Genomic DNA, 144,179 nt, shown 5'->3' on the forward strand with positions numbered 1-144,179 from the left:
AACAGAATAAAAGTCTCTTTCTTGCAATCACAGAGTTAGTGAATGGAAAAGACTCATAGACTTTGAGGCCAAAAGGGACCATCATGATCATTTAGTTTGATCTCCTGCACATTGCAGGCCACAGATCTTCATCCACACACTCCTGTAATAGGCCCATAACCTCTGGCTGAGTTACTGACATCTTTAAATCTTGATTTAAAGACTTCAAGTTACAGAAAATACACCATTTACTCTAGTTCAAACCAGCAAGTGACCCATGTTCTGTGCTGCAGAGGAAGGCGAAACCCTCATAGAGTCTCTGTCTATCTAACCTGGGGGAAAGTTTCTTTCCAGCCCCAAATATGGTGATCAGTAAGACCCTAAGCCTGTGGGTGAGACCCGCCAGCCAGATGCCTGGGAAAGAATTCTCTGTAATAACTCAGAGCCCTCCCCATCTGGTGTCCCATCTCTGGCCATTGGAGGTATTTGCTGATAGCAGTTGCAGATGGACCCTATGCTGTTGTAGGCAGTCTCATCATACAATCCCGTCCATAAACTTATTAAGATCAGTCTTTGAAACAAGTTAGGTTCCCCCCCACACCCTTGGGAGTCAGTTCCAGAACACCTCTCCTCTGATGGTTAGAAACCTTTGTCTGAGTTCAAGCCTAATCCTGTTGCTGGCCAGTTTATATCCATTTGTTTTTGTACCAGCATTGGCCCTTAGCTTAAATAACTCCTCTCTCTCCTTAGTGTCTATCACTCTGATGTATTTATAGAGAGAAATCATATCTCCTCTTCCCCTTCGTTTTGTTAGTTTAAACAAGCTAAGCTCCTTAAGTCTCCTCTTGCAAGGTTCTCCATTCCTCTGATCATCCTAATAGACCTTCTCTGCTTCTGTTCCAGTTTGAATTAATTTTTCTTAAACATGGAGACCAGAACTGCACACAATATTCCAGATGAGGTCTTACCAGTGCCTTGTATAATGGTAGTAACACTTCCCTATTTCTTCTCTCCTGGAAATACCTCACCTGATGCATTTTAGGATTTCATTAGCCTTTTTTATTGCCACACCACATTGGCAGCTCATAGTCATCATGTGATCAACCAATACACGCAGGTCTTTCTCCTCCTCTGTTGCTTGCAACTGATAAGGGTCCAGAATAACTAGAATAGAACCCAAGAGACCTGACTTGCATACCTTGGTGTTACTGTTAGACAATAGTCCCTATCTGAACAGTAGAATGTAGATGGTTGATGGCAGCAACAACGACAACAGGGATATTTTAAATAACACATATCGTTGGCAGGTGGGCATTTTCACACTGATGGTAGAAAAATTGGGGCACAGAATGTACAAAGGCATATGGGACTAGAAGAAACAGTGCCTGCAAATTTTGACCAACCTATGCCAGTACAAACTAGAATATATATTAATAATTTTATTTTTTTACTCCTTTTAAGTAATTTTCTTGATGTTTGACCCTGACAAACCTAGAGAACATATTAGGACGGCAGACTTCATGACCCAAATGCTGCTTCCTTGGCCAATCAGGTGCAGAATGCATGACCCACCTGATTTGGCTGCAGAATAACCAAGGCTGAAAGCTGCAGCCTTTCCAGTAACAGTGCCAACCCGTTGGCCAGAGGCTGCTAGCAGCCCTTCCTAGACTGTACAACCACAACCACAACAGCTGTTACTGTTAGTAAAGCAGGTCAAATTTATATATAATTTTAAAAAGTGGCTCATAAAAAAGAATATGGAACACTGACAACTGGGGAAAAACGGTAATAATTTAAGTCATGAAAAATTAATCAGTGAGCAATACATTATTTTTTTAAAGCAAAGTGTGTTGTACTAGAAAAAAAAGCCTATGGCTTTAATTAATTCTGCTTAACATTAATAGAATAAGGTCAGGCATACCAAAAACTGTTGAATAAAGCAAAAATGTGTGAAAGATATACTCTCTGATGTTACTCATAATGAAGAAGGGTTATCTTGTGGTCAATACAGCACCATTATTTCTAAGTTAGAGGTACTGCTGCTGAAAATATACAGTGGCTATAACAACCTACCTAACCTGATTGCAAAAAAGAGTTCACATAAAAGATGTTTTATGAGATGGTAATCTCTCGTAGCCAATTGCAACTTACGGCTATTTCTAGCTGTTAGTCCTTGAAAGAAAACTGCTCCGATTTTGTTCAGTCCAGCAGTTCCAAAGGTAACGAAGCGCTTGTTCATTTGAATGCATTGCAAAATGTATTTGAAAATAGTCTTAAAATGACAAAACTGATGTCTTGGAGCTATCTCCTGAGCATAGCTGTCTTGCTAAAAGTTATAGAATCATAGAATATCAGGGTTGAAAGGGACCTCAGGAGGTCATCTAGTCCAACCCCCTGCTTAAACTTTAGCAGGACCAATCCCCAGCTAAATCATCCTTTACATATATATATAACACTTTATATTATTGGGGATAAGAGGAAGCATTGCTTCCATTCTGGCCATTCAATGGGGCTGTGAAAGCTGAAACATTCTGAAGTAGCAAACTTGGGCATTTTGGCCCTGATCCTCAAATATATCTAGGCTCCTAACGTCCATTGAAATGAATGGAAGTTGGGAGCCAAAATACCTTTGAGGATGCAGGCCTTTGTAGTCAAAAACATTCAATCTCTCATAGTTTTGCTTCTGACACCGTATTGTGATCTATGGAATCACTAACCTTTGAAAACAAGAGGTTTTTAAAAAAGAGAATGGCCGCAACTACAGAAACAAACAAACAAGCTTCCACACAGCTTGAATGCCAGCTTTGTCTTCCTTGTTTTCTATGGACCCCTTCCTGCCTGAAACACTATGCAGCAATCAGAGACATATAGTGGCTGAGTAGTATACTGCAAGTAAACATAATATTACATAGTCCTGTTTAATTCAGTGGTAGTTAAGCGTATTTGGCCCTTCATAAGAGGCATTCAGCACGTTATTGAGTTTTTGGAGCCTTAAAATTCCACTTGATCCTGTGTTTTTAAACAACTATTTATTTAATGGAGGTATTTAATGAGTTATTTAATGGCATTCAACTGGCAGGGTTGGAAATTATGTGCAGAACAAGTGAAATTTAAGAGACAAGGATTGCAGGACTGGGCCAAATATACTGGAAGGCTTTGGTTTCAACAGTTTTGTTGTAAAATGTGTCTATTTGTAACTTTAGTGTGTACATGCATGTGCACACATGCACACACACACATGTTTAGTTTTAAAGTTTAAATAGTGAATGTACTACTTCTGAAATGTTTTGGATCATCAGCCTGGAAATTACAGTTTTCTAGTCATCCACAAACCAGATACAGGATAGGTAATGGTAAGGCATTGTTCTTTCTCTAAGTCCATTCCTCCCTGGGCTCCCCTCTGACCATCCACTGTGAAATAGACCACATAGAACACTGAGCAGATGTCTATTACTAATCTGGAATTAAGCCAATGACCTAGAGGTAAAAGCCTCCCTACCACATTACACGTTTTTCAATCCATCCAGTCCTTCACTAAATAGAATTAATTAATTTGCCTTTTATGAGTTAAAAGTATAAAATGTGTAAAATTGTTGTTAGTATGAGTCAGATCTTAAATGGTTCCAGCATTTTCTCTTTATGTATTGTTTTTTCTCTCAATAAACTTGGATTTTGTTGTGTTTATATCACTTATGTTATGGTGATAATCATGTGATAAATTGTATTTACCATGCAACCTTGACCTGGGACTATTTCTAACATTCTAAAATTCTGAGCAGCTTCCAACAGTTGCCGTTTTAAACCAAAATCAGCCTTCCAGAGAAATGTCTCTCTTTTTCTCCATAATGTGAAATGCCCACCCCTCCCACGAACCACACTGGTCTGAGGCACCATGTGGGCAGTATTCAGGCATGCATCAGTGGGCAGATTTGAGATCTGATGCCTTGAGACCCATTAGGATCTTCATACCCAGTTTTGCAACTTTTCAGTGGGACATACAGTATTTGCTTGAAGCTTTGGAGGATCCTGAGAAATTAAACTTGTCATATTGTTCCTTTTAGAAAAACTCTTCAAGGTAATTTGTAGAGATTTCTGTAATGTATCAACTATAATCTTCTTCTTGGTTCTGTAAAGTTGAACTCCTGATACTAAGACGGCTGGTTCAACAGTAGAAAGGATAGGAATATTTGCAATGCCAATTCAAAAACCTCTCCAAAACATTTAAAAGATTTTCTGTAAAATATATGGCAGGTAGACACTCCATAATGCTGTGGGTTGTGGCACAGAGGTTTATTGGCTCATTTCAAACTTATGACAATAAAACTCACACCACACATTCTCTCTATATATGACATGTGCATGCTGTAAATCCTCATTCACTTGCACATTTTGTAATCTGTACAAAAAGTTGGTGATCTCTCCCCATCTCTTAGCAAAGATTTAATAGAAGATAAATTAAATAATAGAAGTAAATTCAGACTGGAAATAAGGCACACATTTTTATCAGAGGAATTAACCATTGGAACAATTTACCAGGAGTCGTGGTAGATTCTCCACCGCTGACAAGTTTTAAATCAAGATTGGGTGTTTTTCGAAAAGATATATATATATATATATATATATATATATATATATATATATATATATATATATATATATATATACAGGTCAGTCTAGATTTTCACAGTGGTCCTTTCTGGCCTTGGAATTTATGAAATCTATGAAAAGATGCTGTAGTTAGGTTGTGTGTTAGTGAGACTTGGTTTTTCAAAACATGCACTGTAATTACTAGGTTTCTACAAAGTGTTTCCAGTCACTCTTTATGTTAAGGGTATATTAATAAATAATTTATGACATGTTAATGAAAAGCTAATAAATGCTTAATTGTTATAGATTACTAGAGAGTCCAACAGGCTGCTTATAACCATGGCCTAAAGCCCCTTCTGCTGATATGCTTATAAACATCTATAACATACATTAGTTGTGTCTTGTGACATGCTTTTAACATCCATTAAACATTTATCAACCATGTATAAGTGATTTATAAATGTATCCTTAATATAAAGTGTAGCTGTGTAATCTTAGCTGAAACAAAACTAAAATTGTCAAATTAAAAAAGAAAAATCCCTTTTGTGGCTCATTAGCTTTGTTTTCTATGGCATTTGTTCAAAATTCACTCATACACAGGGGTCTCTAGTTTAAATAGGTGAAGTTCAGTGCATACTGCATAAAACAATCATAAAAATTATTGATGGAATAGACCTATTAAGATATCTTGTCCAACTCACTGCCACTCTAGGATTGGTCCTTACAGTGTAAACACAAGTACTTTGTCCCGTTTTTCAGTGTGATGAGTGATGAGCTTCCAGCCCATCCCATTGGAGTTGATTGCACATTCCAACTAACCTTGCTGTTTTGGAAGGAAAAGGAGAGAGAGACTCTTTACATAAATCGGAAGAGGAGGATGAACACAGCTCTTGATTCAGATCTTAAGAGATTTGCCTAGAACCTTATTCTTAGATGCATAAAAATTGCAAATTCTTTCAACTCCAAGGTAAGGCAACAGAAAACGCTTGTCAGGAGAACAAGACAATTTTGACAGCTCATCATCAGAGTAATTAAAAAACAGATTGAAAGGGAACTCTAAAACTGTGTTACTGTGACAGCCTGAGAGTTCCCGCTGGGCCTTTACGGTGTGAAAAATATTCACCATTTGAGAACCAGAGCCCTTTTAATATTCCACGCTCCAGTCCTTAGCCTCCCATTCACCATTCTATTTCTACTGCTTAGCTGTGGCACAGCCAGCCAGGCTACCACTGAGAGCCCTTACCTATGTGATGTGTCTCATGAAAGTGTGTGCTAATAACCAATGCATTTGTTGAATTGTATCGGGTGAATCGGGTTATTGTTATTTATGTTGCTGTGAATAATAAAACCTAATACATTACAAATAAGTAGCTGTATTATTCCTATTTAATGGTTGCTGTATATGATCCCCTTCATGCGCTATGGATGCATTAGGAGCTATTCTTGTCAAAAGTCAGGGATGTCATGGGAGTAACCAGAGGCTCTCCTATTAGGTTGCTAATTTTCAGACACAGGTGGCCCCTGATGTGCCTCTAATAGAGATATTATAAGACTGGGGAAAATCCACAGCTTTATGGCTGGATCAAGCAAAAGAAATGATCCGAGGCACGGTCCCCCCCACATTTTGACCAGACCCTCCCCCCCCATATTATAGTGACATTCAGTCATTCTATAAGCAGTTGTATCACATTCTTTTTAACAAGGTTTACACTTGGTGTGTAATCTTTAATGCAAAAGCTACAATAGTCCATAGTTTTGGGAACAAATTAAAGATATGTGTTATATAACATTTGTTATAAGGGAGGAAGACTGTTCTTGTAGTTAAGGCACTGGCCTGGTATTTGGGTTTATTTCCTGGCTGTGCCAAACTTCCTGAGTAACCTTGGGCAAGTTACTCAATCATTCTGTGGCTCAGTTCCCCTTCTGTAAAATGGGAATAATGTAATTTCCTTTCTCCCATCCTTTGTCTGTTTTGTCTATTTTAATTGTAAGTTGTCCTGAACAGGGACTTATTCTGTGGTTGTACAGCGCCTAGCATATTGTGGCCAGATCATGACGGGGTCTGCTAGGCTGTACTGCAATACACATTAATAATAGTATGTTTATAGGTTATAAACATTTTTTTTAAAATGCTTTCAGAACACAGTTCACTGCAGTTATGTCCAATGCCATTGCGCTCTCCATGTAAATGGAGGAAAATTTATACATCTCATTTGATTGGAGGAAAGTTTATGTACCCATTTGACTGAGGAGGCCAGTCTGGATTTAGCAGCTGCTTTACCAGTATTTAATGCCATCTTCTCTGTTAAAGCTCCTCAGTAAAATACTTGTTATGGTTTTGAGAAAAACAAACTATTTTTGAACTATTGTAGCTTGGTGGGGTTTATTAAGATCACATATAATCTAAGAGTGCCATTAAAACTGTTCATTGGTATGCACCTGATGCAACAGCCAGAATCTTTGTTAAGGAGTGCTTAGCCCTGGTCTACACTACGAGTTTATGTCGGATTTAGCAGCGTTAAATCCGAATTAACCCTGCACCCGTCAACACAACGAAGACATTTTTTCAACATAAAGGGCTCTTAAAGCTGATTTCTGTACTCCTCCCCAATGGGGGAATTAGCGCTGAAATTGACATCACCATTTCGAATTAGGGTTAGTGTGGATGCGATTGGCCTCTGGGAGCTATCCCACAGTGCACCATTGTGACTGCTCTGGACAGCACTCTGAACTCGGATGCACTCGCCAGGTGTACAGGAAAAGGCCCGGGAACTTTTGAATCTCATTTCCTGTTTGGCCAGGTGAGCTCATCAGCACAGGTCACCATGCAGAGCTCATCAGCACAGGTCACCATGCAGTGCCAAAATCGAAAAAGAACTCCAGCATGGACTGAATGGGAGGTACTGGATCTGATTACTGTATGGGGAGAGGAATCCGTGCTATCAGAACTACGTTCCAAAAGATGAAATGCCAAAACATTTCAAAAAATCTCAGAGGACATGAGGGACAGAGGCTACATCAGGGACGCATCACAGTGCCGAGTGAAACTTAAGGAGCTCAGACAAGCGTACCAGAAAACCAAAGAATCAAACAGACACTCCAGGACAGAGCCCTAGACATGCCGCTTCTATGCTGAGCTGCTTGCAATTCTAGGGGGGGCCGCCACCACTACCCCACCCCTGTCCGTGGACTCCGAGGATGGGATACTCTCCGCCATGCCTGAGGATTTTGCAGATGGGGAAGATGAGGAGGAGGAGGACGAGCTTGGGGAGAGCACACAGCACACCGTTCTCCCCAACAGCCAGGATCTTTTTATCACCCTGACTGAAATACCCTCCCAACCCAACGAAGCCGGAAGAGGGACCTCTGGTGAGTGTACCTTTTAAAATATAATACATGTTATAAAAGCAAGCATTTTTTAATGATTAAGTAGCCCTGGGGACTTGGGATGCATTTGTGGCCAGTACTGCTACTGGAAAAGTCTGTTAATGTGTCTGGGGATGGAGCGGAAATCGTCCAGTGACATCTCCATGAAGCTCTCCAGGAGGTACTCTAAAAGCCTTTGCAGAAGGTTTCTGGGGAGAGCAGCCTTATTCCGTCCCCCATGGTAGGACACTTTACCACGCCATGCTAGTAGCAAGTAATCTGGTATCATTGCATGACGAAGCCTGGCAGCGTATGGTCCCAGTGTTTGCTGGCATTCAAGCAACATCCGTTCTTTATCTCTCTGTGTTATCCGCAGGAGAGTCATATCGTTCATGGTCACGTGGTTGAAATAGGAGAATTTAATTAAGGGGACATTCAGAGGTGCCCGTTCCTACTGGGCTGTTTGCCTGTGGCTGAAAAGAAATCCTCCCCGCAGTTAGCCATGCGGGGGGTGGGGGAGCACTGGTGCTGAGCTGTTTGCGTTTGGCTAGCAGGGATCTTCCCTGTTACCAGCCAGATGGTGGGGGGAGGGGAAAAGCGATCATCCCAGAGAACTGGATGGGGGGAGGGGGTTAGTTTGGTTTCTTCTGCTGCACATTAACAGGAAAACTGCAGCACTAAATGGCCAACTCAACAGGCTTTGCTTGGTATGGGAAAGGACGGTGCTGCTGTTATGAAGGTTGCAGAAGCTGAAAGACTATGGCTTACCATGGCTGCCTGCAAGCCGAATTCTGTTGCCCAGCCCTGCGTGTGTGATCTCTAACACCAAAGCCGCAGGCACTCCATATAAGATGCAAAATGCAACCTTGTACCAAAATCACATGTGCTCTGTAATGTGAATAGTGCTGTTCACCGTGAAAGAGTATAGCCATTGTTCTGTAAAATGTATCTTTTTAAATACTTCACTCCCTTTTTTTCCTCCAGCAGCTGCAAATGTTTCAAGCCTCCCTCCTCTGTCCCAAAGGCTATCTCAGATAAGGCGGCGAGAAAAACGCATGTGCAATGAAATGTTCTCTGAGCTCATGCAGTCGTCCTGCTCTGACAGAGCTGTGTGGAGGAACACAATAGCAGAGTACAGGACAGTGGCCGATGAACATGAGGAAAGGTGGTGGCAGGAAGATCAGAGAAGGTATGAGGCAACGCTGGGGCTACTGCAGGATCAAACGGACATGCTCCGGCGTCTGGTGGAGGTTCATGAACGGCAGCAGGATCACAGACTACTGCTGCAGCCCCTGCTTAACCACCCTCCCTTCTCCCCGAGTTCCATAGCCTCCTCACCCAGACGCCCAAGAACGCGGGTGGGGAGGCTCCGGGCACCCAACCACTCCACCCCAGTGGACAGCCCAAGCAACAAAAGGCTGTCATTCAACAAGTTTTAAAGTGACCTTTTCCTTCCCTTCTACCCTCCTCTCACACCCCACCCGGGCTACCTTGTGAGTTATCTCCCTATTTTTATAATCAATTAATAAAGAATACATGTTTTTTAAACAATAGTGACTTTATTTCCTTTGCAAGCAAGCTGTGATCAAAGGCGGGAGGGTGGGTGGCTTACAGGGAATTTAGAGGCAACCAAGGGGGCAGGTTTTCACCAGGAGAAAAAAACAGAAGTGTCACACAGTACCCTGGCCAGTCGTGAAACTGGTTTTCAAAGCTTCTCTGATGTGCAGTGCTTCCTGCTGTGCTCTTCTAACCGCCCTGGTGTCTGGCTGCGTGTATTCAGCGGTGATGCGATTTGCCTCAACCTCCCACCCTGCCATAAACGTCTCCCCCTTACTCTCACAGAGATTGTGGAGCACACAGCAAGCAGCAATAACAATGGGAATATTGGTTTCATTGAGGTCTGAGCGAGTCAGTAAACTGCGACAGCGACCCTTTAAATGTCCAAATGCACACTCTACCACCATTCTGCACTTGCTCAGCCTTTAGTTGAACAGCTCCTTACTACTGTCCAGGGTGCCTGTGTACGGCTTCATGAACCAGGGCATTAAGGGGTGGGATGGGTCCCCAAGGATAACTATAGGCATTTCAACATCCCCAACAGTTATTTTCTGGTCTGGGAAGTAAATTCCTTCCTGCAGCCATTTAAACAGACCAGAGTTCCTGAAGACACGAGCGTCATGAACCTTTCCCGGCCATCCCACTTGGATGTTGGTGAAACGTCCCTTGTGATCCATCAGTGCTTGCAGCACCATTGAAAAATACCCCTTGCGGTTTATGTACTGGCTGCCCTGGTGGTCCGGTCCCAAGATAGGGATATGTGTTCCGTCTATCGCCCCATCACAGTTAGGGAATCCCATTGCAGCAAAGCCATCTAGTATGACCTGCACATTTCCCAGAGTCACTACCTTTGATAGCAGCAGCTCAATGATTGTGTTGGCTAGTTGCATCACAGCAACCCCCACAGTAGATTTGCCCACTCCAAATTGATTACCGACTGACCGACTGCAAGCTTCCACAGGGCAATTGCCACTCACTTGTGAACTGTGAGGGCTGCTCTCATCTTGGTATTCTTGCACTTCAGGGCAGGGGAAAGCCAGTCACAAAGTTCCATGAAAGTGCCCTTACGCATGCGAAAGTTTTGGAGCCACTGGGAATCATCCCAGACCTGCAACATTATGCGGTCCCACCACTCTGTGCTTGTTTCCCGGGCCCAGAATTGGCGTTCCACGGCATGAGCCTGCCCCATTAACACCATGATCTCCAAATTGCGAGCGAACGTGGTTTTAGAGAAAAGTGTGTTCATGTCCTCATCACCGTGCTTCCGTCGCCTCCTCACCTGGTTTTTCAGGTGCTGGTTCTGCATAAACTGCACGATAATGCGCGAGGTGTTTACAATGGTCATAACTGCTGCGGTGAGCTGAATGGGCTCCATGCTTGCTGTGCTATGGCGTCTGCTCCTGCTTGGGCAATCCAGGGAAAAGGGTGCGAAACGATTGATTGCTGTTGCTCTGACAGAGGAAGGGGTGACCGACAACATGGCTTACAGGGTTGGCTTACAGGGAATTAAAATCAACAAAGGGGGTGGCTTTGCGAGAAACAGAATGGCCCCATCAAGGATAGAACTCAAAACCTCAAGGATAGAACTCAAAACTGAGTTTAGCAGGCTGTTGATTTCATGGAGGGAGGGAGGAAGGGAGAAGAAAATGAATACAAAACAAATCTGGTCTATTTCTTGTTTTGATCCACTTCATCTATCTTTATACAACTTGCTGGCAGCAGACTGTGCAGTACGACCACTAGCCATCATCATCTCCTGGGTGCTCGGCAGAAGACGGTGCAGTATGACTGCTAGCCATCGTCTTCTCCTGGCTGCTGATTAAAAGACAGTGCACTCGGACTGCCGGTAGGACTGAAACTCCATCAGACGAAACTTAAAAGGGAAAAGACCTGGCTGAGTCACTCCCATGTTTGCCCAGGTGCCCCTGACCTCATCGAGGTCGGTTAAAAGAGCACCCTGGACTACGTCGATGATGGCTACCAGTCATACTGCACTGTCTGCTGCCAAAAGGCAATAAGCTGCTGCTGTGTAGCAATGCAGTACCACGTCTGCCAGCACCCAGGAGACATACGGTGAAGGTTAGCTGAGCAGGCTCCATGCTTGCTTTGGTATGGCGTCTGCATGGGTAACCCAGGAAAAAAGGCGCGAAACGATTGTCTGACGTTGCTTTCATGGAGGGAGGGAGGGAAGGGGGACCTGACGACATGTACCCAGAACCACCCGCGACAATGTTTTATCCCCATCAGGCATTGGGATTTCTACCCAGAATTCAAATGGGCGGCGGAGACTGTGGGAACTGTGGGATAGCTACCCACAGTGCAACGCTCCAGAAGTCGACGGTTGCCTCGGTACTGTGGACCCACTCTGCCGACTACATGCACTTAGAGCATTTGTGTGGGGACACACACAATCGACTGTATAAAAATGCTTTCTACAAAACCGACTTCTATAAATTCGACTTAATTTCATAGTGTAGACAAGACCTTAGTGTAGCACAAACTATTGGCATGATGGAGAGCAGCCTAGGGTTCAACTCAAGCTGCTAATTCAAGTTACAAGCCAAGTTATCATGTCGTCATTGCTATTTTAACTCGAGTTAGCTACCACAGGTTACCTAATCTGAGTTAAATCCACTACCTATTTTTTTGCAGTGAAGATTTAGAGATTGGCAGCTACTCATGCTGCTGGTTCAGAGAACAGAAAGACAACTGTTGGAATATGGAAAATTGCTACATTTAATGATAAACAAAATTTCTTCATCCTCCAAGGAACTCCCTTCAGAAGTTTGACTGTATAAAATACCAGGCATGTACAAATGTTGTAATTTATCCCCCATAACTAGTAATATTGCTATGCTTTATCATACCTATATTAGCATTATTCTTCAAATTTCTAACTATTGCATTAACACTGCTCTTAGCGTTGGTGGGAATGTAGACACTCAGATACCACAGTGATGGGCAGCCATATAAAAACATAGATAGGCAAACTGGCAGGGCATAGACATTTTATCCACCATGTTTTCTGACCCTGTGTCAAGGTTCCTCCCCGACTCTGAACTCTAGGGTACAGATGTGGGGACCTGCATGAAAACCTCCTAAGCTTACTTTTACCAGTTTAGGTTAAAACTTCCACAAGGTACAATTTAATTTTATCTTTTATCTTTTAATTTTATCTTTTGAATAACCACTGCCACCACCAAACTGTAACTGGGTTTACTGGGAAACGTAGTTTGGACACGTCTTTCCCCCCAAAATCCTCCCAACCCTTGCACCCCACTTCCTGGGAAAGGTTTGGTAAAAATCCTCACCAATTTGCATAGGTGACCACAGACCCAAACCCTTGGATCTGAGAACAATGAAAAAGCATTCAGTTTTCTTACAAGAAGACTTTTAATAGAAATAAAAGTAAATAGGAGTAAAGGAATCACCCCTGTAAAATCAGGATGGTAGGTACCTTACAGGGTAATTAGATTCAAAACATAGAGAATCCCTCTAGGCAAAACCTTAAGTTACAAAAAAGACACACAGACAGAAATAGTCATTCTATTCAGCACAATTCTTTTCTCAGCCATTTAAAGAAATCGTAATCTAACGCATACCTAGCTAGATTACTTACTAAAAGTTCTAAGACTCCATTCGTGTTCTATCCCCAGCAAAGCAGCATACCGGCAGAGACACAGACCCTTTGTTTCTCTCCCTCCTCCCAGCTTTTGAAAGTATCTTGTCTCCTCATTGGTCATTTTGGTCAGGTGCCAGCGAGGTTACCTTTAGCTTCTTAACCCTTTACAGGTGAGAGGATTTTTCCTCTGGCCAGGAGGGATTTTAAAGGGGTTTACCCTTCCCTTTATATTTATGACACCTTGCAATGGCACTGGTAGTATTAACAGACAATTTGAATAAAAATGCTGGGGTAAACAAGACCCATCTGAGCTATGTGCAGATCCATGAGGAAGCAGAGGGGAGGAGGAGTCCATGTAGTCTAGTGGTTATGACTAGAAATCAATAGATACTCTTTTCCAAGCTCTATCGAAGAAGTGAGCTGTAGCTCACGAAAGCTCATGCTCAAATAAATTGGTTAGTCTCTAAGGTGCCACAAGTACTCCTTTTCTTTTTGCGAATACAGACTAACACGGCTGTTACTCTGAAACCTGTTTGATTTTGGGCAATTCTGTTAAACATTTTGTGCCCCAGTTTCCACATGTGTAAAATAGGTATGACAATACTTTACTCTTTTTAAAATGCTCTCTTTTGTGGGATGAAAAGTGATAGTTATTTTTTTATTTCTATTTTATTTCAGTACTTCACAACTAATAATTTCAAAGTGTAATCTTAACTGTGTTTGTCATTTTACCACCTCATGTTCCAATAGCTACAGAATCTAACTTTTCATTTGAAACTTCATACAGGAATATTATTTTACATAGCGTCTTGAATACCAAAGGATCCAACAGTGATAAATAAATATAGACTACTTGATTTTCCCCTCCTTTGAGCAGTGGGGAAAGGGTGGGTCTGTCTGGGAGCTGAATACAACTCTCTGATTCCATTCCAGCCTGATCTCGGAGGCTGCTCTAACTTAACATTATTGGCATAAGGTCATTAAGAGAATTCCACGGTATAGTCAGAAAGCAACTCCTTTGTGCAGATATATACACACAACACCCCCACTGTAGTAATTTCTGATGCATGGGTAGCGACCATCTGATGCATAGCATGCAAGACATGTTTTGCCTGAGGATACCCATTATGAAAAGCTGCTATTGGGTCTTGACTGTCCACCCACACCAAACGGGATCGCTGCTTCTAAAGTCTCACTGGGAAGGCATATTTGTACAGAACATATTTTGGAACCTTGAAAATTACGTAATTGGCACGGTATGCGGTGATCAATACAGAGCAGCTGGGGGCCTTTTTCTGAGTGACCCCCTCAAGGATCCGGGGCCAGCCATAGTTGGGAGACAATCCCTAGTAGCGCATCCCTGTGAGCGTCCTCCCTTGGGTTTTTCCAAGGAGGCACGATTTGTGCCTAAACTACTAAGGAAAATTATATGTTCATTGGTATGCTCCAGCTGCCCTGTTCCTGTCTGGCAATGCAAAGCATCCATAAACTCTTCTGAATAGTCTGGCTCAGCTGTAAGAACAGCTCCTTTGCATTGCTGGCACTGCATAAGGCAGCTGGAGTGTACTGGTGAATCTGGCCCATTGTGCTTTGTAACATACTTGTATACGGCACTTTGGGGTGCAAATGAACCTCCCAGTGCCTCCTCTGGGCCCTTTAAAGCTGGGAACTATAGTTGCAGGGCATGTGACTAGGAGCAAGCATGTGACCCTCAGGAAACCAGAGGTAAGGCTTCCTGCCTCTAATGCTATGCCTACACTGGGAACTAGCTTGCATAGACATACTCGCACTAGCTTAATAGTAAATACTATTTTTAACATGCTAGCTTGATGAGAGCGAGCACGAGTATGTCTGTGTGGACTGGGAATCACACCCCTGTCTTGAAGTGTAGATGTAGCCTTAGGATGGGGCAGTTGGAAGGTTGTGTTCAAGGTTGGGGATTTATTAATGTGGGGTCTCTCCACAGTAGCTAAAAGGAAGCGTGAGTCCTCTCCCCTCCGAACTGGTGGAAGCTGTGGAAACACTGGGAGGTTAGTATCAAGTAATTGTGAGTTTATTCGCTCTTGTTTGGGAATTCTTATTTGAAAATAAAGCCGGTCAAGAGGAGAAGGCTTGGACTGAATAGTTGGGAACTTTATTTCAACTTCCCTGGCCAGTGAGTTCACCCACCAGCTTAAGTGCTATTTTCAATTGATTATAAGTTTAACTTATTCATTTTTACTCAACCAGTCTTTATCCAAACTCAGCAAAGTAGTGAAGCCTCACTTACAACTGTACTGTACATTCCAGATTTGAAATTTTAAAAGGAAGCTATTCTTCGTTTATCTGGGCTCAGAGAAAAAAAAAGTTTGGAAAGTGCAAACGAGCTCGAATAAATCAAATGGCAAAACCACATTTCATTAAACATTCCAGAAAGATAATCCCCTTTGAGTTTCAAATAAGCATTCAAAAGCTTGGCTAAAAGCTTTTTTTTTATTTTATTTTTCTGTTTGCTTACAAGTGTGTGAGTAGATGCTTAAAATGCTGCTGTGGCTTTGTTATAATATGGAAGCTTAAATAAAATTGACAAAGCAGTGTGTTTCAAATTCTCATTCTATAAGTTCTCAGTCTTTACTGTTGTCTTCATCAATTATTATGCCTGTGTTACTACTGCAATAACACAGGTGTGCATGGCATTTTACCAAACAAGTTAAAACACAAATCCAACTCAGAGGAGTTTACAATCCAGTTCAGATGTAATACAACAAGGGGAATGACAATAAGTTCAGGAGGAGATTATGGGGAGAATTCACACAAGCTCATATACGTTGCAAGCATTTTGATCAGGCTAGTCATTTCTTATAGACCCACCATAGTCCTCCTGCTCATTTTGGGTAACAAAACACTTCCAGGCATACATATAAGATAGCCCGACCATCTACAAACTTTAGGACAAACTGTTTAGGACAAACAAATAGAAGAGGAGCAAGGTGCAAGTTGGAACTATAAGTATTTGATAGCCAGGGTTGGATGGTGGCTTGAAAAATGGACTAGGGGTCGGGGGGAAAGAAATAGAAATAGGAAAGAATAATAATGAAGAATTAGTCCCTCCAAATGCCCTGTGGTGTAGGAAAGAGTTCACATCTTCCTAGGTTTCAAGTGTGATTATGGTCATATAATGGGGAGCACAGGGCCATTGAGGATGGATTTAGACCCCAAAGCTTAAGTTCCATGAGTACGGTGACTAGAACTCCCTTTGTTGGTCCCTAGGGTAGCCATAACAGTAATCCTTCCTTGGGACAAGGCATCCTGAGAAATAAGACTGTATAAAACCCTACCCTTTCCAAAACTGGAGAGAGGTCTGGAAGGAAACCCGGTATGCTGATGGGCTCACTTGGACATTTTGGGCAAGTAAGCCCCTTCTATTTATTTTGTGTGTGTGTTTGTTTTTAACTTTGTGTATATATTGAGACAGATAAGGGCCTATGAAGCTGGGGAGACAGTAATGCTGTTTTTGAACAAACAGAAATAAACCCTGCTGCTTGCAGAGAAACTTCTATTTTTATCTGTTCACAAATTCTGCAGAAATGTCTTTCTTTTGGTCTGGTCTGCCACAGATCAAAATTATGGTTATCTAAAAGTGGGACCTTACCCAGTGAGCAGGTGTGCTGACTAAAGTAATTTCAACTATCTTTTGTTACTGTGCCTGCGAGGATGGTCTCATGGATAAGGCAGTGGACTGGAGAACAGTACTATTCCGACTCTGCCATAGATTTTCTGTGTGGTGCTGGCCCAGTCACTTATGCTGGGATTTCAGTGTTGCCAATTCTTGGCATTTTATAACAAGTTTTGCAGCATTTGGTGCTTTTCTTAAAGTCCCAGTTCCTGGAGCCAAGTGACAATCAGAGAATCTGAGTTTCATTTTAAAAAGTAGTATGTTTTTAGCCCTTGTAGTTGTGGAGAAAAGCTTGAAAATGTGACCTGAGTGTTAACCTTAAAGTTCAAAACTCTGAAGGCACAAAGAAAGAGAACTAACAAACAACAACAATAATAACTAATAAATTATTATTATTATTTATTTTAGAATCTCATGGGTTTTTTAGGCTTGACTCATGATTTTTGAACACTTGGCATTGGCAATAGTGAGATCTTCAGAATGGCATGTGAATGGAATATAAATGCCTGTCTTACATTCATATTATAGTGAGTTACGTGGCTAAACTCCCATAAGATGTCTTACACATTTAGGGATTTCACTGCACTGTATGATACCTGTCTGTTTGTCTTCAGTATTTGCAGTCTCTTTGGTCAAAATCGTTCATTTTTTTTAATTTATGTGCATAAATCGTATTGAAGTCAATGGGTCTACTTGAGTGAGCTAGGCAGGGAGAATTGGGCCCTTTTTCTACAGTTGGGCCCTGTCTCTTTTTAAAATCTCTTTTTTGTTTTAATTCTTATTTTTTCCCTCTCTAGAAATCTTTATGGCCCTAGTAGAGTGCTTGTCTCTGTACTCCTGAACTCCTGCTCTAGGTGCCAGGAATACCTAATGATGATTCAGTGTTCTATGTCTCTCTTCGTTCTTAAATTCATAAAAGCTGAGTTGTTTTATATTGTTTAGTTCTTAAACCCAGTCTCCTTTGACATGCTGAAGCAAAATGTTTCCTGATATTCTCCCTGTGTCCTAAAAACAAGCTGTATGTTCATTTTTCTTCCACATATGGGACTGGGATAATACTATATCTCTTGAAATTATTTTTAAATTAATACACAGTAATTTTTGAAAGCCATTTAAATTCCTAATGAAAAGTCACCTGAGACCATAGTACAAAATAAATACATTGTTATTGATCATGCAATAAGGTATTAAAGTAACAATAAGCCTCTCCCTGAGATGTAATTAATTCGCCAATATTGCCATTTCTCTGCAGTGAGAGATGCTGCTGTTTTAATGCATGAGGTCCAGAAGTGCAGTGGAGTGATTTGCGGTATCAGTGTTGCCACTGGGACTCTCTAGTGTTCTTCCCTATTCCTGGCTATTTCCCCCCTCCCCTATACACTACAGACCTGGAATCTAGCTTAACATTGATGAAATACAGATTCATTACTCCTGAAATGACCCCTGTCTGCAATATCCCCTTAATCAGCAAAGTAGTGCTTTAAGACTGGGCTCAGTGACTGCAACCGTATTTATTACAAAGACACACACTGAATAACTGTATATTTACCAACTTCTGTTTAACCTCAAGGTTTGAGTCTTTCATCCTTGTGATTGGATGGACCCTCTCTACAAAGTGAAAAATAATCACAAGACTTCACTCTCTCAGTATCTCATTAGCATCACTCTTCTCTCTCATTCTTCACCCAGATTTTATGTGTGAATGGACACCAATTAGGCAAGAAGTTCATTTTGGGGGATTTTGTTTCCAGTTTAGAAAGAGAGAGTCTCCTTATTCCACTCTTGCACTAAAGGTTTACACTCAACAGAGAATATATAGAATAGAAGTAAGTTTTCTTACGTGCCTCACAGGGGCACCCTTTCATAGAGTATATTATTGGCTTATACTGTAGGCTTCATTGAAAAGGGTCCTTTCAGAAAATATTTTTCTCAGTTATGGTTGATTAGACCAGTTGACCTTTTTTAAATCATTATTCACAAATTGGGAGTGGATCTTAAATAAATAAATTGTTTTGTTAATGATGTAAGGAATTTAAAAAACAATTATGTTTTGTTCCAGGTAAGTGGGGGCTGTCAGACACTTTTTTTTTTTTATTGTTCAGATACTCTGAGCTTTCTGATCACGTTCAGCTAAAGCAAATCTCCAAACTTTTTTAGGTTCAAAAACTGAAGATGTCAGCCAAAGAACCCCCACCCCCACCCCCCGTGTAACCCGTCCTCCATGTTCCTCTCATGCTCTGGCATGCCATGAAATCTGGGGGACACAAAATGCCAGATAATTTAGTGTGGAGCTGCCAGGAGCTAACCCAGATTCATCCAGGCCCCTCAACTCTATTATACAGCAGGGAGGGGAGAACTGGAGGCCAGATAAGTTATAAGGGAGGCAGATGGGTTGCTGCAAGGCACCAACAGGGGAAGAGGAAGCAACATAATTTTACTGATAAGCCCTTTCAAAAGGTATTGTGTGTGGTTCAGGAAATGCATGAAGTTTTGGGCTGTTTCCTACTTTGCCCAGACTGTTTCCCCCATCCTTGGGGTTCCATCCTACTGAGAAGGACCTTACATTCCTTCTGGATCTCTGAGGATCTCCCATTTCTGGCTCCCCGGACTTCACCATGCTTTTCCTCAGTTTAAGTCCTTTCTGAATGAATGTCCTTTCTGTGCCTAACAATGCTGCTTGTTAATCTATCAGATGTTACTTTTGAGCAGCAGCTACCATTATGCTTTGAGCTTTTTAATCCCACACTGTTTCTTGGTTAATTTCTTAATATTACTTCAGACCCTGTAAAATACATAAGAATAAACTATAGAGGTCCACTCGGCACTTAATAAAAACAGGCTTATCTTTTCCAGGCAGACAAGTTAATGGTTCTACTGACACCAAAACTTTAAGTGCATGCCTGGCATAGTTCAGCACAAATAGGAAGTTGGCATCTATGTGGTTGCAACTTTAGGACCTGCTTTTAAAAAAAAATATAATTTGTTGAAATGTCTACTAAAAATGAACAGAAAAATAAGCCTGTCCCTTGTTAAATTTTCCTATACAGAACAAGCAAACAGGTACTTTTAAACTGAATTCCCTTCCATTTTCGATTAAGGGAAGACAAAAAACATAAGAAGGAACAAAAGTAAAGTCTCCATGAGAGAGAGAGAGAGAGAGAGAGCACAGTGTATGTCTCTACTTTAACAGGCTGCATGTGCACTGAACACACAATGCCCGCTTCTTCCAGAAGACAGCAGATTCCCCTACAATTTTAAAGTTACAGTAATCAGAAAAGTCAGTACAGTTCGAGATATACATGTATCACATGTTTACGCCTATTTAAAGCAATAGGAATAGGATCTGGCTCAGTGTTTCTGTTCATCATTAACAAAAATAATTCTGTTGAAATCCCTTTAAACTTATTTTCTTTCTTCATATCAGCAGTGCCTACCAAGATATATCTGTAAATAAAAGCTTTCTCCTTCATATTCAGTATGATCTCCCTGTTTGATTCATTCACTGAGGCCACAATTCAGCATTTCTGATGTCATAATAAAGTTCCATGGTAGCAATTGTGGCATCAGAAGCATTGAACTGTAGCTTCCCTGAATGAATCAGGCAGGAAAAATAGGGATAATCATCAAGGAGGAAAGTGTATATTTATACACATGTACTATTGTAATCAACAGTGACAGGAAAGGAAATGCACAAAAAAATCATGATGGTTTTAATGAGGTTTTCGAGTAGTAGTTCTTTAACCACATTACAGGACTCTTTAAAATTATAACAACTCAGGATGATCCTCACCCAGTTTGGTAAAAGTGAACAAGAAGAACTCTTTAAAGAGACTTTTAATCAATATTTCCCTTTGACAGCAGGAGCTTCAGTTCTGCCAAGACATTTTTACTATGAAGTCAGTTCAGCATCAAAGTCCTAAATGATGCATAGGATTTCATGGCTAGCTCCTTAGTTTAAATGTTATGACTGATCAGTGGCAGAAGAAATGCCTTTTCATTTCGCTGTGATAGCACAGGAAAGCCTCACATAGGGTGGCAAGAAACCGCCACTTTTTTCTTTCTTTCTTTCTTTCTTTTTTTAACACACATCCATCTAAGAAGTTTTTCCCCTACTGCGAAAATAGTTCAGTCTGAGCAATAAAGCACCCAGTGCAGACTATACAATATCAGTTCAGTCTCCACACTTATTAGCCTGTGAGAGCAGCTAACTTAGAATTGTTTTTTAATAATCACCAAAAGACAGCCTTCTGCTATAGGAATAGTAGGGAAATCTAAATGAGTGTTGCCTTGGGTGGAAGAAACAGCCAATATGAGAGGCCCCTCACATTGTGCAAACTCCTTAATGTGGAATTTTCTATTAACAAATGCCCACCTGGTTATACCCAAATGTTTGGTTTTAATCTTGGTCCTTCCCTCTGTGTGTAACTAAAACAAATCAAAAAAAGAAAACACAAGTGCTTCTATCAATGTTCTGTAGGTTGCAAACCAAGCTGAAGCAGATCACAGGCAAATGTGTCTTATGACTAATGAGAGGAGATGTGACAAATGTTTATAAGCCTGTGAAGGGTATATATGTGTAATGCAAGAAAGCATAGCAAAGAATAATGGGAATAAATGGGAGAAAGGGGAGTCTAGACCGAATCGCAGGAACAGAATTCCTGCTTGATCTTCTACGAAAAGATTGGATAGTGTAAGTGAAGTTGGATTCCCTACCACATAGGGCATGCTTAAATTGGACAGCTTAATATAGTATATTCTCCACGGTGGAAAGCAATCCTGCCCTTGCAGGGGGATGATCTAGATAGTTCTTTCCATCATTGATTTCTGTGGTTTTTCGGATTCTAATGAGATTGTGTGTGGCAGAGCTTTGTTTATGTGTGGGGCCTACAGTAAGAACAGTGTTTGAATTACTCAAAGCAGGAAAGATCGATGTTTAAAATCTAACATCTGGGTATGCCCAGGATGACATTTCCTAACAAAAGATTCAGTGTTAAAGGTATATATTTATAAATACTGGGGAAAATGGGACGTGGTGTAGATCTAATGCTATTTGATATTTATGAAGTGTCAAGGTTTTATTTGGACAGAAATTTGGTAATTATCAACACTAGGGCCATTTATTAAGTTTGAGAGTAAATCAATAGAAAATTGGAATTCCATTTATTTCGTGACCACTTTGCATTTGCCTACTGTGCCAACTAAGTGTAGCAAAATGCAACTTCAGGACTGCCAGGCATACCAGATAGGTCGTACACATTCCATTCCAGTTGCAGTGGCTTTCATCACGACAAACAAACTATACTGTGATGCAGAATTCTGCAGGAGAATGAGGAGAGGAGATGGCTGCAGTTGGGTTTATTCGAGAATTAATAGCCTTTAACTTTACTAGCGGGTTCAGTCCTGCCCGTCTTATTCAGCCAAAACTCCCAATGGATTTAATGGGAATCTTGGCTCAGTCTGAGGTACAAGATCAGGCTCTATGCCATTTAAAGCACTGATGAGATGATCTGCAGTAAGGTGGGGCTAACAGATCAGCATTCAGTTTGTTTGGAGGGGTAGTGGGTGAATGATTCTGATCTTTGCCAAAGTCACCGCATGTCACCGTCACACCTCAGAGCCAACAAAGCATTCAGTTAAAAAAAAATGAAAAAATAAATATTTTCCTGTTCTCCTTCAGGCAGGATATGTTCGGGACCTGTCTTTTCAGTGACCTACAAAATTTTAAGAAAAGACCTTCCAGAATTTTATTGGCATTGCCACTATTAGACGAACTTCCCTTTCTCTTCTCCTCAGCCTGGGGGTCAGCTTTAAAGAGAGCATTAAGTGAATGGCTAATGGAATTAAGGGTATAATAATAGAAGGATATAGTGAGACAATTGTATTAACAAGAAATAAATCATGTTGAGTGTAAGGTAAGTGTTTTTTAATTGATTGATGGGAAGGATGCCCCATAGGTTTTTCGAGGACTAACAGCCATTTACCTCCTCATCTACAGTAAAAAGCCAAAAGAGAGAAAGAGATAAGAAAATTATGCAGTGGAGAGATAAATTATTCAGAGAAGATGGCCTTTTAGTGCTGACATCACTAATGTGAAAAAGCATTAAATCTTTGACACTAGCTGCATTCCTTGGAGGTTGCAATGGCTGGAACGAGGTATTAGAGATTAAAGCTGGAATGCTTCTTCAGCTTCCTTGTATGCCATAAGTGGCCTTCCAAGGTGATCTGGTAAACAGAGACTCAGCAAGTATTATGGATCCCAAGTGAAATGGTGATGCTGGATTTTTGAACCTGGAGACTCTATCTCTATTAAGAACAATTCTGATGTACTCTGTATTAGGGCATGGTGATATACATTACAATCATGAAGGCTATCTACATGCATACATGTGAAAAATAACAATGCAACGTTAAGGTTCTAACGTGAAGGCCACAAGGCCAGAGCCTCAGTTTTTGTAACTTGACCTGACTTCACTAGAGCTATGCCAATTTACACCAGCTGAGGACCACAGCCAGGAAATACAGAAACTCAGATTGCACCTGCACTTATAACTCTGTCCCATTGCGTGTGTATATTGCAGTTGAAATAAGCAAACATTTCATTAAAAGGCAAGATTGGCTGCTGACCTCCCACCCACTCAAACCTTAAAAGCAAGGAAATGTGGCGTGAAGGGGTAGAATCTCGCTTGTCTCCCATGCATCAAATGAGATGCTATGGCCCCCCACAGAGAATTGCCTTCCATTTGCAAGATACAGAGACACATTACACTCCCTACATTCATTTCACTGTTTAGGATTCAAAAACTTAACTTTAACTTCATACTTAGCCCCCAAATTTTCCATTAACCTGGACCCCATATGTCCTTTCTGCACCCATGCCTCTCTTCCTGAGCTAGCATTGGCAAGATGCACTAGTGAATCAGGTGAAAAATGTCAGCAGGAGATGGTACCGCTCATGTTTCTCTGGCTTCAGGGAGTCTGGAAAGTCTATTTCTAGTGAATTTGTTAGCTCTGTTTTTGTGCTGACCTCTGCTACAACTCCATCATTTCCACCTGGCAAGTTCCATTTGCAGGGTACTCCACTCCATGTTCCACAGTACCTTACATTGGGTCCAAGCCTAGACAGCTTGGCAGTGTTCATCTCCTTTGTAAAGGAAAGTAAGCCAAACACACTTTGAAGGTAATGGGGCACTGGCATGAGTTTGTGGGTGCAGTTTAAAGGCACTGGGTCCACAATGTCTTCACAAAAGGTTTCAGAGGGGTGAGATAGCACACTGAACATTTCAAAAACAAGTAGGTTTTAAGATGTTTTTATTTAGCAAATGTTAACCCCCTGTCTCTCACACCATTCAAACAGGCCACAAAGATCACATTCTATTGTTAGTTCAGTGGAAAATTATATAGATGTATTAGATAGAGAAGTTAATGTGCCCCACTGAACTGAGAATCCTGACTCAGCTTTAACTATGGTGTTCCTCTGTAATACAGTCTTTAATTATGCAATTACCTACTATTTCTCAATTGAAGGAATGGACTGATTTTTTTTCTATAACCTTTGATGCATATTTGTACCTTTACTACTGTGTGATATTCTGTGACTGTAAAAAAAAACAACCCCAACTCTTTCAACAATGAAATGCAACAGAAGCAAATATAGGAAGTGAAATATAATTAAGGAATTAAAAGGCAGTATGTCTGAGTGCATAGCTAAATCCACAATTAAAGAAGAAGGTAACAATGTTTCCGTAAACTAATTTAGGCCTGTTTTTGCTCTATATTGATATAGGTTGCTGTAAATAGAATCTTACAGTAAAAGACAAATACTTTGGGCTTAAAAACTTGCAAATTTTTGTGAGCCTTTAAAATGTGTGTACTCTGTTTAGTTTCATTTATACAGTTAGAATATCTTTGCACCTTCCACAACAGTTACGCAGGAGTATAAATTCCATCTATGACAAATCCCCCATGTGATTATAAAGAAACTGTTTTACAATGTTTTAATGTTTTAAATGTTTTAAAGCAAAATTCTGGAAGTTTGCATAGGCTTTGGACAGAATAAAAACAGATCTTGCAGAATATTAGTTCATTATCTACATAACATACTTACTTCAAAACTATTGGAAAACGTACAAAGTACAGTATGGAATACTGTTGCTTGATGTACTTTTATCCAAAGAGCAAAATTCCACTTGGTATGTGTAATACAAACCTAGCAGAAAAACCAGACACAAAACAATAATACTCAATACAGAAGATAAGTTGATATATCAAATGCTTAACTTTGGAATGATAGACAGCCTGATTTTCAGAGGTGTTAAGTGCCTGGTCCTGGTCTTTGCATTTCCTAACGCCCTAATCTAATAAAGACTTAATTATGTTCTTAACACCATGATGAGGAGTCATTTGAAAAGTTAAGCATGAGTCTTTGTAGGACTGGGGTTTTAAACTGGAACTGATGGTCCTCAACACCAATGAAAATCAGGCCCAGAACAACAAAATATATTCCAAGATAGTGTATGTTCTGGATGAACTGGTTGTGACCAATCCTCACCTAACTTCTCCTGGGAAGGAGCTACTTTTAGGGACATTTTTGTGATTAAAAGAAAGGGTGATAGCTTTTTAATTTTTTTTTTTAAAGTTTAGGATAAATATTTTTCAAATAATATTGACTCACAGATGATCCCTTTGGAAAGCTCTTTAAAAGTGCTCTAGACTTTTTTGGTTACTGGTAAGAAAACAAAACAAAAACCCACCTGCTCATTCATTCTCATTACTTGCCCATGCCTCAGAATGAGTTAGACCAGCTGCTGGGCTGCTCCAAATGGCACCAGTGGTGGAGGGCACTTAATGGACCCTACACCTATGGAATATTGACGTAGCAATGCTCCACTCTGACATATTCCAAATGTGTCCCAACTTCAGTATGCCCCCTACACGGGGTGGGTGATGGTTTTAGGTGTAACAGCTTTCCAGAGCGGCACAGCCCCCTGCTTACTTGGAGCTGGTTTACTTGGTCACAGCCTTGGTGCCCTCAGACACGGCGTGTTTGACCAGCTCCCTGGGCAGCAGCAGGCACACAGCAGTCTGGATCTCCTGGGAGGTGATGGTGGAGCGCTTGTTATAATGCACCAGGCGGGACGCCTCCCCAGCAATGCGCTCGAAGATGTCATTGATGAAGGAATTCATGATGCCCATGGCCTTAGAGGAGATGCCGGTGTCGGGGTGAACCTGCTTCAGCACCTTGTAGACGTAGATGGAGTAACTCTCCTTCCTGGTCTTGCGGCACTTCTTGTCTCCTTTCTTATGGGTCTTGGTCACCGCTTTCTTGGAGCCCTTTTTGGGCGCGGGAGCGGACTTTGCTGGTTCAGGCATCCTGAAGACTGCAAGCAACGCACAAAATGGTGAAAGGCAAAAGTTCAGCCACTCAGGGAGCTGCCCTCTGACAGGGGAAGTCTCTACTGGGCACTTAGGATACCTAGTCATGGAGCAGAACCCCATTGTGCTAAGCACTGTAAGAACACGGAACAAAGAGTGCAGCCAGATAACGGCCCCTTTGTACCAAGCAGCAGTCACATATTATAGAATCTAACCCTTTGTATTCAAAGTGCTTTACAAACATTGTGCCAGTTTAAATCTCTGCTAGTTTAAATCAGCAAAACAACACTGATGTCGATGGAGCCATGGTCATTGTACTAGCTGAGGATCTGGCCCATTATCTACTTCTTTGTATGTGTGTTCGCAGAGATAATCAACAAATAAAAGGCTGAAAAAGTGTTGTGGACAGAATAGAATGGGGGCAGAATGTGCCATATTTCTATAGAGCTAGTCTATCCCATATCTTTTCCAGAGAAGGATTAGAGGCAGAGAACAGTCCTACCATGCTGCTGCTGAAATAGATGCCTTAATATATTTCGTTCTAGAATAGTGCAATTCCTCCTTAAGGTTTTTCACATGTGCTGCCCCAGTTGTGCAACATCAGTAATAAAGATACTGCAGGGCAAATTGTGCCCTGTTACTGTTCTACAACTCCTCTACAGGCTAGTGGGGTAGCACAGAGGGAGTAATTTGGCCTGCAGAATCTTGGTAGATAGTAGTGATAAATGAAAAGAAAGAGCCCAGTATATGGTAATTGAGATCGTAAGCGGTTTGCTGGGCTGGCGGTTGGAAACATGTTTTTCCTTATAAACTGAGCCAATCTAATGCTGGTCTGTCCCTCCAAGTACTTGTATGGCCCCTCACCATAGTCCCTGAGCACAGAGGAACACATAAGATTCACCACAATGCAATTTTTTTTACAAGTCACTTTTCTATTGTGCTTTGTGCAGTCTCTCACTTATTCCCTGCTTTTTCTTCTAGCATTTGACACTCTCTAAACTTTATTTCCTAATCTTCTCAGACCTCTTAGCTATATAGCTCTTAAACATGTGTGTTGTCCTCCCCTCAACCCTCCCACTCCGAGTGTATTTATTGCTTGCTAACACCCCTCACTTTTGGGGCATGCATGAATATCTCTGAAAACTTTCCACTTCCCCAATGTATTTTCCCCTATGTTGTCTCACCATATTGATGTTCAGCCAGTGCTTACTCTATATCCCCATACTTAAAATGGATAAGATTTAGAGTGTTGGTTTACGCCCTGATCTTGTAATTAGTTGCTCCCACGTGGAGCCTGATTGACTTCTGGGTTTATAAACTAATTTTAGGCCCCAATCCTGCAAAGACTTATATATGTGGTTAATATATACACTGTGAGTAGTTTCATGGATTTAAATGGGGCTACTTGCATTGTGTGTAAGCCTTTGCAGGACTTGGACCCTGGGACACCGTAAAGGGAAACAATATAATAGGAGGTAGCATATGGCGAAGGAAGGCAAAGGTTCTAGCAGTAGGATCATATCACTACTCAGTTAAGATATGTGGACATACAATAAAGCCCTGGCTGGGATGATTTAGTTGGGGATTGGTCTTGCTTTGAGCAGGGGGTTGGACTAGATGACCTCCTAAGGTCCCTTCCAACTCTGATATTCTATGATTCTATCATTCTATAATATCTGAAAATGCTAGTTATTTGAATCCAGAGTGTGTCCCCCAAGTAACCCTATGTTAATCACCTGCTAATAACTTCTCAGTTCGCTACTTAGCACCTGTTAGAGCTAATCATCGGCTCTGTATTTGTATAACAGATAAATAATTAAGAAATAAATTATGTCCGCAGTGGTTTTAATACAATGTTGGTGTTTTAATACACTCAAAGTTGTTGTTTTTCTCTTTAATGTACAAAGTATTAAGAAAACATAAGCATTCCTCCCCTTGTTCCCCATATTACTATATCAGTGAAACGGCAGCTCAAAATAGCACTTCTGTTTATCTGAATGCCTGGTTATCTGAAAGTTTCAGACGTCCCTGGCCATTCAGATAAATGGGAGTGTGTGAGTGTGTCTACATGCACACAACTGACTGACTACTTATGAGGCAGTTATGCAATTCTCTGCGTTAGACAGAAATCTTTGTGGCATCTGTATGTGATCATCATCTCCCATAATCTGCAGGTTTGTATCTTCATCGCATCATCCCCCACTGAGACTGTTTTATAGGTCTTGGTGTTGCCCTCAATATACTACACTCTCAGAAGCTAAAACATTCTATTTATGTAGCATTGGTAAGTGCTTTTTTTTTTTTTTTTGGCTTTCAGTAAAATGTGTAGAGACATTGGTGCGCTTGGACATTTTTCTATTCCATTCTCCCCGCAGAAGGACTTACTTGTTTCTATCCTGTGATCTGTTGCACAGATTTTCTGAACCCCTCCAAATGCTGGTTATATGCTTGCTTTCATGGAATTTTGTGGCCAGCCTCTCATTGAGTTGTCAGTAGCAGATCTTACCACTTCTGATCATATCATAGTACCATTTGCTGTACGTTAATTTACCTTTGCCATTAACTACAGGTCAATTTTGTCCATTAAAGACAATAATCCTAGTCAAGCTCCAGGATGCTATTCGTGGGGACTACTATCCTTAGATCTCTTGAGGAACTGGTAAATCCATATTATAATCTTGTCTAATATGCTTGATTTGTTGGCTCTTGTTAGTGCTCACACAGTTAATTCTAAATGCAGAGATCCTTGATTAGTGTGCTGGTCTCAGAAGGCTTTCAAGAGAACACCGGAACATACTGAAGATAGGGAACTCCTAAATTACAGATATGTTTTCCAGCATGGAAGGAGGAGCACACACAAGCTTATAAGGAAGATAGTATGTTTATACTAAATGTGTACCTCAGATCGTCAAAGGTGGGCCCAAGGCAATTGTCTACCAACATCCAATAGTGTAGAAGCTTGACATTTGCTTTGGAGTAGGTCTCCTAATCTAAACATTCTATCAAGAAATACAGCGAAACTAAGTGGCTGGTATTTCCAAACTAGAGTGTACACAAATGGAGCTTGCTATGTCTTTTTTTAAAATTTCAAAGTGCAAATTCTTTGAAGGTTGCTGAATTAAATTAGAACCTACTGAAACCTAACAAATGGCAGCTGATTCATGTGCTCAGAAGCTGCTGAACTTTCTACAAGATGCTTTCTCCCTCCAACTCTACTCTGTTCCAACTGAGTCTGCAACTGCATTAAATTCCACTAGATGGCACTTTTCTGAATATATGGTAGAACAAGTTTTTCTGTTCTTTTCCTTATTGCAAACCATTTCTGACACAGAGCCTCGTGCTATTGCCAATGAATGCACTGTCCACTCTCCAGTTTCAGTTGGATTGTTTCCATAGAAGTAGTGAAAGATGGTTTCAACATCACTCTGAATTTTTTTTATGAAGGTAAACCTTAACATCTGAGGATTGGTCCTTTCACTTGCCTGTTGGCTGAAGAGCCTGTAATGTTCCCACAGGATTTAAACAAGACATGACAGGAGTGTACTGAATAAAATGCTAATTGTGGAGTTCACTGGACATGGACTGAGAGCTCAGTAAGTATCCCAAGCTCCTAACTCCCAGACTGGCTAACACAGCCCGTGATGCTTACTGTCATCACATGGGATTCCCAGATGTCCTCCCCTGGACTGCACAGTCTTGGCATGGACAGCAAACTATCCAGCATTTGCATACTACAGTGATGAGGGGCACATAAGTACTGAAATAGATGTTGCATTCAGAAAGAGCTCATGGTTTTGTGGTTAGGGCCCTGGACTGGAACTCAGAGTTGGATTCAGTTCCTGGTAGGGTTGCCAGTTGTATTCCTAGAGATTTCATCACATGACATAATCTTTAATTAAAAATTAATCTTTAATTTCTGGAGGCTCCAGGCCAATCCTGGAGGGTTGGCAACCGTAGTTCCTGGGTCTGCCACAGACTTCCTATGTGGTCTTGGTCAAATCATGAATCTCTCTTATGTTTCAGTTCCCTGTCTGTACTAGATGGGTGATACTACTTTCTTCTGCCCCCTTACACCCAACTTGTTTGTTTAAATTCTTGTGGGCAGAGTTTGCTCCTTACTAAATTCAAAAACTGCCTGAATGTGACAGTGATTTACTCACCCCTGTATGGGGCATGTCGACTGCCTCAGTTTCCCCTCCTACCAGCTGGTGGGTCAATTCCCAATCCCAATTTGACTGTGGTTCTTTGAGTGGTTTATCCCTCTCAGTGTTTAAAACAAAAGTCTGTATAAATAAAACAGTCTCTTACATGACCTCATGATCAATTTTTATTGGTGAGAGAACATGAGAAGATCGAAGCACTGGGATAGTGATGGAAGCATGAGCTCAGTTAACAAAATAACTAGCCATTTATTACTGGGAGAGGGTACAGAGACATGAGCTCCCCTTCTGATGCTGGTGCAGCTGTACCAAAATATAGTTTGCCTGTCTGGATGTGCCAAGAATTACCCACTCACCCAGCCAGCACAGCTGCTCTGTTCCCAGTCTTCCAGCATCCTTCTGGGCTCAGTCCTTTACCAGCCTTCCTCGGCTATCTGATTCAGTTCCTCAGACTTTCCTGGGGCCCAAGTGTCTTTCCAGCTTTCCTGGGTGCTAATTAGTTCCCCTTGCTGCTCCCCATTTCTAGGTTGGCATAGTGTGGGGGTGAGTAGGGAGACCCGTGGCATTCCTCAGCTACAGGTACTTAGCCTTAGGTCCCTATACCATGTACTGTTCCAGTGTTCTCCAGGACCACTTTCTATGGTGCCACCTTCTCTAATTCCTTTCCTGGTTTCTTCCATATGTACAGACTTTCCCAGGCTCCTTCACCAGGATCTCTCAACCAGAAAGCTACTGCCAGTCCTTCCTCAGACCCTGGTTCCAGGAGAGCTTCCTAACATAGTATTGGGCCTTCCAGCTCTCTCATACTAATCACAGGCTGCCCCTTAAAAGTCCCAGAAGGCATCTGGGAGATAACTGGACACAAGTGAGGCTGAAACAAAACTCCCTTGAAGAACAAGGTCACTCCATGACATTAGCACAGTGGGTCCTGATCTCTGTTTGGGCCTCTAGGCACTACTGCATTACAAACAATGAACTGTGGCAACATTACTTTAACACTATCATGAGAGAGTGCTACTTTGAACCAGATGGCCTGTGGTAATCACTGTGACCTGAATTTCTACCACTGGATGTGGGTGTGTGTACACATGTGCGTGCGAAGAGAGTGAGGCACACTGAGTTTAGTTGCTAACAGAATGCTGATGACACTTAACTATACAGCCCATTCTCAACTGGTGAAACCATCACCATTTCTAACATGTCAGAATGCTGACAAGAAATGAGCGCTTGGATGAAGAGCAGCTGGCTCAAGCTAAACCCAGGCAAGACTGAAGTGATGTTAGGTGGAAAGGGAAACACTTCAAAGAATAGGCTAAGATGTTGCCTGTGTCCACTTTCCATTGGGGGAACAAGCCCCCCATTCATCAGACTGATGTAAAGCCTTGGGGTCCTGTTTGACTCTTAGCTAAGGCTGGATGACCAGGTAGCATCAGTTTCCAAAGATGCCACCTTGCACCTCCACCTTGCTAGGAAACTTCATCCAAGAACCTGGCCACAGGGATCCATGCATTTGTTCCCTCCAGGCTGGTTTACTGTAATTCGTATCCAAAGCTGAGTGTGAAGACTGCACAGGCTCCAGCTGGTACAGAATGTGCTCCCAACTTCTCCATGGCTTAGGCCTCCACGAGCACTTTAGGCCTGTGTTCAAGTCCCTCCACTGGCTCCCGGGCAGCTTTGGATGCCAGTTTAAGGCCTTGGTCCTAATTATCAGAGCAATTAATAGATCAAGCCCCAGCTACATCAAAAAACCAAATTTTTATCACTGTCTGTGCTCCTCTGGGACAAGGCAGGTTACAAAGCCCAGGATGAAGGTAATGAGAACTGGGGACAAAGAATCTCTATTAAAGGGATCCAGCTGTGAAATATCCTCCAGTGGAGATCAGGCAATTCCTGAGTCTGACCATCTTAAGAAACTCTGCAAAACCTATTCCTCTTTGAGAAAAGCTTTCCACTGTAAGTGATGGTCACAATATGAACACTCCTATTCCCAAACTCTACCATAACCCCCACAACAAACAAAACCCTACCCCCACCAGAGTTTTGACCCCAAAAATGGAGAAGTACCAGAAACTCTATGAAGTCTGCTATGGACTTCGCTATTGCTATTCATTTTTAAGTGGCAGTTGCTCAGCTAGAAACAGTGTAAAATCTGAGAACACACTCTCCCTCCCCCCCACGTATTTAGTTTTTTGGCTCTGCAGCAAGTGGTGGTATCTCTGTTACATCCTATGTAACAAGAAATTTCAGTTTGGTTTCCTGTTATTCAATGAAGCCCGTTGTCGTCTGAGTTTTCACTGATTAGTGTCTAGTATATTCATTATATTACTGTATCATGGGATCTCACAAACTATGCAGGATTAGCAGGCTTTCACTAGAAGACCTCAGAGGAACATGTACATGCCACTGAAAGTGGCAGTGCTAATTTAGGAGATGATGCTCTTCCCCATGCAATGTATATTGACCAATATAAAACAGCATAATATTGGAGGGATGGGTGGGACTGGGGTGGGGAGCATCAGTGCTGGTAAAGGTCCTTTCTTGAAAGTTAAATGTAAAGCTGAGACCCTGATGACTTTGGGTCTTTAATTCCCCCTGCAGTTTCTGTTATCTTTCACATCTATCCTAAACTGTTGTGTAGGAATATAGGTATTGCCACAGAGGATCAGACCAGACGTCCATGTACTCCAGTATCCTGTCTCCAATACTGACTAATACCAGCTGTTTCAGAGGCAGGTAGGAGAAAGCCTGCAACAGGTACTTATAGAAAAACCAGTGCACAGGGAAAATTTCCTCTTTACTCCCAATAGTTTGAAGTTGGTGTATGCCCTGACCCTGGGGATTGATATCCCTTCCCAAACTCTTTGTTAATAGTTACTAATATAACACTGTATATCCTTGTTCACCATAGTAATATCCACTCCTTTTATGAAGCCTTCTAAGCTCTTGGCCTCAATACTGTCCTGTGGCTCTGAGTTCCATGGACTAATCATGCAGTGTATGAAATTATCTGTTTTGGAATTCGCCACTTTCCAATTTTTTTCATGTGTTATGAAAAGTGATGAATGGAATCTGTCACCTTCCTCTGTACTGTTCAATATTTTGTATACCTTTATCATGTCTCCTCTTACTCGTCTCCTCTAAAGTAAACAGTCCAAGTCATTTCAATCTCTTCAGATGAGTTTTTCCATGACCCTAATCATTCTCATCATCCATGTCGGAACCCCCTCCTTCTGCTACTTCTGTTTTGTGCTATGAAACAATTGCCCTGTTTCACCTTAGAAGCAACTGAACTTCAGTGGTGTATGAAGTTAATCCTTTTGCATAGTCTGTACCTCTATCATTATGTCTATAACGTGCTTTGGGATTGTCTAGATTTTCTACATTATCATTTAGTACAGAAGTTTCAGTCTGGCTGTTTGAAAAGGGTGATACAAGTGACATTTTAACACTGTTGAATAGAACACTTTAGTTACTTTGGGGTCTTTTGGGCAGGGGGGTATACTATATATATGCTTGGATCTGGCTTCAGCTTTATAAAAAATGTGACTTTTGGCCATGAATATATTCCACAACAGGCATTATTTGTGAGGTGACTGAAATTATGTGTAAGGTGTGTGAACACTTTCTCTGACTAAATCTTTATAATGCTATTTTGCATTCACTCTGCTGAAATAGAAGAGACTAGTTTAACTTAGCTGAGTGGCTGCAGAAATATCAAGCAATAGATTAGATGGAAACAGAATTACCTGTCAACCTTGCAGAAGCAGCGAGATATAAGCCATATCTATGTATAGACTGAGCTTGATAAGTTTTTACAAGGGGACAGGGGTGAAAGTAATATTAAACACTTACTGGTATGGGGGCCCTCAGAAAGGGTGGGGTCCCGGGTGGAAGGGGCGGGGCTGGGGTCAGCCTTCCCCAGCCAGCCCATCCATGCTGCCTGGTCTGCACCGCCTTGGGCTCCTGCGGCAATTTAAAAGGGCCCGAGGCTGCAGCTGCTGCTGCGGTAGCAATGGTGGTGGCCAAGAACCCCAGGCTCTTTTAAATCGCTGACCCTGTGGCAGCTGCCCCTCCCCCTCCCCGCCATCTGCAGCCTGGGGGTGGGGGTGGGGGGGCAAAAGGGGCAACGACGTTAAAGCGGTGCCAAGGCAGCGCTTTAAGGAGGGTCATTTGCTGGCTGCATATGGGCCGATACCGGCTTCTTACCAGTATGCTGTGCCGGCCCATACCAGCCTACTTTCACCCCTGCAAGGGGATGGTGAGATGAGACTGCCTGTCATGGCATGTGGTTAATCCGCAACTGCTATAAGCAAATCTCCAGTGGCTGGAGATGAGACAGCAGAAGGGAAGGGCTCTGAGTTACTACAGAGAACTCTTTCCCAGGCATCTGGCTGGCGGGTCTCGCGCATGTGCTCAGGGTCTAACTGATCACCATATTTGGGGTTGGGAAGGAATTTCCCCGAGGTCAGATTGGCAGAGACTCTGGGGTTGTTTTTTTTTGCCTACCTCTCTGCAGCATGGGGCATGGGTCACTTGCTGGTTTGAACTAGTGTAAATGTGGAGTTTTTGTAACTTGAAGTCTTTAAATCAAGATTTGGGGACTTCATTAACTCCACCAGTAGTTATGGGCCTCCTAAAGGAATGTGCGTGAGGTTCTGTGGCCTGTGATGTGCAGGTCAGACTCGATGATCATGATGGTCCCATCTGGCTGTAAAGTCTGAGTCTGTCTATACTTGCCTCATTTTCAGAAGTGCTCAATCTGATCAAAGGGAGCTAAATGGATTGAAGTCAATGGGAGCTTTTGGGCAGTTCTAAAAGTCTGCCACATGACTGAATCATGGCCTTGCAGCAGTGATATAGTTAATGTTGGGTCAGACATTTGTTTCAGAGGGTTTTTCTTTCCTTCCTTCTTTTTTGGAAACAGGCCATGATGAATTTGAACTAAATTTCAGCCACTAATTAATGCATGAGGAATGATCTCCAATGCCCATTTTGTGTTAGTTTTTAAGGAAATTTGAAAAACAGGAACACTAGAACAGCTTGTGTTTCCCTCTCCCCTCCAGACTCAGTGAACATTTGCTGCCCCCTGAAACTGCCTGAGCAGTAACTTTGTGAAAGCAGTGATAACCAGCCACTCATCACGCCCTCTCTCCAGTCATTTGCATATTTGGGGAGAGTCACTATTGCCTTGGTTGTCCTGGCAGTGGCTGCCTTTGACAATGGATTTCCCTCATGCTACTGTAAAATTAGTACAGAGGAGGGTCACAGAATGAGCTGCAGTGAGAACAGACTAGGTTTGGATAAACTCCAGATGTGTGCTCCTTTGGGTTTGTACTGTGGCTAGGTTACACAGTCTCTTTTCAAAGGGTCATTGTTTGTTACTTTGCTCAAAGAGTGACATGAAAATAAGGTACACAATTCCAGCGCCCTTTCATGGATATTGTAGGAAGCCAATAAATTGTGTCTTTCTGAATTTTTTTTTTTAAGGAAGTGGGAAATTATAGCTATGAGTCCCTTCACAGTTAAATCTTTCAGAAGTTGCAGTAAAACTGAAGCTGCATTAAAAACTAAACCCTGTTCAATATATCGGTCAACAAGGCACTGAGTGTTGAAATATGGAGGTTCACAAAGATAGCAGTGGTCAGAAAATACACACGGAAGAGAGCAAATGTGTAAGTGCTTTATTTAAATAGCACATAGAAAAAAAGATTTTATTTGTAATTAAAAACAACACCACCACTACTGTTTAACTTTAGTTAAGGTTGCTCTCATTGATAAACTAACCCATAAAATCTGAGGCAATACAAAATTAAGGATTAAAAAGTTGCCAAGTTAAGCACTCTTAAATGAGAAAATGCCAGAATGAATGTTGCCCATGCATTATAATACTGTCTCTGATTACATGATCCCATAGTATTGTTTTCCATAGGACCCCTGCCTCATTCAGTGCACAGGATGGATCTGTACTGAGGATGAGTTGGGGTTGTGCAGAGAAGAAGGCTGTTGTCTGTAGGACCCCTTTCTCATTTGTTACAGAAATTAGAAGGTGTGTCATGAATGAGGCAGGGGATTGCAGGAGAGAAGGGATGGATTCATAGTTAGGGCAGAACTATGGAAGGAGAACTGGATTCTATCTGTGCCTCTGCTACAGAGTTCCTATGTGATGCTTAGCAAGTCACTTAAACTTTTCACAGGCAATCACTTCTGCATATCCTTAAAGTCTTTAACATAATGCATACACTCCAGGGGACTGAATTAAGGTTGCATGGACATGGTCATTCTGGTACTTCTTAACATGAGAGTGCTTGACTTTGCAACCTTTTAATCCTTAACTTTGTATTTTGTAATCCTTCATGGTTTAGTTTTATTGACAAGAGTTACACCTTAACATTAAACAAAGGTTTGTGTTTGTGAATATAGATTTAGGAGTCTAACTTTGGACTCCTATTTTTGAAAATGTTGGCTTCTATTTAAAATATTAATAAAAGTGGGTCAAATTCTGCTTGCAATACACCATTGTATGTCTAAAGTAATGCCAAATTGCACCATTGTAAATTAGTAGAATTTGGCTCTATGAATCAAATGTATCTGTATATAAAAAAATAAGCACATCACACAGAAGATTTCTTTTGTATATTTGCTGGTTATCCAAATGATGAATTACCCGAGACATTGACATGAGTTTGCATTTAGCTTTGCTTGATCGCATTCCAAAATAATACAACCACTTCCCTTGTTCAAAGGACAAAAAATATATATTCAGATCAAATTCTTCATATGCACTGTGGTGGAAGATATAAACTCCTACCCTAAACCTAGCAATTCTATTTTAGGACTGCAGAAAAAGAAGTGTTCTTCTGACACAGAAGAACACTTCCCTTCTACCATTGGCCTCCAAATGGATGATGAATACAGCCATTAAAACACAACAATGTAGCTATCACAGAAACCATTCAATTGATAGTTGGGTCCAGCTTTTCCGAGGATCATGCAGAACCAGTTTGGAGCTTGGAAGAGTTAGCTTTTGGGGGATGCTAATGAGTCCTGAGACAAAGTATTTGATGAAGCCTAGAAACATTGATGGGAGGAATTCAGTCACAATGACCAGGACAGATTCTTTTTTTGGAAGTTAACATGCTGGGTGACTAACAAGAAGGTCAGATCTTTAGAGCTTGCTCTTTCGAAAAGACGTAGAGAATGTTAGGGTATGTGTTGCATTAGGTATGAGGGAGATAGTGGTTTCAAACCACTAAAAACCACTGGTTTGCTAGGAGCCCCCCTGGAACATTCATCTGAAGGTCAGAAGCAGGAGGAGGAAGTGTGGAGACTTGCCCGCTGGAGGTGGTTTTGTCCAGGGTTGCTGAAGTTTTAAGAAAGGTCACTCCAGCGACTGGTCCATGATCGAGGTCCAGGTTGCTGAGGGTGGTGGTGAGACCAGATAGTGGGAATGTTGGACTCTGGGGTTGATGAAAAGGAAGCTCCAAGCGGCAGTGTGAAATAAGACTTTCTGGGACTTGAAAAGGACAATGGGCACTTTTAGGCAATCAGTGTTGGAGCTAATTCACAGGTTTTAATTGACAAAAAATAAATTACAAGTTCATTAATGCATTCTGGAGTGAAGCTGTGGTGAATGGGAATTTCTGCAGCAGCTGTTGAAGAATACTTACCCTATCAGGAACAGGGTCCTTGTAACATGGGAGCAGAGGAAGAGGTGCCCTAAGGTAAAATTTCTAAGTGAAAGGTTGGTGGTGGTAGTAGATAACAGAGACCAGGTCTTAGGAAATCTGGGGTCGTAAAAGATGTAAATTGACTAGAGCTGGTTGAAAAGTTTTCAATTAAACTTTTTCCCATTGAAAAATACCATTTTAGCAAAACTGAAAAGTTTAATGGAAACATATCCATTTCAACAATAATTTCATTGCAGGTTTCTCAAGTCCAGGATGGAATTTCTGAGTAGGCGGGGAGAGAGACCCAGAACATTAAGTAGTTGGGGCACTTCCATGGGATGTGGGAGACCCACATGCAAGTACTTGCTCTGGCTCTTTTGTGCACAAGTGTCTTTGAAAAAATGTTTTAAAGATCATGGTTTCATTCTGCATTGGAACAAAAACAAATTTAGAAACTTCAATTTTTTACAAAACAGAATTTATTATTTTCTGACCAGCTCTAAAATTGATACTAACTATTCAGTAACTGATATTATTTTAGCTGGTTAACTCTGGGGCAAAGTTTAAACCTAGTTGTATTAAGACAATTGTTCTTTTTCTCTACTTCGACAAACCTTGTTCTGTAAAGAATTGGGATGTTCACAAAGGCCCGTCTCTGAAGGGAAAACCATGCAGGTGACCTCAAAGGGGCTTGTAAGGATGAGTTCTGAAATCTGGGGGTACCCCTGCACATATTTCTGCCCAGGGGCACAGATGGAAAAGTGTGGATGGTAAAGTGTGTTACAAAGGCGGTTCACACAGAAGAGGAGCACCCAAGAGTCTCCTTGGAGAGAGGAAGTGAACCCCATTAGTAACACGCACAGCTACTATTTAACTTAATGTCTTCACCAGTTTGCTGCAACAGTTTTTGACTTTGTCTGGGATTTTCCAAGGGGCAAACTCACCCTTCGTTAGATTGACAGGAAAATCTTTTAGATGTAAAAACTGAACTCCTGATGCCTGTTTGTCCAAATCGTCATTTGGCACACACTGTAGTGGAATTTAGAACTAGGGGGCCTGATCCTGCAAAACATTACATGTAGGCTGGTGGTTCCGTTTACTTATTCACTATTTGTGGCATGTGAGACTGGGTATGGCTTTTGCTCCCTGATTGGCCATGTGAAACACTTTGAACATCAGAACAGTAATGAATAGCCTGTAATGAACATTTCTTCTTGCACAAATATCCTTGTTTGCACATGAATTCACACTTATACAAAATGTCCCAAACATTTGTGTGACCACACTCCTGGTTGGGTTTCTTTGCAGGGATTGAGCTGAGGACTTTGGGATGTAAAAAGCATACATTTCTATTGTCTGATTTAAAGGACCAGACCTGTTAGCCTGAAGGTAGTAGCTGATTCATAAACTTCTTTATGTGTTCCAGCAACTAGAGGGGGAAAGACCCACACTGGGTTAATGTGAGTCACATTTGTGCAGACAAAAACTGGTTCTCAGAGAAGGGGCACAAATATGGTCAAAACTGAACAGCTATTTGGAATGCAAATGAACATTCACAAACATTATTTAACTGATATCCTTTGGGTACTGGGGTGGAACTGAAGTGGAAGGAGGTGGTGTTGTATGTGGGCTGTGTACTGTGTAACATACTGTGCATCACTAGAATGGTCTGGTACCCAACTTTCTATAAGAGAAAAAAACTGTTCCCTGTCTTGGCACTGTGGCTTTTTGACAGATACATAAGGCGAAAAGCTGACTCTACCAAGCTAAGCCGACAGGGAAGCTTTATTATACTATGGAACATGGGAAAAGGCTGAACTATCAATCTTGTTGGTTTAAAAAAAAAGTTTATATGATGCCTAGTCAACATGCAGGACAAATGCTGAATGTTAAGCAGAAAGTCTCAAACAGACAAGAGACAATTGAAAAAATGTCTCAATTTCTTTGGGTTAATGCAGTACAATAGCCTTTCACCCCTGGAGACAGTAGGATCAATTCAGGCTTGGGTCACAAGTGAAAATGAGGTTAGTGATCTCAGTCTAATCTCTAGCGGACATTTGTTCACATTACAAAGTCACAACATAATTTGGCAGGAATGGCAGCCCTCCTACTGGGGGAGGCTGGGATAGCCAGCTTTTGAGTAAACCTTGCTCTTTGCCTGCTTGTATTACGAATGGTTCCTGCCATGGGTATATCGTCCTTCATTGAATGCTTCCAATAACTAACAGTACTTGTTCTCTCTGATCCAAAGCATACATTGTAATGAAGCATTAAAACTAAACGTTGCCTTCAGATGTATGCACACCAGAAACTCTTATTGAAGCCACTGCTAGCCACCAAGGCAGAATCTGGCCCTAAGACACTAATGTTACTTTTGTTACTGGTAGCACATGCAAAGTAAAAGGTGTTTTCTCAACAGAAAAGGTGGCATAGTTCCTGCCCCATTGAGCGCACAGTCTGAAGACAGATAGGGATGGTGTAAAAGTAGAGTGGCCAAGGTAGTGAATGGTCATGTCATGGTAATATAAGGTACATAACATAAATGTTACTAATTTTTTTAATTAGGATGTGTTTGAACTCTTACTGAATTACTCCTCAGAATTTGTTACCATGCAGCAAGGTTCCTGACAGGCCTCATAGTGGAAAAGGGTCGTTAGGGGAACCCTGAATGCAGAGAGGGAACGAGTGACTTGTTAATAAGCTCTGGAAAGATGTTCCAGACATAAGAGGCAGCACTGAAGAAGGCTTTGAAATATGTGAGTAGACCAGGTAGTTGGTGGTGTTGAAGCAGGGGGAACAGCACAATGAGGCAAATAGATAACTAGGGAGGAATAGAGTTATGTAAAAGAGAACTAGATAAATTCATGGAGGTTAAGTCCATTAATGGCTATTAGCCAGGATGGGAAAGGAATGGTGTCCCTAGCCTCTGATTGTCAGAGGGTGGAGATGGATGGCAGGAGAGAGATCACTTGATCATTACCTGTTAGGTTCACTCCCTCTGGGGCACCAGGCATTGGCCACTGTTGGCAGACAGGATACTGGGCTGGATGGACTTTTGGTCTGACCCAGTCTGGCCATTCTTATGTTCTTATGTAAAGTTTTGAAGGTGGGGACAATGCACTGCAGTGTCAGAAGGAGAGCAAGTGAAGGGATTCAGTGGGGGTATGACAAGGGAGATAGTCTTAATGGCAATATTTTGCATGAAATGAAGAGAGGGTAAAGGGAGTGGGGAGGCCAGCAAGGAGGAGATTGCAACAGTCAAGGTGGGAGATAAGGATCTATATGATAGTCTTAGCTGTAAGGATAGAAAGAAAATCTTTGTCAAGGAAGAAGCGATGAGATAAGGGAGAAGGATGAGACAGAGGTGATTCACAGGCTTAAATGATGGAGGCCAGTAGGGTTTTTTGCCAGTGACAGAGAATGCCACTAGTGAAGAGGATTTGGGAGAGAAAATAAGTCTCTCAGTTTTGGCCTTGTAGTCTGATGATTACTAATGGGCAAAACAGTTGCAGGCAGCTGTACTTGAGAATGGCTAAGAAAATGGAATATGCAATACAATCTTTCTGTTAGGGCTTTATTCTTCCTTTTTTTTTTCCATGTGACATTTCTCTCAGATGGGCTAGTGTTGGTAATTCTTGCAGAAGATGGATAGAAACTGAATTCTTAAAAAAATAAAAGGAAGCAGGGAGAATAACAATTTAAACATAACTCAGACCTGAAGCTCTGTAATGTTCCTAGCTGTAATCTGCTCCATTACTAGGCCTCTAAATTTACCCCTTCTTCAAGCTATGCAGAATTGCCTCCTCGTCTTGCCTCAAAAAGCAACCGTTCCTTCCTCAAAACCCACCTGCTGCTGTTATATCCTTCCTGGGGCTTTTCTTTTGATTAGCTACTTTACAAAGATGTAGGAGCAGGTTGTCTTCACAGGTGTAAAGAGCCATGCTGCCTTGAAAAGGTGTTTGCTGCTGTGTTAAATTGCTCATTCCATGCCCTCTTTAATTTTTTTCAAATGACAGCTGAAGTGGAAGTGCAGCAGGCTGCCCTGCACCAGAAGAGGGTACGATGGTATATGAAGACTGTACATGTTTCCTCATTAATGGACTAAGTATTTTAGCTAAGCCATCCATTCCACAGTTGCTCTCATAGTCAAGAAGTCGACCCTCTGTGGTCCAGCACCACGGGTGCAATTGCAGTGTGCCACCGGGAACAGTAATGTAGCCCCTATGTGGGAAGTAAAGATTAGGCTCAGAGTGGTGGTCCTGCAGTGTTTTGCACAGCATTAACTTGTGGTAGGTTTGTCCCAGCAATCTGTTGAATTTCTCTTTCTTTTAAAGTGACAACTGTGATTGCTTCTGAGTGCAGAGCAATGACTGGCTCCCCTGTGCCAAGCATAAGTGCAAGGAGTTTATCCAGCACTTATTGCTGCCAGTTCATTCACAATGAACTGCTCAGGGTGTACTTAAGAAGTCCATCTTCCTGTAGCAGAAGCATTTAAAGTCACAGTTCCGTGCAAAATGTTTCCAAAATGTAAGCAAAGAAACAAAACAATAATGCTGTAGAGAGGCCGTATGTCCCTTTCAAATCAATTGGGGTGAAAGATGCAGTAAAAGTGCGAAGTATTATTCCCCAAGAACAACCGCGTGTATGATGTTACATAAAATGTGCTAAAGTGCATATTTACTCTTGACCTCCACCAACACAACACACCTGCAAATATCCAGAAAGATATTTTGGGGGGTGGCTTTGGTGTACTAGGCAACCAACAAGTGCAGTACCTCACCAGAACAGTGAATGGTCTTTCTATGCCCTTCCTGAAAGGGCCACCTCCAGAAAACAGGAAATCAAGGATCTAGCTGTGGGGAACATGCACTCGCTACTTTTGGGATGTCTTTAGAGGTGCTGCTACAGAAGTAGTCAATTTAGACAGCTCATCAGTTATTTTGACATTACTAGATATGAGAAGACAGTGAATATTTTCATATCCGCAGTAGCCGTGTTCCGCTAGATAGATGGAGAAATATTCCCAATATCCGGCTTTGCTGCTTGCATGCTCATCTCATAAAATGTTGCTGGTTAGTCCCATTAGCCCAGTGTTTGTCACTGTGCTTTCTTCCATGCTGCCTCCTGTGCCCGGAAGGCCTTTTTGTGGCATGTGTGGAAAGCACCCAATGTGCTTCAAATCCCTCTGCAAAACTCATATCTTCTCATGATATGAGGTCTCATCCACCCTCTGCAGAACGTCTATTATTTCCTTACTAACAGATAGCAATCCACCTTCTTGGTGGCCTTGACTATCAGCGCTAGCACCAACAACATATTTGATCATCTTCGGCAGGCTCTGACTTTTGAATGTTGCAATATTATTTAGTTTTATTATTTTGATTGCAGGGAGTGGCCTGTGATCAATATGGGGAAGCTTTTGTCTTCATCACTGATCCTCTATTCATAAATATGAAGATCTCCAGCCTTTGTGGAATACTGCTTGCGCATTCTGCTCCCTCAATGTATAGCAGAAAGGACAGAAGTAACTTCACCAGGCCTCGAAACTGGTGGACACAGTTTATATAGTCATTAATATTTATAAGGGGATCTGATAAGGGCTGACTAAGATGAAAAGGAGATCTACTGAACTGTATAAACCATGAAATCATCTAAGAACAACGCCTTAACAATTGGAATTTCCTAGGCCAACATTTGGATGCTGACCCAAGCCAAACCTTTAAAAGTTTACCTATAACCAGTTGAAATCCATTTAGATTTAGTTCTGTCAATGTTTATTTGGTGACCAAACTGCAAAGGAGAAAGCCTTTTGCCCAGTTGCCTAAATATTGTGGGCCAGATTCTGATATCCTTATTCTTGGAGATTGATGCCTTATCGCCTAGTACGTTGGGATCCTTGGTACTATGATAACACAAATAATTAATAATATTCCACAAGCTGTTCCACTGAAGCCAATGGAACCGCTCACAGAGTAAGATGCTTTTCAGAGTAAATGTACTACAGTCTTGCCCTGTTGGCTAAATGTCCGTGTGTGTATGTGCTCACACAGAGGGCATTTGCACATACATTCTAAATTGCATTCATCTAATTCTATATTTTTATTGCAGCAGCGCCAGATTCTCCGTCTACACTATGAGCTAGGGGTGTGATTCTCAGCTCATATACACATACTCAATGACAGCTAGTGTGAGTATAAATAGTAGTATAGCTGCGGTAGCATGGACAGCAGCCATAGCGGCATGGCTTAGTTGTGCTGAAAATGAACCCCTTGGGTTCTGGCGGGTTTGTACTTAGAACAGCTAAGATGTGCTGCTGCTGCCAATGCTGCCATGGATACACTACTATTTATATGTGTGCTAACTCTCATCAAGCTAGTGTGAGTATGTGGACAGGAGCTGGGAATTACACCCCTAGTTCATAGTGTAGCTGTAGCCTTAGACTGTGAGTTCTCTATGGCAGAAACTATCTATTTGTTTTATGTGTGTATATTGCCTAGCGCAATAGAGCCCTGATTCTAACCGGGTCTTCCAGGTTAGGGACCCGTTTTGTGCTGGGTGCTGTACATGCGCAGAGAAAAAAGCTGGCAATTGTATGTATGAAACTAAATTTGAACCCCCTGATTCCAGTCTGAAATAAGTGAAAACTTTTAAAAAATGTTCACGTACACAAGACTGCAGTTTGAAAAATAAAATAAAATATCTCTTTATAATATGCTCCACAAGTAGTGTGCACCAAGGTAGAAAAAACACTGTGGTGATGTTCTACTGTAATATAAAAAATGACATAAAATGAGAATCATAATTTATCATCTGGTAGACAAGATAGCCATAGAGAATAGAAGTGTTTGTCAGAGAGAATCAGTACATTTCTCACAAATATGTCTGCCAAATCCATTATCAAACAGGCTATTTTTTAAAGCATGCAGTGCTAATATTATTTCAGTGAAACCTACAGATTTTTTGTGGGGATGTATATGTGGGAAATGTTCAGATTTTGCTAGAATTTCCTACAGATTTCTAGAGCCCCCAGCTGTAACTATATTCAATAATTAGTTCAAATATTAATTAGCTGACAGAAATGCAAACACTAAATTGAGCTAAAGCTTTGTTTCAGCAAACACTCAGTGCAAAGTTTCCAGATATTGCATAGCAAACTAGATAATCAAAGCTCACATTAAAGATTCATTCAAACCTATTGCAAGTGAGTTGATCAGGTCATCTCTAAATCAGTAATTCTCTTCTTCATTGTGCTTCAAAACTACTGTCTCTCTGCAGTCCATTTCCCCTGATTTTCTGCTTCTTAAGTACTGCTTGGAACTGGCTTATACTGAATATTATTGAAAGTGCTCACCTACCTTGCATATGCCCTATACTGTTAATAGCTATTGGAGATTCTCCTTTCACTTAAATGGTTGGGCTTGTGCTTTTGGACTGATAACATCTGACTCATCTCCCTTTGGTGGCCATGAAAATCTGAATTCCCATGGTGCGCAGCATAATACAATCATGAAACTTTAGGCCAGATCAGGACTTCTACAATGCTAAACCGCTACATCCCAAAGAAAATATGACCTTGTTCAGGATAGTATGACATGCTTCACTAATGTGAATTTCTTTTCAGTGATGGTTAAGTTCCGTCTCAGGTTTCCCTCTGCCACTGACTGATAGATGCTTGGTTTGACTAATTTAACAATAAGTCACACAAAGCCACTCCTTGATCTTGCTGTGTTTAGCACCTGCAACCTTGCCATAATACTATCAATGTCTCTGCAACTCTAAATGGATGTCCCTGTTAATATTGCTCAGGGTTCCCTTTGTAAAAGATCACTCTTGGCACTCAGCACAGGTTAGCAGTGGATGGTACAGCAGCTGGTTATCTTGTACGCTTTCTTTCTTTAATTCGTCCCAGTGAAGGCCACCAAACTGTGAGCAAGGAAAGTGAGATAAATGTTAGCAGTCCACCAAGTGAGCCAGCAAGAGAACAAATCTATGTTTTATAGAGATTCAGCCTCTGAATTCCTGGTATGAACTTTCTGCAATTTGTTCCTCTCCTTCTGTACTACTTCCTTCATTCCTCCCTCCCAACACGCAGAACTCCACACTCGCATGATAATCAACCCCAGCTATTATAAGCAGTACAAACAAATGACAAATCTCCGGGTGCAGGAAGGTAACAAGAGGCTGATCAGTAGCTTTAGTTATCTTTCCTTCATGTTTATTGCAGTCTGCTGCAGTTATTTCAAAGGCTCTGACATTGATCGACATCTTCTATTACGGCCCATCCAAGGCAGCTGGATTGAACAGATACATTAAATAAAGCAGTTATTGCTTTTCATTGCCTTTCCGTAAAATATCACTGCTAAATAGCTTCTGCCATCAGATGCAGTTAGGTACATGGTTTTAATTTGAGGGACTACTTTATAACACTGCACAATTGACACTGGCCTTTGTTTTCCCTACAATAATGATTGTGTACATCCTGGAGAATTGATGGGCTGTCTTCTGAGGTTGGAGGGGGATAAGGGGAGAGCAGTCTTTGTTGTTCTTTTTTTTTTTTTTTTTTTAATACTTGCCATGCTTGTCAGTTGTTTGCAGCACAGACAGGAATAATGTCAAGCAGGGCCCCTTATCTCAGGATGTTGTAATGTAGCTGCTGTAAGCCCTCGCCTGGAGACGAGATAAGAGCAACCTTACAAGCATGGAGGGGACTAATGAGGGGGGATAAGGAGGAGGGGGTGGCAGTGTTATTATTGAGACAACAATGGCAGAGCTGTCAGTTGCACATTACGGCTCTTTCTGGTGCCAAGGAAATATATGCACACTGAGTGGTGAATAACAAGCATGAAAATAAAAGTCCCGAATGTTCATCTAATAATGATGTATTTCTAACAGGATTATGCTGCCCAATGATATTCTTTCTTTATCTCTCCACTAAATGGTGGGGCAGCTGTGTGCTTTGGCACAGTGCAATGTCCTTTCTTTTGTGTGCTGCATATTAATCCTTTATTGAAGTAATTAAATGTGTGCTTAATGGCAATGAGCTGGCAGAATGAACGTACAATTGAATTAGCGGTTATGATTGGGAGCATGCTACAAGATGAACTAAATGCAATTACTGTAGGCATTTTTCTCCAAGTCGAATCTGGCTACATGACATGACTTAATTACAGATTGTTAGATACACTTGCTCTCTGATCTCATAGTGTGGTATCGGGGTTTTGGCTACAGCTCTGGAATATACATATAACACATGTGCACACATACATACTGATCTGTTAAAAGACATTTAACCCGGCAGGCAGGTCAATGTGGATACCTGACAAACAAGTTGAATGCAAAAGGGAACCATTCTGTATCAGGTTTCTGTTGTGGTGAGGCTCACTGATGAGCCACTCCAGCAATGTGCCGAAGATGTAAGGCCGATGCTTTATTCCCAAGAGCATGGTGTATTGTTTGACTCATGACTCAGTGCCTGAACGGCAATAATCCCTCACTCTGATCTTCCCTTTAGGGATGGGCACTAGGCTGGTAGCAGTGCTGTTCTGCATGCTAGATTTTTAGAATTTGAATACTTTGGGCCAAATTCTACTCTCTGCCATATTGTGGATTAACTCATCTGAAGTCAGTGCAGTATCATTGGGGTTATGCTGTAACAGAGAGCAAATCTGGCCCTTTGTTTTGAAAGCACCATTTTATAAAAACTTAAATGTTAAGCATGTTCCATAATACAATGTGTCTTACAAATACATCAACACAAGGTAATGCTTTGCCTACCTTACCATACGTGAAATCTTTAGAATTCCTGATCCCACCAAGGGCCTAATTATCTGAACTCCTTACGTGAAGCCTGCTTCTAATGAAATAAAATGCAAAATTCCCATAGACTTCAATGAGAATGCGGTTAGGACCTTAGGAGAAAGCTCTTATAATTTTCAGTGAAAATTTCAGCAGAATATGGACTTCAGGATTTAGCCCAATAGGAATAATCATGAAGAGGGATAAAGATTAGCTGATTAGCTTCTTTAACACAGTGCTATTATTATTAATGTAGCACCTAGTGGTCCTACTCAAGGGATAGGGGCCCCAGGGTACTAGAGACTGTGCACATATATAACAAAAAGATGGCCCTACCCCCAACAAGCTTAATTTGAGAATGTTTAAGCGTCTTTATTGATCACAGCAGTTCAGGTTCAATATCCATATTATCACGCACATAGCTAGGTGCCTTCGATTCCAAAAAGTCAGGTGATGAGGCGTCAAGGTGCATGACAGGAACATAACGTAGTGGTTAGTTGCAGGCCAGTCTGGACAATGATAGGTTGACCCAGCTCAATTTATTCAGAGCTGCAGACAATGGAAACATCTTCACTGCTCTAGTTCTACAGTCCCAACATCATGTGTGCCAATGCTTACAATCTCCCAAACTGTTACTCTTGCATGTTTCCTCTTGGTAAAGATAACTTCACTACAGCATGACTGTCCAAGGGGTGTCAATAAGAGGGTAATGCAATCAGTGGTGAACTTAGAGACACCAGTATCTTTGGTCCATGTCCTGGCTTCCCTTCTAAATTCAACATGCCGGCCACAAATGGGAGCGTAGGAACAACTAGGATAATAAAATGGATGGTACTATGCATAGCCATTTATAAAACTGAAAATGTGTTCTTTTATTTTTATTTTAATATAATGTAGCAAGTCTTCTGGTCACCAGAGCTCCCAAGGTTTACTTTATAGCTTTCATTCTCTTTGCTAGGACCATAAATGAAACCTTTTCAGCCCTAATGACCACAATGACTTTCCTCGATCATGTTATTGCTACTTTGGCACATTTATTGCTTTCACATGCACTAATGGATGAGTTTGGATATGTTAACAATTTATATATTATTTGATCCTAAAAAAGAACCTCCTCCCACCAACTGAACTAACTTAGCCCTCAGGATTGAGTAGCTTTTAAGGAGTATAAATGAATTTAATGTTTTAGAAAGAGCTTCTGTAAATTATGAACATGACACCTATTACATTAAGCTGCATTAAGCATTAATACATCTTCATTACTGGCAGGTTGCCCAAACCTCCAAGGTTGAAAAAGCTGCCTGAAATATCCAATGTGGCAGTCACCTAGGTTAAGATTTATGATTCCTTTGGGGGGGGGGAGGGGACCACACATTGATTCTCTACCTTCTGTGTTCTCCCATGAAGACGTGTCCCGTTAGTGTGATTATGCAACAGGTGCTTTCCTGGAGTTTTTCTGGCCTATCTGCACATAAGAGTATTGACTCCTGGGTAAAGAGGCACAATAAATCTCACAGCAGCCATTGCAAAGATAGAAACCAGTCATGTTCACCTTTTTTTAAGCCATTGGTATAGGATCATTTGACAAATTTTGTAATCACTGGCTAAAAATTGTCTCACTGTGCATGTAATGGTAATTTCTTATTGTAAATCCTCTGAGACGTAGGCACCAAGGGCTGGAATTGCTGATTTGGTGTTTGCAATGGTATAGAAGAGAGTATGAAAAATAATTATACATTAATGATGGCCAGCCCTGCACCATCAAAAAGAGAGAGATTAAAAACTGATTTTAGTGTCTTAAAAGGCAAAATCCATTAGTCTTAAATTTGGCTAAAATTAACTGAAAAGGCTCTTATTTCAGAAGATGTACAGGTTGTGGGGGGGTGGTCAGGGTCAGGAGAAACAAACTAAATACTTGTGACATTCTGTAATTGATTTTATGTGGTACATTTATGAGACTGGCAATGCATGTTCAATATGGGATTTAGCACTGAGGTGGTGTTGCAATTTCTGCAGCCTTTGTCTTGTGGTTCCTCAAGGAGTAGGGGAGCTATTCTACAGCCCCTCATTTCCCAGGACTGAAGCTGAGTTTAGATCATAATGTATATACAGTGGCATGGAGCAACACTTTCAAAATGGGGGTAGAGGGGGTAATAATTTTGGGGGCTGGCTTTTTTCATAGATGGAAATTTGGCACAGTCTTTGGGTTCTGCAGTTAACAAGGTGTTATAGCATGATTCCTAAGGTTGGATGGTACAGGCTAATTCCAGGTCCCTCCGCAATATGAGCTTGCAATACAAGTACAAAGCAATGTAGGCACTGCATGAGATGGAGATTTAATACATATTGTTCATGGTGTTGGAATATATGAAATAATAAATGTCTTTTGCAGTTAATTTAATGCTGAAGCAAAGCTGGAGAGTTTGATAACTGCAGAGCTGTTTACCGCAAATATATTAGTTCCACCAGCGTGAATGTTACTCCTATTATGCTGCACAGAAAAAAATTACATTAAAACAGTATTAAGGTTACAAAGTCTATCACTCAGAAGTTAGGAAATGCCAGATTTAAGGTTGCCCATGCAACCTTAATTCAGTCCCCTTGTGTGTATGCATTACAACAGTCTTTAATTACAAATTGCTTTTTCCTCACAGAGCCCCTGCCTTACTCTACAGACAGGATGGATGGTGCTCAGGGACTGAGGCAACTATTTAATATTTCATCTAATCCTGATGGTTCAATTTACCAAATCTTGCACCAAACATGAAATTATTAATTTCCTGATGGGCTCTTCTACAGTACCTGTAACGATCATATCTGAATATCTCACAAATATTAATAGATTTACCTTCACAACTCTCCTGTGAGATAGCATACTAATATTATCCCCCATGTTATTGATGACTAAAATAGTGAATATTCCCATGGAGGAGAAGTCCAGTTGGCATATTCAAGGGACTTAAAGTTAAACAAGAAGATAAATCTTTGCTGGATTGGGACCCCCTCATTGCCTCCTTGTGCTAGCGGCTGAGAACTTGAATGTTAAATTAACTAGAAAATTACTCCATAACAATTGTAAAATGGACTAATCTCTTAATTATCTAAACTGAGAGAAATGCACAACAAGCACCAGCATAAATATTGAAAAGTATACTTTAAAAATAGTTTCAGGTTTAAATAATTCTTAGATTGTGTAACTATAGCTGGACATATCATTTGCAGTGAATATTTATTCAGTACATTTTGCTTTTTCTCTTTTGTGAATGAATTCAAAGTTTCATAAGTTTAGTGGTCTGGTGTTTGCTCTCTTATTCGGGACCTGGTCAAAAGTCCATTGTCTTCAATGGGAGTCTTGCCACTGACTCCACTGGGGCCAGGATTTCAATGGCAAAACACCTATTGACTTCAACTTGGCAAGGGTTTCACCCCCATGTGCTTAGGATCATTGCTCACTGAAAGTTGCAGATCATTCAAATCACAAACTATAGCCCTGTTCCTGAAATGAGCTCCATGTGGGCAGACCCTGGACCCATGCAGAGCTCATTGCCACCCAAGGATTATTTATTGAAGAAATTCTCAAAAAGTTTGAATACAGAATAAATCTGATATATATACACACACACACACACACACACACACAAATACAGCACCTGTTATAATGGGGCCCCAATCTCTTTTGGGGCCACTGAACTCATTGTAGTAGTAATAAATAACAGTCTCTACCTGGACAATTCAAGAATAATAATAAGGGGGAAATTAAATAAATAGTTTTCTAACAACTATTCAGCCAACTCAAGTTACAAATGAAATCCTAGACTATTAATCCTGAAAGAATTTTTAAAATGTACTTTTCATCGTAATTAATGTGTTGATTAGTACAAACTTCAAATTTTACACTAGAATGTACATTTAAAAACTAGCTTTTCAGCGATTGAACATTCAAACAAAGTCAGGTATCCTATTGGTGACAGCAGAAAGCATGGAGCAGTATTTCTAAACTTCTTTATGATACTTAAGTGGGCTGACTTATATAGGAGCTGAAGGAGCTTTGCCTTTGAACTGTTGAGTATTTGAAGATTAAAAATTTACTTTAGAAGAGTAGTGGCACATTTGAAGATCAAGTGCTCAAGTTTTTCAGAAAATATAAAAGGGTCATGAACATGTTAGAGTCTAAGACCCTGATTCTGCAAACACTTAAGTATTTTAGTAGAGCCTTGGGAAAATAAGAATTTGAGAAAAATGTCTATTTTCTCTGCTGTGTTAGTAACATAAGCAGGGGAAAAATACATACATGGGGGCCTGATTCACTAATATGCTTTGGTCACTGGACCTTGATTTTTAACATGAGAGACTGATGTCTCTTCAATACAAATATCTTTCTCCTAATAAACAAAAAAAGTCAACATCATATTAAGATATATAATCTTGAAACCAAACAAAGGAGTAATAAATTGCATAAGTAGAAACTGGTTCCCCACTCATCTCCTCCAGCAGAAATAAGAGAAAATATTGAGGCCAAAGTTTTCAAATTTCTGTCCCTAAGGTTTGGCACCTAAACCCATATTTATGTACCTATGTAATTAGGTACTGAGTATCTTCAAAACCTGTATAAATCAGCCCACGTTAGTTACGTGTCTAGCTTTAGTTTGAAAACATTGACCCATGTGATCACCAATAGGAAATGCTAAACCCACAAAAGAGAGATTATGATCAGAGGTGATGGGGAAATAGGTTTAATACCACCTGTAAGGTGTACAATCTCTGGAGTATGGACCATCTTGTTTGATATCTTTTATATCTGGAATATGTTTTCAGCATTTATATCATTATGCCGAGTTATTAACCAGACTGGTGCTCAGATACTGCAGTGATGGGTGCCTTAACAAAACCCTGAACCAGACAAGCTAATCCTTTCTCAAGCCACAGAGATGTGCATCTTATCCCTTTCTTATCATGCAAGGATATCTGAGGAAATGCCTGCTTGATGCAGCACAAAACTTGCAGTGTAGGGAGGAAGGGAAAAGATTAATTATGGCATTCATCTTGAGGACTTGCTCTGTCATTCAAAAGAGTTATCTGAAGGCAAAAACCCTACCTCATTGCTCCTTCCAATCCTCTTCTTTTCTCTAGTCAGCTAGCTCCAATGCATTGGGTTACAGCTGAAAAGTAGACATAGGAGCAAGTGCTGTGTACAACTGGTAGTGTTGTTCATTAGTAATTTCAGTGATCTCATATCTAGATTAAGAGCAGGTGAGCAGAGAAATGACCCTCCCAACCCCTTCTTCCAGCTATTGCTTATTTGTGGAACCAAACTTGAAATAAAACTTTTATTATTTTTAAGGTTCAGAAATATTTAGTTAATATATTTTCCATGTTTTTGTGCACCTTTTTACTTCTGGGGTTTGGGTAGGATTGGAATGAGAAATTCCAATATACTGCATGGAAGATCACTCTCATTAAGAGCCCAATCCTGCAACATGATGAACTCTGTCAATTCCCATTGACTTCAGTGGGTATTGAGGGTGCTCAGAGTACCAATATAGGGATCCTTAACAGGTAGGATTGTTCCTCTTCTATGGTGAGTGCTTAGGGGGAGGCATTAGAGGACTGGAGGGCTGTAGCAAGCAAAGTGCCTGTGTACCATTAACTTGGAATCAGGCACAGTTTGTTTCAGAGAGCCAGTTATGGTTGGTGTCATCATTTACCAGTGCAAGGAGCATGTGAAATAGGATCAAGCCCTAGATTTCTAGCCCAGTTTTGCAAACTCACCTGACATGGTTCACTCAAATCAAACTTGAACGCCAAAGCTTTTGAGGTTTGCCCTTCGCTGCCCTTGTCCAGATTCTACTGCTCAGGGATTTGGAGTCCCGAGATCACTTCTGGGCTTGGGTCCCTGTAACAATTAGTTGCTGCTGTTGCTACTGCTCTACTGGGTGGTCTGACCTCTAAGTTTTAATGACTAACAGTGCTATCACAAATGGCTACTAAATGAGCCATTCAAATTGTTCTCCTATACACTGAAGTTTGATCAGTGAAACAAACCGTACTTGAGTGACTACTGAAATTAAGGGGAAAAATATCTAAGGTACCAGCCAATGAAACATAACTAACGTTTTGTAAATTGCTTAAAACCATTAAATAAATTAAGATGCAGTGGGGTTTGAGCATACATTTCATAGAGTTCCACTTTAGCAATTACTGTTACCTGCAGGAGAATCCATCACATCAACACTCACAGCAATGCATAGAAAACATGTTCGGAGACCTACGTAGATTTGGCTTACATACAGAGAACATTTTCCGTGAAGAGCAGCCCTCTAACATCTACATGGCATCACTCTCTTTTCTGTGGAGAGATGCTAGATTTTTTTCAGCTTCCTGTTCCTTTTTGTGAAGCGATGATCCTGAGTCTGTATTTTAAGGAATCTCTCTTCCAGACTTTCAAGGGCAAACCTGCCACGTATTTCACAGGTGCTGAGCATGCTCAAAATCACAGAGAGTGAATATCTCTCCATTGTTGTACCAGGCTAAGTAAACCCTCTGATTATGATAGTTTCAACTGTTTATTGCTATGCATTACTAGTGGAAAGTGCCTCTGTATTTCCTTGTTTTGAATAAACTGTGGTATTAGATTCACAGTCTGCTTTCATCAGAAAGGGAAAATGATTTGACCCTCACATTCCTAAAAGCTGAACTAAAACTTTGGAGGCACACATCAAAGCTCTGTAAATAATGTGAGTAACACTTTGGACGCTTCTGGGGGTGGGGTGGGGGTGTGTGGAAATTCCCTCTATGAAGAACACCCAAGTATTTAAAAAGAAATGGATTGGTTTAAATATTTCACTGTTTTTCTTTGCCAGGGTTCCATGCTGAGGATTTTATTTTCCTTTGCAATGCTTATGCTGCCGGCCCCCTTTTCTCTGAGGCAGGCTGATGTTAGCATGCTGAAGTGAGTAGCCGTTTCACCAGAGCAAGTTGATTTGTAGAGGGATCCGTGGGGTGTTTGATGATTCTTTTTTGATTCAGAAGGCTCCACAAGTTTTGAATATCAATGACACTTCAAAGGGCCATTGCTGTGAATTAGCACATGTGCTACCTTGTAGGCCCCAGAATAGAAAAAGAGATCGGTTTCAAGCTAGGAAATAGGTAGAATTTCTCCAAGGGCACTAAGAGTAAAGTAGGCACCCTAGGTCTTCATAAAGGTTGTGGAGTCTCTTTGGGATCAAGAGACTGTCATGATTATGTAGAAACTACTCATGGCAGTCACCAGTCAGGCTAGTCTTTGTCCTTTATTTTTTTAATCAGCCAAGAGCTGAAGAGAAAGAAACTCATGTTTCCTCTATTGAGATTTCATTGTTTTCTTTTAAGAGACTGCAAATAGAAAATTTGAATAAATTAAATGGTTTCTATAGGCTACTGCTATAGATTACAAGACTCTTTTCCACACCACCTACCTCTTTTTCTCTCAAGTTCTCAATCCTCTTTCTAAAGAAGACCTAATCGTGATATACGGGTGACCCCACTATTCTTGACACTCCGCCTCAAATATTCTGTGTTCCTTTTTCCCCTGTGAGAATACTGACAAAGAAGTTTAACAATATGTGGCATTCTTAGTAACTTTATTATTAGTTGTGGCTGGAAGCCCAAATGGGAGTCAAGGCCCCATTGTGCTAGTCACTGTACAAACACATAGGAAAAGACTGTCTCTGCTCTGAAGAGCAATCTACATAGACAAGACAGACAAAATGTGAGAGGAAACAAGGACCGTTATCCCTGTTTTATAGACAGGGAACTGAGGCACAGAGAGATTAAGTGACTTGGTCAAGGTCACATAGGAAATCAGCAGCAGAGCCAGGAATTGAAATTAGATTGCTTGTAACAATTGCTTTGACCTCCTGAATGAAAGCACCTCAGTTACATAATTGGCATGATTTTAAAACGACTATCTTACTAAAGCGTGGTAAAGCAACCTTTGCCTCATTCACAATGCATATTGTATATAAATATTCTTGATTCTGCTTATCTGGCATTGTAGCGAGGCAATGACTCACCAGCATGGCACCTCCTTCTGGTTGTCTGGGAATTAGCTCTTTCCAGCCTTGGAGCACCCTCTGCTGGCTGGTGTCTCGCCTGCCCACTGGCCCCCATGTCCCTCCCAGACCCCAGTGGCCCTTTAGCTCAGGGTTCTCCCCCAGCAGTATCCCCAAACTCTGGGTCTCCCCTCCCTGGGGAACCCCCAACTCTCTAAATCCACATTGCCTCAGTGGCTACTGCCAGTCATCTTCTAGCCCCCACTCACTAGGGCAGACTGCAGTGTAATGGCCTCTCATAATTGGTAAGGGGTTAGGACCAGCTGCCTCTGCTTATTCCCAGGCTGCCCCAGTACCTTTCTGGGCCTTTACCAAGGCCTGCAGCCTGGGGGTTTACCAGGCTAGAACGCCCCAGCACTGCTCAAGCTCCTAGCTCCCAAGCAACTAACCCTTCCCACTCCAGAGCTTGAGTGAGATGACTCAGCTTCTGGCCCACAGCCCTCTTATAAGGGCCAGCTGGGCCCTGATTGAGCTGGCCACACCTGTGGTCAGCTACTCAGTCAGCTTCCACAGCTGTTCTTAATCCCCTTATTTCCAGCCTCAGCCCTCTCCAAAGCTGCTTTAATCCATTCAGGGTCGGAGTGGGATGACCACCCCGCTACAGGCATACACAGAATAATACCCAACAGTAGATTTTACAGATGAATATCTAATGTTGTAGAAGTTCTGTACTTAGGAATCCTGTGCGATTAGGTAATTGAGGACTGTATTATAATGTGTACGTACCAAAGGGAAGAGCTAAGGTTGTGCGTGCTGTCTTAACTTTGGCTTTTCTTGACTTTTAGATGCTTAACCTTGCAACCTGAGTGTTATCCTAACAGTTTTTTAATAGCAAGATATATAACCTAGTTTATTGGTATGTGCATGGAATACAGAATGATAAAGTGATTGTCATGAAAGAGTTTGCTTTGTCATTTGAATAATGCAGCCATCCCAAACGCATGCTAATCAATGAATTAATTACATATGTAGATATGAGAAAAGAGAGAATTTCAGTTTCAGCTTACAATAAATAAATATAAATATTAAAAAATTCTTCTAATCTTAGCTTCTGTCTCTTTGTGTCTTACCCTGGCAGGCAATTGCCTAGTACATTTATTTCCTTCTGTAACTATTTTGGGAACCATTCTATTTTTTAATTATTTTATATATGGTTTAACTTAAGTATATCCTATCTTTCCAAGAGAAACTCTCTTTTGTTCACATTTTAGTTCTTCTTTTGAATCAAACCAAGGCTTGTAGCGTATTTTTCCTGCACAGTTCACACTCCTCCTTGTTGGTTGGAAGTCTGTTAGTGTTATATTCATTTAATTTTTGGTCTGACATAAGAATGACCCAGTTTTACTTGGGGAAATATATTTATTTGCCATTGTTTGATCAGCTCTTTGAGAAATATGAAAGCCCTATTTCAGTCTAAGTATTATTTGTTTTGCCAATATTTGAGTTCTTGGATCAAACTGAGGCTATCAGTATGTTATCCCTGGTCAGAGGTTTACAGTATACACACTCCTAGGCTTAAAATACTTGTTTCTAGAAACTGAAATAATATCGTGTGAAAATTCTGCATGAACATTTTGATAATTTAGAAGCTTAGTTTTGATTTGCTACATTCCTGCCCTTTTCACAAATATTTGTGTGAGCAGAGTTTTATTCATACAAATATTTGTGAGCAATTCTAGTCCCATAGCTGAAATTTTATTTGCAACAGAAGCAGAAATCGTATATTGGTCATACACACCATAAGCAATCATTTACATTATAGAACTTTGAGAAAGCAGGAGCAACAACGGCAAACACAGTCCTAAGCATCCTCAGCTCTATGCCACTTGGAGTTCTCCTCCAGTCTGGGAGAATCTTCATTGGCCCCATTAAGTTAGCTTTACAGCCCCTTGATGAAGCAGGAGGATGTAAATGATGTGTAGTGAGCCTGAGAATCTGGCTCAAGTACGAGTGATGTACAAAATTGTGTGTCTGACAGCAGAGAGGCTACGGAAATGTTAAGGAAGGTAGTGGTGAGTCTGAGGTTAGACCTGTGATGTTGCAACACCATAGTCTCGTGCCATTTGGTACTAAAGTCAGAGAGGGAGTCACATGACCAGTTCCCTCTCAAAATCAGCAACATAAATGAGTGTTTCAGAAGGCAGAAAAACAGAGAGAGCAGCACTAGTGGTCATCATGGATGTGTTACGGTGATGGCAGTGACATCACATATGCAATTTGCATTCTATGTTGGCAGAGATTTAGCTCAGGAATCTAGCCAAAATACAATGGCACCTCTGCTTTATCTACAGATTCTCTAAATTGGGCATATCCCTTTCAGTCTACGCCTGTTGAAAAGCTTGAGCAATAGAATGTTGGGTGGAGGGGAGCCCACCTTTTCTGTACATATTTTGTCAGGTTTACAGTAGGCTCTTGCATTACTCAGAAGTCAGAGCATCAGCACCACTCCCCCAGCATATCAGTTGTTCCTGTTTTGGGACAAAGTGCATGACTGAGGTGGCTTTGGAATGACTGCCATGGCAGCTGATGTGCTGGCGCTTGACTTATTGTCTTCCCATCCTCACAGAAGGGGAGGAAGAGAACACCTGGAAGCTGACAGCAGTTCTGTTCTGTTCAGGTACCTATATTGCATCGATTGCAGTGATGCTTAGTCCTTTCCAGTTGCAGCTCCACTGTAGCAGGAGCCAAATCAAGAAGAAAGTGAGACTAAAACTGTCCCACAGTATTTCAGAACAGTATGGGCTGCATTACAGAGTGCATTGGCCAGCTCTGAGAGTAAGATGGATATGTGAACCAAACTATGCATTGCACATGTGTGAGTGGCCATTAGTTCTGGTGGCAGCAGCATCCAGCAAAATGTCACACTATCAGCATGCTGCTCTGATAACTCGCTCACTTCAGATCATCTTCAGCAGGAGACAGTCATAGCAGACTGGTTGACCATCTCCTCCTTCTCCCAAACAATGGTGCCAATGTGATATAGGTAGTGGATGATGGTGGGTTTTTCCCAGGTGCAGTACCATGAATTGCACGCTGCATTTGCTTAAATGAGTAAGTGCCTGAGGAATTCTCAGCATGGACAAGATATTTATTATTGCCCATAAGATTTCCAGCCACTTCAGCCAGTCCCATCCAACACAGAATCTCTTTAAGTAACTTCATGTGCAGTGTGGCTATCTTTCTTGTCAGTTGAAGGCTGAGTTCAGGTATTCCAGGGCCTAAAGCAGGAGTTAATGACAACACAGAATTCCACTCTTCACATTCACTACTTGCTGTGTATTAGTGATTCAGCTGTCATAGGAATAACCTAATGATACCATATTGCCATTTTAAGAACCTCTGTGCAGCTAGTAGCTTATTAGTGTCTGCAAGGATCTACCTTTTTTTTTTTTAAAATCCATCAGTTGCTTTATAAAGATATCACATACCACTTAAATACTTGTCACCTTCTTATAGCAGTTTTTGCTCTGATATATTGCAAAATAATCTGTTTTACACCCCAGGAAATGTTCAATTTCAATCATGATTTTTTGTTTAACTTATTGTGCAAAGGTATTTCAGTGAAATCCAACTGAAACCAGAGATGTAAGGGAATCAGTCTTTTAGGGATAGATTCAGTCATCTTTATTCTCAGTGAGTAATGCCTTCCTCCACTGATATTTTTTTCTCTAATGGGATTACTTGCAGAGTAAGGTACTATTCAGTATGAGTCAATGTGGCGGAATCAGGTCCATAGCTATTATCTAGGGTGGCTCAAGATTAGGTAGGCAAATATCATTGATCATAAAGCCACCATCAATGGTAAGGATACTTTCCTCTGTGATATATTAATCATTCTGTGCAATCTTCTTTTTCATATGGTTGAATTTTGCTCCAGTAAAATTCAGTCTGTTTTGAACACATCCATCATGAGGTTGGACTGGTTGCCACTAGATAACTTGGCCAAGATTTTCAAATGTGACGAGTGATTTGGGGTACCTCAGTTTTTGGGGCCCCAACCTGAGACACTTTAAAGAGACACCTTTTCAGAAAATGCTGAAGATCAACCCCCTTTATGATATCTCAAATTGGGCACTAAATGGAAGCACTAAAAATCCACTAGCCACATTTGAAAATCTTGGTCTATGGAAGGTAGCACTCTAAATACTTAAGAGAGAGATCCATAAGATGTATTATGGGATCCTTTCTATTGTCTGTCTTTTCAACTCACCAAGTTTGGAACAGCCAGCGTAGATCATGGCACACCATTGTCATTCCCAAACCCACCTGGCATTCTGACAGCACAGTCAACCAAAACCTGTCCTGTTGTAGTTTCTTATGTCACCCCCATGGCCACAGAAATTAAATGCATTCAATGCTGGGATACAATGATGATAATAAGCAAAGCACCTTTGCAATGCCTGATCCTAAAGCTATCCAACTGCCTCTATTTCCAAAAGGACATGCCAGCATCGAGGGATTGCTGGGAGGTAGGCATGCCACAGTGGCACACCTCCTTTCCTCTGGCTTGGTCCCCTGCAGATGTGGCTGAAAGGTGGTGATGCTGGAGCTGCTACCATGGCTGTATTACACCCAAGTATTCTCCTAAGAAGATGACATTCTCAAGTGGCTGGTGAAGCTGGCATTTGGGCTGCTTTGCACTGCTCCAATCTGACTTGGGGAGATGAGGGGGGAATTGAGGCATGTAGAGATTAAATGACTTACCCAAGACCAGAAAGCAAGTTAGTCTAAGAACCAGGACAGAGACATAGGAGAGCCTGCTTCTTAACCCTGTGCTTAGAGGACACTGCCTCTTCAGTGAGGGTGAAATTTATTTCATTCACCGAAAGCCTAAGCATTTGGCTCTGTGTGGGTGAAGTGCAGGTGCAGTGGGGAAATTAAAGGAACCATCTTAACCTGCGGCCTGGGCAATGGGCTGCAGCCAGGAATGGAGAAGTGGTTGGAGCCTCTGCATCACAGCTGTGGTGTGTTGGACCTTTTGGGACTTTAATGGGGCCATTTGCCTACCAAGGTACTATCCAGTGTGAATAAGGGTGGCAGAGCTGGACTCAGTGGAACTACGCATGTCAGTAAGGGTTGTAGGATCAGGCCCATATTTTGTATATGTATTTAAAAACCCAACAAAAACCTTGGAGCTTATCAAGATCAGAATCAGGTCCCCACTCTTAATTTTTACCATTGACTTCAATGAAAGCAGGATCAGGCATTTGATGCTTAAACTGACCTCTCATCCTTTGTGCTGATTTCATCCAATTACTTTGGCTTGAGAGCAGCAGAACCAGACCCAAGTGCTTAACGTTTGCAGCAGAAGCAATCTCTCTGCTGGACATAATAGCGTAAGAGCCAACAGCGGGGGGAGTCTGTGAGCTTGGAGGAGCTTGTTGGCCGGAATCTGAAACTGTAGTGAATAGAAAAGGAGTACTTGTGGCACCTTAGAGACTAACAAATCTATTTGAGCATAAGCTTTCGTGAGCTACAGCTCATGGCATCCGATGAAGTGAGCTATAGTTCACGAAAGCTTATGCTCAAATAAATTTGTTAGTCTCTAAGGTGCCACAAATACTCCTTTTCTTTTTGCGGATACAGACTAATACGGCTGCTACTCTGAAACCTGTAGTGAATAGCTCACTGCAGCTTTCAGTTTGAGGCACATTGTCTACAGAGCCTCATGTCTCAGCGAAACAAGCCCAGTGCAAAATGGAGTTGGTATGATGGTTATGTGAATGTCAGATGGGGGAAGACACCTTTAGTGCCAGGGCTCAAGCAGGCATTCCGGCAGTGGATGCCAAAGATGATTGGAAAGCTTTTTACCCTAAGCCGTGTCAGCAGAGAGAGGGTAGATGAGGTATGTAAGCTGTGTAACTACCACCCAAAATTTACTGCAAAAATAATTATGTGAGGAGATTGTTGTACATAATTAATATTCAAAGCAATTCATGAATACATTTACATATTTATGCATATCACATAGCTGCATTTCAGAGTGCAAAAATCCCATGGGATTTTGATTCAAAAAGGATGCAGGATTTATGCAGGCAAGTTTTCATTAGGCATTGTGGTTTCTAGCACTGCACACAGTGCCAGGACCCTTCACGCTACAGCAAGGTTCTGTGTAGAAACAGAACAAATTTAGATCCAATATACAAGGCTGCTCCCCACATAACAAAGGATGGGTGAGTGGGGAGTCCCTGATTTTTGATCCAGAGTAAATCAATCGTGATCCATTGTAAATCATTCTATTTAGGACTCCTGCCATGTTAGGAGAGAGACACATGGGGGTATGCCAGCCCCTGTGTGTGGGAGTGGGGTGGGGTGAGAGTGGACAAAGGGTCATCCACATGGATCTTGCTTCAGAGTTGGAACCTTTTGCCCAAGCTACCACATCTGATTGCATCCTCTTCCCTGGTAAATGACACTTGCATTGGTGCCAAATTCCTCTGGGAACCTAAATGAAATGAGGATAAAATGCATGGACCTCCCAAGTATCTATTTCCAGCTGGCTCAACAGCCCTCCTCCCAGAGTTATCTATTGTTGACCACTGCGTATAATAGTATTCCATGCAATGTGTGGCAATTCTCAGTTTTTATTTTCACTATGCTATAAACTAGATACATTAGAAGGGAAACAATTTGCGAAACCGTGGAGGACTTTCCCTAGCCATTATCTACACCACCACACATCAGTTTTGTTCATATAAGGTGTTTACTTGTTTCCTAGGTTTTGGTGAGCTTTTCAAAGATGTCTAGGACAGTCAGGCACGCTCCACCCATTGGGATTCAATTGGAGTTGGGTCCTTAACTCCCCCGAGGAACCTGTGGACATCTCACCCTTTATCTTTGGCATGTTCCACCTATTTGAGAGGTGAAGTCAATAGCAAAGCTCCTATTTGACTTGGACAATGCCAGAAATTGAATAAACAAATTAGTTAAAGGGACTCCTAACTTAAATTATTAGATGTATTTTGATTTTTAAAGGCTTTATAGAGTACACAGCATATTTAAAAAGCACAGATAAGAAACTAAATTGTTAGATTTTTCCTCCTTCTCTCCTAAATTTACCTCTTTAGTTCACTGGAAAAAAACGTTACTGAACCTTCTATATATGTTCAATGCCAAGAATAGTAACAGGGAAAAATCCTTACCATGTATTTATATGTTCACATCATTCATTTGCGTAAATGGTTGTAGCAGCCACTTTGATTTATATGGCCAGCAGATGTTGGAACTTAAAGCACCTGCTAAGAAAAGCTGATTCTTTATAGCCATGGCCTACCCCTGTCTCCATGGGATTTTATTTTTCCCCTGGCCTCCTTGCTGTGGCCCAGCAGTATCTGTGCTATTAGTTCATTTGTGCAGGCAGCGTCTGTGGTGGGTCTTGGATGCTCCATTCTGTGTATCTGCCAGGCCTGCTTTGATAGCACAGCCAAGCCACTGCTGGTTGATTTGTGAAAAATGCCAGAAGCTTCTTTTTCTGTGTGTACAAAATCAGTCCAGGAGGCCTGTGACATGAGGTAAGCATAACTCATTCTACTATATTGCTTAAAAAACCAGCAAAAATAAATAATTCAGGGTAACTAGTTACACCTAGGCATAACAGCTATTCAGAATCAGAGACTAATGTCCTAAGGTTGAAAGAAACAGCTACCTGGTTGCTCAGCAACCACTGTTCAGAAGAAGCTGCTAGGGAGTAGCTAGAACAGTCTCAGAGTAAATCTGTCTGCTGTAACACATCATTCTAAGTTTCTCTAAGCATTAAATATACCAGGCTCTCTCACCCACTGCTTCCAGAGACCTTAGCTCAAGTTCAAATGACATTGACTGGAGTCTGTTTCAGCTGGATGATATTTGGTTGGCATTGATTTGCCATAGCTGTAAAAATGGTGTAACAAGTGCAATGTGTCATTCTGAGCTGGTCTCTTCCTCTTATACCCACGGTTGACCTTGTCCAACCCCCTCCCCCTTGCCTACATCAGATGTGGGGGAACAGGACAAGATTTCAAGTTTGGCATTTGGCATTGGAGTTTGGGGCTTTCTCCAAAGAGGAAATCTGCTAACAGCAGCCCGTCGTCCCTACTTAAAAGATGGTGTCATCTCCATTGTAGAGTGCAGGGGCAGGTATATTACTGACGTAAAGGCCCTTTCCCCCATTTTGTTGTTTGCTTATTAGAGTGCCTGGGGTGGAGAGAGGTTGAAGGCTGAACCAAAAAAGTTCCAAATGGAGCTAAACAATAAGATAGATGCTGGGGTCTTGACCAACTATTTGGATAAATTTAGACCCACAGAAGCCTCCAGTGTCTTTTGGTCTCACTACAGTGGTGTCATCATAGACAGTGGAAGCTGTAGTGAGAGGCAAACAGTGGACATTCTGTATTGAAAAGGCTTAGCATAACTATCCAGATTTTCATCTGTACAGTAGAATCCAGTCTATTCAGAATGAACTTGGATAATAGTGTATCTCTAGTGATGGTGAAATAGCGTGTAAGTCCTAAACTGTTTCAATGCATTGCATTGAACTTCCATTTATTGTGAAATGACTTTTTTAATACGAGGGCTACAATAGTTGTGCATTTCATTTTTTCCTTCCTAAGTGTAGTCCTTTGCACTTACCTATACTGAATATTTTGACCTGCTCTAAATTGTGCTTTCTTGCAGTCATCAGCAGTGGCAATGAGCCTAAATTCTGGTATAGAGGATGAGACTTCAATCTGTAGCTTAATCATCCAGACCAGAGCAAGCCTTGTGGTTCAGTCCTATGCGCCTCCAACAGTTTGTGCCTGTAATAACTCTCCCTCACCTGCACCTGAAAGAGCATCTTCCATTGATCGTCATATTAATAAGATGCATTTCAATGGTCACTCCTCATTCTCTGTGTCTGAGGAATGGTTAATGTTTATTTAGCAGAAGAGGGTTGCTGCTTTTCCCGTTAACTGAGCAACAGAATGTAGCATGGCAGCAAAGAACTACCGAATAAAAACAAAGATTGTAGAATAGCTTTAGGGAGCAAGTGAGAATGGGACATTAATATTATTCAGTAAGGAGACTTCCCTCCCCCTCAGGCTGCTTTTCAATGCTGACACCAGGTAGTTCTTCAAGGGGTATTCTTTGGTTGCACAAAATCTGATTCACTGATGTTCTCTCATCCCAATACTCACTGTACGTGACACCTCTTAGACCCCAGTTTTTATTTATTATTGAAGCACCTAGGAGCACTGGTCAATGTCCTATGCACTGTAAAAACACAGGGGGAAAAAAACCCCCAGTCCCTGCCCCAAGAAGCAGTTGAGCAAAACACTTATGCATGTGTATGATGCTGACTCTTGGCCTTATGTTGTGAAATCACTGCCGAGCATGGTACAATAAACTATGCCAGTGGGCTAGAGTGGACAGATTTCAGAGAGAAACAACACAAAGGAAGTGTATGGGGGGAGGGAAGGAGAAAGACTAGGCGGATACTGTAATTTGTAAATGTAGTTAAATGAAATCTGTTCTTAGTCTGCACAGATAACACCATTTATGTTGATGTAGTCTATTAATGCTAAATTATGATAGCATATTAATTGCTGACTGAATCGGCATATCATTCTCTGTCAGAGATTCACTACTAATTTAAAGTCAGATTTTCCAGTCCTTAATTAAAGTCACTGAAGTCAGTCAGAAGTTTTCTTGAATTCGAATTGCATTCAAAACTAGAGCTTCATGAACTTGACTTTAGAGAGCAATATGGTGAATGCAAAATAAGCAGAAGTGACTTTGGCATCGGTGCAGCTCAGAATCAATGCACGGTATCATGATGCAAAAATGAAAAATCTCTAATCGATTAAAACAATAGCTATACAGTACAGGCATGGAAGAATGCACATACAGGCCAGTATATCACATACGAATCACCACCGTTAACTGTTGACGTAAAGAGACAGATCCACGAGCTCAGCTGGCAGAGGGAACCAACAGACAAATTAGTAAGTCTGATATGGTTCATCCAGTAGGTGAGTGTGATGTATGTAAGGGAGGTGGACGTGATGATGTGGGTAGGTGAGGTGAGGGTGGGAGTGGATGTGTGGTAGCTTCGTAGGTGTGATGGGGGAAAAATGAGCCCCTTCTTCTTAGAAAAATTATTAAGGCAGAGGAGATCAAAGGCAGGATGCTGAGAAAGGGGTTTGTGGTCTGGGGAGATTAGCCCATTCATGGGTTCCATTGCCTCTTTACCTGATTGCCATAGTAGTAGAACACCTGAGTTTTTAGTAAAACAGTACCTCCTCCAGCTGGTAGAATCCTATAGCCATTTGTGCTTGAAAAAGCAAGCAGAAGCAGAAGGACTTTGTGGCTAGAGCACAGCTTATTATTTAAAATAAAAAAAAAATCACTTTTAAATAAAATCTTGTCCTCAAAAACAATCAGAGGAGGTGATTGGTGACTCCTCCCCTCACTTGAAACATGGTAAGGAGTATCTTATTCATTTATATACCAAACAGCCTTAAGGGGGGAAATGCTAAGGAGGTGGTTTAGATTTTATTTACCTTTATTCTTTAATGCTCTGGAAGAGACAGTAAGCACATCAATGAAATTTACAGATGATGATAAATTGGGAGGAGATTTGAACAGATAAATGGTAAAAAGAGACATTGATTGGTTAAAGCCATGGGCAGAAAATAGCTAAAGGAGTTTTAAGCATTCACCATTGCAAACAACTTAACTGTGAATGCCAGAAGCCTCAGGCATTAAACAGGTGCCTACCTAGAATTAAGGAGTTTTCAGACTGCATGATGTATGTACTCTATGCTTGGGATGATAAAGATACTCCTTCAGCTCCCTCTGAAAACAGTGTAACTTGTTCTTTATTGTTTGTGTTACAGTAGCACTTAGAGGGAGTAATCCAATATCAGCCCAATTCCAGTGTTTTAGAGTAACTAAGTCAGAATTGGACCCCCATTGTTCTAAGTCTGCACAAAAACATGATAATTGACAGTCCTTGCCTCCAAGGAGTTAAGAATCTAAGTAAATATGGCAGACAAAAGAAGTACTATCCCCATTTTACAGAAAGGAAGCTGTGGCACAGACAGGTCAAGTGATTTGCCCACAGTCACTCAGGAAGACTGAGTTATAATTCAGTGTCTTGACCACAAGATCATCCTTCCTCCTGGTCTTTGTTGCAAGTCCAAGAAAGGTCTGAATTGTCTTTATGTTGTAATCACAACCATTTCTGTATAGACACACCCAAACACGTCTGGTACAATCAACTCAGTCAAAGAGGCAGAAGTCAACACCACCTGAAGCATTAAAGTCAAGCCATAAATCATTAAAGATAGCATATATTAAGGCAGAATTACAGGGAGCACAGTTTTCATGCAACACAGCAGCTATGATGTTACTAAGTCTGTAGCAAATAGGGAAAGATGATTTAACTTATTACCATTATTTTACTGAGGAGTAGTGCTTAATTTGTAATGAAAGAGGTGCTGGGGCTCAAGCAAGTTTTTTACTTTAATAACTATGTGGCAGGCCCAGAGGTGCCAGGGCTATGAACTGCCAAGCCTAAAGGTGCTGGGGCTCAGCCCCTGGCACAAATTGTGCACTGCTGAGGAGGATTTTAAAATGGGGTTTTGCCTCTTTTAAAGTCTCTTTATGAGGCATAAGAAAGGCCTGAAAGTTTTTTCAAAAGGAAAAAAAGGAAAAAAGGTTTCAGTGGAAGTTGGTTCCCTGACTTCCTTAAGCTTACTTGAAAATAGCAGCCTAGATGCCTGTGCAATGTGTCACGTGGATGTCATCTCCACATTTCTCTCTAGAACAGTGATTAATATTTTTATTCCTTGATTCTCCCTTTAAATCCTCACTCTTACTTTTGATTAGTCTGAAACCATATTTTCAAATAATCTGTACCACCTGGAAAATCTTAAGTTAAATATTTCAGGGTCTCAATATTATTTAGTCAGCAGTGTCTCTCTTCCTTGGCAGAGTCTGTCTTTCAGCTTGCTAAGACTTCAGGTACAATACCAACCCCTTGGCAAATAACCCAGACAAATATTCTGATGTTCTCACTGAAGCACACAGCATCAGCAAAGTGATCCCAGGAGTACCTGTGTTCCTTACAGACCTCAGCTGTGATTGTGGCTTCTGGAGAGGATAGCAACATTTGATTAAATAGAAGCTTCTGCTCAGCACAGCTTGTGGATCCACAACACAATCACCAGCCCCACATTTTTAGTTACCCCTGACTGACTCAACAGGAGGAAAGCTTTTCTTTGAGCAAGACTTAGGTTGAGGGATGTCATCATACATCTGTATTAACTCAGGAATGATGAAAGCAACAAAAGTTTTGAAAAGTACCTGGAGATTTTTCTTGTCTACATTATTTATTATCATTGCTATGCTCAGATCTATACAAACATAGGGGAGTCAGGGCGACCTAAGCATGTGATCCATTGTGTTCTGAACTTGAAGTTCTCTGCTGAATCGGCGCCTGAATTGGACATAGGCCATACAGTTCAAACTCAGACTCAAGTCCAAGAGTGCGATATCTTTTTTCAAAATGATTTAAATAAAGACTTTAAATGAAGTTCATATTATCATTTTAAACCTGCAGCACTAATGTAGGTGTGAAACAGAGCTTCTTTTCTATGACTTCAAATGATGTTGAACTCCCTGACAATTCTGGTTTGTTGGTTTGTTTGTTTGTTTTTAGAATGCTACCAAAGCCTCGTGACTACCCTTTTGGAAGGCTGAGAAAATGGAGAGAGAGCATCACCATACGTTCTCTTCTACAAGGTAAGTGCCTCTTGCCTGTGGATTTTCCCATGGAGTGCATCAATTTCCATTTTGCTGATGGGAAGGTGGTTTGGCCCAGCCTATTTTGTTTTGAAGTACTTGGGGGGGGGGAGCCTGTAAAGTAGAAAACTCTGATATTAAATGTAGTGATGCTTGGGGTAAGGAGCCTTCTCCTGGGGTTTTCCTGTACCGTCTCTCCACTGGGATTTTACTCTGAGAAAATGATCTCAATGTAAAAACACAGCTATTTTCTGGCAAGGAAGACCTACCCCTGCATTGGACATGCCTCTAGATTAAAGAGACGAATACAAGGAATGATCATTGATCTGATCTGTTTGCTGATTTCTCTTAAGTAAGAATATATATCCAGCGGAGTGAGCACAGGGAATTAGGAGAATATGGACTCGAATCCCCTGGCTTCCATGTTGCACTGTGGGTGTAAAACAGTGCAACATGGGAGACTATCAGCATGGAGACATTTAACGTCCACTGTGCCCAGGTGTAATTGACTACACAAGATGCAAAGCAGTGGAATATTAAGCTCCTGGGTTCTATTCCCAACTGTATTCCTAGACTGGCCATGTGGCTTCAAGCAAATCACTTAACTCCTTTCCCTCCAGTACCTCACTTATGAAATGGGCATAATAAAGTTTATTACCCTTTGTTAAAGACTTTGAAATTTAGAGATAAAGAGCAAAATTCTCTAAGGGTATGAATGGGTGCAGATCTATTGACTTCAGTGGAGTGTTGCCTTGGAAATTGTTTGGGGCAGGGACCAACCATTTGTTATGTCTATACAGCACCTGGCTCATTGGGGTTGGGGCCTCCAGTGTTACCGCAATACAAATATTTTTAATAACTGTAATAAACATCAGAGAATTTGGCCCCAAAGTGCTATATAGGGGCCTGACCCAGTGTCAACTGAAGTCCAGGGAAGACTGGGTTGACCTCAGCAAACACTGGATCAAGCCCTAAGTACAAAACAGTCATCTTCTGATATTTGATCAGTATGAAACCTTCATTTTGGAATCAAAGCTGTAACACTTTCCCCTCTGAATAATAAGGAATAGTTTAAACACTTAATTTTAATTGAGAAGGCACAGTAGTTGCAAGCAACAATCAGATACAAACGGAAGGAAATATTTACGGTCAATTTAGCAGGATCAGCTATCAGATGACCTGTGACACCAGCCATCGTTTACTAAAGAGCTAATTAGCTGTAAACCTATGAGACAAGTCAATTGTATCAGCACAAAGGATGAATTTGTCATTTTGAGTTGTGCTGATAGTAAAGTCTGCCAGCTAAAAATACACTGGTAGCTGCTTTGTGTGTGAAAAGCAAACTTATGCGAGGCTCAGAAAAGAAGTTGCTCTAAAGCGAGTCTGAGGTGCGCTATAAAGGTCCGGACTGCATGTTGATTAAAGTCAAATGTTTGGAAAAGCTGATGTTAGCAAAATGGATAAGGAAATGGACAGTAAAAAGACATTTAGGACAAATTAAGCAGTTGCACTGGTGTAAATCTGAACCCCTCTTGACACTGTAGCAAGTGCTGCAGTAGTGTTTTCAATGCAAAATAGCCTTAGCCTTGTACAGAGTTCTAGGGAGATCAATGAGACCCTGCTTGAGTGCCGGGGGTCTAGCTATGTGGAGCATATGGTAAGATTGGGGCTGCGCTGCACTGAGTAGACTATATTGCTTTTACAAATAATAAATGATGATTAAACCTCCCCAAACATAATGGGACACTATTTGTGTGGACATAAACCTATGCAATCCACACAGAACTTGGCTTATTGTGTAAAGACACATCTACCTGATTATCACTAACTCTACTACTGGTATCACCATTAGGCAAGTTTTAATAAATGTGGAAAATTCTTTCCTATCTTTGAAAAGTATGAATGAGGTGCAAAAATGGGAGATACAATCATACATGCATGTGGAAAGTTTACAGTATGTGTAGGGCCAAATGATCATTACAAACAGTGACCATCAAAACCAATTTCCACTCTATATTAATATATATCTGAAACAAACTCATTGTAAAAATAACCAAGTTAAGTAATAGGCATGACTAATATAAGGTGTAAAAAGAAAAGGAGTACTTGTGGCACCTTAGAGACTAACCAATTTATTTGAGCATAAGCTTTTGTGAGCTACAACTCACTTCATCGGATGCATACTGTGGAAAGTGTAGAAGATCTTTTTATATACACACAAAGCATGAAAAAATACCTCCTCCCACCCCACTCTCCTGCTGGTAATAGCTTATCTAAAGTGATCACTCTCCTTACAATGTGTATGATAATCAAGTTGGGCCATTTCCAGCACAAATCCAGGTTTTCTCACCCCCCCCCCCCACAAACCCACTCTCCTGCTGGTAATAGCTTATCTAAAGTGATCACTCTCCTTACAATATGCATGATAATCAAGGTGGGCCATTTCCAGCACAAATCCAGGGTTTAACAAGAACGTCGGGGGGGGGGGGGGTAGGAAAAAACAAGGGGAAATAGGTTACCTTGCATAATGACTTAGCCACTCCCAGTCTCTATTCAAGCCTAAGTTAATTGTATCCAATTTGCAAATGAATTCCAATTCAACAGTTTCTCGCTGGAGTCTGGATTTGAAGTTTTTTTGTTGTAATATCGCAACTTTCATGTCTGTAGTCGCGTGACCAGAGAGATTGAAGTGTTCTCCGACTGGTTTATGAATGTTATAATTCTTGACATCTGATTTGTGTCCATTTATTCTTTTACGTAGAGACTGTCCAGTTTGACCAATGTACATGGCAGAGGGGCATTGCTGGCACATGATGGCATATATCACATTGGTGGATGTGCAGGTGAATGAGCCTCTGATAGTGTGGCTGATGTTATTAGGCCCTGTGATGGTGTCCCCTGAATAGACATGTGGGCACAGTTGGCAACGGGCTTTGTTGTAAGGATAGGTTCCTGGGTTAGTGGTTCTGTTGTGTGGTATGTGGTTGCTGGTGAGTATTTGCTTCAGGTTGGGGGGCTGTCTGTAGGCAAGGATTGGCCTGTCTCCCAAGATTTGTGAGAGTGTTGGGTCATCCTTCAGGATAGGTTGTAGATCCTTAATAATGCGTTGGAGGGGTTTTAGTTGGGGGCTGAAGGTGACGGCTAGTGGCGTTCTGTTATTTTCTTTGTTAGGCCTGTCCTGTAGTAGGTGACTTCTGGGAACTCTTCTGGCTCTATCAATCTGTTTCTTCACTTCCGCAGGTGGGTATTGTAGTTGTAAGAATGCTTGATAGAGATCTTGTAGGTGTTTGTCTCTGTCTGAGGGGTTGGAGCAAATGCGGTTGTATCGCAGAGCTTGGCTGTAGACGATGGATCGTGTGGTGTGGTCAGGGTGAAAGCTGGAGGCATGTAGGTAGGAATAGCGGTCAGTAGGTTTCCGGTATAGGGTGGTGTTTATGTGACCATCGTTTATTAGCACTGTAGTGTCCAGGAAGTGGATCTCTTGTGTGGACTGGACCAGGCTGAGGTTGATGGTGGGATGGAAATTGTTGAAATCATGGTGGAATTCCTCAAGGGCTTCTTTTCCATGGGTCCAGATGATGAAGATGTCATCAATATAGCGCAAGTAGAGTAGGGGCGTTAGGGGACGAGAGCTGAGGAAGCCCCTACTCTACTTGCGCTATATTGAACCTGAAGCGAATACTCACCAGCAACCACATACCACACAACAGAACCACTAACCCAGGAACCTATCCTTGCAACAAAGCCCGTTGCCAACTGTGCCCACATATCTATTCAGGGGACACCATCACAGGGCCTAATAACATCAGCCACACTATCAGAGCCTCGTTCACCTGCACATCCACCAATGTGATATATGCCATCATGTGCCAGCAATGCCCCTCTGCCATGTACATTGGTCAAACTGGACAGTCTCTACGTAAAAGAATAAATGGACACAAATCAGATGTCAAGAATTATAACATTCATAAACCAGTCGGAGAACACTTCAATCTCTCTGGTCACGCGACTACAGACATGAAAGTTGCGATATTACAACAAAAAAACTTCAAATCCAGACTCCAGCGAGAAACTGTTGAATTGGAATTCATTTGCAAATTGGATACAATTAACTTAGGCTTGAATAGAGACTGGGAGTGGCTAAGTCATTATGCAAGGTAACCTATTTCCCCTTGTTTTTTCCTACCCCCCCCCCCCCGACGTTCTTGTTAAACCCTGGATTTGTGCTGGAAATGGCCCACCTTGATTATCATGCATATTGTAAGGAGAGTGGTCACTTTAGATAAGCTATTACCAGCAGGAGAGTGGGGTGGGAGGAGGTATTTTTTCATGCTTTGTGTGTATATAAAAAGATCTTCTACGCTTTCCACAGTATGCATCCGATGAAGTAAGCTGTAGCTCACGAAAGCTTATGCTCAAATAAATTGGTTAGTCTCTAAGGTGCCACAAGTACTCCTTTTCTTTTTGCGAATACAGACTAACACGGCTGTTACTCTGAAACCTAATATAAGGTGTAGGTAGAGAACCTATATCAAATGTACTGGCATTCAACATCTGAACTACAAACTCAGAAGTATGATGAAGTGAGCTGTAGCTCACGAAACCTTATGCTAAAATAAATTTGTTAGTCTCTAAGGTGCCACAAGTACTCCTTTTCTTTTTGTAAACTCAGAAACAACTCACTGGGGATAATGCTGACTTTCAGGATGCAATTGGCAACACAGATTTGACCCTGGTGAGGCTGCTTCAGTGTTGAAATATGTAGGTGCTTTTAAATCCTATTAGTTAGCCACTAGGCGATAGCTGTCATTTTAATTACTGTGTGAATTAAAATAGTGTAAGCTGCAGGGAGCCACTGATTGTCTTGAGTGCCAGCCTTGACCCAAGCTGGTTGTTCTGAATGTTTTTTTCATTTTTAAAATATTCAGACAGCTGTTCCAATTGCATCTGCCATTTTGTCTTCATAACATTAAAAAAGAAAGCACAGCCTTAATTCTGTAGATCTTAACTGGACCCAATTTCCAATGAAGCCAAGGGGAGTTTGCTTGATTTCATACCACAAAATTGTCCTATGTTTTTACACTGTGTATGTACAAAAGTATACACATCTTCAAAGCCACTATATCAGCCTCCTTCAGATCTCTCTTTAAAACTGACATATGCCTACAAAACACATGACGACAATGGAGGCAGCAAGGGCTAGTGGACAGAGTACTGAATTGCTGGATCACCTTGGATCACTTCCCCTTCCTGTGCCTCAGTTTCCCCAACTGTAAAATAGTGATGATGATGCTGACCTCCTTTGTAAATTGATTTGAGATTTAGTGACAAAGTAAGTTAGCTATTTAAAAGAAAGATATTGTTTGTATTAAAGGTCAGGACTCTGTGCTATGATCACTACTTATTCTGCTAATTATGGTGGTCTCACTGTTATTGTATGCTCTCCCTGTCTGTTTCTTGTGTTCACCTGATCTCTCATCTGATGCTGAGATTGTAAGCTCTTTGGGGCACGGACCATCTTCTTATGTGTGTGTTTGGTGCCGAGCATAAAGGGGTCATGTTTGGGGCCTGTAGGTGCTGCCATGGTACTTATAATAATGCTGTTAATGTCTGTTTTGGACACATTTGGTGCTCCTCCAAACTGGCTGTGTTTTAAGTCCACCAAAGCCAGCCTGATCTTTGCATATTCACTTTGCCAGACAACTAGTAGAAGTTAGCATCAGCATGTTGTGCCATTATGTCGCCACATGGTGATGTTGCATGTGTCTGGCACAAGAGCCTTGCACTGTGGGAGCCCCAAAGGGTGGCAGAAGCTGAAACTTGAATTTAGGGTTTTTGGTTTTTTAACTTTTTGTCCCAGGCTGAGCCAAAAAAGTGTTCAAAACTGTGAAGTATTTCACAGGAAGGGATTTCCTTTTCCGGCTAGCTTTAGTTCCAGTCTCACCATTTGCTTTTCACTATTCCCACTCCGAACTACATTCCACTTCTTTTTTTTTTTCTTCTGATTTTTTTCCCTCTCTTTCTCCCTCTGCTCTATTTTTCAGTCTCTCCTGAATGAAATCCGGATCCCCAAATCCTTTGCATTCAAGCTGAACTTTTGTGTCCAGACTGTTCCAGTGGGTTTGAAATGAAGTAGAACAATTTTCCTCATCCATAAGTGACATCTCTACTGTTTTGTTTCATGAGCTTTGTAGGCAGTGGGCCATCTTCTGGCTCTGGGTACATATGTGTGCCTTCTGTTAACGTGAAGAGATTTGCAAACACATACCTGAAGCGAGTAAATATCACTTCTGCTATTCTGGCATCATTCTGAAACATGATTCTTTTAATTAGTTTTTGTACTTCCATAATACATTTCATGCAAGGATATCACTGAGAACTAAAGAGGCTTGTCCTACATCACAAAGGGAGGTCAATAGCAGTTAGGAATAGAACCTAGGATCCCCGCTTCCCTGGACCCTTCCCCACTCCCTGCTCCCACACCCCAATTCACCAAAATGAGGGTTGGAAAGAGAGTTTGCAAACAGGCCTGAGAGTTCATTACCAAAGAGAAAAAAATGTGACTATAAATATTAAATAGAAAACATGATCCCAGTTAGTTCTCTTGTGCAAAACAGCTATTGCTGTTTCTTATCTCTTTTTTGTAACCTTACACTGTACTAGCTTTAAAATGTTGATCCTGTTTTCACTTTAATTTACCACCCACCCCATCCCCGGATGATGATGATACTGTCATGATGGTTGTGGTCTCTGCGGTGGCCTCTCAGTCACTCTTTTCATTGGTTCATCATTCTTTAATTTATTGATTACGTTTGTCAACATCTTTCCTCCAGATCCTAGAGACCTGATGAGGACAGGTAGAGCAAACACTGCAATGCAGAGTCAGCTGTTTGCTTGCAGATTTGAAAGGCAAAGAGTTCCAGGAAGGTACATTGAGTGTTCAGCCAAGTGCATAAGCTTTGTCAATGTATGTATGATACAGTGTGCACTGAAATATCTTATATCCCTTGTGATGTGCAAGATAGTACGGTCCAGCTAAAACTTGTGTCTTATTGCTCTGCTGGTGTTTTGGGGGTATATCATCTTGTACTTACATGCTCATATCTAAATTTAAGAATTTCTTGCATTTTCCCCCCCACCTTGTTTACTGAATCTGACTTGTCCCCAAATTTTAGAAAGGTCTGAATCAAATTTGGATCATAGCTTTGTTTTTTGGACCAGCCTCTGTTGTGAGCTCACTAAGGGCTTATTTGCATGGGGATATGAAAGAAAGTTCATCTGAATTAACTAAAGATGTGAATTTAAAATGGATTAGTTAAGCTGTATTAAGTCACTGTGTGGATACACTTATTTAGGGGAAAAAATGGCCCTAATTCAGTTTAGGCCTAATTTTGATCACTTTTTAATTCTGGATAAGTATGTGAGAGTTTTGTGCACAGAAGAAATGCAAAATTGGGCCGTTTTTTCTTGATTCTGTTCTCACACTGGTTTTATATCCGCATAACTCCTAATTTTACACTTGTATACGCAAGATCAGAATCAGACCCTTTACATTTATATTGCCTACATTGGCTATTGACACACTGGGTTCTTTTCCTAGAGGCCTATTTTTACATGTTCATCCCCAGGTCATTTTAAACTACCAACTTGATGTTGCCTTCTTATGGTCAGGCCATTGATTTGTTATTGAATTAGTCCCTCTGCCCCATCGGAGATGTCTGCTTGCCTGATCAAAATCCGGGCTTCGATGTCTAAAAGCGTTCTTTGAAAACCCAAACAGAAGTATTGTATGGCTTCAGACTTTAAACTCTATTTTTTTTTTTTTTAGTGTGTCTGCAATTTTCTCTGCTGGTCAGGAGGGTTAGGAGACTATCATTGACTCTGCTCTCACATTTGAAATGCATGATGTGCAGTTGAAACTCTCTTGTGGTGAAGTCTGCCTTCTATCACTTTAGGAATACTGCCAGACTGTGTCATCACCTCGCCCTTACTGAAGCAGAGGTATTTGTTCCTGCTTTTGTTTCATTCAGTTTGAACCATTGTATGCCCTTTTTGCTGGTCTCCCTGAACACACAATTAACAGACTGCAGCTGGTACAAAATGTGGCTGCTGGGATTCTGACTGGCACCAGATGGAGCGAGCACATAATTCTAGTTCTGTCTCAATCACACACTGGTTGCCAGTGAAATTCCATATTAGCTTCAAGGCGCTTTCCTTGACCTATAATGCCTTTTGAAATCTTGGCTTGAGCTCTCTCTAATGCAGTTGCCCTTGATATCATTTGATGTTGGTCAGCTTTATCTCAGTGGTACTCCACGTGCTCAGATATCTGGGGGATGGACGTGGTATAAGAATCCGAATAGAACAGAACTAGAAATTTTTCAACTGAACTGATTTTTCCTACAAAAATTGTGTTGTTGTTTTTTTTTTTTAATAAAAAACAATTGCATAAACAATTAGAGTGTGATGAAAAAAGTCTAAATAAAATGAAAATGTTCATTTCAAATTGAAGTTTTCTTTTTGGAAAATAGAAAATCTTTGGGTTTTAGTTTTCAGATATTCAGAGATTTTAGCTCCTTTTCTATCCCTTTTTTACTTTTCCCTCAAAAGGGGGACAAGTGTTTTTTAAGTCAAAAATCAAACCCTCATATTTTTGAAAAACAAAATTAAAATTGCAATTCAAAATGAAATGAAATGTGTAGTATACTTGCAGTTTACAACAGTGTAGGGGTACCAGTGCAACTCAAGCAGTGTTAAAGCAAATTAACTTCCCAATGCCCGGGAGGAGTGACACTGAGATGTGCTGCTCTGTTAATATAATTGATGTAAAAAATATGAGGTCACTTAAGGTTTTGCACTAGAGTGCAAGTTTGAGTTGGTGTGTTATATCAAGTGTTGTAGGCAACTTGAAAGTGGAAAGCAATGCACAAGTATTTCCCCTTAACTTATTACCATTCCTTTAAAGTTGTGGCTGGGTGGGCTGTGTCCTGCTGCAACCTATAACTGTCACTACTTGTAGTTTTTGTTTGCTAATGGATCTGTGCACTTCACTAGATAGATCTCAGGTTGTAATACCACTGTTTGTTTCTTGGGATGGGTTTTTCCATGTGTATTTATGCAACTGTCTTGTCTTCAAAAGCAGCAAAATCCATCATTGAAGAATTATTTAGGAACAAGCAGAGCCACCCAAAACCAATCAGGATAACTGATTTGGGGTGTGAGGCCACAGATTTCCTGTGGGATCATAACAGTATTTTATGTAAATCAGTATTTGGCTCCTTTATTGAGTCAACCCATAGTATGGAGCAGTTATTAAATAGACATTTGTAATAGGAAGCGGGCGGGAAGAAACCTTTGGGTGTTTTGAGTAAAGCCAAGTCAAGGCTCACATCAAATAAAGAAATCACTTATGGCTGATTTGTTTCTAATTACAAATTGCAGAAGTATCAAGCATTCAACATTTTTGCACTTCTGGGCCTGTTTCAAGGATTCAGTTTTAAAAGATATTTATTCAATGGGCCAAATTCTCAGGGCTTTGAGAGTCCTACAAGGTGCTGAGTGCTTCAGTTCCCCCTGAAGTTGAGGGTAGTTGTGGGTGTTCAGCACTGTCACGGACTCTAAGTGCCCAGGCAGGATTGGGTCCTCACACCCCGTATAATCCTGACTTCACTGAATCCTATCCCCCAAATTGGGGGAAAGTTTCTATGCTCCTCCCAAACAGTGACTCCTGTGCAAAGCCTGTTTACTAAGGGAGGAAAATTTGATGCTTTACCAATTTTGTTGTTGTATTCCATGCCTTGCCTTATTACTATTGGGGTGGGGAGTTGGTAAAGGAGAGAAGTGGCACTGTCAAGTAGTATAGACCAAAAACATAGATTTTTTTTGTTTAAAAATAGTTACAAAACTGCTACAAAATAGATTATGTTGCATTAAAATTTTTTTTAACTGTATTGGCCTGATCCTGCAATTGATTTTGCATGGGCGCAGGAACCAGGCCTATATCTTTAATAAATGTAAACATTCCCACAAATACTGGAAACGTAAACACAACTGCATTGTATGTTAGTGGTCATGCATTAACACATGGAACTGGCTAGTCAGGTTTCCCTATCTGCATGAGCAAAATGCATGAAGTAAATAAAGAACATCCTGTTTTTAAAGAAAACTGTTTTTAAAATTCTTTTACTTTTAATAAACAAGGGCCAAATCCTTCAGTTCTTACTCTGTCCTTATTAAGGCAAAATTCCCATTGCTATTATTGGGAATTCTGCCTAAGAAGAGACTAAGGCTGAACTAATACTGTACTTTTCAGTGAGTATTCTCTCAAATGTAAAATGTACTTTCACGTGTTGTCCTCTCGCCTCATTTGAATTTGACTCTTGTGAACATTTGAGCAATCAGGTATTACTGGCTAAAATGTTTGTGGAAACTTTAAAATTCTCTATGCCAAGATTATAGACTGTTCAAGCTTAAACTCAAGTATTCACACTAGAATAATATGGGAGGGGCACACAGCAGAGGCCCAAATTCCCAAAAGCCTTTGCTAGAGCCCTGCCACAGAAGCAATTAAACATGGCAAACAAAGATCTGTACTCTTTGCAGCTATGGTTTCTTCAAGCTTTCCTCCTGATTACGTAAGAATTATGTTCATCCAACCAGGAAATGGGAGTAATACTATATGACCAATCACAGCTTTCAAACAGAGACTAAGGTGCAATTAGGATGTGTCAAATACTCACAGAGAATTATTTTCAGACCACAAAACAAACATGTAAAATCTATCCATAAAGAAGAAGAGTACTTGTGGCAACTTAGAGACTAACAAATTTATTAGAGCATAATAAATTCATTAGTCTCTAAGGTGCCACAAGTACTCCTGTTCTTTTTGCGGATACAAACTAATATGGCTGCTACTCTGAAACCTATCCATAAAGAAACAACATTTCCCCAAACTGGAGTAAATTTGAATAATAAGTACATTAATGGAAATCACAATTTGCTCATGGACATTCTGTGAGCAGCAAAATACAACATTAAACAATCAATATTTTGCTTTGAGCTCTAATATGTATTGCAGAATTTGGACCCTTACATATTATTAGTACCACAAGCAAGGGAATTTGATTTTGAATCTGGTTCTTTTTATCTTGACTTTGTTCCTTCGAACATTATTTTGAAAATGAAGGCATAGGGAGTTACATGGACACTACAAACAAATGTAAGTAAAGAAATAAGTTAAAGTGTGATTCTTCCAGCTTTGCCAGTGTTCCTTTAACTTGAACCAGTTAGGCCTACCCATATTGTTTTCATGTTCTTCATGGATGAAAGTAAAACTGAGTCATGGATCATGATTTCTGTCCATAATTCGCATCAGGTATGCCCATCGTTAAGCCAAAATGCCTCTGTCCATGGGTTCTACTGTATACTAGATAATACTGCTTTTATTTAATAGCAAATGAGCTATTCCCATACTGAGAACAATACTGTGCACCCCAAGAGTTGCATAAAAAGGGCAGTGGTGAAGAAGTGTAGTCCCTGAAAATAGGTCAGAAAAGGACATTGTTACAGCAGGTGTCCTTGATGGAAACTGGTTTGTGCTGAATTTGCAAAAAGTGTGAGTTCAGTGTCATCTGTTTTCAGTATTTCCCGAACAATTGATTTATTCCACATTATTAATGAACTTTGCAGCAGTTCCACTTGTCAGGCCTACTCTGCAGGGGTCAATAATGAGAGGAAACCTGATGTTAGTAGATCCAGCTTAAGTGATTCTGTCATGCTAACGATTCAATATATCAGGACAAATGTCAGCTCCTTCCAATATGTTAATTCCTCTGATTCCATTTGCATAAACTACAGTCAATGAAATACAAGTTCCTCCTCTATGATAGTTAATGGGGATTTGTAAAGGATTTTAGATTTTTTAAGTTCTTAGTAGCAGGGAGAATAGACAGCAAATCTTGGGATCCATATACAAATTTACATGTTCATTTCTCCATTAATATATTCAGGTTTGCCCTGTTACTGACAAAGAAAGATGAAAATGATTTGGGTTTTTGTTAGTTTCTGTGATTTCTAGTGGAGCAATGTCTTTTTTTTTTAAAAACGAAATCCTTATAATTTGGATGTAGGAAAATCAGAGAGATAATGTGTTAGTGAATTCTCTGGTTGTTAGAGTTGTTTATGTGGTGATTCTATACTTTCTGGAGAACTGATCATTTGAAATGTGCTGTAGTTGAAGGATAATGCAAGGTCACCAGTATTTCTGCACAGAGATGAATTGGCATGTCTGCATATCTGAAGTGCCAATTCAGAATTGGAACACAACAGTATGCATTCACTACCGACGATTAAATGAAAAAGGAGTGGCAAAAGGAAGGCATGATTTTGTAGTGAAGACTCTGGATTGGGATTTAGGAGATCTGGGTTCTATTCCTAGCTCTGTTACAAACCTCCTTTGTGCTTCTGGCTTTGTCATGCATGTCTCTCTGAACCTCAGTGTCCTGTGTGGTAAAATGGATGTAATATTTTTTTTCCATATCTCTTAAGGATGTTGTGAGGGTAAATCTATAAATACGTGGGAGGTGCTCTTATGAAAGGCCATCTAAGAACCTAAATAGACAGAATTATACCACAAAATGAGAGGGGAAGAAGCATGACACCATACAGAACAACGTGGATGGGAAACAGGTAGAAAAAGACAGGTAATAAAATGGAAAATAAGGTCATGTGACTCTCATTTTGACTTTCACGTGCCACATCTTCTGGGGGTTTGTTTTTAAAATTCCTTTTGATTTGAGAGTATTTGTAGCTACAACTTGAATTCACTCTGTGGCTTGACAGCTGTAATAGGCCCACACTCTCAACAAACATGCAGCTGAGACCAAAACAGCCACAAGTTTCTGCTGCAAATGCATGGGGCTGTTGCCAGCCAGGGTATTAACTGTGCATTGCAAGGGGCACACATAATGGGCCCAGGAGCCTGTATGTTAGCGCACAGGCAAAGTCTATGCTTACTATACCCTTACCTGGAGGGCACATCTCAGGAATGAACTTTGCAGTTCCTGTTGCAGAGGCCCAATGGAGCAGCTTCTCCATGGATTTTGGTGGAAGGCAGGCATTTCCCACCCTTTGTTCCTGATGCTGGTTTTTTGGGGTGTTTTGTCTGGCATTACATGTTCATGTACATGTCATGTACAGCTGGCTGGGGGAGAACAATTCTGTTTTGCAGCAGCTTTCAAGGCTTCAAAATTAACTTTCATTTCACATTAGAATGATTCAAAACTTTTTATTGAAACCACAGAGCTTTTTTTCCCCCATTATTATTTTTATTTATTTATTTTTGGGTGCAGGGGAACCAGGGGCCTAGCCTGGTTGTTAGGGCATCAGCCTGGGATGTGGAAGATTCCAGTCTCTGCTCTGGCTGATTTAGTGCATTTTTTCATCCCAGATTACTCTGCATCAGCTTACGATGGGGGTCTCCCACATCCCAGGCCTGTGTCCTAACCCACCAGGCTATGGAGTGTGAAAGGTCTCTCTGTCTGTCTGTCTGGATAGTCAGTTTATGTCCATCACTGACACTCTTGTCCTACTACCAAGGCTTTTGTAGCCCACATAATTGCTGGCTATGTAGTGGCATTCCTTGGTACTTGTGCTTTGAATTCATTGGTCTTTCACTCTAGTATGTCTATACCAAGGAACCCGCCAAAACCAAATCAGTGCTGACAGAGGCAGTTGCTGGATTCAGCTTCAAATATCCTTATTTCTGATCTTATCCTGCCACTTGATATGGAGCAGTTGATGAAGATGATGAATTGAAAATGTCAATCCAATGTCCTTCAGGCTTCCTCAGTGCCCATGTTTTACTTCTGTACCATAGAGTTGGTATATCCGTGATTCTATATATCTGCAGCTTCGTAGCAAGCTTTATATCATAATGTGCCCACAGAAGAACCCAAAACATGGCAATAACTGCTACTGCAATACAAGGGTCCACATCTTTTGACCATTCTCCAGCACTATCTACAGTGCCATCCAAATATTTGATATTTGTCACCTGCTCAGTGTCCCGTCCTGACAAGTTAATACTGAGCTGGTTGTAATCTGAAGCCTAGAGGCTGCTTGATAGTAAAGGCCCATGGACTTACTTTTGTCTGGATTAATACCGAGATCAGTGTGCGCTGTATCTTGCCCATCCAGACTGGTCATCAGCTACAGTGATTCACCAGACTGTGCCAACAAGACAAGGTCATCAGCATATTCAAGATCTTGAAGCGGACTCGTGTTCAGTTCAATGCCACTCACAGCTGCCTCCTCAAGCTTATCCATCAACCAAACACTGGACAATAATGGTGACAGAAGGCAGACTTACCAAACTTCTGTGGAGATAAGAAACCATGCCATGTATCTGCCGTTGACTTGAACACAGCTTTCCATTCCATTAAAGACCTCTTCTATCAATGACACTATCTTTCCAGGTACAGTGAGTAACCTCATTACATTGCACAAACTTGCTCAATGCCCTGAGTCAGAAGCCTTACAGAAATCTATTAAAAAGTGATGTGCACAGCTTATTAAATTCAGCCATCTTCTCAAAAAGCTGTGTCAAGGTAAAGATTTGGTCACCAGTGCAATGACTAGGTCTAAAGCTGACCTGAGTATCCTGGCCTTTGTCATGAAGTGCATTGTTGATTCAATACATTAACAAGGAAGCAAAAACTTTCCCTGGCACTGACAACAATGTAATACCACTATAGTTGCATGGACTTTGCATTAGGGTGAATTAATTTCACCATTAATTTATTACTGCTCCCACCCCAGTTGTTGCTCCTCTACACTCACCATCTTGCCTCTGAATGTGAGAATTGGGTTAAAAATGTTACCGTTAACACTGAACTCATAACACCTCTACCCCATTATGTGTGTTTGGAATATTAGCTTTGTATTTATACCCCTGCTTGTTATTTCCATTAACATTTGACTATTGTTAGAGAAGATTGTGCCTGCCTTTGTGCCAACAAGCTATCTGTGTTACCATACCCTGGTAACTGTGAAAGATGCTATGTTAAGGCATGCTGAAGTCAGGCTCCAAGGTCTTGATTCAGCAAAGCAGCACATGCTTAACTTTAAGAAATATCTTAAAGTTGTTAGTCACCGGTGCTAGCAACAGTGGAAGGACTAGTATAGTCCAGGCTAAGGTGTTTTTACCATGCCTGCATGTTGGTATCCACTTGCGTATTTCTGATGATCCTAGTGAAGAATACCATTAGACAATATATGACACCACACTACTCTGAGGCAGGTCCACTGCTTTTAACTTGCAGGTGGCTGTTGGCTAGTGCTGCCTATGGCTCCAGTGAAGGGGGTCAAGGAACCTAGAAGTTGTATTGTAAGTTCCTTGGGACAGGGACTATCTTGTTGTCCTGTGTTTGTACAGCACTTAGTACTTTGGGGTCTTTGTCCATGGCTGGACTCCTAGGTGCTACTGCAAAATCAACAACAAAAGCTCTGATCTAGCTTACTCCAGTGTGAATCAAAACCAATTGCATCAAATTGTGCTTTCATGTAAATGTGGAACAACTCAATTGAAATCAATGGTGTTATTTTAGATATTCATCAGGATACACAAAAGCATAATTTGGTCCAGTGGAGTAATTGTTACAGCAGAGTAAACCTGGGGTATGAGACCTGGGTCCCATGAAAGTCACAGCCTTGCTAATTTTGTTGATGGACTGCATAGTCATATATGAAAAGAAAAGCCTCATGAGGCTTTCCAGTTCTGTCTAGTTCTCTTATTTGTCATTACTAGTACTTATTTATATTGCAGTAGTGTTTAGAAGCCTTAATCAAGTCATGGCTCCCCCCCTTTGTTTTTGAGTGAGGTGATGTACAGATTTTTAGTAAATTACTATTATTTAACATTTAGTCCTGGCCTACTCTGGAAAACTAGGTCAGCCTAACTATGTTGCTCAGGGGTGCGAAAAATGCACACCCATGAGCGACATAGTTAAGCCGACCTAACCCCCATGGTAGATAACACTAGTTGGATGGAAGGATTCTTCCTTTGATCCACCTACTGCCTCTCAGAGAGGTAGATTACCTACATGGATGGGAGAACCCTTCCTATTGGTATAAGTTGTGTCTACATTGAAGCATTGCAACGGTGCAACTGTGCCGCTGTAGCATTTCTAGTGTAGACAAGCCCTTAGATTAAAGCAGCATTGTGCTAGGCCAGGGATCAGCAGCCTTTGGCATGCGGCCCGTCAGGGAAATCCGCTGGCGGACCGGGCCGGTTTGTTTACTGCAGCGTCCGCAGGTTCAGCCGATCGCAGCTCTCACTGGCCGTGGTTCGCCGTTCCAGGCCAATGGGGGCTGCAGGAAGCGGCTAGGCACTTTATATAATAAATGACAGTCCCGGCTCCAAAGATCTTACAGTGTAAAAAGGACAGAACTGGGTGGGAAGGTGTGGGCAATAAAAAAAAATAGGAAGTTGAAGTATATACTAGGTGTGTGCACATCCTAAAGGGTGGCCCAGACTGTCTAATCCGTATCCCAGATAGTTTGGGGCAGGATTGTGCTTCCCATAGTACTGCTGTGTAACTGAGAGTAGAATTTAGTCCATAATATTGCTGTCCATCCTTACTTTGGTTCTACCAAGATTTTTGTTTTTTTAGTATGGCATGTTTTTTCCCCTTGAGAATATGCTCCAATATTTAGAAACAGTGATGAAGGCATGGGATACTAATTACTCTAAAAGAGCATTAGGAAAGGCAGCTTCTCCCCCCAGAGTGTTAAAGTTTCTTGGGACAGAAAAGACAAGTAGCTGCTGCTTTGTTTTCTTCTACTTCCTCTGTGTATGAAATCACTTTGATAGATCTGCAGGAAGAGATTTAGTTGCAGATGGCAGAGGTCAGTGTATTGTGTATTCAATGTAGTCAATAATAAAGTCAGGACTTATGCTAACTGAATGTTAATAAGGAATCACAAGGACCTTGGAAAGTCATTATGTCTGGTCATTTGCTTCACAATATTGCTCCAAACGGGCTCTGGAGGCCAATACAAGGGGATTAAAAAAAAACCCCACCAAGAAAAGACTGGATGAATAACGAAAGGCAGAAAGACTAAATATAGTAGAAGGTTCATGTAATGTTCGACAGCTTATCATAAGGACAATTTCTGGATGCTGCTGTAATATAGTAAAGGAAACAATAACTTCATTAAAAGAGTTTTATTTCTTTTATCACCTTACCCAAACCCAGCCATCCTCTTTTTCTGAGACTGCTGTTCTATTGGGCTTGGAGATAATTTAATCATGAATCCTTGCCATGTGTGGGACCGGGAATCAAAACTATGCTTATAAAACATGGATGATGTGATAAGGTATGTGCAGTTGTTCAGACTGCATGTGAAATGAAACACTGCATAAGAGATGGGCCAAATCCTGAAGGTCTTACTGCTTGGGCAAAGTTCCTATTTGTTAATGCTTTTGCCTGTGAAGGGACTGCAGAATTTGGCTTTAGGGGCTTATCTTTGTTTTTAGAGTTTGGGCTCAGAATCTTCTCAGGTCCTATTCTGACCTCTCTCCAGCACTCTTTCCTTTCTCCTCTTTCTCTGACCCAATTATTCTTTGGCCCTTGCATCGGAGATGATTTAAAAAATATAGTGATGATCATTGCACATTATAGAGAATGAAGTGCTGATTCTGACCAGCACTTTAAAAATGTCATTGCACTAATGCAGGTCACTGCTTGGCATTTTATTTTTAAGGTCCTCCAGTATTGTGTATTAAAATGGCTGGAGGTCTTAGCTGGCTTGTATGGAGATTGGAGTTCTCCCATAGAGTGCAAAGGGCGGAAAAATAGATGCCACCTTTTTTCAGCCTTCCTCAATATTACACTTGTAATTTTCCCACATAACATTTTTCTAACAGAAAATGCCAATTCATCAAAAGCTAAACATTTTGCAGAAAAGTTTTTGAAAGAAATTAAAAAAAAAACCCAAACATTTTGATGAGGTTGAAATGTTATGTTTCAACCTCTTCAGAATAGAACATTTTGATTTTTCCATTTTGAAACTGCTTTTTTGTTTCAACCTTTTTATTTTAGATAATATAAAATAAAGTCAAAATCGGAAAGAAAGACATATTTTATCTAAACAGAAATTTTCAACTGACCTGAAACTAAGCTTTTTTGAGGATTTTTGTTTTATGGGAAACGTCAAATTTTTTTTTGCTTTCATTTGTTTTGGAATGGAATTTTTTCCCCAAACGTAAAATATTCCTTGCAAAATGAAAGATGCAATTCCCACCCAGCTCTAATGTTTCATGCTGCTATGCAGATGCAGTTAGGGTGGGGTAGGGAATATTGAGTAGGGGAGCAGGATTCCTCTGTCTTGTCAGAAACCTAAGAATTGTGTTATTTTCCAATTTATACCACATGCTAAAGACCCTGTAGTGCCACAACCATTCTTCTGGCCAAGGGAGATTGAATGGGATTCTCTCTGAAACCCATCTAATGTCCTCAAGTGAAATGCCATCACTGGGCTATGCATGATCACTCCCACTTTCCTCTGGCTGCTAATGGACGGAACTCCCTTCAGAGCTTCATTAAAGTAGCTCATGGGCTTACAGATGTTGCTGCTCTTGAGTCATTCAGGAGTTGGGGGTGCTCCTAACCTTTACTGGTTTAGTGAGTGAGACGACCAAACCTGGAATTCATACCCAAGTTTCCTACTTGACGGTGCATAATGCTATGCCTATGGAGCAGACCTTTAGTAGTTAATTTATTGTGAATGCCTATAAAATGCATGTAGAAGGCAGACAGCTCTGTCATAGATCTGAAAGTATCAGCTCAACTCTCTTGTTGTTTGCCAGCTAAATGCATGGGGAAGATGCCTACATTTTCATTATAGTTTGGTTTGTGTGTAAGAGAGTTCAATAGACAAAAATTCTGGTTGTGCTGTAACATTCCAGCATATTTACACTGGGAAGAACCAGTGAGTTTGTTGGCTTTCTATTCCATTGCTGGGTAAGTTTCAAACTCCTTGCTATGGTTTTATATTTCCCCTCATTTCTGCAGGAGTGGTGCAGTTCAGCCTTAATCCAGAAATGAAGCCTAATGGGAATTAGGCTCCTAAAGCTCTTAGATTACTTGTAAAGTTTCTATTAAGTCCCATTTTCAAAAATGCTTAAGTTGTTTAGGAGCATAAGTCACATTTACCTTCAGTAGGATTGAAACTCTTAAGTAACTGAGGCACTTTTGAAAATTTTACCCAAAGTCTAATGTGCTAGACTGTGCAAAACAGAAATGACTTTACTTGAGATGCATGCCGTATTATATCTTCCTGCTAAGAAATGAGTGGAAACCAGCTCTATGCAGAGTTGTGATAAGAGTTGTTCATACATTTGAATAAATTGTCACACTGCTGAAAAATGGTAGCCCTTCATCCTCTGAAAGCAAGTAGTGAGCTAGTTCAATGTTCCAAGGAGATTGTAGTTGCTAAATAAACATTTTTTAGCATGTCCACTAAATGCCTTGCTCAAGTCACAGGTTGTTGATGTGGATTTGAATTAGTCTAACTCCTGCACTGCCTGGCCCCTTTGGCACCGAAGCAGCTGAAAGCTGACCTCCAAGGACTATGATCTATGCAGCAGCCTCTATCAGCCCTTGCCCATTCTCTCGATCCTCTTTGGATCAATGACTGCCAAGCATGGTTTAGTCTCTCAAGTCAGTGCAGGGAGCATCTCAGGGCCAAAGTAGCCTGGCCTAACCTTTGATTTGTTGGAGGAGGTGCATTGTAGGAACTCCAGCCTATGGAGCTGTGCATCCTGTATGATCAGTTATTTGTGGGGCAAAAGAAACAAAAACTCAGAGGGTTCAGTTCACCTCTTGAAGTGTTCATTAACCACCATTAATCCCAAAGGAAGGCATAGGTGTGCATGGGAAAGTATATGGAGTCTCAAGTGTTACAAATACTGTATCATGTGTCTTTATTTTTTTTGTTTACATTGATGCCCTGATCCAGTGAGGTGCTGCGTGCCCTCAGGTTCCATTGATTTCAGTGGGAGCTGAGGACATATATGTTCTCAGTTACAAAGCCCTGTTCTGTTCAGTGACATCATCTCCCTCAAGTTCTTTTGAAGATAAATCTTGAGTCTGTTGTCTATGAAAGAGCAAGAGATGGAGCCTTTTATGAACGTGCACCTATTTCTCTGTTTCAAACATCGGAAGATTAAATATTTCAGGGTTTCAGAATGTTCAGTGATGTGCATTTTTAACAAACTTTAAACTGCAGGGATTAACTGCCTCTTCCTGCGTAGCAGTGGGCCAAATGCCACGTGCATAATAATAAGGAAATGAGAAGTTTCTGCAATTGAATTAAAGCATGGAAAGGCTTTTTAACTTTCATCAAGTATGCTGGTAATCCTGATGCTTGATATGGAAACGTGACTGTTTTGACTTAAATATCTTATATCTCAGAGATATTAAATTTAGCTTTACTGGGAAATTTTCAGCAATCCCACTAATATTTATATCCTGTGTCCCGCTTTCCCCAGATTTGTTAATGAGGACACATTTAAGGAGACTATACGCTAGAACCTCTGCGAGTGTAAATCGGTGTAGTTTCATTTATTTCAGTGGAGCAGATTTGCACCAGTTGAGGCTTTGACCTGAAGGATGACAGGTTTTCAGATCAACCTTACCTAACCATCTACATGACATATTTTATCATTCATAAGTGCAATGTGCAAAAACTCTCATATTTCACAAACTTCTAGTAAGAAAGTAGTCCTGGCTGTTCCATGAGAAAGGCTGTTCTCTCAGGAAATCCAGCCTCAGGCCTTTCCCTCCCCTTGAATCCAGATTCCTTCCTGCTCCTACACAGAGTCCGTTGATTGCAGTGGGATTTCACGCAGGTGTTGGGATATGTCTACACAGCCCGCGGAAGCGAGCCTCCCAGTCTGAGTTGGCAGCTCTGGAGCTCTTGCTAGCTAGGGTTGCCAACTTTCTAACTGCACAGAACAGAACACCCTAGCCCCGCCCCTTCCCCGAGGCCCGCCCTCCTCTCACTACATTCCCCCTCCCTCAGTGGCCCGCTGTCCCCCACCCTCGCTCACTTTTACTGGGCTGGTGCCAGGGGTTGGGGTGTGGGAGGGGACTCCGGGCTGGGGCAGGGAGTTGGGGTGTGGGCGGGGTGCGGGGTTTGGGTTGCAGCAGGAGGGAGCTCCAGGCTGGGGGGTGAGGCTGAGGGTTTCGGAATGTGGGAGGGGGCTGTGGGTTCAGGTGGGGGTTGGGGTGCAGGAGGGGGTTCTGGGTTTGTGGGGGCTCGGCTGGTGCAGGGAGTTGGGGCTCTGGGTTGGTGTGCAGGCTTACCTCGGGCGGCTCCCGGTCAGCTGTGCAGCAGGGCTAAGGGAGGCTCCCTGCCTGTCCTGGCTCTATGCTGCACCCCGGAAGCAGCCGGCAGGTCTGGCTCCTGGGCGGGAGGGACAGGAGGCTCCACGCACTGTTGTCACACACAGGCACTGCCCCCCCCCCCTCCCCAGCTCCCATTGGCCACAGTTCCCAGCCAGTGGGAGTGCAGAGCCGGTGCTCGGGACGGGGGCTGCGTGTGGAGCCCCATGGCCCCTACGCCTAGGAACCGGACCTGCTGGCCGCTTCCGGGGCGCACTGCGGTGCCAGGACATGTTGGGAGTAGTCTGCCTTAGCCCTGCAGCACCGCTTTTTTATGACTTTTAATGACTGCAGCCGCCAGGGTCCCTTTTCGACTGGGCATTCTGGTTGAAAAGTGGAAACTTGGCAACGCTAGTGCTACTGCGCTAAATATAACTGTGTAGAAAGCATTTTGAAGTTGCAGCTTGGGCTGGAGCTGGGGTGCCGCAACCTACTCCCCCCGCTAGGCTTCAGAACCTGAGCACCAGCCTGAACTGCACCATCTGCACAGAGCTATTTTTAGTGCAGTAGCATGAGCCCCAGGAGCCCAAGTCTGTTGATCCGGGCTGGCAGGCTTGCTTCTGTGGGCTGTATAGACACACCCTTACAGGTCAGCTGCATGGATGCAGTTGTGGATTGGGTACTGGACTGAAAGAAAGGAGACCTGAGTTCAATATCTTGCTTTGCCACTGATCTACTGCATGACCCTGGGCAAGTTATTTTGCCTCTGTTTTCCCTTCCTTGTCTGTTCTGGCCTGTAAGATCATTAGGACAGGGATTATCTGTTACTATGCGTGCATAGTGTCTAGCACAATGGGATTCTGATCTCATCTGGAGCCTCTGGATGCCATCACAATAAAATAATAACAGTAATTAGAACTGGTAGGGTATTTTATTTTTTTTAAATGTCAGAGGAAAATGCTATTTGTTGAAACCAAAGCTTTTCATGGGAAAGGGCCAGCTTTGACGAATTTCCTATTTTGAGTACATCTCAAACTTTTTTCAATATTATCAAAATATCCTGTTTTCAACATTTTTGAAATGAAAAGTTCCATTTTTTGGTTGGCAATGATTTTGTTTTGAAATTTAGCTTAATTTATCGTTTTAAAGAAAAGGGAGGAGTAAAGAAGGTTGAAATCATAATAAAGCATTTCAAAATGATTAAATGAAATATTTCAATTGATCTGATATGATTTTTATTTTTGTTCGTTTGTTTGTTTGTGAAACTTTTAGAATTTTTGACTTTGTCCCAATTTGGGACAGGAACATTTTTCAAAATCTTAGTTTCTCCCAGGATTGGAAGCCATATTCCACCTAGCTCTTAAAATAGGCACAGCCAAGAGATCTGGATAAGTATCTGTCTACACTTTTGAATCCTTATTCGAACTGCACTCCAATGCTTTGAAGAATCATGTATCTATGCCTTATATAACCCTCCTTGTTCTCTTTTCTTCTTCCTCCTGTTTTGTCATCTTGATTGTTTTCACTAGTTTTCTCGTGAAAAAAGTGTGATTTCAAAGTAAGGTAATGGGCAAAACATCCAGTTGCTCATAGTCCCTGCTTCCCCAGTTCTCATTCATATTGAGTGGGATGGATTTCTGCTGCCAGAGCTTATTGTGCAACTGGTGTTTGACCGTGTCTGAGCCATTCTTTTAGAACAGAAGAGCATAAGAACGGTCATACTGGGTCAGACCAATGGTTCATTTAGCCCAGTATCCTGTCTTCTGACAGTGGCCAATGCCAGGTGCTTCAAGGGAATGAACAGAACAGGTAATCATCAAGTGATCCATCCCTTGTTGCCCATTTCCCAGCTTCTGGAAAACAGAGGTTAGGGACACTTCAGAGCATGGTTTTGCATCCCTGCCCATCCTGGCTAATAGCTATTGATGGACCTTTCCTCCATGAACTTATCTTTAATCCTGTTATAGTCATGGCCATGGTGTCCCCACAGGGCCCGCTCAGGAGACCCCTTTCTAAAGAGCTGCAAACTCTAGACATTGGTCAGTCTTTTAATTGAAAATAATCAAGGGACAAAACTTCCAATAGTGAGGTATTTTTGAGCAGTTTGTGAATGTAGTTATAAGTGTTTAATCCCAGAATCCATTTATAAGGCCTTAAAGCCATACATATGCACAAATGATGAATGAAGTGGATCAATTTTGTTTTATGTGTACTCCTCACCATTCTGCTCATTAGCTGAACAAAGAGAATAGTTTCAGAATTTCAAATCAAGAGTCTGTCAAGGTTTGGCAAGCCAAATGACTCATTCAGAAGCACTGCCCCCTGGGAGACCTGGGCTTTGGAGTGATCTTGAATCTCAAATTTCTCAAGATGGCAGGGGCAGGGAATGTCATGGAGGAAGCGCTCATAGTTTCCAATGGGACGGTGAACTCTACTTTACTCCTTTTTGCACCCCAATATGGTAGCAGTGTCCAGCTTGGTGAGAAGAGATTGCCTCAGTCAAAAGAGTACAGCTGTTTATGTAGCCAGTGATGATAGTGATGTATGGAGAGGGCATGTGTGGAAGAGATTCTCAGCCCAATGGCATTGCAGGTTTCCACCTTAGGGATGGGAGAACACATATGGATAAATAAAAGCTTCCTTGCCCCACATAGGCCTTTTCTCCAGGTGAACCAAAACCAAAGTTTTTAGCAGTAGTCAAAACATTAGGCTAACTTTCTTTGTATCATCATCTTTCATTTCTGTGCAATTTCTAGTTTCATAAAAATGTCTCTTGCTTTATGTCTAGCCCAACTTGAAACAGGAAGCATCAGAAGTTTTGTAAGAAAGCATATTTAGCTGAGATTTCCAAGCCAGTTTTGCAGATTGAAGGTGTTCAGGTGGTTTGGATCTTTTTATCCTCTAAATGGAACAGCCAATCTTTGACGCTCCTCTGTCACAACTCAGGAGGAGGAGAGAGTGAAAATCCGAAGACCCCATTTAGACAATCTAAAGTCCCAAGTCTTTGTCTTGGGATAAAGCATGGATGTTTCATCTTTGGGCCAGCACTACTATATATGGGTCTAGTCAGTTGGACAAACTTTAAGACCTTTTGCTTGAGCATCTAAGGACCACTGAAATAAAAGATAAAAGGGAAGGCCAACAGCAATAATTTAAAATGTTCCATTATATCACCTGAAACTATCAAATGCTCATCTTTGGACATCAATGGAGTCTGCTGCTGTGAGGCATTGAACTTATATATATCAATATTTGTACTTTGTAGCAGCACTCCAACTTGGGCAATGCTTCAACATTCCAATGAAGATCATGTGATTTTTTTTTTCCCCGCACCCCCAAAAAGCCAGCTACATCCATAACCCCAGGGTCCAGTATGCTGAATTGGTGATAAAATCAAAGTGGGAGTGGGGGGATATTTTTACAGGGAACAGACATTGCTCCCTTTTGACAAGAGACAAATGTTTCATTCAAATGCTGCATTTCGCATATTGGAAACAGTAATGAATTCTTGTGCACCTTTCTGCCTAGTTCACAATGTCAGCCACAGGCATTGAGGCGCCTCAGGCTTTCCTCACAAAATTAAATTTAATGTTACACCCTCCAGTGGAACGGTGCATAAATCAAGTGTTTGATTTGCATGGACTCTAGTGAACAACCCCATTCTGTGCAAATATAAACATAAACCCAGCCTTGAATATTATGTCAGGGACAGGAACAAAGCAATCTAGGGCTTCCAATAAAAGTCTGCTACCAAGTGTAATTCATGCTGGTATTATGCTGCTCTCATGTCAAGCCTGTTATTAAAATTCTTGTTTTTGCCTCCTTTTTTCATTTCAAAAGAAAATGTTTTTTCTGACCTTCTTGTATTCTGAAAAAACCAGTATACACCAGTACTATTTATAAACTGGTGTTAGCTAGGGGAATCTGAGAGACAGAATTGTTTTTTCCTTGGTAAGCAGTAAACCTAGCATGGATATAGGGATAGTAAAGCAAAGCCGATGATCATGGAATAAAAATTCATAAAAAAAGGTTAGGTGGCTGTGTGACTTGTTCCACTAGAGGCTGTGTTCCTATGTGAATGCTCATAGCTGGCATAGGGCAACTAAGTTAAAAAATTTACTTGAAGGCAATAAATAAAGGGAAATTAACTTCTGTTTAGATGCAGAATATGTGTCCAGTTCAGTAAAAGTTCATCTGTATATGCATCTGTCGGTCTCTCTGATTCTACCAGGTCATCATATACTGTACAATTCTGCCATGTACTTGTGTTATAAATGTATGAACTTCACAGTAATAATTATTCTGTTACTTTGTAACTGGCTCTATAGTTTACTAGTAATTTCTATGGCAATCTGGTATCATCCCAACAGATCACAGCTTCCCAGATCACATAGTCAAGTGAAAATTTGCCTGTGAGCAGTTCAGTGATAGTTTGATCTCCATCCTGTGGGCTTCCACCATTGTACCTGTATGTTTGTTGTATATTTTGGTACACTTTTATTTGTAGCTTTGAGCGGATTAGCATCTAGGAGCCAGGGGTGAAATCCTGAGCCCGTTTACTTCAACAGGGCTTAGATTTCACCCCAGATCTTCAACTGTTATAAACTGGGAGCTTCTTTAAATTTAATGGAGCTATGCTTTTTTACATCAGGTGAGGGTCTGACTCCTAGGTCTCAAAGGTTCTAATTTACCATAAATGGAAGATGTGGTTTCTTTTCAGTTTAATCCTAACTCAGAATTTCCTGGTTTTATAATTGTTGTTTCTTAAGTGTTTTATTTTTACTTTTAAATTATAGACATACATTCTCAACTTTTAATTCAAGTTTAATAATGTATATTCTATGAAAATTTTATTGAGATAGACAGATATAGATATAGCCGTGTTGGTCCCAGAATATAAGAGATGCAAGGTGGGTGAGGTAATATCTTTTAGTAGACCAACTTCTGTTGGTGAGAGACAAGCTTTTCAGCTTGAAAGCTTGTCTCTTTCATTACAGAAGTTGATCCAATAAAAAATATTACCTCACACACCTTGTCTCTCAAATTTCATAATAGCAGTTACAGCATGTTACTTTAATACTAATGCTAAAGAATTATTAAAGCCACATTCATTTAGTTCTATCAAATAGGCTTCTTTGCAGTCAGTAACTCTGACCTTTGTGATATGATTTTGTTCAGAATAAAGTTATTATCTTGTTAACTTGTAAATAATTGCCTTATCAAATCTTAAAACAGGGCACATAATTCATAACTCATTTATTTGATGAGTTTTGTCTCTTTGCAAATTGCCCTCAAGCACATCACAATTTTCTGACTTGTTCAAAATAATTTGCTGAATAATTTTGGAGAGTAAAGCTGGCTCTGCAGGTCGACTGCAAGCAGATAGCTATAAGTAGAAATTTGAACTGTTTTACTAGGGGTTGCAGATCACATGTTATGTTTCTATTCCCTGTTTGCATGATCACCTGAGACATTAGGTCTCAGGGGTGAATACTCATGTTTACAAACTCAAGATTTCATCTCCGTTGATATTCTGCAAAGTTAGCTTAACTATTGCTGTTTGTGTGGACACTCAAGCAGGGGAGCTCATTTGCTAAGATATTCACAGGAAGTGAAGACACCAGGAGTAAAAACACAAAAGTCAATTTAAATGTATAAGACTCAGATATATCAGATTTAAATAGCTAATTCACACTTTGAATCTGAATGTATGAACTCTTTAATGAATAATCCTCACTTGTACACCTGTACTTGCACTTCTGTGCAAATTAGTTGCTTATAATAGGCAATGGCCCATTGTTACATGACTCTTGTCCTTATCGAGTTTGAAATTCTTGTTACTCATTATTAACTAGAGGCCCTCAATTGAGATCAGGGGACTGTATGGTTAGGTGCTGTACAGACTCATAGCAAGAGACAGTGTCTGTCCTAAAGAAGAGTTTGCAATCTGAAAGAACAAAACAGATGAAGACAAAGGACAGGTGTACTCACAGATGAGATTAGTCCCTTAAAGTTGTGATTGATTTCCAGTAGGAATGCAGCAGAAAATTCTGCATCCAAACACCTCTGAATTTTGGAGAAGTTCATGTCCAGTTCTAGACCCTAAACCTTACAGTTTCCATCTCTGTAATTGACTTAACAAAAATCTTGGGTCCAAACTCCCCCAAATTTTAAAGAAGTTTAGATTCAAATCTGAGCTGTGCAATTCAGGCCCATTTCAAACTTCCAGAATCCAGTTCTCCTCCTGCTGCATTGCCACTGTGTCAGATGCGTCTTTCCACAAGAGCCCAAGTTCAGATCCGTCTAATTTTCTGAAGCTGGTATTAGTTTGGTATGTTTCTCATTCACAAAAATGCGGAAGTTGAGACGTTATTGTAAGAGAGAGATCCAGTTTATTTCCCCATTTGGGCTGCAAAAAGAACCACATAATTGTTCTCATTTCCTATGCCTGTTTCGAGAGGTCTGAGGAAGGCCGTCAGCCATTCAATAATATTGACTGGTCTGTATGCTTGAAAGCTTTGATGAAGCAGGGCACAGGTACTGCACTGAAAAGTGTGGATGGGCAATATAACTGCTTAGCTGCAGCCAAACTCAGGCATCAGTGTTATGCCCTCTTCAGAAGGGAGCTTCTGCCTCCTTTATATTCTTTGGGGAATTGGGCTGCTGGAATTTGGGATATACAAGAGCAAAGACGATACTACTTTTATCATTTGCCTCTGTGTCCCCATTGCAGTGAAATGTCCTTCCCCTTCAGTCTGAGGACCAAGGAGCAAGCCCTCTTTTAAATTAGCAGCATATTAACTTTATGGCTTTAAACTGGTCTAAATTATTCTTGGTTCCTATATGTTTTTAAAAAAGGAGGACTTGTGGCACCTTAGAGACTAACAAATTTATTTGAGCATAAGCTTTCGTGAGCTACAGCTCACTTCATCACTGTAGCTCATGAAGCTTATGCTCAAATAAATTTGTTAGTCTCTAATGTGCCACAAGTCCTCCTTTTCTTTTTGCGGATACAGACTAACACAGCTGCTACTCTGAAACCTGTCATATGTTTTTAAGGTGTTGTTGAAAGCAGAGTTAGGCCAATACTGCGTACTCTGGAAAAACCCCATCTGTAGCCTTTTAAACAGTATTTATTTTGTCATAAAATGCACAGGATATTTTTGTAGACAGACATTATATATATATGCCAGACCCTGTGCTTCTCTCTCGGGCACAATCCCCATTGGAGCTAATGGTAGTTTTGCCTGAGTAAGGACTGTAGGACTGGGCTCTTGGTAAGCAAAATAAATTCTTATTCACAGTACCATAAAAAGCATATTACTAGCATGAGGCATTAATCGATAAACAAGAATAAAATGAAACTCAGTCCTCGGTAGAATCATAGAAATGTAGGGCTGGAAGAGACCTTGAGAGGTCATCCAGTTCAGCTCCTTGCACTGAGGCAGGACGAAGTAAATCTAGACCATCCCTGACAGATGTTTGTCTAACCTGTTCTAAAAACCTCTGGTGATGGGGATTCCACAACCTCCCTTGGAAGCCTATTCCAGATCTTAATTACCCTTTCAGTTACAAAGTTTTTCCTAATGTCTAACCTAAATCTCCCTGCAGATTAATCCCATTAGGTAGAGCATAGAACATACACAAGTTATTATAAAATGAGAATTGTTCAGATTGGATCTGGCTTACAGTGTAATTATAATTATAACTTATTGGATAGTGGGTTGTCAAGTCATTTAATCTTCCTATGTTTCAGTTTCCCAATCTGTAAGATGGAGATAATAATACTTCCTTACCCCTTAGGGTGTTGTGAGCCTTAATTCACTGATATTTGTAAAGGACTTTGGGATCCTCAGATGAACGCTGCAGTGTGAGTACAAAGTATCATTTATTATTAACCATCTGTTTTATTTTCCTCTTTTTCAGGCAGCATTTGTCTTTATATTTCTCTATGTAAAATTTACTGAAAGTATTATTTTTAAAGGTCAGTTTCAATACTTAGATCCTGATTCAATAAATCACTTAAGCACCTGATTAACTCCCATTGACTTAAATTACTTACTTTGATTTATTTTAGAGTCAATGGGACGTAAGCATTTGCTTAAGTTAAGTCCATGCTTAATTGTGTGGTGGGTAGGGATGAACTTAAGTGCATGCTGAAAATTAAACACATGCTTTTATGCTTTGCTGAATCACATCTTAGACATCCTACTGTATTTAACTGTAATACTCAATGACAGAAGTTACGATGCTAACCAGAGGTTTTCAAACTTTCTTGGGGCAATCTGCAGAGTGCAGGCTGATTATATGGTGTTAACTCTCCTCCTTTTTTCCAGCTGCTAAGATCATATTAAAAATACCTTAATTTTGTCCTAGTACAGTATTATGCAATTGCTGTAGCTGCCACTGGGATGCTATGTGCTTGTAAATAGGAAGGGAACTGGTCTGTGCAATTGGGGATTCAGAAGAGATGTGGGACAATTGCTATATTAATATACAGCTCATGCTACAAAAAGGTTTGAAAACTCCTGTTCCAGGATGCATGTGAAATATGGAGAACAGCAGAAGAATACAAGGGTCTGTCCTTTCACATCAGTGGAAAGTTGCCTTACAATGGGGTCTGGTTATGATTAAAGAGATATTGTTATGCTATGACTATGCAGTCAGTTCTTAGCAACTTAAAAGCTTTTAATGACTGTTGCTTTGTTTATTTATACAATTGAAAATGACATGATTGTGAGAGATACAATTTAATGACTTGTCTTGGTGGTTTCCACCTTTGTGATGTGGGATATATGCTATATCGTCTCTTCTAGGGCTAAAAGGGGTTGAATAGTGACTAAGTGACCTTTCCTTTTACTTGTGTCTTTACTGAGCTTTGAATTTGTGGCCATAGTGTTATAAAATGAATTATCATCCTCTGTATCACAAAGGAAGGATGTTTTTGTGGTTTAAAGACTGGATTGGAAATATGGAAAGACTGCATTCAATTCTGCCACAGACTTCCTGTGTGCCCTCTTGGGCAATACATGCAATCGCTCGCTGCCTCAAGTCCCCATCTGTAGAATACGTCCCTTCTGTCACCTTTCTTCTCTATTTAAATTTTAAGCTCTTTGGGTGGTGACTCTCTTACTGTTTAAATATTGGGGCCTTAAAGTGTTATTTTAATATAAATAGTAAAAGGGTACTTGGTAATTCAATTCATTCTATATTAAAATTAATATTTTAATGTAGATGTTATATATTAATGATATTAGTGTCCATGGACACTTGTCACTTCCACAGAGGTCTAAAAGCATGCTATGAATTAGCTGCCAAATTCATTGAGGGCTATCACTGAGTGCTGGATATAGTAGGGTTGGTTCCAAGCCCAGACTTCTCCTGGTTATAAAACTTCTTTCCTCTTAATACCAGGAAAGATGTATAATCTGGAAACCAGCCAAATTTACAATTCTTGTACAAAAATCTCCATCTCTTCCTTTCAGCATTCTACAGTAATGCAAAGCTCCTCATTTGGGTGGCTTCACAGGCACTTTTTATTACAGCATTAAACTTGTTTATTTCTGTAATGCCTAAGGACCAACCAAGAGTGGGGCCTCTTGTGCTAGGTGGTGTACAAACAGAGGAGTAGACAGTTCCTGCCCTGAAGAGCTGTGCTGCTGTAGAGCTTCAGTGTAGACACTACCTACACCAATGGGAGAACCTTTCCTGTTGGCACAGGTAATCCATCTCCATGACAGGCAGTAGCTAGGTGAACAGAAGAATTCTTCCATAGACCCAGTATTGTCTACATTGGAGCTTCGGTTGATACAGCAATGTCTCACAGGGGTGTCAATTTTTCACACTCCTAGAGACATTGCTATTGCAATGTAAGTGCCCAGTGTAGACCAGCCCTAAGCAGACAAGACAGTCATTGCGTGAGAGAAGGAGCAGAACACAGAAGTAGAGTTAACAATGTGATGGCAGCAAGTGTCATGCCAGTTCTGTGTATTTTTGAGGGCTAGGGATTAGATAGGAGAGGATCAGCTAGCTGGAAAGAAAAGGGAAGAGAGAGGGGACATTGAAAGAAAAGGAGACAGGAGGAGCTAAGGGTATGAGGGGCAGGTCTCAGGGCAGGTGAAGAGCCTGAGAGGGAGGGGAAGGGTTAGCTAAAGATAACTGCCAATAAGCACAGGGCAGAGAAAGTCCAGTCAAAACTGTAGTAAATTCTCTGAATATCCAGAGGTCCCTGCTTTGGCTGCTTCTGCATCTGCTCCTCCTTCCTTGAATCTGGCTGGCTCCACTCAGTTTTCCCCAAGGCCACATTGTGGGATGGAGGAGAAGCACCACCCGGGGCCTAATTTCTCCAGAATGACGGGATCTCCCCTGCATTGTTCTACGTCTGAAAGGGTGCTAGGAGGAGGGGTGGGTCCAGCTGGGCCCCATTTCCTACCCCTATCCCAAGCAAAGCAGTCCCTTCAGTCATCCTTAAAAACTTGCCAATTTTACCTTAGATAAATAAATAAGTTTTCCTCAAATATCTCTGGATTCCTGTGTTGTTCCTTATGCTTACTATAAGAATTACCTTGAATGCTGCAGATACTGAGGTAAAGTTATGTAGCTATCTAAGGCCTGGATCCTGCACACACTTATACATGTGCTTAACTCCATGCATAGAAGTAGTCCCACTGAAGTCAGTGGAACTATTCATGGGAATAAAGCTAAGCAGCTGCATAAGTATGCAGGGTTGGATCCTCAGATAGTATCTGAGGCAATCACTATATTCCCAAGGGTGATCACTAAATAATGACAGTTCTTAGAAAACAGCAAGAGCATTCTGACCACTCAGGAGCTGCCTTTCCAAAAGTATTCACAGTGGGACTGGAGGGACTGATTTTCATTGGGTGAAATCCTGGCTCCATTCAGCTCCAAGTCAATGGCAAAACTCCCATAGATTTCAATGGGGCCCGGATTTTGCCCCCAGAGAATTAGTCGGCCCTCTAGAGTGACAGAAAAAATGATTTAAGATGACCACTATCTACTTTCTCTGATACCCAAAAAATCTTGATGAATTTTCCTATCTGTCCACACAATATCAGTGTCTTGTTGTCCTTAATTACCCAGAAAAACATGGCAGCCATTCCATCCTATCTATTCCATCATGAAGCTATCTAGACTGCAAGTTCATACCCGTGTATTCTGCAACTTGGTAGAGAAAGTTCCCTTTTTTCTTAAAACAGCTGTGAAATTATCGTGAAGAGCACTAGGGCCCATCATGGATTGTCAAGCTGGAGCTCTGAGCTAGTGATGTTCTCAGGATCACATAGGGCCAACTCTGAGCTTGCTGATGTGATCCCCTTTCTAGTGCTGGACAACTCCCTTAGCCGCTCTGTTTCACTTTCCCCACCGCTCACAGAATCAGGGTAGTAACACTTCCCTCGTAAGGGCCTCATGAGGATTAGTCAGTCAGTCTGTTAGTTTAGCACTCTGAAAAAGAAAATCACGATGTATTTTTAATAAAGTCTGTTTGAATCCTACTGCGCTAGGTGCCTAGGGTTCTTTGGGGCAGGGGGTATTAGTAAGTAATAGGTAATAGTTATTTTATTTTTTACGTGTGGCCCAATTCTGATCTCAGACACCTGGAATATACTTGGTTATTTAGCATGCGTATAGGGTAGTGTGTGGAGCCGTCATACATGGATCGATATCTCATTATGAGGTATGTCACCAAAATGTGACACTGACCCACACAGATATGTTATCTCACTATCTGTCTGGAAAATTATAGACATCAGAAATACTTGGACACTAGAGATTGAGGTTGTGAAAAGCTTTATACATATTACAGAAATGAATTATACACCTAACTCCTTCTCTTAATTTGCCTTGTGTCCTCTATTCTAGGTCTTTTTCATGCATTTTAAAGGCCAAAGCTGCACAATTGGACTTTGACAAGCTGAGATCTGACACCCCTCCTATGTCAGAGATCAGAATCTGACCCATATGAGACAGAGATTAAAATTTTCAGTTGTCTGGAAATTAAAGCTTGATCAAGGACTCTGTAATGCAGTTGATCGAGATCAGCACCATGTCAAATTTGTATTGTCATCATCATGATTAAGAGAGGACATGAAGGGTGACCCCTGTCTTGATTGAATCTGTAATAAATAATGAGAATGGTGGGAACCTATTCAAATCAAGGGCGTGGGGGGAGAAATTGCAACTTAAAAAGGTAACGTAAAAATCCAGTGTTTTAACTACTACCCAGTAATGTAATATCTTAAACATATCAAAGGATCTCGTTCTTAATACAACTGGGAAGAATGCAATTTACTTCAAAGAACACCTTTAATAACATCCTTGGAAGGGCTGACTCACTTTCAAATTTTCTGATATGAAAAGTAGTTTAGTGTAGTACCCAGCCCTGATAAATTTCCTGCAAGCTGGGATCTCTGGAAAAGGAAGACTGGCCCTGATTCTGCAACCTCTTCCATGAAGAGCCCAATAGGGCCCTGTGCAGGTGCAAAGGCCTGCCTGTATGGAGCAGCTTGCTGGATCAGAGCCTGTATGTGAAATGAAGCCTGATCTCCTAATTGTTTGTTGGGGGCACTTGCTCAGCTTTGTTCTCCCCACTTTCTAAAAGCATCATTAGACCCTTAAAATGAAAATACTCGTTCACTTTACAGCAGATAAGGAACTTGGCCTGGATCCAACAATGATTTTTGGCTCATTTGGTCTACTTCAGGTAATAACCTTATTTTCTTCCTCAGTAGATCCTGCACCAAACCTAACTGTAAAGCTACTCAATGAAATAAGTGCAAAATATTCTTACCCAGCTGGCTCCATGCTCTCCTTTATATTCAATCATGAAGAATAATGAATCAGACGATTGCAGTGGTAAAATCCAAATGTAGATATTTGCTGTCCCTACTAATGAGAGAAAAATATAGTAGACCATTGGCCTAAAGGCTCCAGCTGTGATTCCTTTGTAACTTAGAGTGCATTAAAAAGGCTTCAGTCAGCAAGATAAGTTAATTTTTTATGACCTTTATAAACTGTTTTAGCCTGGAACTCAGGAACATCTCTTTAAGATTAAATTTTTAAATCCTTTTAGCTCAGGATTGCTAAGCATCTTGAGACCTTTTTGTTTCAGAAAAAACATACAAAATCTATAAATAAATTCTGTTTGTGACAATTATTGTCAGAGTAATGATTAGCCAACATAGCACTCTTTGTTTTTAGTGGTTCTGTCTCTACAATGCTAATCTAATATAACTCACTTTCCCTTAATTTAAAAGTTGCTTACGATGTGCATCATTACCAGTTACTGTTGCCCATATTTGCAAATTCTTGGAGAAGCAAATTGAATTGTCACTGATGTCATCTTCTTTCGTGAGACCATTGTTCGGTTAGCTAAAAAAAAAAAATCATGATTCCATCATGGAATGCACAGTAGCAACACTCTGAGAAATTACAGAACAAACCTATTAATTCATAATCACACAAATGGATTCAATACAATGCTGGTGGGGTGTGAATAATGTGTAAGGAATTGTCTGCACATTACTTGTCTTAAAGAACCTCCTTTCATTCTATTCAGTTGTCTTGAAGTGGAGTTTTAAATATCCCCGGGTTTCATAATGCTAAAGGTTGGGTAGGATGGGAGCATATAGTGACTGCAAAACTCACCTCTGCAATCCTTGCTATACATACTATCCCTTCTCAACAGAGCTGTCTAGTTGTAAAGCTTTTTATTTCCTAGTAAAATTTGGAGTTTGCTCTTTTTTTAACTTTTATTTTGATTATTTATATTTTGTTACAACACAGAGTGAGTCAGTCTATTGAAATCAATGGAATCACATGGGCATAAAGCTGGTGTGCTGTAATGGTGAATGAATCAGGCTCTGAGTATTTACATAGCCAGGTAAGGAATGATAGGTCACTAGAATACAGTCGAGTCGCATCTTACACGGGGGTTAGGTTCTAAAGTCCGTGCGTAAGGCAAAAATCGCGTATAGTCAAAAAGAGAGAGAGATGGAAGAATGAAAGAATAAAAAAAGGGAGAAAAATGACTTCAACATCGTTATGCGCAAACCGGAGTGCTGCAGGGTGGCCAGGAGCATTGTCTACGATCAGCAACACTTTAAAGTGTTAAGGAAAAGTTAGCACATGTGACTCCATTTTGGTTTGGGGCCCACCGTTGTCTAAAAGCAAGCACATCATGCACCAGGAGGAGTGTTCCTTAGACACTGCATCCCTGTGAAAATCCCCCTCCTTGTCTCCAGCCTGCCTTGACTCCCAGTATCTGTTTTTTGTCAGTCTCTAACTCCCTATCTCCTGGCCTTTGATGTGAGGCCTCCCATCCTGATAATAAAAGTTACTGATGCATGGCTTTAGGACCATGCTGTGTAATTAACATACTAGTTTAGCATGAGGAATGCACCAAGCAGGGATAGGTGGTAGATAAGAAAAGGGTTTATTTATTGGCTAAGGTTTCCGATGCACGAGGACAACATGCTTTGCTAAAAAGTATATAACCTTTGTATAATCTGTATTCGGGGTCCCCTCCTGGCTAGCGGGGGGCACCACGCTCGACGTAATAAACTTGGTGTTTTTTGGGAACTCTGCAATTGTGGACTTTGTTTATGTGCCTCAGCCTAGATTCGAACTGTGCGTGTCCTACCAGGTGTAATTCGCAGCAGTTGTGTGCGTGTCCTACCAGGTGTAATTCGTAACAAAAGTCAAGTCTCTTCTCTTCGAGGTGCCACTTGACCTCCGGAATGAAACACTTGTGGAACCAATCCAGAAATAATGCTGCCGTCACCCAAGCCTTTTTATTTGATTGCTAGAACACAGGCAGGAGATTTTTTTCTTGCCTTTTAGGGCACGGGGATTTGCATCCCTGTAGAGCAAGCCCGGCTTTATTAAATGCACAGCCACATTGCCACAAAACAACACAGTCACACGGTCTTTAGCGGCTTTGAAGCCAGGGGCTTGTCTTTCTGATTTCAAAGTGTAGGTGCGGTTGGGCATTTTTTCCAGAAGAGCCCAGTCTCATCAGCATTAAATCTTGTTCCGGAAGATACCCTTTTCTTCTATGATTTTCTTTAATTGTTCAGGGTAGGCTTTTGCTGCCTCTTCATTGGCAGATGCAGCTTCACCAGACGTCTGCATGTTTTTGAGGTTGAAGCGGTTCCTAAAACTGTTAAGCCAACCTTGGCTGGCTTTGAATTCCTTCCCATCAGAAGGCTGCCCCTCTTCGGCGAGAGGTTTGAACAGCGCGTAGAGGCTAAGAGCCTTTTCTCACGATGGTTTGCCATCGATAGACACACGTTTACGGTTCATGTCTTCCAGCCATAAGTTTAATGCCTTTTCAGTCTTCACTAAAGTCTTATCACACACCTGGCTCATCACCTTAGCAGTTATTGGAGCACTTGATGCCATGGCTTGACGAATTTCTCTCTCTCAAATCTTGATGGCACAGATGCTAGATTAGTTGTTGCCATATTTACGCGCCACGTTGGAGACTGACATACCGTCTCTCAATAAGTCCAACACAGCCAGTTTTTCCTCCAGTGTTGGAACAGATCGCTGTTTCTTCGGTTGAGCACCAGATGAAGTAGTTGACTTGCGTTTAGGGGCCATATTGTACGAAAAATATGTATCTTTAAACACTAGAATCACACTCAGCGCGGCGAGATGCTCACCTGATTGACCCCCGAGCACTCTTCTGTCGACTCCTGTACAGTACTCCACCACGGCGAGTTATTGTTATTTTTCTTTTTTTTTGCCGAGCGCGTATAGTTGAATTCGAGTAAGTTAAATGCATGTATGATGCAACTCCACTGTACTACTCCTAGACAGAGTTTAACAGAGTGTATTGTCTATTGGTTAGAGTAGAGGACTGCATTCTACTTCCAGCTCTTCCACTGAGTGGTCATACAGTCAGACCTTGGGCAAGTTAGTTATCTTTTCTTTGCTTTAGTTTACCACCCATCTGTATGAATATCCCCTATTTAATGTTTGTAAATGGCTATCTGCATCCTGGAGATCAGACTAGATGGTCACAGTGGTTCCTTCTGGCCTTAAAATCTATGAATCTGAAGGAGTTATTGTTGATTATAAATAATCTCTTAGAGATTCTGCTTGCTCTGATACTGACTCAAAAGGAATTTGGATTTCTTTTTGGTACTTTTACAGATGTATCAGTTATTGTGTTGTTTTGAAAAATATAAATGGCTGAGTATGCTGAGTATTTAATTTGTTCATTTGCAAGGTAAGGGTTTAACAACTCATTTGATTGTGCACCTCCCTCAATAAACACTGAATACAGAAAATAGCACTAATGTTTTGCATAGTAGTAGCACTTCTAATTCACACTTGAATAACCTTGTGTTTAAAAACAATATTCTATTTAGGTAAGTTTCTTCAATTTCAATTATATTCAAAGATGCCCCTTCTTATGTATAACTTAATTAATCAGGCATGTCTGCTGTTTCTAGTTTCTAATGTTTTCTGGCTTCACAAAGGCTGAATAGAAATGTAGCGCTGCATCATTTTCTTCAGAAATCATATCTTCTGCTTGCTGCTGAACAATACAAAATGTGTTATTGATCATATACATGATTGGATGGAGGTTACTGGAGGGAATACCCTCTGTAAATTTCCTTTGATCCTACTAAATGTTGTTACCACTCTGCTACAGGAAATAAGTTAGTGTAATGATTTTAGAGTGGCGGTATTGTTGGCTATATCAAAGATGAAACACTGATGGTGTTCCCTTAGCAGACTTTATAGTAGAGGCACCATGAAATATCTGAAGACCATTATTTACTGGAAATAAAAGAACAAGGCAGCAATCGATTACTACGACCCTAGATTTATGTCTCCATTGCATTCTGTATACATCTCCTATTTGTTCTAACTTCATGGAAAGATGTTTAATATATAATGGAAAGAGGCTTTTGATTTTGATTTATTTATTGTTTATTATTTTTGGCAATCCTTGGAGAAATTCTGGAAATCAATACTTAGATGTATGTGTATGTGTATCTAGGTACTGGGAGACAGTGGCAATTGATGTATCTGTGCATTTTACACAGATTAGGGGGGTTCCTTAACACACTGAACTCTGTGGTCACAAGTAAAATGCACTCGGCTTAAGTGGAAGAGAGCTGCATCTCTTCTGTTTGCTTGTATAAAATGATCCAGGAAGCATAATCCCTTTAAAAAATTGCATCATGTTAGGCACTGTTCCTGCAAACACTTGCTCACATGCTTAGCTTTAAGCACGTGAATAGTCCCGTTGATTTCAATGTGAGTACTCACAGGCTTAATGTTTCACACATGTTTGTCAGACTGGGGCCTTGTTCCAAGGAGTAAGAGAAGTGTTACCATTAACTTCAATGAGAGCAGCACCTCTTTTGTTTTATTTGTATCATAGCAGTATTGCCAACTCCAAATGTTCAAAAATCATGAATCAGGTCCCAAAAAAACCATGAGTTTTCTTTTTTTTATTTAAAATGTTGGGATTTTTTTTTTAAATTTGCCTTCAAGTTTCAGAGCCCTTAGTCACTTTTTGAAGCTGTTCTCCACAACCATGATGGCTCAAAACTTACTTTTTAAAAAAGAAATGAAAGCTGAGATTCTTACCTAATTGCATGACTCCAGGAGCTGGGACTTTAAGAAAAGCATTAGATAGCGTGAAACCTGAGATAAAATTGTAAGAGTTGGTCACACCATTATACTAGCGCCCGGAGGCCCAAAGCAAGCATGAGAGCTCCCATTGCAGTAGGTGTTAGGATATAGACATTCAGGCCTGTCTGTAAAGGCCTATACTCTAAGAATTTAGGTGTATTCTTATCACTTGGCTAGTTATAGTGGTATAAAAGAATCAAAATCACTGTCTGCCAGTGTAAGGTCCTTCTCTTCCAGTGACAGTCTGAGGCCCTGTTCTTAGGCTAAGGCCTTTGGCTAAGCAACAGAGGCAGCCATAAGCTGGGAAGCAACCGGTCACATCCTCACATTCCAAACTAGTCACATTGAAATAAGGTGCTATTGGGCTGTTAGGAATACAGTCCTGTCCTGATAATGCCCATCGCCTCCAGAGAAAGGGAAGTGCCTAGAAGATTTAAAGGAAACTTAGTTTGATAGCATCCTGTCTGGCAAGAACTCACTTATCAATAGCTGGGATGTGAAATCCTCATTTCTGTGTTTGTTCTATCACTGTAGTCCCCATTTCCCCATTGTTTGTCTGTATAATCTCTGTCTGCTTCTGTGATTGTTTCTGTCTGCTGTATAATTAATTTTGCTGGGGGTAAACTAATTAAGGTGGTGGGATATAATTGGTTACATAATCATGTTACAATATGTTAGGATTAGTTAGTTAAATTTCAATGAAGTGAGCTGTAGCTCACAAAAGCTTATGCTCAAATAAATTGGTTAGTCTCTAAGGTGCCGCAAGCACTCCTTTTCTTTTTAGTAAAATGATTGGTTAAGGTATAGCTAAGCAGAACTCAAGTTTTACTATATAGTCTGCAGCCAATCAGGAAGTGGGTGGGTGTGGGAAATTGGAATCATGTTTTGCTAAAGGGGGAAATGGGAACAGGGAATGGGGGTGGGGAAATTGGAATCATGTTCAGGAATGGGAACAGGGACACAGGTGTAAGGCTCTGTGGTGTCAGAGCTGGGAAGCGGGACACTAAGGAAGGAAACTGGAATCATGCTTGCTGGAAGTTCACCCCAATAAACATTGAATTGTTTGCACCTTTGGACTTCGGGTATTGTTGCTCTCTGTTCATGCGAGAAGGACCAGGGAAGTAAGTGGGTGAAGGAATAAGCCCCCTAACACTAGGTACCATACAGGCATGAAGAACAAAGGCAGCCTTTGGCAGCAAAAAGGGTCCAATTGTTTCGGACAAGTCATAACAGGTGAATGAAACAGATGGAAGGGGTGAAGAAAGGATGAGGTAACCAGACAGTTGTACACAGTAAAGCAATTCCTAGGAGACAGAGGAGGGTAGCAGCCCTTTCCTAAAAATTGTACCTTCAGCTATTTATTTCTTTAAAAAAGCTTCACTGATGATTTCAAAATTTATAATAAAAAGCATCAAAGCTAAAGGATGTAGGACAGAACAGCTGAGCCATGTCTCAGCCATTCTGTATAATCAGCCTGGTCAGCGATGTTTAAAGGCACCAGCTTTTAAAAAACAGACTACCCCATCTCCAGCACCTGAAGCAGTAAGACAGGCATGCTTATCTCCATAGTCTAACCCCTCTCCTCCTTCCCCCTGCTCCTTGTTTCTAGCGTACGTTACAACTTTGCTTGCCTATGGTGTCCATCGCTTAGCGCTAGATCATTAGAACTGTGTATAACCAATTCTTTGCTAGCAGTTCTCTAATTAAAAAAAAAAATTGTGTCAAATGAAACATTTGTTTTGTGAATCTTGCCTGAAAAATCAAATCATTTTGGAAATAAACTGTTTTGATACTTTAAAAAAAATGTTTTTACTCAAACAATTTGCTGAAACTGGCCTGATATTGGGAAATGTTTCCATTAACCTAAATATGCATTTTTGGGTGAAAAAAAAGTTTAGGCCAAAATTTGTCACCCGGCTTCGTAAATTATAATGTGTAGGCACAGTCCGGTGTCAGAGGTGGTGTGAAACTGCCATGCCACAGCTGGGAGCTCTGGGAGCTATCCTGACTCAAAGAGAGAAAATCTTTCCCTCTCCTCCCAGCATGCATGCTGGCTACCATTGCTCCTTTATGGAGGAGTGTAAGCTGCTCTTCCGTGCATGTTGTTGCCACTCCATAGCTTGGTGTGGAGCCGAGGCAGAGTAATGGCTCCATCTCCCCCTGGCCTTGTTCCCTTTGCATCTGAGGCGCCCTTCTTGGGGAGGAGTAGGGTTGGAGCAGTTCCTGCAGTCCCATGCAAAGAGATGCAAGAGGCTGCACCTTTTGTCAATATCAATGAGTGAGATTATTCTATGTCGGGAGGGGGGTGGTGGTGGTGGTGGTGTGTTAAAACTGAAAAGAAAGTGTGCGAACCACCCAATAAATGCTTTAGCTCTGATTCTCCTCTCATGCTGATGTGACTCCAGTGTGACTCCATTGACTTCAGTAGAATTATTCCTCTTTGGCACCAGTGTAAGTGAGAAGAAAATCAAGGCCCTTTGTCTCACTCAGTTGGGAATGAACCCAGCTTTTAAAAAATCTGGGTTCCACATATGCAGCCAGTTATAATAAGGGGTGCACATGTACAATATGGGCCAGGAAATTCCGATGCCCGATTGTCTCCTACTTGCACACTGTCTCCTTACTTTCCCAAACGATTCCTTCAAGAATAACAAGGAGCCAACAAATGAAAACTCACAACTAGATTTGGTTGAAAAACAGAATATTTCACCCTGACTTTTTTCTTGGTTGAAATTTGAAAATTTTGATTTGTTTTGTTTTTTGTTCACATTTTTAAAATATTGTCAAGCAGCTCTCCCCAGGACCTGTGTAGATAATTTGTGAACAGAAAAATGAACAAGATTTACCAGTTTAATGATCTCCTGTGAATTATTTGCTAGGCTTCATTACTAAGGAAGACGCCTGTGATTCATGCACAGCTCCCAGCCTCTGTACCTTCAGAACAAACACTATAAGGAAGTAAAATGCTTCCCTTCCTTGCGCTACCAGTTAGCAATAAGAAGGCCTTTTCCCACCACTCTTCCTCAGCACATTTATTCCCTTTGTTCCTGGTATTCACTGCTCATGAATATGAGCAGCAGAGGGCTGGCAGCAGTTCCCTGGTCTTTCTGTTCAGCAATGACCGTGTGTTTTTTCCAGTCGTGTCGTTTTGATAACACCATTACTTTGCTAAAACATTTATCAATAACAATTTCTGGACGAGACATGACTTTGTGAAAGAGAGAATCTGCGAAAGTCTAACAATGTTTGTCCACTAAGGCTTCCCATAGCCCTGCGATGTGCGATCAATATCTTCAGTTAAGTCTGAGGATGCCATGATACCCTTGAAGATGCAGTGGCATTCTCCCCAGCCTTTCTTCTATCCCATCAGTTATAGACTAATAAGCTCAGCTTTGCTGTAGGTAAAAGTCTGTTTTCAGTCAAAGTTTTTCTAGGTCTCCTGCTGTTGTGGGGGGAAGGGTGTTTATTTTGGCAAAATATCATTTCTTTATAGAAAACGTACACATAAGAGCCTTGCTGCTAGAATCAGCATAAGAGAGGAATCCCTCCTGAGTAAACTCCGGTCATCTGGGGGGCTCCCCCTTCCATCCCTGAAACCCTTTTCCAGCAGAACAGGGATTTCTGGCAGCTTCTGTCATTGTATTCTTGCTCTAGGCAGATTTATAGCCACTGGCGATCCGCAGCTGCATCGAGCTGACAGAGAATGAATCGAGCCCAGAAAAGCAGGTACAATGCCATCCCTTTTAAAGTGTAGCAGGCCTGAAAAGTTTAGCCTGGTGTGACCTGCATGTGCTCTACCTATGGATGTCTCTTTTTAGATGATTGCATCCAAATTGCTCCTTGAGATCTTGAGTCTGCTTCTACTCATGCTCCCTAAGACCCATGTTTGTGGCTGCCTGAAAGGTGTAAACTCTACCTGCATGAACAATGGATCTTGTCATGCACATATATCACTGATGAAATATAGGTTGCATTGAAGTTATGATCAAAGGATCCAATCCTGCGGTGTCAGCTGTGCAAGCACAGACCCCTGCATCCATGCAGAGCACTCATTAACATTAATGGGACTCCGCAAAGGAAAACCCTTACACCTGCACAGTATCTCATTGAAATCCATGGAACTCTGCAGGGATCCACTCACTTGATCAGATTGCAGAATCGGGGCTCAGCCATTTTTGACTCATGCAGCAAGACAACAAAGAGGCAGGAACGGAACCCAGATCTCCTGACTCCTAGTCCAATGCCCTGTTGATATTTAGATAGATAAATTAGAAAGACAGAAATACCTTAAATTATCTCTTCCAATCTAAGGAAATCCTCAGATTTAAAAACAAACAAACAAAAAACCACAACCTTCCATTACAATAAGTAGAAAATAAGTTCTTCTTTAAAAGCACAGAAATAGAATATAGCAGTTTTTTCAAAATGCAAAACTACTCTAGAAACTCAGGAAATGCACAGTGAAGGTACCAACACAAATCTTAAGTCTGCCCTCCTGTCCAGCCTCTGCCTTCCCCCCACTCCTACCTTCAATCTGCCTCCATATCCATACTCCACTCTACCTCATACACGCCCTGAGTATGTCTACACTTGGAGGTGGGAGTCTGATTCCCAGCTCATGCAGTGGTACTCAGGCTAGCGCTCCTAGAGCTAGCGTGCTAAAAATAGCAGTGCAGACAGGTTAGCATAGGCAGCAGGGAGGGGCTGCATGGGCTAGCCATCCCAAATAGTACCCAGTACGCTGATGGTGATTTCATGAGATCTTGCAATGCATTATGTTAAATGCAAACCATTGTTTCCTAATGGTTCACCATCCGACTGATTCACATAATTTAACCCCTTTATGCTATATATTGTGGAGAGAACTGCACCATTAACATGGTTCCACGAGTGTACTTGGCATCTGCCAGAAACAATCAGATCTGTTCTTTGTGTAGACAAACAGTTGTGAAGTTTCTTCTGTCTGTGCTTCATAGGAAACCTACTGTAACACAACATTACCTGTGCCCTTTGCTCTTGTTCTGTTGTAGCAGTCTCCCTGTCTGATGCCATTTATTTTGTTGCAGGACTAAGCTGTATGCAATTAAATTCAAAACAAATCGTTCCTTGATGTGACATTAGGGACCAGATTGCAGCAGTTAGTTATTGCCCCAGGTTGAGGCTGTTGTGGAGTTGTGTCAGCCAAACAGGAGTACAGGGAGAGGAATGTGCCTTAGGGAGACAGAGTACCTCTTGGAACTCCTCAATTTGCGAGGGAAACATGCCCACTATATCACTATTCAGGAGAGTTCTGCGTCCACTGTTCATAACACTGGTCAGTATGGGGTGGTGGGGAGGAATGAGCTGGGGCTTTCCTGCCCACCCTTTTTTTAGGGGGGTGGGGGAAGACGACTTGTGCTTCAGAGGGTGCTAGTTAGGAGTAATCCCTGTGTTCAGGACAGCACCAGGGATCGCAATTAGGTTGCCCTTGTGCAAGAAAGGCTGCTTGAGCACTCTGAGCAGCCATTCGAGTCAGTAGATATTGAACCTTGTCATGTAAGAGGGGTATTAACCTGTTCTTTAACCCTGACTGATGCCTGGGCATTTTGTCCTGATCTAATCTCCTACTGTGTGTCACAAGATCATTACAAAAAGTATTGTGAACTTAAAAAAATAACAAAAACAAAAAACAAAAACAAAAAGCCAGCCAAGTAAAAATACAGCTACCAGGAAACATACGTTTTTTTCAACTTGGGTAACTCAAACACAAAAGTTGCCATATCGGACCACATGAGTGGGCCATATAGTCTAGTATCCTGTGTCAGACAGTGGCCTGTACCAGCTGTTTCACAGGATGGTACAAGAAATCTTGCAGTAAGTAGTTTCTTCCTAGCCCCCTTCAGTTAGAGATGAGCTTTTGTTCTGTAGTGTGGCTGAAAAGATTTCCCGCCATTTTGCTAAAACAAGTAATCTTTTCTCTAGACGAAATGTGGAAAGTTTGAGTCCAAAAGGAGACAAATAGAAAGTTATGAGCAAGTAAAATAGAGGATTAAAATGGAAATTAATTGCAACTTTAACTCCAGCCACACCAGCTACCATGCCCTTTACTTCCCCCAACACTTCTGCAGATCTCTACCTGTCTGTGACATCCATTTCCCTGTGCACAGAGCAGATCACCAAATTACAATCAGTTTTGAAAGGGACAGGGAACACACACTGTCTCTAGGGCCTCCAAAGCCTCATGTTGAAGTACAAACTGTCTAGAGGGCTGACACAACTCATTTCCCAACCCAGGATTTACTGTGCTCCCTTGTCAGTGCTGCTTGATTTGGTGGGCGAGGGAGGGAAGGACATTCTCAGCTCTGGATTAGGAGTTTGAAGTGATGTTATTCACTTAAGTGGTACCATAGGCCTTGTGCTGCCCCTCTGCACAGGGATGAATTTTATGCTGTTTGAGAGCCATCACACAACAGAAAATGTTTGGGATTTCCAACAGTTTTGTGAATTTTAGCCTGAATGGTTATTAGGCCGAAAAATTGTTAGTTCACTCTTTGGCATTTGTGTTTCTTTGACTGAAAGAAGCAAGGGGCATTCAGGGAAGCACTGCGCGCTGCCGCTGCCCCTGCCCCCAGCACCGGCTCCGCAGCTCCCATTGGCTGGGAACCGAGGCCAGTGGGAGCTGTGGGGGCAGAGCCTGTGGGCATGGGCAGTGTACACCACACAGAGCGGCCTGGCCCCTCCACCTAGGGGCTGGACATGCCAGACACCTCGGGGAGCAGAGCAGTGGGGAGCCAAGGCAGGTAGGGATCCTGCCTTAGCTCCGCTGTGCTGCCGACCAGGAGTCACCCAGGGTAAGTGCCTCCCAGCCAGAGCCTGCAACCCAACCCTCTACCCCAGCCCGGAGCCCCCTCCTGCAATGTTATACTGCTATAACTGCATCCACACTAGAAGAGTTATACCACTTTGACTATATTGATATAGTTAAAGAAATAGAACTTTCTGGTGTAGACAAACCCTAAGCCTCAAAATAGGGTTTAGTGTGACTTAAGTGGTGTTCAGGGCCTCTTCTTCACGGGGATGAATTCTGCCTACAATGAATTATTTGATCCTGCTAATCACAGCAAACAGAACTCTGCATTTAATTGCAATATAATTGCAAAGTAGGGTCCTTGATCTAGTATTGTGATCAGGCAGGCAGACACACCCATGATTTCAATGGGGCTCTGAGCAGGAGTAACAGTCCATCTGTGTGGATCACAGTGCAGCCTTGGGGCATAGGACTTTTACTATTCAGGAAGCTCTAATCCTTACACATCCTTGCCCCTGAAAAATACAGGTTTATAATGAAAGTGCTGATGCAGTCTTAAGCTATAGTGGAAAGAATTGTCAGCTAGTGCCACAGTTTTGTGTAGGTGAATAATACATAATGCTCCTCCCATAGTCTATACATATATTTATTGTGAGGAAGACTGGAAGTAACTACCACTGTGTATGCCTAGAAGCCAAAGCCCTTTTGTGATAGCCACTCTTACAAACATATAACAAAGACACAGTTCCTGCCAAAGATAGAGGGACACAAAAAGACAAAAAGAAAAGGAGTACTTGTGGCGCCTTAGAGACTAACAAATTTATTTGAACATAAGCTTTCATGAGCTACAGCTCACTTCATCGGATGCATTCAGTGGAAAATACAGTGGGGAGATTTATATACATAGAGAACATGAAACAATGGTTGTTACCATACACACTGTAACGAGAGTGATCACTTAAGGTGAGCTATTACCAGCAGGAGAGCGGGGCGGGGACCTTTTGTAGTGATAATCAAGGTGGGCCATTTCCAGCAGTTGACAAGAACGTCTGAGGAACGGGGGGGGGGGGTAAACAAGGGGACATATTTTTACTTTGTGTAATGACCCATCCACTCCCAGTCTCTATTCAAGCCTAAGTTAATTGTATCCAGTTTGCAAATTAATTCCAATGTAAAACTATGTCCCCTTGTTTATTTTCTATTTGCGAATACAGACTAACACGGCTGGTACTCTGAATACAAGACAATTTATTTCCAGAAATGGTTCTGATCCAGCAGTGAAGTACCTAGAATAAATGTGTGTAAATTTTGCCCTGCACTCCCACCATCACAACCAGCCAGTTCAATACACATATTTTGCTGCATGATTATAAGAACTCTAAGGCCTAAAAAACGTCTTTAGAAAACATTTGGACTGTGAAAGAGTTAAATGCTGCGCACATTAGATTCCAGTGATGAAGCCTCTGATTAATATAATTAAAAGCCTGGTTTAATTGCATTACCCTCCATTAGCTTTCACTGTATTTTTTTTTAAGGCCCTCTATACCTAATCCCCAATGGGGCTTTCATCCCACGTTGATTCAAGTGAGATTGCTGCTTTCAAAACTGCACCTTTCATCAATCTCCTATTAATTAGCTAAATGCTGCATCATATTAAACATTCATGCATTCTGTTGAGGCTGTGCCATAATGAGAGCAGAGCTCATGATCTGCCCAGGCCCCTGTTTGAGACTGGTCATTGGTATTCCAGGATAAGTCAGTTTACTGTAATTTGAAATTGGTCTGCCGTCCCATTAGGAATCTGCCCGATCAATACCAAGTGAATTAGAGTTTCAGTGATCTGATTAACTCCCCATTATTTTCTACCGGGCCTGATTTAGAATGCATGATGAGACAATATTCCAGTTTCTTTGCTTTATCCCAGTTTAAATGAAATATAGACATCTGAGGAAGCAGTGGCTGTGCATCTGATTTGGCTTTGCTGTAAGTGTCTGCCTCATCATGACAACCATAAGTGACTGAGGGCTGCCTCACTGTGCACAGAGCGAGAGACAACAAGTGAAGAGAAAAAGGAAAGGAAAGGGCAGGGCTTTTCCTATATTAATTAACTGCACCAATGCTACATTTTAACATGTTCATTCACTTATTTCCCATTTGGTAGAAAACACTTGGAGTTAGCTAGATAGCACTTAGCTGTCACATGTTGTTTGCTGGGCTTATTCAGTGGACATATCAAGTCATTGATAACATTCATAGTGCTGCACAGGTGGTGAGCATTGTGAGAATGTTTGTGTATTTATTTAGGGATAGAGATGGGTTGAAGGGTTAGTGTTGAGATCCTGTTTCAGTTTGGAGTTGGATGTTGGAACAGGGCTAAGGTTCAGATTTGAAGGCCTGTAGGCTCAAGCTGCTTTCAGTATATATAACAGACTAAGATGGAAAGAAATCTGGTGAAATCACCTAATTCTGTGACACCTCTGCCAGGCTGAACATCGGACATTTTTGAGAATCTCCTAAAATAATTTCTCCATACCTAGATTGTAAATTATTTAGGGCAGGGTCTATCATTTTGTATTATATTTGTTAGCATGTTGGGGTTCTGACCACTGATTGGAGCCTACAGGTGCTATCCCAGTACAAATTAATAATAATCTGAATCAGAAAGTACACCTCATGCAGTTTAGGATTAGAGCTGGAATCAACACTATAAGGGAAGGAGGGTTCTAGTTTTGTCTTGTCTCTGCAGATGATTAACAATGAATGAACACTAAGTACATTAATTAGCATTGCTCTTTGTCTCCGATTATTTTCATTTTTGTTCATATTTTCAAGAAAAAAATATTTTGCACTTGTATAGCAGCTTTCAGCCAAGTTCACCAAAGCACTTTAAAAACAGTCATCCTTTCAACATCTGCATTATGTAAGTATTATCACCCCCATCATGTTCCATCTGGGGAAACTGAGGCTCAGAGAGGTTATAATTTACTGCTGAGCCAGTGGGACTTTCAGCAAAGCCAGGAATACTGTGGATCCCGGGTATCTTGATTCCCAATCTACTGCTTTAACCAGATCACATTTTGCTAATCATTGATCATGAAAGAGAGGTAAAAGATTTCACAGGAGACCTCCCTATGTACAAGTAGTGCCCACAGATATGGCAGCGCAGTGGTCGTATTTACAGAAGCATCAAACAATAGTTTCCATGGCAGTTATAAGTGATATCTTAAATGGTCAAAGGTGCCAAGGGGTTGTAATTTAGTAACACAAGCTTTACAATTATCTAGAACAGCGTTTCTCAACCTTTTTGATACCAGGGACCGGCTTGCTGCCTTCCTAAACTGTGTCAGGAAGATCTCAGGGACTGGCGCCAGTCCACGGATTAGTCGTTGAGAAACACTGACTTGGAAGGTACAAACAAAACCCCTGATGAGCAATGTGTTTATTTTGTGATTGGAAATCTATTTTAAATGGCAGAATAATTTTATATCCTTTAATAAATGTTCACAGCATGACCCTACTCCAAAACATTGGTCAAGTATACAGCAGGGAACAATCCTGCACTCATTGAGATTGCAGGTTATTTCCATTTCTGCTGTCTTATGATCATGATGATGTGCTTCAGGGAATACGCAGGGGGGTCAAAAGTCGGTCCATGACTATGACAACGTGCCACCCAAGCCTTAGGCCTATGTGTGTAGCATACAGCCTGCACACTCTCAGAAAGGATGGATTATATTCCCTCCCCAAAATCCATTGCACAACACCCATTTACCCAACACTGCAGTATTTGGCCCTAGGTAAAATATGGTTGTTTTATGGGGACGGTTTCCCCCTTCCTTTGAAGCATCAGATAGTAGCTGTTGCTAGATATATTAAAGAATGTGGGGCCAGATTTTTAGAGGTATTTAGGCACATAGTAGGATTTTCAAAGTGCCTAGGGTTAGATGTCTAGGTGCTTTTGAAAATCCCCCTCGGCAACTATCTGAATCTTTAGGCTCCTAAATACCCTTTTAAAATCTTGCTGTAGATGGATTGAAATACATTAAAAAGCAGAAAATAGAGAAAAACTACACTGGGAAAAGTTAGATTCATTTGTATTATAAAAACAAAAACATTTTTTGTATTCCCCTGCCATTTATCCTAGAGCCCTAACCCATCTTTAATATATTTCAGGGCATAAAATAATGTGCAGTGCTGCACATTTTGTGTACTAATAGGCAAAAAATGCGTTGTAATCTCCTTGAACATGTGCAATAAGTATATTAATATTAATTTATATATTTTGGAAATTACTATAGATTTGCTGACTTGTACAAGTGTAATACATAAATACATACATAAAAGTTTAATGCATGCGTATTCCTGTAGCCACCAAGAGTGTGTGTTGACACATTTTTAGTATTTCCTTAGTGCTGCTTTCTAGCCCTTTTAAAAAAAATTAAAAGTGATAAGGTGTTAAAATGGATGGGAGATAGATGCACAAAAGTAACAATGCTCTGTGTTGGGTCATTTTCGGGAATTGAACCTGGAATCTTTAGTTCGAAAATCATAAGCCTCTACTGCTTGTCTTAAAAGAGAGGCACATAAACCTCCTTACATGGCTCACTAGAGGGTGACAAAGACCAATGCTGGGTTAATGTGCATTACACACTGCCCTGGCTGGAGAAACTTGTCTTGAGTGTCAGAGGTCTATGGCAGTGCAAATCCTCATACTGTCCAACACTTAGTAACCTGGAACACATGACTTATGAGGGGAGGCTGAGGGAACTGGGATTGTTTAGTCTGCAGAAGAGAAGAATGAGGGGGGATTTGATAGCTGCTTTCAACTACCTGAGAGGTGGTTCCAGAGAGGATGGTTCTAGACTATTCTCAGTGGTAGAAGAGGACAGGACAAGGAGTAATGGTCTCAAATTGCAGTGGGGGAGGTTTAGGTTGGATATTAGGAAAAACTTTTTCACTAGGAGGGTGGTGAAACACTGGAATGCGTTACCTAGGGAGGTGGTAGAATCTCCTTCCTTGGAAGTTTTTAAGGTCAGGCTTGACAAAGCCCTGGCTGGGATGATTTGATTGGGGATTGATCCTGCTTTGAGCAGGCGGTTGAACTAGATGACCTCCTGAGGTCCCTTCCAACCCTGATATTCTATGATTCTATGATTCTATGAAATCTGCTGGTCAGGCAATTGGTGGGGTTGAAACCTGTGGATCTAAAAGCATGAACCTCAACCATCTGAGATAAAGGGTTGGGTTTGGGTCCGGGTCCATTAGCGCAAAGATAATAGCAGACTCATAAACCTCTTCATGAGGTCAAGCCACTAGACAGGAACAAAGATACATGCAGAACTATATACCTGCCTGCAAGGATGGTAAAGCACAACACAGCACAGATTAATCCACTTAGGAAATATCTACCAGAAATACACATTAGGTGCTCAATCTTGCTGTTGGACAAGCGGTTACATGGGAGTGATGGAAAGGATGCTCAAAATTCTGAATCCAGTGCACTAACAGCATTGACCTGATCCAAAGTAATTGAACGCAGTGGAAAGGCAACCCATTGACTTCATTGGGTTTTAAATCCAGACTGTAACATGGGTGAGCAGACAGCATTCTGCCATGGCACACAAGTTGGTGTGCCTAATGTGATAGGCACTGCTCCGTGTCCAACAGAGCATGACTGCCTCACAGTCCGACAAGTGAGTAAGCACAACAAGCAGTAACTGGCAGCAATGACGACATGCTCAATGCTGCTGCAGAGAGGTGCAGTTTAACAACATGATGTTTAACAGCCCAGCAGGAGACATTCTGCCTGGCAAAATGTGTCTTGCTTTAGAAACATATCCATCTAGGCACTGCTACCTTCCCTGTGCAGGACTTGGGTGTAAAACCTCATTTAGACTTGTTTCTCTCTAGCAATCTGTCTGATACACAGACATACAAATGCCAGGTATAAAACCTGCAAATTTGCTATTCCAGATGATCAAGAACCCTCATTCCATCATATAGGCTTGGTTCAACTCTGGGTTTCCACCAGTGTATCTCAGGGCACAAGATCAGCAGTGACAGTCAGTCTCCCTGAACGAGATTGCAGGAATGTCGTTCCCTCAACCTCTGTTCTGTTGTAGGGGCCTGAGGTGGGAAGCAATGCCCCAATGTATGGCACTACTTATAAATGGGGCATGGGTTAGGCAGCTGAGGTATGTGCTGGATCAGGGCTTAATCTGACTCATACTGAAGTAAATGATCATGTCCCAATTGACTTAATATCAATTGTATTGTGTGATGTCCCCAGACAGTCTCCGGGAGCAGGAATCCTATGGAGTCCAGCTGCAGTTTAAAGCTGCCCCTCGCCTCATGGGCATTAGTGGTGCAAATGCCTGGAACTGAACACGTGCAGATATTCAGGGAGGATTTTTTGTTTGTTTGTTTTTGATGGGCTTTCTTTCAGATATTCAATGTTGTTGTTTATGCCCAGAGAGATTGAATATAAAGAACTTGCGTCAGAGATTTTGAAAATCCTGTGATATGTATAACATTTGTTTGTTTATTTAAAAATCTAGTTTATTTTCTCTGATTATGGAATATTTAGTGTGCCCAGTTTCTAAATAAATAAATACTGTGAGAACACATTGCCTTTTCTGCCATAATTTTCCCCCTTCATGTTATTTTTGTTACCCATGCACTCCAAAAGTATTATGTAAAATTTTTAAAGCTATAGTACACCAATTAAAAATTAAAATATTCATACAAAGCTTTTTCTTTTTCCTGAAGCTTTTTCTTCTAGGTCCTTGCATTTAAACATGCTTAAGTGAATCCTTATTCAGCAAAGAACTTAAACATGTGTTAAGTCCCATTGACTGCTGAATTGGCGTCTTCCTTCAGAGGACCATTTTCTGGTGCTGAGGAAAGAGGAGTAAGAAATACTGGGGTTTTTAAATATAAAAATTCAGTAATTGTCAGTAATTGACCATACAAAAATGCCTGATTATGAAATAAAAAGATAAATAGATATTTCAAAATTGTCACATGGCATGAAAACAAAAACACAGAAAACAAAACCAAACCTCTTTAAAAGGATAGGCTTTTTCTTTAGAAATATGCAATTACAAAATCCAGAATAACATTAACCATACAAATGTTGTAGGATTTGAAATAAATATGTGATGGATTTTCTGCTCCAAGACATGGTTTATTTCTTTTATGTTTTATTATTATTTCTGAGAATCCCATACAGAACTCTATTAATTAAAACTCATCCCGACACTTTAGCTCTGTAAGATTTAGGAATTAGTGGGATTTTATCTCATTAGTGCATTTATTGCAGTGCTCATCCTTTTAATTAAGCATTAAGTCCCTCCAAGGTGAGTTTTATCATCCCATAATGCATCTGGACTTCCACTACTTGTCTAAATGTACATTATGGGATGACAGCCACTTTGGAGAGACCTTAAGTGTGGTGTCAGCGAAGTCTGATCTTTTGTCTTTCTCTCTCCTTTTTGATGGCTCTGTTTGTAATTTTTTTACCCCTGGCCTTTTCAAAATATTCAGGAATTGCATGGTTAAGAACTGTGTGTAAGTTCAAATCAAGGCCCACTTCCATATTATCTCAGAACATTAAGAAATCTGTTTTCAAAGGATTTTAGTGAATCCCTTTCCATACATAGTTTATTTCATAATAATAATTAATAATAATTAATTTTAGTGCTGATAAAAGGCCTGATCCAAAGCCCAGTGAAGTAAATAGGAGTCTTTCTGCTGACTTGACTGGGGTTTGGATCAGGTCCAAAAGGTGTTGTATCGAGAACCCTGAAGTATCGAGAACCCTGAAGTCTGATTTTCCTTCTTTATCCATAGCACAGGCACAGCACAAGCAGTATAAGCTTCCCATCCCCTCTGTGCCTCACCCCTTTCATTTCTGTGTGAGAGAGTTGTGCAGGAACCAAGGTTCATTCCGTTCAATACCTTGTCAGCCAAGTCTGTCATCAAGTGTGCTAATCATTATCATTGTTATTTGTCTCGCAGTAGCACTGAGAGGCCCCAGTCAGGGAGCAAGTCCCCCGTTTGCGAGGTACTGTACGTTCATGTAACAGAGAAGACAGTCCCTGCCCCAAAGACCTTACAATGTCCACATATAATAAGAAACACATGGATACAACAAACTAATGGGGGTGGGGAGAGAAGGACAAAGTCACAATGCAATTATCATGGTTAATGTATCCGCTTGTGTTGGTGGCTTTTGTGGTATGGACACTGGTGCAGAAGCAACTGCAGTGAAACCATCAACTCATATTAGGCAGGCCACCCTGCTTCCAGCGGATGGCACTGAAACAATGTTTCATGACTAGCAATCAGAACACAATGTTGCCAGCTTAGAATATTTGGTGTCTTTCTTTAAGCCCCAGCTCCTGGACTCAGTATTTAACGAGAATCTTGGTTTTCTTTTTCTTTTTTAAAGCAAGTTTCTAGCTCTCATGGTTGCTCTCAAGGAAAGCTTGAAAACAGGACCTAACTTCACCCTGAAGACTTAAAAAACAATGAGTCAAATAAAAAGAACTCTGAATGGATTATTTTTTTTAAAAAACCCTCATGATTTTTAAGCCAATCTCATGATTTTGGGGGCCTGACTCATGATTTGCGAACCATTCGGGTTGGCAATACTATGAATGGTGGTCTGTCATATCCGACAATGGCGTCAAGGTGTCTTGTGACTTTACAGTTCAATTTGCAAAGAGCAAAGTCGTGAACAGATGTCAGAGGAATGTGTAGGGCTCCCACTTAAGACTTGGCATGATGCTTTGGTCTCTTTTCAATCAGTTTTTTTTTTTGTCTGTTTTTCTCAAAGTGTTTCCAATTTTTATTGATAGTTGCTCTCCATCAGGTCTGTCCTTGACTGTGTCTTCGAAGTTATCAATATTTACGCTGCATGCGTTCAGATTCTGCTTATGGGTGTCCTTGAAGCTCTTACATTGATCACCTTGCTTGCACTTTCCAAGTTTCAGCTCACCGTAGAGGACTTTTTTGGGGAGTTTATCATCACACATTCTGAGAACAAGACTTGTCTATCTAAGATGAGCTTTGATAATCATTGCCTCTATGATGGTTTTTTTGCTCTTTCAAGGATGTCAATGTTTGACACTTTGTCTTGCCAGCGGACCTTAAGAATTAAATGGAGATAGAACATGTGAAATGTCTGAAGTTACTTGATATGTCTGTGGTAAATTGTCTATGTTTACTCTATAAAAGGGATGCTACCAGTGCTGCATTGTATATCATTGGTTTTGTTGACAGTCTGTTGATATGCTGGCTCAATATCCTATGGCAAAGTCTTCCAAAAGCCTGGCTTGCCTTTTGTATTCTCTTTGATCATTCTTGACCCAGTGAGCCATCACTTGAAATGGTACTGCCAAGGTATACACAGATATTGACATTCTTTAATTTTGAAACTTCAGTGGTGAAGTTTGGCTCAGTGGTAGTGGTCAATGGGGCTGGTTGAAGGAAGTCTTCAGGTTTTGCCAGGCTGATGATGAATCCAAATTGTTTAGTTGCCGCTGAGAAGCTGTAAAGGATAAGCTGTAGGTCACTTTCACTATGACTAAGTAGACACCATCATCTGTAAAAGGCTGATACTTTAGATGTGACCCAGTAACATACAGGTGAAAGGCCAGAAAACCAGGCCCCTTTAAACGATCTCAAATTAGATTCCCCAAAATGGAGAGCCACCAAATTATCATTAGTCACTTTTGAAACCCTTGGCCTACATGTGTATTAATTATTTATTGAATAAAATGGGAATTTTGCACGAGTAAGGACTGCAGAATCTGGGAAGTTTGGGAAATATTTAGAAAATATCAGTGTAATTGATATGTGGTTCATTAACTTTTATTGTAAAACTTGAAGGTAAATTTGGTTATAGTCACTAATTTTAAAAGTGAAAGTTAATTTATTTTAATCATTAAGTTGCTTTTTTCTTTTCTTGCCACCAAAATAAAATGTAATCATAGAAATGCCCCAGGCATTTTAACTGACCACTGGATCTACTTTTAGCATATAGAGGAGATAAATGTGCCTGTATGTATGCAAGGTTGTAGGGACAAGTGTATTTTTTCAGTGTAAAAGCACCTCTTATCTCCTTTTTTGGCTCCCTCACCATTAATTATATAGTGCCCCACTTAATATTCCAGCCACCATTTAGGCTAGGTTTTTGGTCTTTTTTTTTTTTTTTTGGTAATATTTCTGTTACTTAAAAGACCTTCTCCACCCCCCAGGAAAGTTCACTGTTGTATAAATCTGAGGATGTAAAGACAAAAACAAAACAAAAAAGTTAACTGTAACGTACAAGTACTTTTCATATAAAATGTCAATTCACCATTGGATGCCTGAAACCATAAAGCGATTGCAATCCCCAAAACTGATCTACCCAAACAGATATCAAGCTCAAAAGTATTTGTCATCCCGGCTGATTCTCTTGAGGTGAGGTCCATGCTGAAAGCTAAACTTTGCCTAGCATCATGTTTTCCCTCTCTATCCCCAGGCCTCCTATTAGGAATGGGTGCCACACTTTTGCCAGCTGCAGCAGAGGAAACCGTGCTAAGCCATAAACTTCTCAGAATCTTCCCGGCTATTGTCAGTGCAGCATACATAATTCTAGGCCCAATTCCTAAATCCAGCCCCATTAGCCAGATTAGCTGCTGTGAAGATGTATGGATGGGTGGAGGATAGGAATTCTTCTCCCCTCCCCAAGGCTGCAGAGCAATCATAGAGGGAGGGAGGAGTGTGTGTGTGTTGGGAGGGGGTGGTACTGACCCTATGGCTATAAGAGACTCTGAAGGTCTTTGTGTGGTCCTCCCTACCCCTGAATGGGAAGGAACAAGGGCTCTGTGCAGCAGCAGATTCACTATAAAATTCTGTTCTTGGGTGTGTGTGTGCTGCTCCCATTGAAGTTAATGAAAACCATGTGTACATCCAGATGCTGATTGCATCCCTAGAACTTATTACATTGCCTTACAAACAGGATATTATTTGCTGATTTGACTTCAAGACCCTTTAGTTAAGACCCTCTTGCCCTCTTCCAGCATATAAAATCTGTGCTTCAACCAGAGAAGTGCAAGTGCTCTTCAGGTCATGTATTTGAAGACAGAGGTCCTGGAATCAAGGGAGACCTGATCAGAGATTATCTGGTGAATCACACAATGGCATTATTTTTGTATTTTTCTTAATATTAAGGCTGGTGTTTTCAAAGGAGCCTGTGGGAGCTAAGAGGTCAGCTGTGTTACCAGATTTGCCCGGTACTTTGGGATACACTCATTTATTAGGGTTACTCTTCTAGAGGGGAAGGTTTCTGTAATTCTATCAATGTACTGCTTGTGTCACTTGTATTTTCATATGGAGCTCTACTTTTCCTTTCTGCAAGTTCCCTCCCAATGGAGCTATCCTGCAGGACTTAGGTTCCCCAGGGCTGGTTTCCTCCAGCCCCAGAATCAGATGCGCGTACGCACGCACGCACACACACACACACGTGCGCACACACTAACAGAGCACGTCTGAGTGGACCAGGTCAATCAGCACTCTCAAGCTGACCCCTTATATGTCCTGGGACTCAGCAGGCTGGGTCGAGCAGCACTTCCAAGCTGCCGCCCTCCTACACCACGGGCACCACACTGGAACAGAGTATGTCTGAGCAGGCTGGGTCGAGCAGCACTTCCAAGCTGCCACCCTCCTATGCCCCAGATTCAGCACGTCCCTATCCCCACTTTCACTTTGCAATTGTTCTGGTAGTAACCCACTTGATGAGCAAACCCCACAGGATTTTTGGTGCCACAGGGACCTTTAGCTTAGATACAAGGAGCGTTGCTGCAGAGCAAATGGGGAAGCCAAAAACACAAAAGAGAGAGCGAGGGAGAGGGAGGGAAGCAAGCAGCTTAACCATAAACGTTATTTACTGCCAGGTAATAACCATACAAAGAGAGCCAAACAAACAAAACAATTACAATATTAAATCTAGCTTGAATTTGATTACAAAAGTCAGGTTTAGAAAACTATAACTGCTCACACAAGTCAGGGTTAGAAAGCTATACCTAGAGTAATAAAAAAAACAGAGAGAGAGAGAGAGACTGTTGTGTTCTCACCGCTCCGTGAAGCCGATCGGGGTTCCCAGGTGGTGGTAGCTGAGGGTCTGGAGTGCTGTAAACAGGGAGAGCCCCCAGCACGAGCAATCAGGAGAAGATGAAGGCCCAATGAAACTGATACAGATTTTGGATCTAGGCATCAGAACATTTACTTGAGCGTGTGTAGCGGTTTTTTGTAGGGAAACAACAGTTCAAGGGAGAACACTAGATTTGTTTATGGGTAAACTGTGATGGCTCAAGGGAGTATACCAAAGTTGTTTTTGTTCAGGCTAGACAATAGAAACTGATCATTTCTGGCCATGGGCGGTGTTCCTTTAAGGGAGCTCACAGTGTAATTAGGCAGCTTCAGTATTTTGGATACCAATAAAGGATTTATTACTAGAATTGTTCTGATAACTACTGAGCTGGATGTGTGCAGGCGTGGGTTCATTAACATCTGGAGCAGAGATTCCCCCATCATGCAGTGCTTCCCTGCTTTTCTGGTCCCAGAGTTCAGTGCAGTTCTTGCCTTGGAATCTCTGGTCTCCATTCAGTATACTAATGGAGATGCCTCCCTGTCCCATCTCCAATTCAAATGAGGCTAGGGGAGTTGCCTTAATCCTGTCACCCTTGTTCAGAGGGCTTTAGGTGTGTCTCCCACCACCTTTTCATTGCTTTTTGTAAGTCTTTCTTCTGATCGGTTTTGGCTGGGGGGGTGGGAGGTGTCCTTTGTGCGTCAGACAGGCTGGATACTGTGCCCTGGTTCCCCAAGAACACAGTGCTGACAGGTAACAGCTGCTATTGAGTTTCAATGGGATTTAAGTACCTAACTCCCATAGGCTTTTTTTTAAAACCAGCCTGATTTGTTATCAGATTTTAAAATACTGTTTCTGCTGTCCACATTGTCCAAACTCCATGTTGCTTTGTCTTTTATCTTCATCGAGACTTTCACTTACAGGCAAAGAGAAAATCAGTCCAGATTCCAAAGCATGTTGAGTACCATTGTTGCCTGCCATGTTCCTTGTTACATCCTATTGATTAGAGACAAAGTGCAACTTTTGGGCCTGTTTCTCCTCTCTCTCTTATTCCGGTGTAAATCAGAGGGAACTCCACTGAACTCAGTGGAGCTAGGATAGAGTAAAAGTGCTGTGAGAGAAGAATCAGATCTACAATATCTCAGTTTATCCAGCAATACAGCATGCATGACACATCTCTCATTTAGTGCTGCAAAATAAAATTCCCCAAACTTCAGATTTTTCCTGAGTAGACAATTTTAGCACTGTTCTCTGTGAGAATGATGGGATTACTCAGCTAAAGACAGTGCAATTGCAATATGTCTGTGGTAGAGGTCCAGGTGTGCAGACTCACCCTTTTCTATTTAAAGAGATTATCAACTCTGAATATAATCTAAGGAAAAGTTACTTTGCCCTGCTTCAGTAATGAAAAGTCACCTATTTTCCCAACAAATTAAAAGAAAAGCCTTTCTACTGTATGAGAAATACAGCCTAACATTCCAGCAATGGGGCAAGGCAATCACCTTTTGATCCCAAATCTGGGTGCTCAAGTTTGTAAATTTAATAAAAAAGATAAAAATGTGGCAGTGTTTATATCACAAGCAATAAACTCTGATTAGATCTCACTGGTTTTGTATTGAAGTCTCTTTGGGTAGCACTAAGATGAGAGCTTTGTGCAAGATAATAGTGTCAGACAAATGTGAAAGTGTTTGAAGTTTTAAGAGGCTTTCAGATCTCAAAGAGTTTAGGAAATTAAAATAACTGGTATGACTTTTGTCATAGTTTCATTGAGTGTAACTGTCCATGTCACTCCATCATGCATCCTTCCATTGTGAGATAATCTGTTCCTCTTCTTACGCGTGGACTTTGTGCCTGCATGGAATCACTATCTCATCTGCTAATTTTTATTAGCTTTTAAAATAGAGACGGGCCAGAATCGAACTTTCTATTGTCTTATGGTACCATCAAACTATGAAAGACCTGCTTCCCCACTGCATTGCCTCTTATGTGGTGGTCATTTACAAATGTGCAAAGAGAATGTGAAAAGCGATGAAAACAGAATTCACCACTCATTTATGTTGGTTATTTGCTCTCACTTTGAATTGGTGCTATTATTACACAAGATACATGGCTGTGGAGAATCACATTTTCAGATATCAATTCATTAGCCCTACCTATCCGGCATCCATAAGGGTTCAGCGATGGGGCTCTATTGTTTAACTAACCTGCTTCTCTAGATTGAGGAACTTTGTTGATGTTAAGATGAGAGCTGGCTGGGTGTGGGTTACAATGCATTGTCATAATTGTGCATGACTGCCTGGAGTTGAACCAAGAACTGGATCAGCAACATTTAGCTCCACTTCCACAAGGTAAAGGACAACGTTTAATTGTTCTCATTGGGTTTAAGGAGTAAGGTTCTACTCAACATAAGTGAGTTGAAAAGAATAGGGCCTTCATTTTTTTAAAAGGGTGAAATGTCCTTTATTGCAGGTATAGCGATACTTCCACTTTCAATTTTAAAATAATGCAGAAGCTCATACTACTGTTTGTCAACTGAACTTTCTCGGACCTCAGTAAAGATTTAGGTGCAGTTTACTTCAAGTGTATCATTCATCTTTACAATGCTCATCACCATAGAATCCATGGACAAATTAAGAATTGTTTGGTTTGGTTTTTATTCTATTATTTCAAGCCATAGTAAATTAGGAAGTACCTGAAATTTCATGAGAGCGTGATGCTTTCCAAGGCTCCTGTCCAGACCGAAGAGATTTTTTCATCTTCAAATAAGTATCTGAATGTTTGGGTGCTTATATAAACCAAACCTCTAAGACTTTTGAAATTGGCTCATCTGTACTTTGAGTTGATCATCTGCTTACCCAGATGACTACTTCTTTTGTTTCAAGGACAAAACCAAAATACTACTGCTACTAATAATAACAATTTGCATTTTATAGTACTTTTAATCCAAAGATCTTAAAGTTCTGTATAAATCTTAATCAAGCCTGACTATACACCTATTGAATTACTGTAAATAAACATTATCACCCTTTTACAGGAGGTTAAACTAAGGAACAGAAGCTCACAACCAGATTTTCAAAAACTTGGAAGGCTGGGCTATCTGCATATTGATATGCTGACCGATATTGTCACATTGTTCATTTGTGCTCCCCTGTCTGAGTCCCTCTGTTGTCTCTTGTCTTATAATTAGTCCCTGTCCCAAGGAGCATGTAGTCTATCTTTTTGTTCTGGGTTTGTACAGAACCTAGCACAATGATGGCCTGGCCCATGACTGGGACTTCTAGGTGCTATGGTAATACAAGCAATATAATACATGCTGAACATGCGATGAAATTATATGCTTAACATGTTAATATATTTACCACAGTTGAACATGCAAATTTAGTATTTTCATGAACAAATGGACACCTACAAGGTTCCATGGTAATTTACACACACACAATCACGTAACTGCATGTGCATATTGGACCCTAATTCAGCCAAACACCTCAATCCTTTGCTTAGGGATAGACGTAAGCACACGCTTTACATTTCCATTAAAGTTCTGTGGAACTTGGTGATGTGTCAAAAGTTAAGCATGTGCTTTATGTGCTGTGATGGATAGGCATTGGTTACTAAGTCCGGGCTGAGGTGCACAATTGCACACACTTTTTTGCATGTGACGCTGAGATCCTGCTTTTTTTTACGATGAACCTCTGAGCAATTTTTGTAATAAGTCAATGATGAGTACAGATCCCATAAGCCTGGAATCTAGTCCTCTGCTCCAACCATACTGTGATAAAGATATATTTAAGTTTCATTTTGGAACATAAATTCTTATCTTTTTGTTCCAATGTGCAGAAGAAGACCCCTTTGAACCAATATATCTCAGATTTTTATTTTTCTGTCTTAGGTGGAAGTTCTCACAATCTGAGGTTGTAAGACACTCTGCAAAGAAAACATCTGGGACCCTACTCTGAACCCTAAATGCTGCTTTGTCAGCACATAGAGGACCCAGAAGAGTTGTAACAACCCAAGGGGGAAGTCACCTGGAAAGGAGCCTGTGTAGAGCCATTGTACAGTTTAAGGCTGCAAGTCCCCCTCCCCCTGCAGTTCCTGGCTTAGGAAAGGTGCCACAGAGGATGGGCATGTTGTGGGCAGGAGGGAAAGATGGGCATAGTGCTGAGCACCTCGGACATTCTAGGCTTGAAATAGCCCATTTGTTGCTGCAGAGAGGCTGCCTTAAGTTAGTGTTTCAATTTATGTTGCATAGTAAACTGAACATTGCATTCACTCAGAGAACACGGTTTTAAATGCAGAAATCATCACAAGACAAAAAATGCCAAAGGGGTTGGGCAGGGAATATCCAGCCTAGCCATATCACATTTTAAGACGATCACATAATATGAAGTGAGCGTTGAAGTCATTAAGGACAGGATATAAAAAGCACTAAGAGGGAGGGGTGTGCTGAGGTGGGGGAGGAAGCCCATTAATCTGTTATTTTGAAGACTTGTGCCAAATGGTTCATCAGCAATCTGGGCACCATCCAGAATGAATACTCCACAGTCAAAAGGCAGTTTTTGCAATTCCTTGCCCACAAAGCTCCAATGTCCATAGAAAGTGGGTGGTGACTGACCACTCAATGTAAACTGCTTGGCAGAAAGGGGGCTTCTAAACACATGATGATCTGATGGATCATCCTCTTTATGAAAAAATGCACACATGGGACAAAAAAAAACAAACAGACCAAAACAGGTGAGTTTCTGCTCATAGAGTGTTTTCCAGACTATCCCATTCTGAGGGCAGGATTCGAGCCATTACATGGCAACAAATTTAGCCTGCTTAGCATACAGATGGGTGGATCTTGGAATACCCACAGAGGCCCCCACACTGATTTCTGAGGGGACATGGTCAATGGTAGTATGATTTCTACAGGAATCATGCACAGATGGAGTGTGGGACCAATGAGCAACCATTCCCTGAAAAAATCTGTGAGGTATTTTCTGCACTGATTCTTCAGAACCATAGGGTTGGAAGACTTCATCACCCAGCAAACCGTAGTCCTCCAACAACCCCACCACGCAACATGAGGCAACTCTTGCAGAGTTTTCTGATCCCCTCCCAAAGATTTCTTTGAACAAGGTCCTATTGAGCCAGGTGCTGAACATATACGTAGTAAAAGACATTCCGTGCCCTAAAAATCTTACACTCTACAGATATGTCTACGCTGCAATCAAAGGTGTGATTGAAGCTCAAGTAGCCACACTAGCCTGCACTAGTTTTAATCTAGCTAGTGTGGCTAAAAATAGCAGTAAAGAGCGGGTAGCTGGGATTTGGCATGGGCTGTATGTATATGTACTCGCTTTGCTAGTCTGTGCTAACGTCTGTTCTGCTATGTCTTTGCTGCTATTTTTAGGAGGCTAGCTAGATTAAAGCTAATGTGGGTATGCTCTCACAAGGTGCAGTCACATATCCAGTTGCAATGTAGGCATATCCTATGTAGACAAGACAGGGTAGGATAAAAAAAATTATCCCCATTTTACAGATTGGGAAACTGAGGCACATAATAATGAAGTGACTTGCCCAAAGTCACACAGGAAGTCTATGGCAGAACCAGGAACAGAACCTATATGCCCTGAGACCCAATCCAGTGCCTTATTCACAGGATCATCCTTCCTCTGTGGATTTATTCAGGAAGGCGATTTGTGCAAACTCAAGTACACTGTACCAGCATATGTACTATTTGGACCAAGTTTTACAGACTTATTTAGTTTTTATGTAGGCAAAATTTTCTGTGCCTTAAATAGGAGTTTTGCATGTGTGAAGACAGCAGTATTTGTCTCTAGAACTGTTTATTATTTTTTAGAGTTGTCTGCACTATAATTCTCCCCAAACCAGGGGGAAAGAAATATTTAGATAAATGATGTTATTGCAAACAATTTAAAATAGTTAATCCTTCAGCAGCCAGTGGAGAAATATATGCCCTTACTGGTACTAATAATAAACAGTTCTGAAAGTAAATATACCCTTGCTCCCATTTAGGGTAAACATTTTCCAATCCAGGTAATCTAAGTAATACATGCCTTTACATGCATATTTCCAAAGCTATATAAAATTAAGTCTTTCTGAGTGTTCTTTAGGCTTTAAATAGCCAAAATTCATAGCAAATATTGAATATTTTTTCATTAATTTGAGGGATATTTGGCCAGATCCTCAGCTGGTGTAAATTGGCAAAGCTCCACTGAAGTCAATGAAGAATCACTGACTTGTATTAACTGGCACACTGTAGTTTGACTCTACATCAAGTATTTCATTGATTTCATTGTGGTGTAGAGAGCTATGGTGTAGGCCAGTGGTTCTCAAACTTTTGTACTGGTGATCGCTTTCACATAGTAAGCCCCTGAGTAGGACCCCCCCGCCCTAAATTAAAAACAATTTTAAATATATTTAACACCATTATAAATGCTAGAGGCAAAACAGGGTTTGGGGTGGAGGCTGACAGCTCGCGACCCCCCCATGTAATAACCTTGCGACCCCCAGTTTGAGAACCCCTGGTGTAGGCCAGCTCTCTAGTGAGAACCAGTCTGGTGAAGGGCATATAACGAAAATTCTACTTATCTGTATGGACTGTAGTCTGAAGTCCTTTCAATTATTGTTCTCTACAGGCCAGGAGTGTTGCAGACCCATGGCCAGATTCACTCTTGCAGTCACAAAGTTAGTAGCTGCCTTGGAAGGAATATACACTCCTTGGGAGGATGGGTGGTGGTAGTAGTACTGCCAGCAAAAGGCAGCTTCAAAATCTGCCCAGAGATCCATAGGAGTCAGCCAGGGTTGCAAGAGGTACTGAATCAACGCATCTGCCGGTTGGCCCAGCTCTGGTCTCCTTGGACACACCACCCAGTTTTGAGATTACACTTCTGGCTGGAATTCGCAGTTGCAACTCAGGAAGTGGTGCAACTCAGGAAGTGAACTCAGGCCCATGCGTGGCCAGTAGAGATAACAGGGACAATTACCGAGATCATAATCTGCATTGTAAATTAAATTAAGATTAGTATTGGATTCACTATGGCAAAATCTTCTGTAATAACCGTCAGAAACAGTATGCAGATTATGATTAGGACTGGACTCCCAACTTTGGGAAAGTTTGTATCTAGATCTTTTATCTTAACTTTGCAGTAGGCCCCTGCTTCTGTAAAGGATTGAGTAATGTTTAGGCCCTAAACATTTAGGGAGTTCTCAGGTTTATCAGGAGAGATGGCACAACACTTCTAACTGTACAAACATTCAACTCGGACTAAGTCTGCTCAGACGTCTGACTCACACTGGGCATGCTCAGAGGCTTAAAACAGGTGTCACCACATTCTGCTGTTACGCTATCTCATTAGCATGATCTCTCTCGTATTTGTGTCCAGAATTGGTCAAAACTAGGAATTTCCGGTATGTGAGAAATTGCAATATTTCAACATTTATTTTTGTTCTGAATTGGAATGAAATAAAAGAAAATCAAAATTTCCCATGAAAATTGTTTTAGGTCAATTGAAACATTCTCTTTCAAATTTGACTTTGTTTATATTTTTTAATTTTTATTTATACTTTGTTATTTTATAAAATAGATTTTGAAATGAAGTCATTTGAAAATGAAGATTTGAAACATCCCATTTTGACTTTATTGAAATGCTTTGTTTTGATTTTTTGCAAAATAAAGTTCTGTCAAAATTGACATGTTCCCATGAAACATTTTTTATTTTGACAAATCAACATTTTTCAATGAAAAATGTTCCATTGCAAAAATTTTGACCAGCATTAATTGTATCTCTTTTTTTTTCTGAAAACTTGCCTTCAAAATCCCAAACTTGGAAAATTTGGACTTGAATCTGGGTCCAGATTTCGCAGTTGGGTCCATCTCTATTCATGAGATTCTCATTTACAAATTACTCTCCACATTTGAAACTACTTATGGTGGTAGGTTAAGCCTGGATCCTCTGAGCACTAAAATCTGCAATCCAGGCTGAGAGGGGGCCTTCCACTCTAGGAAGCAGTGAGAATGCATCATAGATCATTGTTTTTGGCCACCTGGTGCTGATTTAGGAGAGGGATGTTGCTGAGGTGAGAGCAGTGGGGAGAGTTCAGGATCATACCTGACACCTGCTTCATTGTCTAGAGCACAAGGCAGGAGCCTTTGGAAGAGGGAGGTGAGAGCTTCACTTCACCTCTGAAGGACCAGCAGATGTTTTAGTTGTATCCAGAGAGAATGAGACTGGTTGAAGATTATTGATTCAGATCCTTGGTGGAGGGTTGTGACCCAGAGAGAGTGAGTATAGGTGAAAGTGTGGACTTCGGCTTTTGTTTCCCTGGAGTTTTGTTACCATGGAGAGGGTGATGTTTGGGTTGTGTTTGAGAACTAAACTATCAAGGGAAATTGAGGCAATGGCCACGTTACCATGGAGATACGGTAGGACCCCCATCTTTGCTCTTCAGTAGTTAATGCAGCACTGATGCACTGTGAGGGTATACCTACACAAGGATAAAAGCCCCCTGGCACGGTTATGGCTGGCCCAGGTCAGCTGACTTGGCCTCATAGGGCTCAAGCTGCGGGGCTAAAATTGCTGTGTTGACGTTCAGATTCAGGCTGGACCGCAAACTCTGGGACCCTCCACCCCCCAGCCCAAACATCTACACAGCCCCAGAGCCTGAACCCTGCGAGCCTGAGTCAGCGGATCTGGGCCAGCTGTGGGGTTTTTATCCCCTTGTAGTCATACCAGAGGCATTAGGCCTAGTTTACCTCAGGCCCTGCTGCCTGCTACAGGGAGCAGAGAACTGTGGAATCTCTCCTCTCTCTTCAGACTGGGGATGGGATCTGGGTCAATTGACGAGATTTAGTGACTGTGGCTAGGAAGAAGAAAACATCATGGAGGTAGAGAATGGGAGCAAGCAAATAGGGAAGAAAGGCTAGATTGAAAGGGAACATTGGGGAAGAGAAAGAGCCTGGGATGATCAGAAAAGAAGAGGGAATATGGAGGAAGTTTAAAGAGAGAATAAGAAGTTGATGACGAGAGAGGAAAAATCAGAGAGGACCTATGTCTGGAAGAAAGAAGAGAGATGAAAGAGGATTAACTTTAGAGAAAAATAAACTGAACAATTTTAAAAGTAGAGAATGAACAGTGAAATAGACTTAGGGAGGCTGAAATTGAAAAAGAAAGAAGAGGAATACCAAGAAGAAAGCAGAGAGGGAAAGAATATATATAGATAAGATTGGACATAGAGGTACAGTATTGATATATATAGATTTGTTATAGATAAGTGTACGTACATAGAGAGATGCTGTATGAACCAAGTTCATCCCATGTCTAAAGGTCTCATAGCAGTAATGATTTGACTGGACCTCTATGTTGATAAATTCTTCATAATACTTCAGAGAGCGTGAAATATGCACAGCAGAGTGGGGACCGATAATAGGTTTTGCTGCCTTTTACCTCTGGGTGACTTGTTTGAATTTGACCCAAGTGGCAGGTAGTATCCAAAAGTTGTTACTATTTTAGGAGTGTTTGGTGGGCAAGGCAAAATACATTGGTGGTTTCTTAATCTTGTGCTATAGTAGACAGCTCTCTTCACCATAAAACCATCCTTGCAGATGGTACTTGTTGCCAGCTTTGTCGGCACGCTTATGAGACCTGGAAAGGATTGGATGAACACGTAGACTGAACTACCTTCTAAACCTTGGAGGTGGTTTAGTCCCTGTAGAACAGGTGCAACAATTGGATTGGGTGTAGAAACTTGCATCTAATCTATCTCCTTTTTTCCAAGGTGACCTAAATGCCACCATGATATCTACATGCCACTGCCCATGCTGTGCCTCTTTGAATATGTAGAGGATATAGATTTCATAGCCTACTAATATGTCACCTCCACCTTTCATTAGCATTAAACTCACTTCTATAAGAAAAATATTTTAAAAAGAAAAGGGCACATCCGGTACTTAAAAAACAAAACAAAACACAAGATCATCTTGACGCCAAATTTAGTGGGTAAACTTTTTTTGTGGGGGGAGAGCTGGGAATTCAAATAGTTAAGGAGGTTTCTCGACAAATACACCTGCCCCTTTCCCTTTTTGGGTTTCTGTATCTTTTTATCTGATGCTGCTTTCATTATATCAATACATGTGTTAAAATACAATAACTCTTGCCACCAAATTATCCAGCCATTTGATCAGATTTTGTCTCTCCCTTCATGTTACCTTGGGAAGACTAGTTGCCAGCACAGGCCCACCACTCTTAGTACACTAAACAAATACAGCTGCAAATTGTTATATACTATCCGCCCCCACTCCAGTCACTTTCTCCCCTCCAGTCATGGACCATATAAAAAGATGACACTTTAGAGACAAAGTTTATAAATAATTTAATGACAGATATTAAAAGCATCTTTTTTTTAAACAGGCTTTTTGGGGTAAATCTGTCTACATGAAAAATATTCCTAGCAAAGTTTGCACACTGAGAAGGCTCGAAGTTATTATTAGGCATATAAATTGACTGCTTTCTCATTTATATGCAGGCAAATTTCTTTAATTTATTAATCTGATTTGCATATAAAATTATGGCACTCATTGGCACTGAGAATTCTCGATTAGGGAAGGTTTTCCAAACATTATTATAATTAAACAGGTATTAAAGAGAAAATACATGAGGGGTTATTTGTTTGTTTTTTGAATATCTATTTCTCTAGCTCAAGAAGAAAGTTTAAATAAGAAAGCTTTATTGCCAGTGCAATAGCCTGGAAGCACCTCTGGAATCATCTCATGAACACACACTTGGTGTTTATTATTAACTGGTAACAGACAAAAAATGTTTGAAGTGAAGTTCACAGGGAGAGAAATAGCTTAAAGGAACTGTCTTATTGTAATGTAGGAAGACGCTATATTAACTCAAGCTTCATTGAAAACTATAGTGTAAATCTTTTCAAAATGAATCAAAGTCCACACTGAATTATGGCTTGCCCAAGTTTTACAGTCAGAAAGATCTTAAATCAGTAAGGCTTGTCTTGATCTGAGAGCTATGTTAGTGTTTCTACATCCTCTGCAAGCTCATCCATTCTTGGATGAGAAAGTCTCTGCCCTGAGTCCATTTGCTATAGCAACAGCTGGCTTTTTGAGGCAATGCATTAGCTGCCTACAATTAAAAACCATTCCAGCTAATCTGAGCCTGAGCAGATGAGGAACATCATTGACAGTGAGGTTTTTTTCCCTCCTCCATTTGTTTTTTTAAAATTTTTATTTTATTTTAATCACTCTTCAGAGACACTGTTGCTGGAGCTATCACTTTGTCATGGTGTCCAGCTGAGAAACTGCTCTCAGAACCTTCTGAGGTAAAAGCAGGGAGCACACTGCAGATGTGCAAGGGTGGTAGCTTGGGGAAGCAATGACAATTAAAGAACATATGGTCAATAATAAATCTGTACAGTAGTGCCAGTCCATATTAATCACAAGATTAAGAATAATAGCACATCCATACAAGTAGTGTGGTAAATCTCCTATTACAGTTACTAGGCTTAATGTATATGTATGTTTATAAGGGCATCTTCTAAGATATAGTATGTGAAGTGAGGGAGGATTTATGGTACAGTTTGTGCAAATGTACCCTGATAAAACAGCAGAAAAGGGCATGATAAAACATTAACATCTGGAAACACATATGTCACTACAACACAGAATGAATCTGTCTGTGACTATGTGACAGGGAGCAGTAGAATAAGATTTTTATTCTAACAGAACTGTAATGTGCCAAGTTCCTTACAAGTCTTGGAGAAATAATAATCCAGGTTTTTTTCATCTCATGTTGTAAATTTAGGAGGTGTCATGCCATGCTGTAGTTAACTACTTATTCTGCCTTGAATTATTTCTCTATTTTATAAATTTATTCCCCATCACATTTTGCAAGAAATCTAGAGTCTTTTGCAACATTTAGTAGCAATGGCACTTGTGCTTTTGAAAAATTTCCCCACAATAGCTATTATTCACTTCTACATCCCATGATCTTTCTCACAATGTAAATCTCCACATAGGAAAGGCATCTATCTGATGTGAATTAGTTCATATTATGTGGTTAAATATTATCTATTTTTAATACTTATATGACTCCTATCACTGTTATATCTGAGCAGCTCACAGTCCTCAAAGTATTTATCCTCTTAACACTTCTATGTGATAGGGAATTGCTGTTATCCCCATTTAACACATGAGAAATTGAGGCACGGAGAGAATAAGTGAGACTAACAAATTTATTCAGATGCATCTGAAGAAGTGGGGTTTTTTACCCACGAAAGCTTATGCCCAAATAAATTTGTTAGTCTTTAAGGTGCCACCGGATTCCTCGTTGTTTTTGTGGATACAGACTAACATGGCTACCCCTCTGATACAGAGAATAAGTGATGCACCTGGTCACACAGGGAGTCTGCAGCAGAGCAGGAAATTGGATCTGGGTCACCCAAGTCCTGGGAGAGCCCCCTAACCAAAGGAACATCCTGTAAGTTGAAGACTTGAACACAGATAAGGAATAAAATAAAACACTGAATTCCCATGTTTAACTAGCGTAATTAAAGAAGAATGACCGGATGATCTGGGGTGCCCAAGCTGTGCTTGGTGAAAGACCTGGCTGAGACAGTGGATGCAAAGTTGATTTTTGGCCACATACGCATCTTCCAAATCCTGGTGTCCATCAGGGCTGGCCTTCATCTTCAGTGATCCTTGTGGCAGCCACGGATTGTGGGGGAGTAATCCCTGGCGGAGTCCATGTTTTCATGGACACTGTTCCTGCTCAGGGAAAGGGATGAGGCAAGAGTCCCTATGAGAGCTCTGCACTGCTACAAGATTCTCCAAGAGAGTCAGTCAACTTTATGTCATCCTTTGGCTGCCAGAGCAGCTCAAAGCAGCCCAGAGCAAGACTGAGGATACTAACCTTTAGGAAACTATTCTGCTCTAGCCAGGGGAAGAACTAGATGAGCTAACAGATTTTCTTTTACATGTCAAATTTCTATGATTTATTAACAGCTTAACTCCCTGTATAGCACCGACAAACACCTTGGCAGAAGAGTCCCTTGGTTAAAAAAAAAAAAAAAAGTTCTTCCCTAGACCATGATCTGCTATCCTTTCCTCATTTTGGATGCAACCTTACACTGCAAATAGTTCCAGTAAAATCCCTGGAATCATTTGCATAGTCAGATACTTCTCATTGACCCTGATTTAGAAAAGCTCTTTGCCCCTAATTCAAAGAGGTGTTTAAACATAGTTCTAACTTTAAGTATTTAAGTAGCAGTATTGCCAGCCCCAAATATTCAAAATTCATGAGTCAGGCTCCAAAACATCACGAGGTTGACTTAAAAATCATAAGAATTTTTTAAAAAAATAATAAATTCAGGGTTCTTTGTATTTATCTTCTGGTTTTTGAGCCTTCAAAGGGTCCATTTGGGTCACATTAACAAGCTTCTTTGGTTTTTGGTTTAACCATAAAGGCTAGAAATGTCCTTTTAAAATTTATTTATTTATTTTAAATTGAAAGCTGAGATTCCCATGGCTCCAAGACCCAGGACTTTAAGGAAAATATCCAGTACTGCAAGACTCATGATAAAATTGCAAGAGTTGGCAATGGCTGGAGTAGCCCTAGTAGAGTCAATAGGATTACTCACAAGCCTACATTTAGGTAGAGGCCTCAAAACCCTGCTGAACTATAACCATATGTGTACGCCCTTTCCTGTTCACCAAAGTACTTAAGCATATGTTTAAGTGCTTTGTTGAATCAGGACCACTGTGAGACAGATAAGTGTCAGAAAAATAGTTATAACTATTGTTATAATTAAAACTGTTTTTATCTTATGATTAATTCCTTCTCCAATGTATTTGACTGTATGATTAGTTATTTACAGGCTATGTAATTATATTGACTAAAAGGAATTACAGTTATATAGGAGAGGGGTTGCATCATGCACCATACACTGATCTAAGGAATTCCTAATATTGTCTATTCTCCAGGCCAAGGGCATATTTTCCAGTGTGTTTGCACAGTGCTTACCACGATAGGGTCTTGATCCTGACGGGGCCAGCTGTCATGATGCTTCTGCAATAGGATCATATATTAATAATAATTACAACAATAATTCAGCTCTTTCTAATCTAGTGTTGTTTTCACCTTTATCATTCCTCTGATATGGCTACCGAGTATGCCAGGGTTTATTTCTCATTTGTAGAAATAATTTTATCTGAAAATAAATATAATGCAAATGTAAAATATTATCAGACTTGGAAGGTGTCCTTGTGCTTTTCACAGATATTAGTCACAAACCATATATAAATTTGTACCAGTGTGGCTTGTACTTGTGGGCTCTGGTTTACATTGGTGCTGACACTTGCCGTGCAGAGGGCACACAAGATGGTGGCAAGGGTACCAATAAAAAACACACTTTATTTGACAAAATATATCATATGATTGTTTTCATTAGATCAGCTACTGAGTAACAGACTTTTAGGACCTGAAATCTTCATGAATTTAAAATTGTGTACTGGTCCAAAATTTTAGAATGAGCTCAAGGATCCATACTGCAACAAATGTCTTGATTCTGCTTTAGCATGATTTTGCTGCCATTGCAGCCAGTCCCTGCACTTCATTTGAGAAGTGAGTGCATCATTCATCTGTAACATATTACCACATTAGACCAAGAGATGAAATTCATCTCATGCAGAGAGTCAGCACAAGGACTGTGCAATTTTATGTTTTACTTTTGAAGGCTTACAAGATTCATGGACCCCATGTTAGCTTTCTGCATGAGATGAATCTCACCTTTCATGAGCAAATTTTTGTTTAAACATGTATAATTGTGATGATTAGAACACATGCAAGAAACATTCCAATAAACAACTGCAATACCCTTTTTTTATTTGCCTGAATGCCAGTATGAAAATTCCTCTTTGAAGATGTTATAGTAACTTACAGTGAATGAGCAGTAAACTCAAGACCGTTGCACTAAATGTAAACACAGTAGGCTAACTAGTTATTGAATTCCTTTTACAAGAAGGGAAGGAATGATTATAATGCTGTAGCTTTTTTAGGTGGACAGTAACCTTCTGCTGGTCAGCATCTCATTTTTCACCCAGAGTCTTCTGTTCCTTTCTGTCTTCCTCCCATCCGCACTATATGTGTACAGCGGCCCCCCTAGATTTACTGTCTTGCCATCTGAACAAGGAAGCAGCTGCTGATGTTGTGGTGATGCATGCAATCTAAGGTTGCCAGGTTTTTATGCCTATCTATTGGGGATTCTTTTGCTTCTACTGGGAAGTTTATTGGACATGTCCAGGGCTTTAGGACAGTTTGGGAACATGGTTAAAATTCAGTAAATAAGGCCTGTCTACACTGCAAGACTCAACAATGTTTTAACCATGTTGTAACTGGATCTCCTGACGTGAGGGTATTTATAATATAGACAAGCTCTACAATGGGTTTTTGTGGTTTCTTAATCACTCACATTTGCATATAAGGTTTATTATGACTTTTAAAAAATAATTTATCAACGGTTTTTTTTCAGCAGTACAGGGCTTTGTGGGGCTCAGCTATATATGTGCTGCAGATGAAAATCACTGCTTTCCAGAATTCTTTTAGGTTTCATAAATTCAGTGGCAAACTAAACTGAAACTGTTCCAGATTAAGAGAATAATATTTTCTGAATGAAGATGAACTCCAGGACTCCTGTGTTCAATTCCCAGAACTTGCTCTCTCGCTCTCTTTCTCTACCTCCCCCCTCCGCCCCATACTATGCCCATCACAGGAGTATCTTATCACCTGAGCTCAGCTTTGCTATTGAGTCACTGTGTGACCTTAGATAAGTCTCTTAGGGCCACAGTCTGCTACCCTTACTCACACTGGGTAGTATATTATTCTGTAAGTAATTCCGTTAATTACAATTACTGTGCCTAGAGCAACGTGAACAAGGGTGCCAGAAAGTGGCCCTTAATTGTAAAATAGCTTGAATTCCAACAGCATAGAGCAGTAATCGTAATAATAATACTGAAAATGTGTTGAAAGTAGTTTCTCAGAGGATTGACAAACAGCAGTCTCTTAAGCGTGATGATCTTTTAATAAAGCTGGATGAAACTTGAAAAGGCTAAAAGGAATGACATAAAATAATTCAGTCATACTTATTTGTTTCCAAAAGTTATTTGCTTGCTTACACTTCAATTACTAATAACTTAAATACAAATCCTTTTATTTTTATAAAACAATTGAAATACAAATGCTATTAGGAACAGATGTTTAAATATAGAAAAGGTCACTTGTAGCCAGAGCATTGATCTGTCTGCCAATTTCCCTAGACATAGGTGAAATAACATCAATCAAATTTATTATATATAACTGCTGCCTAATGTTCCAGTCTAAAAATCTTAAACAGTACACAGAACTATGTGACTGCAGTGTGCTGTCTCCTGTACAGTCTCCCATGTGCGTGCACTGTAGGCGAAATCCAAAGAGCCAGCACAGGGTTTATAGTCCCACTTAAGCCCTATTTTGAGGATTAAAGTGGTATATACACCTGAATTTCACCCTGTGTATCTTGTGGGCACTGACATCCAAAACAATTAAGCCACTCTCCTAGGAGATGGTGCAGCTGACCCTGGCATGACTGCTGGGTGAGCTCCGGTCATTTAATTCAGGTATTTTAACATTGTGAAATTCTTTGGGGACACTTCTGAGTGGTGACTTAATAAATGTTATCTTCAACAAATGTTTAACTTTGTGTCGCGCAGATTCATCACAGCATTAAAGCTTGTGGATACCTTTCAGTCCCACTAAAGTTAAAGCTTAAATTTAGGTGTGTGCTTATATGCTTTTCTAAATCAGGGCCATAGTGAACACTTTCCATCTATATTATGTAAGTGTATTCTAGTACATTGCTTAAGTGAACAAATGTTGTTTTTAATTATTGAAATCTCAGCCATCTATGGATCTGCTACACCTACACCTACATTTTTAAAAAGTCCCTTTCCTTAAGATACATCACTTGGTTGAAATTATTTTTGAAACAAATGAAACGCACTAACATTAATTGAATCTTACGGGACTGACTAGTTTCCCTGTATAAGTAACACCAGATGGCTGAATGTTTTCTGGTCTTTCCTGTACTTTCACTGTATGTACTTTGTATGCCCAATATCAGGAAAAGTTTCTAGCTCTGTGGAGTTGAGGCAAGCCTCATCCTAGCGCAAGATGCAATATAACCCAACTAGCCTGCCTGATGTTGACAACGCTCCCGGATCTCCACTGTGTGCATGCAATTCCAACCTTAGCTTCAGGCCAGACTTAAGCAGGGGGAAGCAGGTCAGCAGGGAACCTATGACTAGGAGGATCAGGGAGGAACCCGGCCTAGATCTGGAGCAAATATGAGAGAAGTGGACCAGCAGTCCATGTGGGCTGGGAGAGGGAAGGGATTGGCATGTAGAGGCAGTCAGGGTGGGTGGGATACTCTGTGGAGAAGGGGGTATTGCCTAGGCGGTTGGAGGGTGGAAGGAGCTTTTAGGGGGAGAGAGAATAAGATTTACAATGAAGAGCTAGGTATCTGTTGTGGCTGAG

General features: G+C 41.0%; 1 protein-coding gene and 1 long non-coding RNA gene across 3 annotated transcripts; both read right to left on the reverse strand.

Moving 5' to 3' along the window:
- Positions 1 to 24,099: 24,099 nt before the first annotated feature.
- On the reverse strand, positions 24,100 to 29,584 carry LOC102944231 (histone H2B 8). Its single transcript, XM_037896798.2, has 2 exons — positions 28,524 to 29,584; positions 24,100 to 26,143 (listed from the first exon to the last, which is right to left on the reverse strand). The coding sequence occupies exon 2, from the start codon at positions 26,133 to 26,135 to the stop codon at positions 25,770 to 25,772; it is 366 nt and encodes a 121-aa protein (XP_037752726.1). The 5' UTR covers positions 26,136 to 26,143; positions 28,524 to 29,584; the 3' UTR covers positions 24,100 to 25,769.
- A 12,881-nt stretch (positions 29,585 to 42,465) lies between these two features.
- On the reverse strand, positions 42,466 to 90,114 carry LOC119566075. 2 transcript variants are annotated; one of them, XR_005225067.2, is made up of 5 exons: positions 89,981 to 90,114; positions 82,757 to 82,987; positions 53,530 to 53,653; positions 52,856 to 52,919; positions 42,466 to 45,888 (listed from the first exon to the last, which is right to left on the reverse strand). It is a non-coding gene; the product is annotated as an uncharacterized LOC119566075 (long non-coding RNA). The 2 variants fall into 2 exon arrangements; XR_005225068.2 differs by lacking the exons at positions 52,856 to 52,919; positions 53,530 to 53,653.
- Positions 90,115 to 144,179: the final 54,065 nt, after the last annotated feature.

Source organism: Chelonia mydas, chromosome 4 (genome assembly GCF_015237465.2).
Source record: "Chelonia mydas isolate rCheMyd1 chromosome 4, rCheMyd1.pri.v2, whole genome shotgun sequence".
Classification (NCBI taxonomy): Eukaryota; Metazoa; Chordata; order Testudines; family Cheloniidae; genus Chelonia; species Chelonia mydas.

Coding starts and splice junctions, on each gene's coding strand:
- LOC102944231 (XM_037896798.2), bottom strand. CDS start 26,135: ATGCCTGAACCAGCAAAGTCCGCTCCCGCGCCCAAAAAGGGCTCCAAG.